The sequence below is a fragment of the Dama dama genome, chromosome 25 (genome assembly GCF_033118175.1).
Source record: "Dama dama isolate Ldn47 chromosome 25, ASM3311817v1, whole genome shotgun sequence".
NCBI lineage: Eukaryota > Metazoa > Chordata > Mammalia > Artiodactyla > Cervidae > Dama > Dama dama.
The window spans coordinates 44,752,646-44,896,824 of NC_083705.1; the positions used below are offsets into that span (position 1 = coordinate 44,752,646).

The following is a 144,179-nucleotide window of genomic DNA, read 5'->3' on the forward strand; positions in this document are numbered from 1 at the left end:
CAATCCAATAACCCACTAAGAGGGCCTGAGGACCCTCTTTTCACAAGGGCATAGAGAAACAAAATTGTGAGAAATACATCCTTGAAAAGTGTCACAGTGGAGTCCTCTGTAAGTCAGGAAGGTGAGAGATGCAACTTTTAAAATGGACATTTTGATTGCAGTGGGTCTGTTGAGACCCTGGAGAGGCAGAGAACAAGTAGTAATACTTACATGCCAGCAGCAAGCTTCTGGCAGCAGAGCCAGAGTGGCAATCTGATCTCTGCTGGTAGTTGATTGATCATGAGGCTTCTACAAATAAAAAGATGGCTATTCTATCAGAATCCACTTGATATATAGAATCAAAAATACTATACATCTGGAAAGTCAAAGGCCTTCACAATTTCCAGAGCACTTTATAAACCTAAAACCATTGAATGAAGGAGAAACCGGAAACCTGAGATCTTATCAAGAAAAGGTACTATAAATCTTTCTCCTAACTTTTCTCAAAGAAACCTGTAGCTATTTAATAACTTAACTCTGCACTGGGAAAAGAGAACCACGAAGACTGGTGAGGGCTGATTGGATTCTAGCTTTCATTAACACTAATCCCGCAAGACTCTGAATACTACAGTGGTGTCTAGAGGTGATAAATGAACTTTGGGTTTGAGCTTGTCTCTCAGTGGCCCTACTGAGTTTGTGAAGCCCTCTTGTAATTATTTCCCTTACTCTTAAATGTGTAGTTGGAATATGCATGTGGCCTGCTTAGTCGCTTCAGTCTATGTCCGACTCTTTTTGATCCTACATACTATAGCCCACTAGGCTCCTCTGTTCTTGGGATTCTTCAGGCAAGAATACTGCCGTGCCCTCCTCCATGGGATCTGGGGATCAAACATGCGCCTCTTACATCCCCTGCATTGGCAGGCGGGTTCTTTACCACTAGCGCCACCTGGGAAGACCCTTTGGCAGGAATACCACATAATTAATATTCTATCCTTCTCAATCAAAACATCAGGAGTCATGTGATATTGATTCGTTGTGTTCAACTGGAATTTGAGATTGCTACTCACCATTTTGGGCACCTTGTCAAATAAACCAAGCGGCACAGAGGGGTCAGTTCTGTGTCAGGGGAGTGTTTCAGCTGGGTAATCCAGGGGAAATAGGATTGCTCTTTTACTATGGGAGCAGGGAGAGATGTTTCTGAAATCTTCTGGTAAGTTCTTCCAGGACACTTCATAGTAGGGCTATGCCCAGTGGTAAAAGTTACATTAAATTTTATATTTAATATGCATTTTAATTTAATTTATATATTTAACAATAAATTTTAGCAGAAGACTACAGAAATCTAGCAGCCAGGATCCCTGAGGGTTTATTCCCGAGGAATGAAGATCTGGGTCACTCTACCAGCTAAATTACTTGGCCCAGCTGTGATGCTGGCTGAGGACAAAAGTAACCTATAATAGGCTGTGGAGGAAAACACCTGTAAATACCCTCTGTAGACTTGTAACTGACTCTGGAACTGCCATGGTCACCAATGATTTCATCCTTGTTCTGTTATGTATATATATATATTTTTGGACATTAACCATTTCTCCTCCTCCCTTTTCAGTTTTCTCAAAACTTTATAAATGGTCCCCTGAAGGTGGTTAATTTTACAAGTTAATTTATACAGTATGGAATATCATGATGGAATTGTTTGTAGAGAAGGAATAAATATTACCCATAGATAGATGCAGAGACTTATGGAAATTTGGGTCTCTCCTTTTGAGAGGAGGTGAATACACTTGTATTTCTTTGTTTTTCTTTTTTCTTTTTTTTTTTTTTGGTACAGGTTTCCCTGTCTTTCACAATCTCCCGGAGTTTGCTCAAACTCGTGTCCATTGAATCAGTAATGTTATCTAACCATCTTATCCTCTGCTGTCCCCTTCTCCTCCTGCCCTCAATCTTTCCCAGCATCGGGGTTTTTTTTCTAATGAGTTAGCTCTTTGAATCAGGTGGCCAAAGTACTGGAGCTTCATCTTCAGCATCAGTCCTTCCAATGAATATTCAGGGTTGATTTCCTTTAGGATTGACTGGTTTGATCTCCTTGCTGTCCAAGGATGTTGAATAGCCAGAGGAAAAGTCTATGGCATTTATGGTGGATTGGTGCTCAATATCCATTCAAGCTTTGTTCTGTGAACTTTCCCAATCTGCAGAAGTTAAAAAAATTATTTTTTTTTAAACCCAGACTCTCTTGCAGCTAAGGTTTTGGATGTTGTTAGGCTGGGCCAATCAAACACACTTGTGCAAGATTTAGAAGGCAGAAGTGAAATGGAGGCTGTATTTCTGCTGCGCTTGTTTTTTTTCTGAAAAGCACCATCACAGAGAGATCCCTCCACCCCAACCCTCCCCCTACCCTGAAGCAACATTAACTCAGCTGGCTTGAGTGCTAAAAGGCAGAGCATGAGGTCTCCCTGCTGGTATGTATCAGAGCAGGGATGGGGCAGCTTCCTCACTCTAGCAGCTTCCTGCCACGGTCCTGGAGCCAGGTGCTTCCTGACCACAGAAGAGGCAGAAACTCCTCTGGTGACCCATTTCGACACTGAGTCTTTCTGTTCTTGAAACTTGTCATGGAGCCTATTTACTCAGCTTTCCCAGTGATTCAGTAAGTCTTTATAGTAAGCTTACAGTAAGTGAAAGTTGTGTTGCTCAGTTGTGTCTGACTCTTCGACCCCATGGACTACACAGTCCATGGAATTCTCCAGGCCAGAATACTGGAGTGGGTAGCCTTTCCCTTCTCCAGGGGATCTTCCCAACCCAGGTCTCCTGCATTACAGGCAGATTCTTTACCAGCTGAGCCACTAGGGAAGCCCAAGAATACTGGCGTGGGTAGCCTGTCCCTTCTCCAGTGGATCTTCCCAACCCAGGAATTTAACAGGGGTTTCCTGCATTGCAGGCAGATTCTTTACCAACTCAGCTATCAGGGAAGCCCATCATAAGTTTTTCCTGCTCAAACTAGCTACAATGAATTATGTCCCTTGCATGGAAACCCTGATCAATACAAGAGCTTAGGAGCCCACTATCCTGTGCAATACTTTACATGAGGAGTGAGCACGGTTCAGATATAGCTTCTTCACTACTTATTATGCCCTCCATTCTGGAGAGAAATTTGTCAAAAATTACACGTCAGTCTACATCTTTATATCTTTTGTTGCTCTTTTATAAACCTTTGATTCTGATAGCAAATAGTTAAGGTCTGAAGAGTGTAAGAGCAAAAGTTATTGAGACACCCAGGGGTTAACAGGGACATATGTCATACCCTCTATGACAGCAGTTCTTAAACTTGCCTGCACATTAGAATTGTCTGGGGAGTTTGAAAAATTTCTGATTCATGAACTGTCCCCAGACTCATTAAATCAGAAATCTCTGTGTGTGGGACCCAGCTTTCAGTACTTAAAAAAAAAATTATTTACTTATTTGGCTGCAGTGGGTCTTAGTTGCAACATGTGGGATCTATTTCCCTGACCAAGGACTGAACCTGAACTGCCAGCACTGGGAGTGCAGAATCTTAGCCGCTGGACCACCAGGAAAGTCCCAGCATTCAGTATTTTAAAACTCCTCAAGTGATTCCATTGTGTATCGAAGTTTGGAGAATCACTGCAGTCTGGAAGAGAGAGAGGTCAGTTCTCAGGTTATGTATGAGTTGCAGTTGAGAAGAAATAAGACACTACATAGTGGCAAATTTACTATTTCACAGTCACAAAATTGAAAGAGGTCTCATTGGGCTACAATCCAGGCTGGTTCTTTTCTGAGAACTCTAGGGGAGAATCTGTTTCCTGCCTTTTCCAGCGCTCTAGAAGTTGCCTGCATCCCTTGGTTCTTGGCTCCCTTCCATCCTCAAAGCCAACAAAGAATGGCTGTCTTTTCATGACACTGTCTCCCTGGTTTTGACCCTTCTGTCTCCCTCTTCCGATTTTAAGGCCCCTATGATGACACTGGGCCCACTGAGATAATCCAGGTTAATCTTTTCCTATCAAGGTTAGTTGATTAGCAACTTAATTCCACCTTCAACCTTATTTCCTTCTTGCCATGTAATTTAACATATGCACAGGTTTTGGGGGTTAAGATATGGACATCTTTGTGGGGAAGGGCATTATCCTGCTTTTCATAAGAAAATAAGAGGCAAGGTTGCTGGGGAAAAGGCATCCTAGGGATTCGTTCCCCACGCTTTTTGAATCAGAAGAGGCAATTGGAGGGGCCAAGGAACTCAATAGCTATTGCACAATTAATTTAGAAATAAATGGGAGCCTGGTACACCCTACATTCATAGTTCTTTAAGAAGCATGATTAGCCAAAATGGACAGCTAGGAAATTAAGTAGAGACTTCCCTGGTGGTCCAGGGAATGACTCCAAGTTCCCAATGCAGGGGGCCCCAGTTTGATCCCTGGTAGAGGAACTAAGAATCTCCCTGCTGCACCTAAGCCTGTGTGCAGCAACCACCGAGGCCTTGCACCTCAACAAGAGAAGGCTGTGGTTCCCAAGGAAGAGCCTGCATACTGCAATGAAGACCCAGAGCAGCCAAAATAAATAATAAATTTTCAAAAGACAAATTAGACTTCCCTGGTAATCCAGTGGTTAAGAGTCCACCTGCCAATGCAGGGCACACGTTTGGGTTTGATTCCTAGTCTGGGAAGATTCCACATGCTGCGGGGCAACTGGGCCCATGCACCACAAACTACTGAAGCCCAAGCTCTAGAGCCGGTGCTCTGCAACAAGAGAAGCCACCACAAGGAGAAACCTGTGCATTGCAACGAAGAGTAGCCCCCGCTCGCCGTAGATAGAGATAGCCTGTGCTCAGCAAAAAAAGAGTCACTGCAGCCAAGATATTGATTAATTAATTGAAAAATAAATTAGATAAATAATTTGAGATTGTTTACTCTTGCCACTTTCCTCTTATTGGCAAACTTATGTTTATTATGTTTCAATGATTTGAAACTTCTTTGCAGTTCCCTGAATGCCTGGCTATAGATAATGGGAAAATTTGTTGTTGTTATGCAGTCGCTAAGTCGTGTCTGACTCTTTTTGCAAGCCCATTGGCTATAGCCCACCAGGCTGCTCTGTCCATGGGGTTTTCCAGGCAAGAATACTGGAGTGGGTTGCCATTTCCTCCTCCAGGGGATCTTCCCGGATCAGGGATTAAGCCTGAGTCTCCTGCATTAGCAGGCAGATTCCTTACCACTGAGCCACCAGAGAAGCCCCTAATGGAAGAATACAAACAGGCAAAGCTTATAGTTTACTGACCTCTACTTAGGAACCAAGGGGCTTATCATAAACAGGTGGTCCTGCTAGCTAATTGTTTTCCCCTCTTCAAGAGCTATTCTATAGTAACCATTCTGAAATGAAAATTATGCTTTTGGCAGATGTCCTTCAAGATTTATTGCTTCATATCTGGCAACTGCTGCTGCAGGCGAATTCATCTAGTTCCTCCAGGGGCACATTTTGCAGCTAATTCATCCAGGCAGGTTCACTGGGAAGCTGACAGCATTTCTGAGATGGCTTTTTAAAAAATTTTTTTGACCTTGCTGAATGATTGGGCACACCTGCTGTAAGCTTGGTCCATGCCAAGAGCATCAGAGCCTTGATCTGTGATATAGAATGCCACAACCCTCACCTTCATGCTAGCATAGGCCCTGGATCTCAGGGAAATTCCTGGCCGTGTCCTTGGTACCCTGCAGATGCTGATTTAACCACTTGCTCATCTGACCTCAAAAACTTCTGTATCTACTTAAAAAAAATTTTGTTTTTTGGACCACACAGCATGAGGGATCTTAGTTCCCTGACCAGGGATTGAACTCATACGCCCCTGCAGCAGAAGGGCAGATTCTCAACCACTGGACCGCCAGGGAAGTCCCATCTGGATCTACTTTTAACCAGCATCTTGGATTATTTACCAGGTCCTTCCTTGACTGAGAATTTGTAATCTGTGCTTCTCTGGGGTCACACTAAATGGGAATGGGGGTGGAGTGTGGTTGCAAAAATGGGAACAAGCTGGATATCTCTGGCTCACTGGCTGTGTCCCCAGTCCAGACTGGCAGGCTGGTTGGACTTGGCCTGGCCTACTTCTCTCCTCTCTGGGTCTGAGGTTGGCCTCAGGGACCTGGGCTCCTAGGTTGCTGCTCTGGCTGCTGGAAACTTCTCTCTCAAGCTAAATTCGAGGCACAATTATAGGCTCTATATAAGCCATCACGGGCTTTCCTCGGTCTCAACTTTCTATTTTTATTTATATTGTCCCCGCTGCTGATTCTTAATTCTAACCTATATTACATCACAATATTATTGTATGTATTTTCATTGAAAAGCTTTTCAATGCCTCCATGAACTAATACAGAACACAAATAGGTATGCAGAATAGTAACCCTGACGTTTCTGCCGCCATCAGGAGATTGCTGACAGTGTCAGCTGTGTATTTTCTGTCACTACATTGAAAGGGCAGAGGGATGGTGCCAATGTTACTTATTCCACTGTGTGGATCAGGGGAGGTCTTGAGCTTTATCCAACCAGGCACTTTTTCCAGATATTCCGGGTAGACAAATGGTCTACAAAACTATAACCCACCAGAATTTTGTCTAAGGACTGAATAGGAAGAATTATCACCTGGGTCTTTCATTTTTGTAAAACACACAAACCACCCTCCCTACCAAAAAACAAAACAAAGCAAAACATAAAAAACCAAGGATCACCTAAATATAGCTAGCTGAATCTTCTATCTTGGAAAAATGCTTTTCATAAATAAAAAGCATACAGTTTAACTCAGTTGTCAGCGTCTAATAATCAAATTTAGAAAAAGATCATTTTGGATGGTGCATCTAGGGTAGAAATTGTCCTCAGGAATATTTGGAAAACTTGTCTGATTCTTGATCTCTCCTGGTCTCCCTCCTTTCTCTACCTCTCCACCTCGTACTGCACATTCCTTTTCACGTCTCCTCCCTTAGCCTGACACCGGATGGAGTTTCCCAGCGAGCCCCACTGTGGTGCTAATAATAGCGATAGCTGCTATTTATCAAGCCTTTACCACTTGCCAGGCTCTGTGCGAAGCGCCCTGGATACATTACCTCACTCATTCCTCCTGCAGCCCTCCCAGAGGATGGGCGTATTTGTGTAATGAGCCCAGACAGACATGGTGCCTAAAGCCCCCTTTGTCAGCACTCCAAATAACAAAATTATTGGTATTCTTGACTTTTTCATGCTTGGTTTTAAATATATTGGTGAATATGTTGCTGGTTACAGAAAGGAATGAGCGGCGGGCTATAGGGAATTAGAGTTAGGCTTTGTATGTTTTTTTAATCCTTTCCCTGAGCAGTAATTACTGGTGGTAAATGAAAATACTGGGGCCCATTGTTTCATATTGAAATTTAACTTCTTCCTTCCCTGCAGTGAAAAAAAAAAAAAAACAACAGTAAGAATGATTAAGAGCCTAAGATGTAGGAAAGTGTTAAGGGTTGGACTCAGCCTCTCCTCTCAGGCTCAGGATTAACCATTATGTTTGAATGCTTTGTCTTGTGAGAACAAAAAGTACCAGGTCTCTGTGCTGTATACTTTGCAGGCAAGATATTCCAGGCTGTCTCTGGAGGGTCTGATGTTTTGAGTAGGAGCAAATGAGTCTGCAGAGGATGGCAGGTCTGTGGAGGCTGAGATTTCTGTTTTTGTTTCCTCCTAGACCGTACACCACTTTCTTACCTTCCTTACGATTCCTGGTGATCCCATCAGAGGACAGTTTTCCAGAGTTCCTCCGCTTCACAGGTAAAGCCCTACAGATTGCTCTTAAAGTCAGGACTTCAGGGACTGGCAAATGTTCGCCAATCAGTCAGCAACGTTCTCACATGGGGGCACAGAGCCAACGTGTTGGGGTACAAGGTCACCGAGGGAGCACAATCTTGCATCAGATGCTGAAACTCTTTCATCACATGCTCTGACAATGAGACTAGAAAACCACAGCTGAACACTGATGCAACAGGATAGAAGGAGCTGGTAGCCCTGGGAGTTAACCTATCCTTGCCAAAGGAAAGACCGAAAGAAAAATAAAAGACCAACTACATTTTACGTGAGACCATCCCATGTCTTTTTGGAGGACCTAAGGGAATATAATTATGTCACTTAGAGGGAAAGGGATGAGGTATGCTAGAGACTCATCAGAATTTTATCATTTCTTAGTTTTATTAACACGAATAATGTGTATGCAGCGGTTTTGTTCTTGAACTTGTCTTTAACTTGTGAATGAAATCTTTCATTATTAAAAACTAAATTACTACAGTGGGCTAAATAATAACTCCCAAAGATATTAGGTCCTTGAACTTGAAACCTGTAAATGGCTTCTTATTTCAAAAAATCCTTTGCAGGCGTGATTGAGTTGAAACACTTGAATTGGAAGGATTATCTAGAATTATCCAATAGGCCCTACATAATCACATTATACTCTTTTTCAAATTTTTTATTTTTATTTTTAAGATTTTTTTGATGTGGACCACTTTTAAAGTCTTTATTGAATTTGTCACCATAGTACTTCAGTTTTATGTTTTGTTCTTTTGGCCACGAGGCATGTAGGATCTTTGCTCCCCTACCAGGGATTTAACCTGTATCCTCTGCATTGGAAGGCAAAGTCTTAACCACTGGACTACCAGGGAAGTCCCCACAGAATAATCCTTTAAAGGGGGAAATAAAAGGAGATGACATACAAGGAAGAAGAGGAGAAGGCAATATGAACATGGAGGTAGAGATCAGAGGGATATAGTCACAAGCCAAGGAATGCTGGCAGCTCTCTGAAGCTGGAAGAGTCAAGGGACAGAATCTCCCCAGAGCCTCTGCTGACTGCTTGGTATTGGGCCAGTCATGCTGACTTTGGATATATCACCTCCAGAACTGTGAGGAAATAAATCTCATTGTTTTGAGCCTTCGTTTGTGGTAATTTGTTACACTTGTCATAGAAAACTGATATAAGTACTTAACTTGAACCTAGGGAATTAAATTCTTAAGTCATGAACATAGGTCTCTCTACTGAAATATAGGTCAGGACATTCTGTGCTTCTAGAGAAGGGGACATGAGAAATGGGCAGCAAGGTTTGCCTCTTGGAAGGGGAATCAAGAAAATAAGAGTCTAAGGTAAGAGGCAGACTTACTGCTCATTTTATATATTCTGATTGTTTGAATTTTTTCAAATGTGCATAATCCTTTAAAAAGCACTTTTAACTTTGGGATAATTTTAAATTTACAGAAAAATTGCAAAGATCATACAGAGAGTTCCCTTATACCTAAATGCAGTTTCCCCTATGATTAGCATCTTACGAGTATGTTTCATTATTCACAGTTTGTCACAGTGAACTCATATTGATATATTACTATTAAGTAAAATCCATACCTTATTCCAATTTCCCTAGTTTTTTACCTCTTGTCCTTTTTCTTTGCCAAGATCCCACCTAGAACACCACACTTCACTTAATTGTCATGTCCCGTTGGGCTCCTCTTGGCCGAAACAGTTTCTCAGACTTCTCAGATGACCTTTAGAGGAGTCAGTACTGGCTACTAGTCAATAGGATGTCTCAACTGGGATTTGTCTGATGTTTTTGCCATGATTGGACTGGGGCATGTATTCCTTTTTCAGTTAAAAACTCCCAGGTGGCAAAGTGGTAAAGAATCTGCCTGCCAATGCAGGAGGCACAAGATATGTGGGTTTGATCCCTGGGTTGGGAAGATCTCCTGGAGCAGGGAATGGCAACCTGTTCCAGTATTCTTGCCTGGAAAATTCCATGGAAAGAAGGAGCCTGATGGACTGTACAGTTCACGGGGCTGCAAAGAGTTGGACATGACTGAGCAACTGAGTACACAATAAAAAAATATATTATTAGCACACTAAAAATATTTATGTAGATTATTGACAGGATTAAAATAGTGTGAGTGTCTATGTGTATTAGGTAGGACTGATATACTATACATATTGAATATATATATATATATATATATATATATATACAGTATACTGATATACTGTATATATCGAAGGGCTTCCCTGATGGCACAGTGGTAAAGAATCTGCCTGCCAATGCAGGAGACACAGGAGATGAGGGTTTGATCCCTGGGTCAGGCCAGAAGATGCATGCATGCATGCTAGATTTTATATATGTCTATATATATAAATATGAAGTAGGATAAAGTGGTAAAGGAGATCTAAGTTACAATCTCAACTCTATCACTTGCTAGTTCTGTGATCTGGGGTGAATAACCTCTCTATGCCTCAGTTTTGAAATCTGTAAAATGGTGATAATAATATATGCTTAATAGACTGGTGATGAATATTTTAAAATATATTGAAAACTCAAATGCAGATATAATAAATTTTCTATTGTTCTTAAGTATAATATTGGATGATAACTACATGCAAGGAATTGTGACTAGTTTGCTTGTTTTAAAGGTCTATACAAATAAAGTGACCAAGTGATTGCTTTAGCTATATTCATAAACATCTCTGTCTTGAGATGAATTATCCATGAAATACTTATTTAGTGTTTACTAGAGGTGAAATTTTGTGCAACACAGAATTATACAAGATACAGTGCTTGCTTACAATCTAACGAGGCAGGACCAAAATGACCCACGAGTGCAGAAGGAGAAGGGGTATTTCTGGAAACTGGAGCAGCTTTGTCTTGAAGTATCAGTTCAGTTCAGTCACTCAGTCATGTCCAACTCTTTGTGACCCCATGAATCGCAGACGCCAGGCCTCCCTGTCCATCACCAACTCCCGGAGTTGACTCAAACTCATGTCCATCAAGTTGGTGATGCCATCCAGCCATCTCATCCTCTGTCGTCCCCTTCTCCTCCTGCCCCCAATCCCTCCCAGCATCAGGGTCTTTTCCAATGAGTCAACTCTTTGCATCTGGTGGCCAAAGTATTGGAGTTTCAGCTTCAGCATCAGTCCTTCCAATGAACACCCAGGACTGATCTCCTTTAGGATGGACTGGTTGGATCTCCTTGCAGTCCAAGGGACTCTCAAGAGTCTTCTCCAACACCACAGTTCAAAAGCATCAATTCTTCGGCACTCAGCTTTCTTCACAGTCCAACTCTCACATCCATACATGACCACTGGAAAAACCATAGCCTTGACTAGACAGACCTTTTTTGGCAAAGTAATGTCTCTGCTTTTTAATATGCTATCTAGGTTGGTCATAACTTTCCTTCCAAAGGGTAAGCATCTTTTAATTTCATGGCTGCCATCACCATTGGCAGTGATTTTGGAGCCTAAAAAGATAAAATCTGACACTGTTTCCAATGTTTCCCCATCTATTTGCCATGAAGTGATGGGACCAGATGCCGTGATCTTAGTTTTCTGAATATATAGGTGGCTAGAATTTTTATACTTTATCTTCTCTTGATTATCAGCATATGGTAATTACACTGCAGAGAATTTGGAAGAGTATAGTCAGGTAGAAGAAAAATAAAACATAATTCTATTTTGGCACAGTTCCCTCTAGTGTTTTTTAACTATGAATTTTAAAAACTACTGAGATCATATAGTAATATAGTATTCAGTTTTTTTTTCCCACCTACTAGGTAATAATTATTCTTTCATGAAATTCAAACTGCTTCCTAAAGCATCATTTTAATTAGCTGCATACTATTTCCTTGTACTAATAGGAAATAGGTCTGGCCATTGTGAAAGAAACAGAACAGTGACTTAACCATGATAGAAATGTGTTTCTCTGTTGTGGCAGCTTGAGCTATTGTAAAGCTCTGTGAAGATGCCAGAGGCTCAGGCTCTTTTATTGCATTGCTTTGCCATCCCCAGGTGTGGTCCTTTTCTGCCTGGTCCAAGATGTCTCACCATCATGGTTATGTGAAAATCATGAAGTGGGGGAGGGGGAAGAGGAGGGGAAGGCACACCCCTAATGTCCATCACTTCTGCTCATATTACATTGGCCATATCTAGTCATATGGCCATAATCAGTTGCAAGGAAAGATGGGAATCATAGTATTTATTCTGGGTGGTAATATGCCCAACTAAAATCCAGGGTTTCTACTACTTTAGAAGGATAAGACAGATACTGAGGCTCAGCTAGCAGTTTCTGCCACACTTTGCCTGGCTGTGCAGTCTTCTGCTAATGCAAGCCATGTATTTTTGCTAGAGATTTTTAGTGTCTCCATTTTCTTTTGCTTTAATGATAAATCTTTATATTTTTGTGCTTGTGTGTGTGCTTAGCCACTCAGTCATGTCTGACTCTTTGAGACCCCATAGACTGCAGCCCACCAGGGGATTCTCTGCCCATGGGAATTCTCCAGACAAGAATACTGGAGTGGGTAGCCTATCCCTTCTCCAGGAGGTCTTCCCAACTCAGGAATCAAACTGGGGTCTCCTGCATTGCAGGCAGATTCTTTATTATCTGAGCTACCAGGGAGCCCCATTGTGTTTTGCTTGCCAAGTTTCAAATGTTTGACATATCAATTCATTTAAAGCCTCACAATCATCTTATAAATACTATTATCCCTATTTTAAACTGAAGAGAGTAAAGTTAAGGTATTTGTTCAAGGGAACGTAACTAGTTAGTAGAGTGGCCAGACTTGAGCCTAGAGGCCAAATTCTGTAAATACCACTGTGCTTCTCATTTTTGCCAAGAACTGACTATTTCCTTAGAGATTTCTGGAAGAGGAATTAGTGGGTTAAAGGGTATGCGTATTTTTTTGTGTGTGGGTGGGGGGAGGGATGTTGACCAAAAAAAAAAAAAAGAAAAGAAAAGGTGGGGATTCTAATTCTCTGACAAGGAATTGAACCCGGGCCCTCAGCAGTGAGAGTGTATAGAGTTCTAACCACTGAATGGCCACAGAATTCCCAAAGTGCATGGACATTTTTAAGGCTAGTGATATATTTTCCTCAATTACTTTATAGAAAATGTATACTAAGTGGCCATTCCCACCAATGACAAAAAAGATATGATGTCTTCCAAAACTGCTTCAAAACAAATCTTCCTACCTGGTCACATAAGTCATTCTCTTAGCATCTTCCTGGAACTGACCCCATGAATCAACTCTTCTCATACTAGGCTTGATTTTCTCTGCACTTCTGGTTCAAATGTGGTAGTGGTGCTTGTAAATGGGCAGTGGTTATTTTACACACACTTCTACACCCCACAATGTCCAGCCAAATGTGAAGGAGCTCACTATATGTGTTTCGAGTTAACACAGGGGACACACACTCCTGTGGAAGTAACCCTAGTGCCTGGCCTTTGTAGGTGTTCAAAAACACCTTCTTACATGAAGTTATAGGTTCTTCCCGTGTTGCAACAGATCTTTCCTTGTCCCAGCTGTTATACTTCTATAAGCTACCACCTCACCACAAGTCTTTCTTTCCCAGCCAAATTTCACAAAACCACAACAGTACAGTTTTCAGTCTTCCTTCCCCACCACACCCCAACTTCCTGACATCTAGCTTCATCTCAGTTTTGTTGTTGTTGTTTAGTTGCTCAGTCATGTCCAACTCTTTGCAACCTCATGGACTGTAACTTGCCACTTCATGTGTCCATGGGATTTCCCAGGCATTTATAATACTGGAGTGGGTAGCCATCTCCTTTTCCAGGGGATCTTCCCAATCCAGGGATCAAACCCGGTCTCCTGCATTGCAGGCAGATTCTTTACCATCTGAACCACTAGAGAAGCCCTGAAAATGTCCTTTTGAAAGAGAGTTCTTGGAATCCTGATGTCAATAGCAAGAGAAGACAGCACGGCATGTTAAATCCACCACCATATTCCCCTAGGGCTTCCCAGGTGGTGCTAGAGTAAATTTCCAGTAAATATTTATTGGATGAGTGACTATATCTAATGATCTCTTCTTAATAATAAAATCATGAAATCTTTCATCTAGAAGGAATCCAACAACCCCAGACATGGTACAGGCATAAAATAGAAATTGATTCAGGGAAACAGGCAGTTATCAGTGCTGTCAGTGGGGTGGAGAGAGAGATAAGGAGGTGAAGGCAACTTCAATGGTGTCTTATGTGTTTCTCTGTCATTCATTACAAGGGAATAAATTCATGTTTCATTTTCTAAAAACATAAAATGTAAGCAAAATAATTTAATATATACCTTAAAATAATTTAAAACAGGTAATTATGACTGTAGAGCCTTAAAGGTTTTTCTAGTATATTTCTAGGATAAAGTCTTGATTATTTAAAACCGACAGGAAGAAGGACCAGAGTCTTCCACCACCCAGCACTTGGTGTCATGATATCATGATTACACATCCAATATTGGGCTTACCCTGTATGGCCATTTTACTGTCAGTTCAGTTCAGTTCAGTCACTCAGTTGTGTCTGACTTATTGTGACCCCATGGACTACAGCATGCCAGGCCTCCCTGTCCATCACCAATTCCCAGAGTTTACCCAAACTCATGTCCATTGAGTTGGTGATGCCATCCAACCATCTCATCCTCTGTCATCCCCTTCTCCTCCTGCCTTCAATCTCTCCCAGCTTCAGGGTCTTTTCAAAGGAGTCAGCTCTTCCCATGAGGTGGCCAAAGTATTGGAGTTTCAGCTTCAGCATCAGTCCTTCCAATGAACACCCAGGACTGATCTCCTTTAGGATGGACTGGTTGGATCTCCTTGCAGTCCAAGGGACTCTCAAGAGTCTTCTCCAACACCACAGTTCAAAAGCATCAGTTCTTCAGTGCTCAGCTTTCTTTTTTTTTTTTTTTTCCATTTCTTTTTATTAGTTGGAGGCTAATTACTTCACAACATTGCAGTGGGTTTTGTCATACATTGACATGAATCAGCCATGGAGTTACATGTATTCCCCATCCCGATCCCCCCTCCCACCTCCCTCTCCACCCAATTCCTCTGGGTCTTCCCAGTGCACCAGGCCCGAGCACTTGTCTGATGCATCCCACCTGGGCTGGTGATCTGTTTCACTTTAGATAATATACATGTTGTTCTCTCGAAACATCCCACCCTCGCCTTCTCCCACAGAGTCCAAAAGTCTGTTCTGTACATCTGTGTCTCTTTTTCTGTTTTGCATATAGGGTTATCATTACCATCTTTCTAAATTCCATATATATGTGTTAGTATGCTGTAATGTTCTTTATTTTTCTGGCTTACTTCACTCTGTATAATGGGCTCCAGTTTCATCCATCTCATTAGAACTGATTCAAATGAATTCTTTTTAACGGCTGAGTAATATTCCATGGTGTATATGTACCACAGCTTCCTTATCCATTCGTCTGCTGATGGGCATCTAGGTTGCTTCCATGTCCTGTCAGCTTTCTTTATAGTCCAAATCTCACATCCATACATGAGTACTGGAAAACCAAAACCTAGATGGACCTTTTTTTGGCAAAGTAATGTCTCTGCTTTTTAATGTGCTGTCTAGGTTGGTCATCACTTTCCTTCCAAGGAGTAAGCGTCTTTTAATTTCATAGCTATAGTCACCATCTGCAGTGATTTTGGAGCCCAAGAAAATAGTCTGCCACTGTTTCCACTGTTTCCCCATCTATTTGCCATGAAATGATGGGGCCGGATGCCATGATCTTAGTTTTCTGAACGTTGAGCTTTAAGCCAACTTTTTCACTCTCTCTTTAACTTTCATCAAGAGGCTCTTTAGTTCTTCTTCACTTTCTGCCATAACCAAATACATGTTTATTTCAGATTTCTAACACAAACACAAGCTGCTCCCTCCCATTTTTCCTTTCTCCCCCTCCGCCTCCCCGCTTCTTCTGCAACAAGTGCAAGACTGTGCTAGGAACCATGTGAAATATAAAGAACATATACTTGGCTCTTTATTTCAAAAACATTGCATATTGGCTTGGGAGATAAGATAAATGAAAAGGAAACAGATGATCTGTTATAGAAGAGATAACACCGCACGCCCGAAATGTACGTGATTAAGTTCAAGAAGTGTAAACCCATAGGGAATGGTATGAGGTATCACTGCTGGTGCAGATTAAAACAGAGCTGACCGTACAGGTGCTAACAAACCATAACCCTGCTTAATTTGTTTCATTCCCTAATTGTCTGAGTGATCACTTCAGTGCTAGTTACCACTATTCTCAAATTGTTACTGTATTATTAACTAACAAGTGTTTATCCTTAACATAAGCAGTGAAAATGGAGTCCTACAAAGTGATTTTGCCAATAGGACCCTTTTCTGCTAAAAAAAAATAAAGTGGTATGTTCAGACTTAAACCGTCATGAGTCCACACTTACTGTCACTTGGGAAGATGTCTCTCAGACTGTACCCAATATCACACAGCCAGTAAGAGATAGAGTATGACTTGAACCAAGCAGTCTACCCCCAAAGCTGTAGGCTTAGCCATCATCTTCCAGAAAGGGAAGGGAAAACATAACCCTAGTTGGGTATTTACCATGTGTCAGGCACTCTGTTAAACACTTTTATTTTCACTATTTCATTTAATCTTCGTGACAATACTTAGAAATTGCTGTTATAATCCACAGTTCTGTAAATGAGGAAGAAGACAGGCTGAGAGAGGTTAGGTTAGGTAAGTTAACTAACATTACATAGCTGGTAAGTAGTAGAGCTGGGATTCAATCCAAGTCTTTCTTACTCCAAAGCACGTGCATGTTTTATTATTTCAGGTAATAATGATAAACATCTTTCAAAACATAGTAGTGGAAGACTAATAAAAAGCAAACAGTGTTTGGTGATGTTGAGAATCTATACCCTCTGCTAGTCTTGCTCCAAACCGGGCTCGTGTTTGTTAGCAAATTCACGTCGACATTTCTCTAATCCCTACCATCTCCCTCTGGCAGCCTCTCCTACGCTGTGGTCTCCTTTTTCTTTCGCCCTTCAGTTCCTGATTGTTCTCATCTTTAATTTCCATTAATAACTGTCTGAATGCCCCCATAGCTCTCTCATGATATGTCCTTCTGGCATAATAATTTGTATGAAAGTAGTTTTGTGATGTGTATTTGTTGTTTTTGTCCTACCCCGAATATCCTGAGGGCAGGAACTACATCTCATTTATTCATCTCTGTTTCACTCAGCGTTGGTGCTCACAGAGTAGTCAATCAGCAATTTTTTTTTTGACTCGAATCCCTGTCTGGCTGCCCATAAACGTCTATTGCAACTCCTCTTTCCCAACTATATTCCTTGTGTACCAACCCTTCACTCTCAACCTACAGTGTCCTGAGCTCAGAGATAATTCAATAAATAAGACCTTCCGCCACGGTGGCCATGTCTCCATCTGCGCTGTCCAAGATGGCAGCCACTAGCCACACTGAGCACCTGCAATGTGGTTAGTGCAACTGAAGAACTGAAATTTTACATTTCATTTCGTTTTAAATAAAACTGACTAATAATTGACTAAAGTCAATTTAAATTAATTTAAATAACCACTACCATATTGAATAGTTCCCAAACACAGAACGAACAAGATCCTCAGTTTAAACCTGATATTGAAGAACAGGCTTTTGCAATAATTCCACGGAAGGGTATTTTGGAAATACGGAAGTGAGAACTGTACAGTTCATTTCTGGACAGGTAGTTTTTCACAGTTATTCTCAAGTTGTCTGGAATGAGTTATCATGCAAACTAAACAAGTCATCTATGGACTAAACATGTAGACACCGTCTATTCTTTATAGGGTGGCAGCTCCATTAAAATAACATTCATGGAACTTTCCTGATGGCTCAGTGGTAAAGACTCTGCGTGCCAATGCAGGGAACACGGATTTGATCCCTGTTCAGAGAAGATCCCACATACCACAGAGCAACGAAGACCCTGTATCACAATGACTGAGCCCATGCTCTAGAGCCTGCGAGCCACAGCTAATAAGCCTGTGTGCCACGGCTACTGAAACACACATGCCCCAGAGCCCGTGCTCTGCAACAAGAGACACCACCTTGATGAAAAGCCTGAGCACCTCAACGAAGAGTAGCCCCCACTCTCTGCAACCAGAGAAAGCCCTTGCAAAGCAACCAGGACCCAGTGCAGCCTAACACACTAATAATAAAATAATTTAAAAAATAACATTCATATCTGTAGGGTAAAATGGGGGAGATGCCAAAGGGGTCTGTTACTGAATGGACTTTGAGATGCTAACTGGAAAAAATTCCTTCTTTCTTCACCCTCTGAATTTCTGTCAAATTTAATTTTCTTGTTTTCTTTTCCTGGAAATCTAGTGACAGTCAAGAATGTATTGCTGGGAGCCAAATGCGTCATTTTATCTTTGGCAGTTGAAGAACTTTGATATTTCTTTCTAGGGGTAATGCATCGCCACTTAGAGAATAGCTAAGTGGAAACGCACTCTTGAAAGTAGATTTGTTCTACGAGCTTCCTTCGATTTGTCAAAAAGACAAAAATCTCACCAGCCTCACTTTGTAATCATGCTCTGAAATTACTTGGAATCATCTTTCACCTACTTTTCTTGTCACTGTTACCTAATATGTGTGTCAGGGAAAAAGAAAAGAAACACATTTACAATTTAATGTTCTGCTTATTACATGTACTGTCAACGCTAATTGTTTTAGGCAAGGTGTCTTATCTTCGATTAAAGTGATCAGTGCCTCTGAGTATAAAAGAAACAGCAGTAGAGTTTCACAACTCTTATTCATAACAGAGTCCTATACTTAACACTTTCCTGTGCTGACATCAGTAACTAAGACACAAACCCTGACTTAAGCTATGATTATCTTCAACATAGATAAATAGCATGCTCATTAATGAAAATCTTTGAGGTTCCTCTGTGCTCCACCCAGTTAGAAAGAGAGGCATAAAAAAAAAAAAAATCCTCTCATTTGCAGAGAAGGAAGCTGAGACCACCAATCAACTAAGGGTTTTTGCTTTCTCAATTTAACCAGGTATCAGTAATGTTGAATATTCAACATAGCTTTCAAGTCTCAAAATCTCAGCACCATTTTCAAAGCACATCAGGCATCTCATGAAGCTAGCCTTTTGCTCTCGACACAGATCCAACATCTATTGCTTGTATATATATTTGAGGTTAACAATGGATAATGAGAAAGCAGAAGAGATTTTTATAGTTTTCACAAAATAGGTCAAGTAGAAGACTACTTCATTCTTGCCCTGGCCACATGACCAACATTTTTTTTTTTTTTCCTGGATTCCTCCTCTCTCCTCGCCCTTCATCTCTACATGGGCAGACTCATCACATCAATGTTATTGCTGGGCAGCTTGAGTTCATAGTCACTCAAGAGGGTCTCAGGGAGAACCTACTATGCACTAGGCCCTTTTTGGAATGGATCTTCAGTCCTCACATCAACCCCGAGGGCAGGTGATGTTTCCATTTCACAGACAAGACACGGAAGCTTAATCTAGTGAAGTGAATGGTCTTTGATCTACCTGATAAAACGGAATGCAAGCTGGACTCAGAAGTTCTGCTTTCCTATGGTTTCTAAAGCACCACACCATGCTGCTTTACTGTCCAGAATAAAGGTTCACCTCACACGTCTGGAGCCCAGGCCTCCTAGAGCTTCCAGGTACCAGCTTGTTGGAGAAGCAGAGCCCTGATCTGTGAAATTCCCTGTGGGAGGAAAGCTGGCCTGGGCTTGTGTGGTAGGCTGCATTGTGGTCATCCAGCGATGTCCGGGTCCGATGCCTGGGACCTGTGAGGATGTTCCCTGACACGGTTAAAGGGACTTTGTTAACAGTCTTTTAAAAAACATTTATTTATTTATTTATTCATATGTCTGTGCTGGGTCTTTGCTGCTGCCCTTGGGCTTTCTCTAGTTGCTGTGAGCAGGGGCTTTTCATTGCAGTGACTTCTCTTGTTGCATGGCACAGGCTCTAGGGCCTGAGGTCTTCAGCAGTTGTGGTACGTGAGCTCAGTAATTGAGGCACATGGGTTTGGTTGCCTGGCAGCATGTGGAATCTTCCCAGATCAAGGATCAAACCCATGTCTCCTGTATTCAGAGGTGGATTCTTAACCATTTGACCACCAGGAAGGCCCTGCTAGCAATCTTGAGATAGGAAAATTACACTGCATTGTGTGCTGCTGCTGCTGCTGCTAAGTCGCTTCAGTCGTGTCCGACTCTGTGCGACCCCATAGACGGCAGCCCACCAGGCTCCCCCGTCCCTGGGATTCTCCAGGCAAGAACACTGGAGTGGGTTGCCATTTCCTTCTCCAATGCATGAAAGTGAAAAGTGAAAGTGAAGTTGCTCAGTCGTGTCTGACTCTTAGCGACCCCGTGGACTGCAGCCTACCAGGCTCCCCTGTCCATGGGATTTGCCAGGCAAGAGTACTGGAGTGGGTTGTGGTGGGCCCAATATAATCCCAAGGGTCCTTATGAGAGGGAGGCAGGAGGATTCAAGTCACTAGTAGGAGATATGATAGTGGAAGGAAGAGGTTGGAGTGATGCAAGGAAGGGGTCATGGGCCAAGGAATGTGGATGATGTCCAAAAACTGGAAAAGGCAAGGAAATAGACTCTTGTGGGAAATCCCCAGAAGGAATTCAGCCTGGACAACATCTTGATTTGAGACTTCTGATCTCCAGAACTGTTGTTGTTGTTGTTCAGTCACTCAGTGTCCAACTCTTTGCAAACCCATGGACTGCAGCACGACACGCTTCCCTGTCCTTCATTATCTCCCGCAGCTTGCTCAAACTCATGTCCATTGAGTCGTTTATGCCATCCAACCATCTCATGCTCTGTCATCCGCTTCTCCTCTTGCCTTCAGTCTTTCCCAGCATCAGGGTCTTTTCAAATGAGTGAACTCTTTGCATCAGGTGGCCAAAGTATTGGAGCTTCAGCTTCAGCATCAGTCCTTCCAATGAATATTCAGGACTGATTTCCTTTAGGATTGACTGATTTAATCTTCTAGGAGTCCAAGAGACTCTCAAGCATCTTCTCCAACACCACAATTCAAAAACATCAATTCTTTGGCATTTAGCCTTCTTTATGTTCCAACTCTCACGTCCATACAAGACTACTGGAAAAATCATAGCTTTGACTAGATAGACCTTTGTTGGCAAAGCAATGTCTCTGCTTCTTAATATGCTATCTAAGTTTGGAATAGCTTTTCTTCCAAGGAGCAAGCGTCTTTTAATTTCATGGCTGTAGTTACCATCTGCAGTGACTTTGGAGCCCCCTGAAAATAAAATCTGTCACTGTTTCCATTGTTTCCCCATCTATTTGCCATGAAGTGATGGGACCAGATGCCATGATCTTAGTGTTTTGAATGTTGAGTTTTAATCCAGCTTTTTCACTCTCCTCTCACCTTCATCAAGAGGCTCTTTAGATCCTCTTCGCTTTCTGCCATAAGCGTGATGTCTTCTGCATATCTGAGGTTATTGATATTTCTCCCGGAAATCTTGATTCCAGCTTGTGCTTCATCCAGCCTGGCATTCAAAACTCTAAGAGAATAAAAAGTGCAAAAGCATAAGTTTACTTTGTCTTAAGCTACTAAATTTGTAAAAATTTGCAATTTCCTATTGCAGCAACAGCAATAGGAAACTAAGGTAGCTTATTAACAAAAAGCTAAGGTCACCCAAGGATTGGGTTGACTGATTGCAGTCCCCATGTATTGGCCCTGGTGATTCCTGATTTTGTTTTTGCACAACACCCCAGGAGGGCCTCTAGTAACAAGAGTGTCATGAAGTCCTCAATTTTTAAAAAGTTGCTATGTTGTTTTTGTGTTAAATATATCACGTGGTGAGGGAAAACCATTTGCAGGTTGACTGCTCTGCCTTTGAGATCATGGGCTAGTAGGGAGACTGGAACCATGTGAAAGTTTAAAGGAGAAGAGTAGTGAAGACCTAAGCCTTTGGAATGAAACTTAGTTGGAATTCTAGCTTCAGTGTTTGTTAGCTTTGGGACCTCAGCCTAGTTATTTAGCCTCAGCTTTCTCATCTGTAGAATAGGGATAATGACAATAACTATCTTACAGGGTTTTAATAGCTATTAGATGAGATAATTGTATAAAATGGGAGGTGGCAAGAACTTTGCTGATGGTCCAGTGGTTAAGACTCCATGCTCCCAATGCAGGGGGCCTGGGTTTAATCCCTAGTCAGGGAACTAGATCCCACGTGTTGCACCTAAAGAACTTATGGGCCACAACTAAGACCCAGCACAGCCAAATAAATAAAATAAACAAATTTAAAAAAAAAAAAAAGGAAGGCAATAATAGTTCCTTTTCAGAGGGCTAATGTAACTTGATTTTTTAAACAAAATAATTTTATTTATTTATTAATTTTGACTGTGTTGGGTCTTCATTGTTGCACAAACTTTTCCCTAGTTGCGGTGAACAGGGGCTAAACTCTAGTTTTGGTGCTCAGGCTTCTCATTGCAGTGTCTGCTCTTGTTGCCCCGCACAGGCTCTAGGGCTCGTGGGCTCAGTAGTTGCAGCTCCTGGACTCTGGAGCACAGGCTCAATAGCTGTGGCACATGGGCTCATTTGATTTGTGGCATGTGGGATCTTTCTGGATTAGGGATCGTACCTGCGTCTCCTGCATTGGCAGACAGATTCTTTACCACTGGGCCATCAGGGAAGCCTGTGACTTTATTTTAACCATGTAAATCTCTTAGAATACTTTTAGATATCTTGTAGAAATCTCACAGCACATAGTAAGTGCTTCATAAATTTTTGTTATTATTTTAATTGAGTAAGTCAGGTAAGCCACGATGGGAACAAAGTAGGACTCTAGACTTTGAAAGACAACTAGTGAATGCCTTACGTAGAATGACAGAAGGGGGAAGAAAACCAGTATTTTCTAAATGCTTAGTAGGTATCTAGAACTTAATAACAAAGGAAATATTTTGAGGGTTAAATAAAATAAGATACTCCATGCCCAGTGTAGGCTGTTGTTTTCTTATCCTGATGAGGCAATTGAGTGTTCCAGAATTTAAGTAGTTTACCCAGGATCCCCTGACTTTGGCATGGTCAAAGTCCCTGTCCTTTCCCTCCACCTTGCTGCATCTAGCTACAAGTAGAAGGGAGGTAAGCCCGGAAAGGTGTGAAGACACGAGGAATCAATTTGGCTGCAGTAGGGCTTCCCTGGTGGCCCAGACGGTAAAGAATCTGCCTGCAGGAGACCTAGGTTTGATCCCTGGGTTGGGAAGATCCCTTGGAGGAGGGCATGGTTACCCACTCCAGTATTCTTGCCTGGAGAATCCCCATGGACAGAGGAGCCTGGTGGGCTACAGTCCATGGGGTCACAAAGACTCAGACAAGACTGAACAACTAAGCACAGAACAGGGTTGGTACCTGGCTCCTGCTCTGGTCCCTGGCACAGAGTAAACACTATACATACAAACATGTATGCATATATATATATATATATATATATACATATATATATATATTCACATTTATATTTTTGTATATAAATGATGAATTCTAAACGGCCTAGACACTGTGATGCCGGCCTCTTGGTGACCACCAGATGTCAGTGCTAACAAGGAGTTCCTCCTCTTTGTTTTGTTTCCAGAGCTGAAGTGTCTTCACTTGGGAAAACCCATGGACATGGGAGCCTAGCGAGCTACAGTCCATGGGGTCGAAAGAGTCGGACACAACTCAGTGACTAAACCACTACCGCCACCACTGGCAGACACAGCTAAGAGAAATTTAATCTGGTCATGGAGCTCATCTTCTAGTTCATGGGAGCGTGGAGGGATTTTGGAAGGTTGGGTTATAAATATATATTTTAGCAGAGCCTAGAACTGAATTTGGAAAATATACGTTGGTAGAACGCTTAGCTCTTTAAGATAAAAGTCTAAATCACTGGACTTTTATTGGTGGCTCAGTGATAAAGAACTCACCTGCCATTGCAGGGGATGTGGGTTTGATCCCTGGGTAGAGAAGATCCCCTGGAGAAGGAAATGGCAACCCACTCAGTATTCTTGTGTGAAAAATCCCATGGATAGAAGAGCCTGGCAGGATACAGTCCATGGGGTAGCAAAAGAGTCTGCAGGTCTTAGTGACTAAGCAACAACAAAGACAGATCACATCATCACATCCTAAGGAAGTATTTGTATTTGGAAGATGAACTTTCCTTGAGGGTAGGCAATTGTGAAAACCAAAGGCACTCAGACCCTTAAATTCAAGAGTGAAAAAGTTATTGATTGGTTATTGGTTATTGATCAGCAAAGGCTTGGAACTGTAGCTTTAAAATTTTAAATCATGAAATGTAATTACTCACTATGCAAGCCTATACATATACATATATAATTGAAATAAAAATTCCTAAAACAATGTTTTACTACATGTTGGGCTCTCTTGTATTTTCTTTTCTATTCTATTAATTCATTAAAAAATGCTGGTTGGGACCCACCAAAATGATGACCCACAGTTTGAAAAATACTGACCTATGAGATTATGCCATAGTATGTTTTAGATGAGGTCCTGGATTTTCAATGCATGGTCAGAGTTAAATTCTAGGGTTAGAGTAGTCTAAGAGGGAAACCCATCCTTCAGGTATAGACCTGGACTCAGATGGAAAATTTGCCTTAAGATTCTTATCCCTTGAACCTCAGCTTTCTTGCATGTAAAATGGATATAACAATGCCTCCTCACAGGACTGTTGTGAGGTATATAACAAGACCTTCAGCATATGCCTTGCCCTTCTCTACTTGAAGAGGGTTTTCTTTTTTGTCTTATTTAAAAAAATTTAAATTATGTTTAATTGATTGATGATTGCTTTACAATATTGGTTTGATTTCTGCCACATATCAACATGAATTAGCCATAGATGTACATATGTCCCCTCCCTCTTGAACTTCCCTCCCACCTCCCATCCTTTCCCACCCCTCTAGGTTATTATCGAACCCTGGTTTGAGTTCCCTGAGTCATAGAGCAAATTTCCATTGGCCATCTGCTTTACATATGATAGCGTATATGCTTCCGTGCTGCTCTCTCCACTCATCTCACCCTCTCCTTCCTCCCTCCGCCTTTGTCCATAAGTCTGTTCTCTGTGTCTGTGTCTCCCCTGCTGCCCCGCAAACAGGTTCATCTATACCATCTTTCTAGATTCCATGTATATTGTATTTGATGGGTTTTATATTATATGTGGTTAGAGAAATTACAATTTAACTAAACCTGAGCATTTCATGTGGAAGGGAGATTAGATCCTAAAACCAGTGCCTGGAAATCCTTAAAAATAGAATAATCTTGTGTGAGTAGTTCAGGTATAATCACGCTCAGAGGCAGAGAGCTGGAATAATGTTTCTTAGAGGTTTGGGGAGAGGAAGACATACTCAGTTTACAGTGACGGTTTCACTGGAATTCCCCTGTCTAACTCTCTGCTAGTACTAATCACACACATGTGAAGTGATTGTAAAGTGAAGTTGCTCAGTCATGTCGGACTCTGCCACCCGTGGACTGTAGCCTGCCAGGCTCCTCTGTCCATGGAACTCTCCAGGCAAGAATACTCGAATGGGTAGCCTTTCCCTTCTCCAGGGCATCTTCCCAACCCAGGGATCGAACCTAGGTCTCCCACATTGCAGGTGGATTCTTTACCATCTGAGCAACCAAGGAAGCCTAAGAATACTCGGGTGGGTAGCCTATCCCTTCTCCAGGGGATCTTCCTGACCCAGGAATCGAACCAGGGTCTCCTGCATTACAGGCAGACTCTTTACCAACTAAGCTACTAGGGAAGCCCAATCACACAAATACTATTGCTCATTTAATGATTTTTCCCTGCTAGGATCTGAGCTTGGCTGGTTAACAGTAGGTGCTCAAAGTATTGTTGATATTAAGGCAGAATTATGAATGGGCATGTGACTGTGGGCCAGACATCCCATTTGGAGAATTCTAGCTGAGGAGCCCTGTGACATGCTGAGGGAGAGCTGGGAAAACTGACTTTTTAATTTTCAGGGTGATAAATACTTATTACCAGGGTAATGTGATTTGTTTTATAATTAACTGCCTGGATTTTTTCAGTCTGCAAGAGCCTCTGAATTATGTCACCCAAGGAAGAGACTGATTTCCTAGCGCTTCAACTCTTCTGAATCCCTGACATAAGAATCCATGTGAACATTGGCAGTGTTTTCTTTTTAAAAAATGTTTTACTTACTTATTTTTGGCTATGCTGGGTCTTCGTTGCTGCAAGTGGGCTTTCTCTAGTTGTGGATAGCAGGGGCTACTCTATTTGCGGGGCGTGGGCTCCTTACTGCAGTGGCTTCTCACTGCAGTGGCTTCTCTTGTTTTGGAGCATGGTCTCTAGATACATGGGCTTCAGTAGTTGTGGCTCTCAGCCTCCAGAGCACAGGTCAATAGCTGTGGCTCCTAGGCTTAGTTGCCCCATGGACCAGGAATCGAACCTGTGTCCCCCGCATTGCGAGGCAGATTCTTAACCACTGGACCACCAGGAAAGCTTGGCAGTGTTTTCTTGTGCTGTAATTGTATCTCTGCCTCCCATTAGGTTATACATTCCTTGAATCTGTTTTGTGACAGTAAAGCCTCTTGTTTTGTGATTACCTGCTCTACATGTGCATGATCACCTATCCTCACAGCTGCCATAGCAAGGCAGATGTTGTTATATCTCCATTTGACAGATGAAGGCACCGAGGCTCAGAGAGGGTGTAAACCCTCCCCAAGTCACACGGCTAGCAGACAGCAGAGTCAGGATTCAAACTTACCTCTCTAAAGCCAGAGTCGGGGTACATGATAAATACGTGTTGACCTTGCACACTTTTGGTGGGAATGTAAATTGGTTCATCCACTGTGGAAAACAGTGTGAAGGTTTCCCCCAAATTAAAATATAACTAGCATATGAGCCAGCAATTCCACTCTTGGGTATATACTCAAAGGAAACAAAAATACTAATTTGAAAAGATATATGTACCTCAATGTTCATAGCAGCATTATTTACAGTAACCAAAATATAGAAGCAACATAAGTATCTATCAATAGATGAATGGATAAAGAAGATGTGGTATATATATATATACACACCATGTATATACATATATATATACACCATGTATATATATATATATATATATATATATATATATATATACACGGATCCTGGACCATGTCAGTGGGGGCAAGCTTCAGAACACAGAGCCAGAGGAATTGTTATGAGAGAGATAATGCCTTAGGGGGAATAGAAATGAAAAACTCATAAGCTGCCTGAGTCCTCAGTCTGAGGGCCAGAGAGAATGAGAGAGAGAGATTACACACAATCAAGGGAGAGCAAAGGATTAACGAGAAGGAAGGCAGGGAGGTGGAGCAATGCTCTGAGCTCTAGGAACACCCACAGACTCTCTAAGCAGCCCCTGAAGATTCTTGCCTGGATGGGAACGAGCAGAGAAGGATGCTCCTCATGGCTTCAGCTTCTGTTACTGTTCAGCCCTCTTTTTGTTGTTTTTCAGTTGCTCAGTCCTGTCCGATTCTTTGAGGCTCCATGGACTGCAGCACGCCAGGCTTCCTTGTTCTTCACCACCTCCCAGTGCTTTGACGTGAGTTCTCTTTGATCTTACTCAGTTCCAGCTATAGATCATTTTTGGAGACTCATGAAACTTTAGAGTTGGGAAGGACTTTGAAGATTATTTGCTGCCATCCTGTGGTAAGATCTCTCTCTCTCTCTAGATAAAACCACCAGGGACACACAGTGTGAAAACAAGAAGAATAATAACATTAATGATGAAGTACCTGGAGGTGATAATGAACACACATTACAATCACTGATGCATGGATGCCGACCAATCAGAAATGACACAGCAGCAGACACCTGGTGTGGCTGGACTGGACACGGATTTTCAGCTGAATTTCAGCTCTAGCATGTGTATGTGCTGGCCATGAGATATACATATGCTGTGTGTGCTCAGTCATGTCCGACTCTTTGTGACCCTTTGGTCAGGCTTCTCTGTCCATGGGATGCTTCAGGCAAGAATACTGGAGTGGGTTGCCATTTCCTTCTCTGGGGGTCTTCCCAACCCAGGGATTGAACCCGTGTCTCCTGCATTGCAGGCAGTTTCTTTACCTGCTGAGCTAATCATTGCCTAATTAAACCCCCAGAAAACCACCAGATGAAAAAACATTAAGTTCAGAGAAGTGACATTAGTGTCCTAAGACACATATTGAGCAACTGGAAGTGTCTGATTTGATCTTGAGGCTCCTGACTGTAAGGTCCTGACTGCTTAACCACTCTGGGGTGACTTGCATCTCAGAAGGGCATAGCTGGGCCAAGGTGGGAACAAGGGAGCATCGGTTTGGAGTCTGAGAGTTTGAGACATGTAGGTGAGGGAGTCCTCTCCATTCTACTTAGAGAGATTTCTTGATTTTGTCCAATAACGGCCCCCAAGAGTGTCACTCTACTTTCTTATTTCCATTAAGGCTGGAAATGTATAGAAAATGGTGACCTTTTTCCTATGTCAAAGCTTCCCTGTCCTTTTGGGGAGTAGATTTGAAACACATGTCCATTATTTTTACTTCAAACCTCCTCTCCACTTCAAGAGGGCTCTTAATCAAGAAAAATGGCTGGGTTTGGTTCGAGCATGACCCTGCAGGGGCTGGGGTCCTTGACAGGGTCTGAGCTCTAAGACTCTGGCTTTTTCCCCAGCATGGTGTTGGTTGCTGTTTGGTTGCTAAGTCCTGTCTGACTCTTTGTAACCCCATGGTCTGTAACTTGCCAGGTTTCCCCAATGTGTATCCATAGTCTTTCCTTCCATGTGCAGCAAAGGATCCAGGTGACTGGCAACCTGACCCAGGGCAAGTCACAACCTCATGGCGGCAGGGAGGGACAATTGGAGGATGCTGAGGGAGGAGAAACCTATGCCAGACATAAAAGCCTAACATAGCTTGAGTTTCATAAATGAATACATCTTAAAGGGACTTCTTAGATGGAAGTGAAAAGATGGAAAAATTCCCTGAATGAAAAAGAACCCCAGTGAAATTTCCCTAATCACTAAAGCCTCATTTTTCTATAATAATAATTGGTATTATAATAGTTACATAATATTTTGGCAGGAAAAAGTTGACAAGATTTCCTCGTTTGCCTTTTGGAATATATTTTCTGCCACGCCCGGCCAAGGACACTTATCTGCCTCAAGAAATTAGGATAATTACAGCAGAAAGAAAGCAATGGTATTCAGGTTCTGATTCTCAAAATAAGATCTTATTTCGAGGCAACAGATTTGAGAGCAGACATTGTGAAGAGAGATTTTCTCAATTTCCTCACATCCTTCCTTGGTTTATCAAAACCCAGGTCTGGTGAACTAGACAGTAGGGGTTTCACTGGGAGACTGATGGAGGCAGTACAGTGGGGGGCAGAACCCCATCCCTTCCAGTTATGGGGGTAGCTATTTAAAGAGATGAGGCCAGGAGAGAAGTACCTTGTTCCCCACGCTGAGGAGAGCTCCAGGGGCAGAGACCTCGGCCTCCTCCTCTGTACTGTGCTGGGCTGCCCCGTGCCAGCAGAGGGTATGGTGTGGTTTGCTCACTTAGACTTCGCTCATTTTCTGTGCAGTGTGGACATCAGGCCGACAGCCAGCAGGTCTGAACAGGGGCCTTGTGTGTGTGGGAGTGAGTTCCATGGTTGGAAGAAGAAGGTGGAGAAGAGAAGAGGGAGCAGAAAGTCTAGGGAATGGCATTGAAAGATGCCAAGTTGCCACGGATGACTATTTAGATGGGCAAGGACTGGACTTGTCAACCTGAAGGACCAACAAAGAAGTGACAGATAAAATAGAGGATCCTTGGTGGTTCAGATGGGAAAGAATCCACTTGCAGTGCAGGAGACCTGGGTTCAATCCCTAGGCTGGGAAGATCCCCTGGAGGAGGGCATGGCAACCCACTCAATATTCTGGCCTGGAGAATTCCATGGACTGTACAGTCCATGGGGTTGCAAAGAGTCGGACACGACTGAGTGACTTTGACTTCACTTCACTTGTGGGACCCTAGGTGCAGCATGTGGGAGCTAGTTTCCTGACCAGGGATCGAGCCTAGGCCCCCTGCATTGGGAGCATGGAGTCTTAGCCACTGGACCATCAGGGAAGTTCCCACCCTATTTAAATAGTTCTCCAACCCCTCTCCAGGCTTTTACACAGCTTTATCATCCCTGACAATGATTATAATTTGAGCCTATGTCTTAACAAAACATCACAGACTGGGTGGCTTAAACAACAGAGATTTCATTTTTTCATAGCCTTGAGGCTGGGAATCCAAGATTAAGGTGTCAGCATGGTCAGGTTCTGGTGAGGCCTCTTCTCCAAGCTTGAAGGTAGCAGCCTTCTTGCTATGTGCTCACATGACCTTTCCTTGGCATGTGTGTGTGTGTGTGTGGGGGGGGGTGTGTGAGAAAGCGAGAAGATCACACATCCTGTCAAATTAGATCCCTATACTTGTGCCTTCATTTAACCCTATTACCTCCTAAAAGCCCCATCTCCAAATGCAATCACATTGGAGGTTAGGGCTTCAACCTACTGGAGGGACTAGTATTCAGTTCAAGGTATCCTCATAAGTCCATGTTTATTCGAATGCATTTCCACATTTCTTAGAATTGTCCGTGCATTGCTATTTCCAAATTGCCCATGACTGGGCCTGCACATGGCAGGCCCTCTATCAATATCTGTACAGTAAACAGATGAAGGGCAGCATCTTCTCTGTTTATCCTCGTGGGAGTGTAAACAAGTTTATGACTCCACTATGATAACACCTTAAACATGCCCCACTGATCAGACAGGTGCATGTGCCAGCCCTTTGTTTCCGATAGAATCTTCAACAAAATCCTAGAAAATAGGAGTGATGATGACCCTGATAGGGATGAGCCAATTGAGGTTTATGGTGAAGTGAATTAACTGGCCCAGAGTCACACAGTTAACAGGCAAGGCCGAGATTAGGACTCTGGTCTGTCAATTCCAAAGTCCATTTCTCTTTAGATTCTAGACCAGTAGTTCTCAAACTCTGATGTGCTTCAGAATCACCTGGAGTACTTGTAAAAACAGCCTGCTGGGCCTTTCTGATTCTGTAGATCCAGGGTGGAATCTGAGAATCTGCATTTCTAGTTAGTTCCCAGGCGATACAGATAGTGCTGGTCCAGGGACCACAGTTTGAGAATTCCTGTCATAGACATACACTACTTCGGGTTCCCTTTTCTTTCAGACTCCTGAACTATTTTCTGTCTCTCTAGCCATTGCTCCCGTCGCGGTCATGAGTTTGCAGCAAGGGCCTGGTGTTTCTGCCTCGTCTGGTCTGCAGGGGCCCTCGGGAGAGCCTAGAGGAAGTCCTCTGCCACAGGGTGGCAGCAGTATTCCAGGTACCGAGAGACTGGCCCGGAGCTGGGGACAGCTCATTAGCACACCAGCCCTGGGGTTCCCACAGAGTGTGGGCCTGACTGCCTCTCCATTTCCCCTTGGCAGGGAGCAGGGCGGCTGGAGGGGGCCTGGCAGAGGGGGAGGTCGCTGGCATACAGAGAGGCGGTTTTGTTCTCTGGGAGACCCGGGAGGAAGCTGGGTGGTCCCCTCAGAGTGTCGAATTGTGCGCTTGACAAAACCACCATGCAGCGCGGGGCTGCTGGGAGAGCCGGGCCTGACAAAGGCCGCGGAGGAGACTGGCAGGGGTTGCCCGTACCCCGGGTGCATGCAGAGGCCTGGGCCCCTCCGGCCTGGCAGTTTCTCAGGATACTCGTTTCTAGGGGTGATGGGCCTCCGCAAAACCTCCCTCCCAGAGGAGGTTGGTCTGTGGCATCCTTGGGGAGTTCCTTCCTGCTCTGTGGGCTCAGATGGGGTCAGGATCCACCTTCCCTTCCTCCAGCATCATCCGTGTGCCTCTTCTTTTTCAACTAAGCCGGTTTTATTCTAGACACCTTGAGAATCTTCCTAAGTGCCATGAGTTGTGCTGAGAATTTTATAATTTTCATTTATTTAATTCTCATTACATGTTACGGAGGTTTTATTATACCTGTTGATGATAAGGAAAGCCGAAGCCAAGTGTAGTTGACCACAGAGCCCCATTCAACCTCCTCTGGTATATGGAAACCTGATAGGAAAATCAGTGTGGAGAATTGGGGTTTCATTTAACCTCCATGTATACAGATGAGGACTTACAGGGGAGCCTGAAGGTTTAGGTCAAGGTACCACAGTTGGCTAAAAGTAGGTCAGGGACTTTCCTGATGGTCCAATGTCTAAGGCTCTAAGTTCCCAATGCAGGGGTGGCCCAGGTTCCATCCCTGGTCAGGGAACAAGATTCCATATGTCACAAATAAGAATTTGCATACCACAACTAAAGATCCTGCATACCTCAACTAAGACCCAGCACAGCCAAAATAAATAAATAAAGAAAAGAAAAGAAAAAAAAAGCAAGTCAGGGACTTGAACTCACATTTCCTTGTCCAGGCAACTACTATTACCATGAAGCCAATAGATTATGTTCCAGGGTTAAGCAAGATAATTCAGGGACCTTGAAGAAACTACCCAAGAACTTAGGGTTAATTGTGTGGATTCAGCCAGCACCATGTACAGGTTTGGATTCAACCATTACTCTGAAGCCAGCCAAAGGCCTTTAAGTTTGAGAAAGCATGAAGGTACTGATACTTTTAGCCTAGCTGTGTTAGTTTCCTAACACACGTGTAGAAGTTCTACTTCTTCAGCTAGTGGCTCATCATCGGCTTACACGAAATAATGCTTTATTGAAGCCCTGCAGTGCCAAGGCCATGGAATTTGGTGACAGTTTCAGACTTGTGTTGTTGACAGAACTTTTAAGTGCTAAGTTCTCCCCAGGGCAGATGGATCGTCAGTTCCTTTCGGGGCTGAGATGACTCTTGGATGGTCTTTATTTTTTCCTGCTATGTCTGCAAGCTCCTGGCTGGCTGCCTTCAGCCTTTTTTTCCTGATCTCCTGAACCTACAGATTCGGAAGGGAAACCCAAAAGTTGTCATCTGACACCATCTTCTGCAAGACCCACCCTAAGCTGGCTGTACGTATGTGATTATTGGGAAAGACTTTACGATTTTTAAGGGGTGTATTTTGTGCTCCTTCTGCAGCACCAACTGGGCTCTGCTTTTTAATATCCTTCAGCCTCGGCTGAAAGAAGGGGCTTTAGTGGGAATGATGCCCAACCACAGAGGCTACAGTTTCCTCAGAAGACTTTGAAAAACGCCTCCTTTCCAACTTTACAATAGCTGGAAAATGACGGTCTTTGGATAGTGCAATATGAAAAGAATATGGGTGCGTTACTAAAAAAGAGCACCCCAAATGAAAAAAATATGTTCACATTGGAAAACAATATGTGAATGCCAAATCACTCAGCCCTGTAACAGATTACAGAAAATATCTTATGTTTGGAGTTGGGTAGGGGCAGGGGAGGACAGGAAGAAGGGGTAAGAGAAGGAAAGGGGGAAAAAATGAAAAGAGAAGAAAAACAGATGTGAGTCTAAAATATTTCAAGCATGGATAACTGAAACACTATTTAATTTATTTAAGACCATGCAGTGATTTACAAGCACATAATAAGTGATAAAGTCCCCAAAGTAAATAAATAGGAAGAAATGTCCCAGATTTGGGCTACTTTTTACACATGTTTTTGTCTACAAAGAGAAATTAAAAATTAGGATAATTATTTTAACAATCACACGAACTCTGTCACCTATAATATTCATCTCACTGAAGCAAGCATAGTCTTGAATTCTTCATCTCACTTGTATGTAAGGCAGCCAAGTTAACCAAAAAATACAGGTTGCCCTTACGATATTTTGGGACAGACTTACACGAAAACATTATCTGCTATTTAATACTCAAACTAAAACATTCTTTGCTAGTATTCAGATTTAACTGCTGTCTTGTATTTTATCTGACAGTCCTACTTGAATGTGTATGTTCAATAAAATGAGACTGTTTCCAAACTGAAGGTTGAGACGTTGGTTTTGCAGGGATAAAGGAAGATGAGCTGAAAAAAACACGTTCCCATGCCACTTTCTGAGTACCTGTTTTGTGCTTAGGAAACATAAGTGATAGGATGTGAAGATAATAATCTAGAACAAGGTGATATCAAGAAAGCAAGTGGGAGGAGAGAGAGGCAGGTCCACCGGGGAGACCACACACAGAATACCCAGGGAGGAAGAGGCTCCTGGGAGAGAGGACTGGAGAAGTAGGATGACCAGAGGGAAAAGGGACATGGGGCGGGGTAGAATTTTAAACCCCTTGGTGGCTTTCACATACTGATCTTCCCTCTGCATTGCAGCCCTTGGAATTTCATACTGAGCCAATTCAAGCGAGTTCTCCAAGAGGAAGTGCAGTTCCTTCCTGCCAAGAGCTCCGGGCTCCCCCCGGTGGCTATTACGGGCATCGCTCCCCCAGACCCTGCCTCGTCTATCCCCTAGTTTCCCAATCTCCCGCTTTTAGAACTCGGCCTTCCTCGAACTTCGCTTTCTCGGCTCTTGCTTCTCGGCTTTTTCTGACGGTTTATTCATGCGGAGTCTGCTTTCGGCATGACGCCTACCAACGGCTCTGGCCCCCAGCACAGGCCACACAGAGCTGGCGGTTGTTGCCCCAGTTCTGGGACCACCCGGCTGGGAGACGGGGCCGCGCGCCGCCGCGGAGGCCGGATGACTGACAGCGGCCTCAGGGCAAGTGCCCCGCGGGCCGCCCGGAAGGAGCGCGCGTGCCCCCTCCACGTGCCCCTTTGCCCCTTGCAGCGCGAAACGAGCCCTTCCTTCAGACCCACGCAATTAACAGCAGTAAAATCTCCATTTTTAACATGCTGTATATGAATAAGGATTTACCAAAGAAAAAAAAAGAAAAAGATGGGATTTTACTGGGAAAGAGATTTTTCAGCCTAGGAGAGAAAAATCCTGCTTGGAGTGGGGCAGTGGTGCTGAAGGGATAAATATGGGAAGCACGAATAGACTCAACTTGTCACAGTGCTGGATTGTAAGAAAGTTTGTTAGGGGTGTGTTTACTCATCAGAAACATTAAACAAACAAACAAACAAACCTGTGAATCTGAAAAATTTCCAAATTCCATTTGTGAACAGATCTATAACCACCACATAGAGGATCTATGCCAGCTTCCCCATCATCACCTTAGTCACACACCGACAGGGCTGCCATGTCCCTCAACCCTAATGGCATCTCCAGATCTTCCACAGACCGATGACCAGCTTCTCAGGCGTGGCTGTGGAGGTTGGGGCGGAGGCAAAATCCAGCTTCGACTGGGACGGGAAGGAAACTGGTGACTGCAGGAAGAAGCACTTCCTAGGGGGGAATTTTTTGTGGCACTTTCCTGATTGCTTCTGTATCCAGAAAGTCCCATAGATGCGGATTCCCTTAGGATGGCCAGAGCTGGTTTGATTCCCCCAGGCTGTGGGCATTTCCCCACCCAACCATTCAAATATCATAGATGCCTTGTAAAAACACTGGTCAAACAGTGATTTGTAAATGTTTTGGTCAAAAGATCCTTTAGAGAAATTGATGGAAATTAAAGATTGCTCCCACGCAGAAAGGTAAATGCCCAGAACTTTCCCTACAATTTCAAGGGCTGTGAGTTCACTGAAGTCTTCACATGGATGATCTAGGGCAGTGGTCCCCAACCTCTCAGGTACCAGGGATAGGTTTCATGGAAAACAACTTTTCCACGGGTAGGGTGGTGGTGGTGGGGATGGTTTGGGATGATTTAAGTGCTTTACATTTACTGTGCACTTTATTTCTAATCTAATGCCGCTGCTGACCTGACAGAAGATACTGTTACTGTGGCCCAGAGGTTGGGGACCCCTGATCTAGGGGTTTTGTGGACCATACTTAAGAGCCCCTCCTCTAGGTGGCTGCCACCTGCTGGTAGAGGGTTAGATTAAAAGGTCTCCTGACACAACTTGAATCTGGGCATTCCATAGTACTGCCTCTCAGTTCTTTATTAAAAAGCATGACAGGAAAAAAAAAAGTGGTTACTCATAATTCATACTTTATGAATAGAATGGTTCACTGGCACACTGGCTGTTTCTGAAATATCCCTTGAGATCTTATTCAGCTCTTTTCACAAATGGCAGCAGTCATCACATAGATAAATCTGCCTAATTTGAAGGTCAGACAGGAAATTACTTTTTTTTAGAAGAACCACTGGTGGCATTACACTTTTCTAATTAATCCCAACATGGAAATGATTCACTCTATTGGAGAAATCTGAATCTGAAATGAAAAAGTAAATGCAGGCTCTTAAGGCAAAATGCTTCCCTCACCTCCTCCTGTTTTCAGCTTCGGTTTTAGGAGTTGGGCAGGGAGAGTATGTCCTTTCTGATTTTCTTGTGTTTGGGTTCCCTAGCTGGACCTTCCAAGATTTTACCTAGTAAAATCTAAAAAGGGAGAAAAATAACAAACAAACCAAAAAACTGCAAGGCATCCTTCCCAGCATTATCCTGACCTCACTGAAATACTTCCTTGAATGAAAAGTTTATTTTCCTTCAGGGAAAGGAATAACAACATGCAAAGGTATCATGTAAAACTAATTTTTTTTCTTTATTGAAAATACATCTACAAAGTAACGCTTCTCAGTCCACACTGGGTACATGTGATATGCAGAGCCTGTGATGGGCTGGCAAGAGGGTCATCTCAGAGGATCTGCTTTCCATAAGAGATGGTTAGTATTAAAAAAGATCACACTGTGTAACAGAGTTAATTTGACATGATTAATTTTTGCTCTACTGGTGTCATGACAGCCATGGATAATACATTAAGTTTTGTAGTGTATTTCCCAAATAGAACCTTGACATTAAATGGTTATTCCACCACAGCCTAACGTTAACTTTTGTACACACATAATGCTTGCAATCTATATAAAAATATCTCTAATTGTGTATCAGAGGATGTATGTCTAGACTTTCAATCTGTTAGCATGATTAAGTCCATTCTTCACCATTTTCAGTCAGAAACTCAAACACAGTTGGTATTGTCTGTCAGCTCCCACTTCACATCTTTGACTGCATTTTCCTTAGAGGGTAAAAAAAAAACATTAATTTCCTCTAAACCTGGTAGCTGCCTTGCCTGAAACTAATGCCCCAATGTTTTTTTTTTCTTGGAACCACGCTGACATGGCTTCATATCGATTCATCTTCTACCATTTCTCTCATGGACACAAACACAATCAAATCAAACACCACTCCAGCTTAAGATTTTGAATGATTTTGTGAGTGATGTTCCAACACAAAGAAATATCTTGTTTTACCCATTCTAAGAAATTTTGAGGAGAGTCGAAAACCTTTTCAAATAAGAGACCACCCACCTGACTCTGGGATCTCTAGTAGAGACAGAGCTCATTCATTTGACTTGCTTAAAATAATATAAGAAGTGACCTTATATTTTAATCTGCAGACTTCCTTAGGGAATGATTTTTGAACCGAAGAGAAAGTGTTTCAGGTTTAAAAAAAAAAAAACCTCTTCCTTAAAGATGACTTATGATCTTGGTGTTTTAAAATCCTCTGTTTATAATGTCAACCATGCTCCATCCTTTCCTGGCTGGCTCTTTAGTGTTCCAAAGTAAGACGCGTAAGCACCCTTGCTAATTGATAGTCTTACTTTTTATTTTCTAAAAGTCTATTGTCAGTTGAGGAGTGGTGGGAGACATCCTTCCCAGAAGAGTCCCTTAAGTTTGGTAAGAAAGAAGGGAATACGGCCCCTCTTGGGAAGAACTAAGCAGAGTTTCACACACAATTCCACTCCTGGAATGCCTCCAGTCTGGTGACGTGTAACTGACATTTTGGACACAGGACCTCGTAAACCACACAGCCACCCCCACCCCCACTATTTAGAAACGTTCACTCGCAATAAATGTCTGCTTTGAAAGTCCCATGCTCCATGGAATGATCCATGCTACAGAACATTCTGAGGGGAATTGGAGGACATGCTCTTTCGTGGTGCCACCAGATGTTTGGACTGGAATCAATCATAAAGGCATCTAAGGAACTTGCTCATTTCATAGATGGGAACACTAAGGCCTAGAGATAAGACTTCATAACTTCCCCATGGCCACATGGAAATTTCTCTTTACATGCCTCCTTACAGCTGTGCTAGGTGTGTATTAATGTTGCCCTGCTACTAATAAAATAAGGACACAAATCATAGGAGGAAGTGGGGGGGGACCCTCTTAACATCCAACTAATAACCCATTGCTGATCAATTTGTTTTGTTTTGATCTTAAAACTGAATTGTATTCTGAAGGATTTTTCCACTCTGAAAGTTGATTTAAAACCATGATTTTAGCCTAGTATTTGTTTTGAGTCTTTAAATTATAAGATCTATCACATTTACAGGATTGTGTGCCACAGAAACTTGTAAGATCTGATCAGGACTATTTTTGATCTCAGTACCTTATTAGATAAGACTAACATGAAACGACTTAAAAATTTCAAGACTGGGATGAAAACTACACATTTTGGCCACTGCAAAATCCTCCCTTGATTTTGGATGAATACTTCCCAATCCTGTCAGGGCAGGGAGGAGAAGGGAGGTAAGGGGCTTCTGGCGAGAATGAGTTGTAATGAGATGGAAACATTGTATAATGGTTTTCAAACACCTGGTGCTCAAGGAAGCATTTCTTTGTGTTAGTCTACATCTTGGTCTCACTGTCCATGGATTTTTCAATTTCGCTTTCCTGGGAAATCAGTTGATATGGTTTCTTCATTTCATTCTCTTCAATGACTGAGTTACCCATTTCGACATCCCGGTTCTTCAGTTCATGTCGCGACAAGTGTTCAACAATGCCGGCTCCCAGGGAGTCTCCCAACACATTGGTGGTGGTGCGAAGGCGGTCCCTGGGGAAGAGCAGGGAGGCGTGAAAAACGAGGCTCCAGTAAACATCGTGAGATTTCAGCTCATGTTCTAACTAGCCAGCTAAATCATTGGGGCATCTCTTAAGTTCTGCTTCCCTGTCTCCTTCTATTTAAAATTAATCTTTGGTTCTCTTTCCTCCCTTTTACCAGAAGGTCTCAAATTGGACTCTAGAGACCCCTGGAGGTCCCTGAGGCAAAAACAATTTTCATAATAATGCCAAGATATTATTTGCCCCTTTCCATCTCACCTTCTCATGAATGTCTATCTAGTGGAGTTTCTAGAATACTACAACATAACACAAAAGTTAACAAAAGAGATTGAAGGCAGAAGCAGTTAGTCTTGTATTAAGCTAGATATTAAGGAGATCTGCAAAGATGTAAAATGATGTCATTCTTTCCCCTAAGTTTTTGGTTTGGAAGGTGGTATTTTTTCAGAAAAATGTTATATATGTTAACATGTAATGAATTTATTATTGTAATCTTTAAATGTATTCAACATTTTAAAAATGCCCAAGTTTTTCTAACATGATGAATATTGATAGATATGACCCATACAGATTAAAAGAGCTTTGGGAGTCCTCAATTTTTTAAATGTAAAGGGGTTATAAGACTAAAACCTTTGAGAAACATGGGTTTATGCTGTAAAAGTCTTCACATGAGTCGAGGAGGACTGTGGGGCAGATAGTGGGCCGAATGCTTCCTACGTACCACTGCATTTAATCCTCGTAGCACCACTGGGAGGTAGAAGACATTGCTGTCTTCATTTTACAGAGGAAACTAGGGTGGCTGGGTAACCCCCCAGGATCACACAGGGGCAGGACACAGGCCCGGATCCAAGTGACTGTGGATCTCAAGCTTCAGTTAATTACCTCCCCCCCTCCCCCCCCCCCCCCCACCTTATAGTGCCTTGAGCACTCTGAGCTTTTCGCGGTCATTAGATCTAGCTCACAGCCTCTATGTAGACTCTAGCACCTACTGCGTCCTTCTAGGCTTTCAACCTGGGCATCCTGGGGAGAAATTCTGTAAGTGGAAGGGAAAGAAGAGGAGCGGAACGTGTCAGTCGAAAGGGTGAGGGGAAAAGGGCCGAGGGATAGGCCCTAGAGGTTAGGGTCTAGGGTACTGTTCTTGGAATTTTCCCCAGAGCCAAAAATCAATTCCACTTAATGACGCCAGCTCTCTTCCCACTGTCTTCAGGGCTCCCTGTGGGGATCAGATGGGAACATCCGCCCTGTATTACGCCATTGGAATGGGAAGCACAAGGAGAAAGTCTGAGCCAGCCTGGGAGGCCCACACTTCTGTCCCGGCTGCCATGGGGACATGTTGTGCAATTCAGAACTGACTTCGCTAATTTATGTTGACTTTGCAGACAGTGGGTTTCCCAATCCCCAAATGGCTTTATGGAGTGAGAAGTGTTAACAGCCAGATGTGCCTTGTGGGCTGATAAGGGGGTGAGTGTGCATAGAGTCTGGGACTCAGGCTCCAGATAGCCGCCGGGATCAGGCAGGGAGCACAATTTAATTACAGGTCAAGCTGCCCCTCTTCCTGGAGCCCTTTGGCAGGGGTGCCAGGCTGCCTGGTGTCCTAAGATGACAGAGGGGCCCCCACGACGGCAAGCCGGATGATGCAGTCCGAGTGTACTCACAGGAACCAGTCCACTGCGATGATGAGTGTGATGTCGTCGGTGGGCAGGCCCACAGATGTCAGCACAATGACCATGGTGACCAGGCCTGCCTGAGGAATCCCAGCTGCCCCAATACTGGCAGCCGTTGCTGTGATGCTGTTAGAGGAAGTCCCCAAACAGAAAACCTTTGTTTAAATCTCCCCAAATAGAGAGCAGACCCTATAAAACATGCACAGTGGTGGTGTCTGACTTGCCAAGTTAACATGAGAGGACACACTTCAGAAAATTGTAAATGAGATTGTTAAAAAACCCACTGAGTTAATAAGCATATTAGCTAATACTTATCAAATGCCTATTATGTGCCTCCTGATATGTGAAGCATGGCTTACCTCATTTGCTTCTTGCAACAACCCTTCGGGAGTTGGTCCTACTATTACAGCCTTTTCTAAATCCAGAACCTTGTACCTAGATATTGGGTTGGCCAAAAAGTTCTTTTGGCCTTTCCCCTACGATGTTATAGAATACTTCCTCATGTACCTGAAAGTATTTTATAAGGTCTAAAATACTGTACAGTTATAATAACAATTTATTTCTAATACTTCCTCTATTCAAGCAGAGGACTGTAAGGACTACTGAACTTGTATGGCCACTGTGGTCAGGAAAAAAAAAAAATCAAATTTATGAATCCAAAAGCAACATGATTTATGAACGAAGTTCTGTAGCACTATCAATATTTTTTACAGAGGCGATGTGAATTTCATTTGTAAGGCACATAACCCACCTGGAACTCAATTTGTTAAATATCTATTTGATAGGCTTATGTGATAACGTGAAAATGTTTTATGAGTAGATATGAAGTGGTATTCATACAGTAATAAGTCTGTGGAAGAGACTGTTCATGGTTCCCTCACATCGTCCCCCTTGTATAGTACCAAGTGTTCTACAGAGTAAGGGACCAGAGCTTGTGGTTGTGTCATCCCTGGGTGTTACCCTCAGCCAGGTGGCCCTGATCACTAGCTCATCATTTAAAGGCATTCTTAAGAAAATGTCATGTAGAATATTCCTTGTACCTGATTGTAATAATCTGTCCAAAGTTCAGTTCAAAGTTGTTAACTTGAGCAATGAAAATGGCAGCCAAAGCCTCATAGAGGGCGGTCCCATCCATGTTGATGGTGGCCCCTACCGGGAGCACGAATCTGGTAACGCGTTTGTCCACGCCATTGTTCTCCTCCAGGCACTTGAAGGTGATGGGCAGGGTGGCGGAGCTGAGCACAGTGAAACAGGACACGTCAGATGACCATCCTGACGATGTGAAGCATGGCTTACCTCATTTGCTTCTTGCAGCAACCCTTAGGGAGTTGGTCCTACTATTGTGCCTGTCTGTTTTAGTACTTTGGACAGAGTTCCTTCCTCTCCCATATTCTAAATTAAAGGGAACTAAGTCAGCACTATTATAAATAGGGGAGCAGGATTAGGAACAGTGGGTCCCCTCACTGCATCATTTGACAGCTCTCCTGCTTCTAGGTTCCTCCATGAGGCATTGCTTGTGATTACTCCCCAACCCCCTCAAGAAGAGCAAGTGCCGATGCTCTGGCATCTCAGGTAAACGGCGGCTGGACAAGGGAGATGAGAGTGGGCAGGAAAGGACAGTTGATTTCTATTTTTCCCCTACAAGTGTGTATAGCCAGCCACTCCCTAAATCCCAAATCAGTCTGATTAGCATCAAACAGCCAATGCATGTGTCTGGATGTTTAAAACATGGAAAAAATGCACCCTGTCACTCCAATCTGAAGGTTCTGGTTCAAAGTAAGGTTTGAAATATATTTTCTGATAGGAATAAGCCATGGATGTATCTATACCTGGAGGAAGTTCCCAGAGCTGTGATGAGTGCTTGCAGCAACCCTCCGATGAAAATCCAGGGGTTTTTCCGTGTCACCAGGAAGTACAGGAGGGGTAGGACAACGACGGCATGGATGAGCAAGCCCACGATGACTGTCACTGTGTACATGGCCAGCTGTCCCCCAATCACCCCCATGTCTTCCATCTCAACAATTTTCCCTGCAATCAGGAAGAGTATGCCCAGAGGGGCGTACCTATGTAGAAGCAACACATGCACAGTTGGAAGTCTGATTTCCAACAAACTGTTTCACAGAAATTACCAAGTGATAAGAAAAAGTCAATGAGAGTTGATTTTCCAACTTTTCTGCCCAGGATACTATGAGGGCTTGCAGAAATTATGAACTTCTTTCTTTCCTTTTTAAAAATATAAATTTAAATATAAATAGTACTTTAGGCTTTCCTTTCACTCAGAATTTCTTTAGGTTGTTTTTTTTTTTCTCCAAAACCAAGAAAAATGGTAGGTTCAGAGGTTTTGTTACTTACCTCCTTTTTTCCCTAAATACCTCGGTCACTTTGGGGGTGCTCAGATGCCATCCACTCTCTGAGCCCTCCCCACCACCTCCTACTAAATACCCTGAACAGTCAGAATCCACTGAACCAATTTCCAGACATCTGGGTGGGGCAGGGGGGGGGCAGCATTTCCCATATCAGAGACTGATTTCCAAGCTAAAGCAAGATGTATAGCATGCCATTTCAGTGTTTTAGATTTGCAGTCAACTCTCTTTATCAAGGACCACTTTTATTGGTTTTTCCTATATTACAACCTTGTTACAATATTACATACTTAGTATTAATTTTTTTTACTTAAATAAATGTACTATAAGAGGAAATTATATGTTACAGTGCAAATGAAAAACTAACACCATTTGCGATGAGTAGAAGGCAATCATAAAATAAATTCACAGCTATCAAAGCTAATAACATGCATGTATGTACTTCCACAATCAGGTTATAAGTGCTCTACTTAAGCAATTATTATCCACAGGCTGCTACTGCTATTTGCATTCCTTCTTCTAGATCTTGCTCTACATCTGAGCAAGAATTAACATCGGAGACATGAAATGGATTGTATACATTGAATCAAGGCTGTGCTGCCTGGCTTTCAACTCTCTTTGTCTGAAGTATGCTGTAAACTACAACCCAACTCCCATTACCATAAACAGAGAAGTTGATCACCCTTCAGGAGGAGGGTCTGTTGGGAACTGTGGAGGACTTCTTTCATATTGAAAAATACAATGGTTCTTTTAAAAGCCCTTTAAAAACACAGGCCAGGAAAGTATAAGAGTACCTGTTTTCAGAAATGTAATAACTCAATGTTGAATGTGCAGGCAAAATGTACAGCTAGAAAAGCTACATGTGAGGTTCATTCAGCAGCCTTGAATAGACTTCTTTCATAAAAGAGGTGAAAGGTAGAGGCATTTTAATAATATGAAGATAAATGTCCACTTTCAGTCCTGCCAAGGTTTCCAAAGAGGGCCCCCAGCATTTCAACAGGGACGCCTGTGGAGACCGCACTCTGATCATCTTTGTGTTTCCAACTTCATATCCATCTTGTACAAACTCCTGAAAAATGGATTCTCTGGGCTTCGGTGGCAATAAAGACCAAGGATATTTTTAATCATGTTGGTGAGTGCTTTTCTTAGAAATGGATGCCTTCCTGCCTCAGGTGCCAAGAGGGAGTCTGGATTAAAAATAAAGGATAAAAGGAAAGCAACCCTCACAGGAGGTTTAAACCAATCACTGGGTTCTTCCCTGCTGGGGAGAGTTTACTTTTCCAAGGTCAGTGTTCCTCTGTGGATTTAGTCTTTTCCTTTGTCTCCTGCTCTCAACTTTCTTTGAAGGAAGTTTTGTTATAAATTGTGGCTTGGCTTTCTATAACACTTCCCATGAGTCTCTCACACTAGCTGCAGAAGGGCCATTTACACTTCCTTCTTAGGACTGAAGTGGAGGAGAGGAAAGCTCACTTTTTCTGATGGTTCAGGGGCCTCTGCTTTTCCCTATCCTGGGAATGTGATTCTCACTACTTTGTATACCTAGCTTCTCCTGGTCTCAGATCTCAGCAAAAAATGTCATCCATCTCTTCAGAGGCCTTTCTATCCCAACCAAGGCAAATTTTAAGCCTCCTCCTCAGTTATTTTTTTTATTATACCACATGATATTATATAAAATAAAATCTCATGTTTTATTTTATTTTTTCTCCATAGTGCTTATGACTCAAGCATATGGTTGATTTGTTTAAGAATATAAGATCCACACAAAATGATATTTAAGAAAAAAAAAAAAAAGAATATAAGATCCACACAAAGTCCCACTGTATAGCTCAGGAAACTATATGCAATATCTTATAATAAACTATAATGGAAAAGAATAAAAAAAAATGTAAGATCTAGGACATCCTTGTCTGTTTTCCTCAGTGCTATATCCATAGTGCCTGGCATTAAATGCTTGGTATACAGGAGATAATAAAAAAATATGTATTGAATGAATAGTTAATTAGTTATAAAAGAGGAATGAGCAATGGGATGCCATCAGCACTGGAGTAAAGGAGTTGACGCCTTTCAAAACCAAGGAAGCAAACTAATGAAGAGAGGTTCACAGATACGTTCAAGGCTACTACCAGCCCAGAAAGTCACTGATTTTCTAATGCTTACCCGGATGAAATCTTTGCAATTGGCCATCCTGCCTGGTGGCATCTTCCTCAGAACAGAACACAAGTTGATGGCAATAAGCATCTTCTATAGAGCATACAGAGCAAATGGAAATACATACCACATGATCACTGCTACCAGTCTCATGATGGCTTCGTTGAGAGAATCAAAGAACTCTCGCAGGGCCTGGCCCTGCTCCTTCATGTTTCCAATCACAAATCCGAAGCACATGGAGAAGACAACTAGTCCCAGGGCATTGACCCCATTCACAGACCCCGGGACTGGGACTAACTCTTCTGTGATCCTCGTCAGAGTCTCCATGGCCTCTGACACATTGTTTATCACGGCGCCCACGAGTGTTTCATTGGGCTGGATGGGCACTTTAAAGCTCCTCTTCTCATAGTTGGTTTTAAACTTAAAAAAAAAGGACACAACAGTGATGAAAGACAATTTTTCTTTTCTTCTTTGTACTTTCTGCTTGCATTTTCCGTAATGATATACATTACCCTGAATTCAGAGAACTGTTATAGAAAGTATCTGTCTATCTATATCTATCATCTATCTAATCTGTGACAAACCTCTACTACTTCTTCAGTACAGACACACACACACACACTTAAATATACAGCAAATCATAACAGGAAAGAGATTGAAGATGTTGGAGTAAACATATACATGTTTCTGAAACCCTAATAAAATGACTGTGATAGGTATTTTAAAAATTAAAAGATATTCACAATGATCCTTGTATCCTCTATGGGTTCATGTTATGGGATCATTGGCAAATCACCTAACCTCCCTTTGGTCATATCCATAGCAAAACAGGGGTCACCGGGCTGGCTCTACCTCACAGGGTTGTTGTAATGATCAAATTAAACAGAATATATGAGATCATCTGGTAAATTAAAACAGATTTTAATGTTGGCTAATGGTATTTACATATAAAGCTCTTCTGGGACTAGACTTAGTTGGAGATTTTGGTGAGAATTAAAAATTCTAATCTCCCCAAACAACATTCCTCCAGGTATTCCTGATTGTATCAGTTCTTAAGAAGAGGTGCTTGATTGGTGAGGATGACAACCCACTTCTCAAGTCTATAGAGGAGTTTCTCCTCTTACTCAGGAAATGATCGTGAGGCTTCCCTGTTTGCCCTGTGATTAGGAATCCCCCTGCCAATGCAGGGAACATAGGTTCAATCTCTGGTCCAGGAGGATGTCACATGCTGTGGGGCAAATAAGCCAGTGTGCCACAACTACTGAGCCTGCGTGTTGCAACCAGAAAGTAGTTCCTGCTCGCTGCAACTAGAGAAAGCTTGTGAGCAGCAATGAAGATCCAGGAAACCATAAATAAATAAATAAATCTTAAAAGAAAAAAAGGGAGATGGTCTTTATACCAAAATTTCTGCATAGATGCCCCAGACAGAAGATGCTGAGTGTATTACTGTGGCCATTTGAAACAAGCCCATGTCTTTATGATTTTAATAAGAACAGAATTTCTGGCCTTCACGTTGATGGTACTGAAGCACCAAAGAAAGTTTCTATGGATACTTTCAGCATCTATGGATGTTGACTGGATCTAGAGTCTAGGGGAAGAAAGCACAGCTGTACATGGAATGCTTGGCCATCACTTTACTAAGAGTATTGGCAAAGTATGGGAGACTTTTTTTGTCCAGTGGGAAACTATAATTTCCAAACAAGGACATGGCTAGCTGTCAATACTGCAGACATAGCCCTAAACAATCAGTGGCATTGCAGTGTAATTTTAACAAAGAAACTGGCCCCCTTCTGTCTCTTATTTCAGTCAAATCTCTGTTCAACTGGGGTGCTTATGCATTTTAGTGCACCCCAATTTTAGACTGTCTAGGGTGAATTTTCAATCCAACTAGCTTTTCCTGCACCTCCAACTCTTTCCCCTAAGACACAGTTTGCAGCCTACACAGAAATTGCAACCTCACTTGCATTCTGATTTAAGACAAATAGATCTGGGAAGATACATTTGCTTCTCCTTTAAAATCGTGTAAGTGCTATCCAAAACCAAATATTGAATACAATAAATCTGCGTGAGTCAGCACTTTTCCTAGTGCTGCTAGAAATCAACGTTTTTGAATTTGTCCAGTGCCAGCTGACTAACTGGAAGAATCAGCCCCATGGTGCTGGGGTTGGCTGGATGGATTGAAAGGGGATTATTATTTATGGTTACAGTTGTTTTGAATAAAAGAGTTAGATTTTGGCTTGTCAGCCTTTTTTTTTCCTTTTTTTAAAGAAAGAATTCTGTTTGAATTTTGCAGTTAGTGCAAACTTGACTATTAAAAATGGTCAATACAAATTTTAAAAGGGGAAAAAAGTGAAGAATGGAAAACTTGGTCTTCCATGAGGTCAGGGTTTGGTTTTGTTTATTTTACAGATCCCAAGCACAAGGGTTAGGGTAAAGTGACACCATCTGGGGAAATGTTTGGGAACTACTATTTAACAACTATAATGTCTAATTGTTTCCCTCTTAATATTTTGGGTAACAAAGCTTTTTTTTTTTATTCAGTTGAGGTTAGAATGAGCTTTACTCATTTTATCCCCTAATAGTAAAATGTATTTGTGTGTTCAACACAGAGAGCCAAGGGTTGCTTGGATTTGGTGCTAAAAGGAACTGGAGCTCACTACAGCCTCCTGGGAAGTGTCGCATCAGCTTGGATACCACTTTCCAGGACAGGGAACAGAATGTAGAAGCAGAAAGATGACAGAATTTGGAATCAGCACAATAGGTTTGAATTCTGGGTCTGGCATTTACCACTTGTGAAATCGTATGCCTGTTACATGACCCCTCTGAATGATCATAGAAGAGTTGCCTCAATGATGAAATGAAGACAATCATACTCAACATATTTACCTGGGGAGCAAATATAACATTAGTGCTTGGCACTGAGCAGACATTCAATATGTGATGGTGGCTATCCTTTCTGACATGGTTCCTCCTTTAGAATCCATAAGGCCCTTAACAGACTTTTAAAAAACACAACCCACTGACTTTTAAAATCAAACCCAGAAACTTGAATAATCTCCCTAATCTTTGAAGCAAGTTGTAAATATATCTTATACTGGAGTTTGTGTGCTTGGTGAGCTTTTGTGTATGGGACATGGAGGAAGGGAGAAAGTCTCCTGATTAGCCTTCTTAACAATTAACAGAGACTTAATGAGCCATTTGTATGCAAGACATATAGTGTCTGGAAACTAATAAGCCTTCAATACAAGGGAAGACTCCTCCCTCCTCTCCCTACAAGGGAAGACCCCTCCCTCCCCTCCCAATTCCCCAGAAAACTCTAGTGCTTTCCATCTAGTTGGCAAAGGAAGTGTTTCTTATTGCAGGGAAACAGGAAAAAAAAGTAAATTCAATTAAAAATACAGCCACACTGTGTTTGCCAAAGAGGAATTTCAAGGGGGAATTCATGGCTGTAGAGTATTTACCTGTTTAAAGCAAGCTTCTACCAGATTTGGAGGGAACATATTCCTGCAAAGAAAATAATGATCACTTGAAATTTTTCCAAATAATAAATTAGTTCCTTAAATACCTTTTCATTGTGTGTAAGGTAAAGATTGCATCCAACTAAGCAGCAAATGGAAAAAGAGAAAGATTTTGGTAGATAGTTTTGAAATGGGACATAGGTCATCCCTAAGTGTGGTCCATGTAGTTCATATTTTTCAGTTTAAGACCCAAATTCAATTCATCCGTCCTTTTGTCAGACAAATGAATTTTTAAAATTCAGACATCAAACCTTGCTGCCAAGAAGAACCCAAGTGAAAATGGAAATGCCTTTTAGCATAAACATTCTGGTTGACTGGGGGGTCAATAGGGGTCATTCAATAGGGGTCATTTCAGTATCACGCTGGGTATTTAGGGACCAAACGTTCTGAATCAAATGACATTTGATTTTGGACATTTGAAATGACATTGGAATTTTCTTCTTCACAAAGTCCTCCCAAAGAACGCTAGGGGATGAGATAACGACTCTGAATGGTTAGAGCTTCTAGCCCTTTGGTAACCAACAGGGAGATGGCCCACAGAACTTGAAGCTGGGGCCCAGGTGGCAGGATTTGTCATTTCCTCAGACCAGTGTCTGTGCTCGTGATGGGGAAGGAATAAGAGTCAGCATTCTCACTGGGGAATTTCTAACCAGCTGTGTGACCTTGGGTGACTCGTGGCATCCATGCAGGTCCCATTCTACTCATCTGTTAGAGAGGAGATGTGTTTAACTATCACCAGGGCTCCAAGATGGAAGCCTGTGGAGGAGACAGGACGTGGGCAGCTGGTCAGAGTCTGAGATTCCAGCAACTGTAAGTCATCGATCATATGTTAAGGCTATAAACTCTTGTCTCTTCTTACTGCCTAGACCATCCTGTTTCTTTGTTCTTCCCATCTATGCTCTCTGGGTCTGTTGCTATGAACCCTGAGGTAAATGTTTAGGAGATTCCAAGATAAATGCTCAAACCAGGTGTATGGGGGAGGATAGGTGAGTCTTATACTTGTCACTGGGGCAAGGAGGGGCAGAAAAGCACCAGAGAATGACAAGATCCCAACTCTTTAAATAAGGAGTAGAAATTATACATAAAGAGAATATAATAAAATACTCCCAATCCAAACTACCTGGAGGTAAAATCCTTGAAAATAAATGGTGAAAAGTTTTAATTAACTTTAAATTAACTTTAATTAATTTAGTAGGAACTAAATAAAATCATTGTCATTAGGTGCCAACTTGGTATGAACTGAAACAGAACGGCTTATGAAACAGAACGGCTTATAATTGCCATTAACTCCCTGGAAAAGGCTTTCAAGAGGGGGCTGTATAGTGCTTACACACAGATGCTACAAAGTCACTCGTGGTAGGTATTGAGAGGTGCTGCTAAAGAGGTCCTTTGTTGCCCAACTCACTCGTGAACCTACTGGTCCCATTCCTTGAGATGGCATGGCAGACTGAGTTGCTAGGAGGAGCTGCTTTCAAATGGCCAGTGGGGGGATCCTAGAGTAGACATCTAGGACTGGCAAGCCAGTCACTCTGCAAGTAGGTCGATTGGGAAGTAAGGAGGAAAGAGCTAGGTTTGGGAAGACAGCCTGGATGGGCTGCTGGCTGGACTGCTGAGCAGGTGGGACAACTCGAGGTCTGTGCTAGGGTATCTTCCACTTGCCCTTCTCCATCTACCCTCCATCCTGCTCTGCGCCTGCAAGCCTGCCCCTTTGCCTTCTGGCTTCCTGTTGGGTTTGTCCAGTGGGAGGTGCTGACAGATTGCAGAGAGCAGTGGGAGAGAGACGTGGATGTATAGGTTCTTCCAGCTCTCTCTCTTGGCAGGTTGGGCAATAGCTCCCTTCCTCCAAATTAGAGCTCCAGCCCCTGTCCTTGGTGGCCTATCCCAAGGCTACAGCTCATCCTGAGTTCTAGGAATAGCTCCCTTCCTGACTTCAAAGCAACAGGTGGTAACAAAACAATTTCCTATTGCTGATAGTCCCCGAGTGTCTCACCATCACTTGTAGGTTCCCTTAACCCTGCCCCACCTTTGCACGCCCTGTTCAGTGATCCTTTTGAGCCTGCAACATGCTTCCCTCCAGGACCTGACCCATGCAAAAGCAAATGTGGATAGAAAGCAGGCAGGGAGGTGCCAGGATCAAATTTGGGCTTACTTCTCAGTTCTGTGTAAAACAGACTATATCATTGGGTCTGTTTCAAGTAACAGATAAAACTAATTTGTAATCACTGTATGGTTTGCATATAAAAACAATGCTAAAGAAGTCATCCTTTAATCTTTTATTATTGATTTGCCAAATCCTTTCTTCATAGATAGTACAAAAGGAAAATCTTAGGACAGGTGAGATCAGATGACCTCTAAGGTCCCTTCTGGAAATAAATTGTTGTGTATAATAGATGGTGATACAGATCACAAGTTCCAAATTAGAAGAGTCCAATGAACAGACTATACTTGGGGGAAAAAAATAGCCTTAAAGAGTAAGACTTGAGAAAAGTAGGTCAAGAATTATTGAAAGGCATTATGCTAAGTGGTAGAAGTCAGAAAGAGACGAATACTGTATTATTATCACTTATATACATGGAATCTAAGAAGCACAGCAAACTAGTGAGTATAACAAAAAAAGCAAGACTCACAGACACAGAGAACTATGGTTATCAGTGGGGAGAGGGAAGGTGGAAAGGGCAATATAAGGGTAGAAGAGTAAGCAGTACAAACTACTAGGTATAAATTAAGCTACAAGGATATATTGTACAGCACAGGGAATAAAGCCAATATTTTATAAGTGGAGTATAACCCATAAAAAATTTGAATTTCTATGTTGTACATCTGTAACTTATGTAATTGCATAGCAATATACTTCAATAAAAAATCATACACAGAAAAGAACTATTGATATTAATATTCCGAGATGAGCTGCATAGTTAAGAGGACTGAGTGCTCAGGTTCTGAATCCTAAAAGCAGGGCTCCTAAATCTTTATCTTTTCCTTGCTCTTTTTATCTCTTTCACATGAGATCAGAAAATGGATCCTTACTTCCATTTCTGTTAGATGTGATCTTCATTTCAAGCCCAGCAGGATTGGTTCAGTTGGATACCTCTTCTAGGGTTTGATCAGCTCCCCCTAAAAGAGGAGAGGTGGCCAAAATATACCCAAAAGGATGGGCTTGCAAGGACGTACCTGATCAAGTCCAGGAAGGCGTCTGCAGCTGTCACCTGTACAATTTTGCCTTCTCTGTGCATGTTTTCCTTTGTGCCCTTCCCAGGATGGATGATGATAACAATGATTATGCCAATCACCACGGCAATGATGGTCGTAGTCATGTAATAGACTACAGCTCGCATCCCCATCTTTCCTGATGCCTTACTATCTAGGGCCGCCATTCCTAGGGAAGGCAAACAGAAGGAGATTTTCAGGAAATCAGTTCATGGAATTGTCCAGTGGAAGGTAATGGGAAGAGCATTTCCTTTGTCACTCCCCAACCCTCTCCCACCCAGCAATGGGATTTTATACATGTTACAAGAACTTGGCACCAAATTAAATCAGGGCATCACAAAAGGTGAAGGGAAAAAGCCACAGAATGGCTAGGCACCAGCTGTGTCAGCTAACACGTGATCACCCATTTTCTGCCCCAAGAGTTGATTTCACATGACTCTCTGATGGTTTGAAGGGGCAATCAAATTCTTTCCTAGGTTGTTACTAGTTGGGGAAGCTGTGAGTGTGAATTAATGAGTATTGTGTGTGTGTGTGTGTGTGTGTATGTGTGTGTATGTGTATGAAGAGATACCTTAAAAAAGATTTCTGGCAGGATAATCTAAGCATATCTCAAGTTTTGAGCACTCTGCAGACTCACACCGAGTAACTACCATTAAATTCTTTTATAAGAATGATTATTTTATGTATGCACTTGTAAGATTTTTTGGATTTTTAATGTAAAATTTAAGCTATTATTCTAATCGCTTACTGAGTTATCTTCAATTTACATTTATAGTAGGCCAAAGTTCTCAAATAGCTTCTCTGTTGTTTCATTTTATCTCATCAGCAGTTTTTAAAAACAGTAATTTTGGTGGGGTTCTTCTCATTTTTGCTCTCTGCCTTCCTCCACCTTGTCCCACAGGCCTGGCATACCTTATCTCACGTGAAAACATTCTTCCCCTCTTTTTCAGGACATCTTCAAAGTCTACCTCAGGCAAGGCATGGTCCTCTGTGAGAGAGGAGGCATGATGGTGAATGTTTCCCTAACTGTTCTAGCAAATGGAGCACATCTCCGTGCCTCTTGAGATGGAAAAAAATTGGAAATAATCCAAAACTCTCAAAAGATTAAATTTTCTTAATCATAATATGGGCTCTTCTGTTTCATTAACCATTTCCTCATTTCTCTTTTTTCTTTCTCCTCCCCAAACTTCCTAAAACACTAAGATCCAATTATAGCATCATCCAATCATAATTAATCAAACTATTTAATTAGGCAAAATCATAATTTTATAAATACATTAAAAGTTTACTGTATTACTGTACATTAAAAGTTACTGTAGCTCAGTGATCAGTATCAGACTCTAACAGTGGTTCAATATGCAGGTAGTGATTCTGTTTATATCAATGTGTTTAGAGTAAGGTAAAGTATATTGGAAAAAGATAATGTCCATGAATGCCAGAAAACTGACTGGGTTTGCCCCCAAACCTTGATACAATGGTAGTGAGCTTATATGGGAATTGAAGCCAAGATCTCCAATTTATAATTTCATGTGTATTTGAATCAAATCATTCATAATTTTCATAATAAGCACTTACTACTTGCTATGTTCTTATTTTTAACAACAATCTATAAGGCAGATTAAAAAGCAATTAAGTAACTTTCTCAGTTCTTAGTACCAAGTAAAATGAAGTGGGAACTTGAACTCAGATCTTATGTAACTGAATTTAGTGTACTTTCTGCCCCTGAGAAAACCAGCTACAGCTCCCACAAACGAGTAAGCCAATTTTGGTTTTAAGGCACTGAAGTTAGCTTCTTTTATCCTTGCCCTAGGTTTCTTGAAACCTAGGGTTAATACCCACTTGTGGGGGTGGCGCCACTTCAACACTTTACCATCATTAGAAATGGGCTAATCTGTTCTCAGTCCACGTGGTCCCATCCCCCCAGGTTCATCCGCAGGTCTCCTATGGCGTCTCAGAATATCTTGACTTTCCTGTGCTTGAAATCATTTCTCCCAGAAGGGGCCCACTCTCTTTCCCATCATTGCCTGAGCTCGTCACCACTGAAGCCTGCAATTCTTCGGCGGGCGAGTGGTGTGGGCACAAAAGGCCGGATATCTCTGCTAGGGGTACCAGGCGGCAGTATTCTCTTCCTCCGAGACGCTTTCTTTCCCTCTCGCCTTCTATTCTGTGGTGCTGTTCCGTTCTCACGCCAACTCTTCTCTGCCGCTCCTGCCCACTACTCCCGACCTATAGCTATTCAGAGAGAGCGCTAAGTGGTCAAGGCACAGCACTGGAAACCAACGTGGCAGACAAAGGGGAGGCTTAACTCTCCCTCCCTCCCACCGCCGGGGAGGGCTGGGGAATGTGATTCCGGAATTCACAGCTACAGGGCCATCCGCTCTAGGAAACAAAGTTTATAGGTGGTTTTTTTTTTTTCCTTCTTTTTTTAAATAAAGTTAATAAAAAAAGGAAACCAATGAGTATTTACTCCATACTTTCCAATTGTGAAATAGATGAAGACAAACACTGAAGCATTTATTTTAGCAATGAGCCCAGAAGGAGAATCGATGGTCAAATGAGAGGCCTCACCAACCTCTGCATATTGACCCTGATCCTGTGAAAGAGGATAAAGCAGCAACTGCTAACGTTTTAGAAAAGGCAGGGGTGTGTGCGGGTATCTTTATTAACCAAATCTCCGTGGAGGTCCTTCTTCTAAAAGGGTCTGGTGTCCCATGAGGGGCTGCTTGCTGACTTCTGCTCTGGGTACCCCCGTGCCCCCTCCCCTCCTCCTTCCAACTCTAGACTCTCCCCTTTTCTCTGAGTAGGGTCTGTCAAACTAAAGGGACCGCTAGAAGCAAAGCCACACACCGTCATCAGGGCAAGGGTAGGATGGACGGGGACAATCTGTCACACTGGGTCTGCAAGAGAACAGTCTCGATGCTAAAGGAGCAAAGGAAATAGAGGAAAAGCTCTGGAAGGCAAAACTCGACACGAGCAGGCTGCCATTCTTCCTGTCTCTCACCCCAACTCTGGGGCCATCTCCTTTCTCCAGCCTCCCGAAATTCCAGACAAAGCGCTGCACACAAATGTCAGAGTGTCTGGGCACAAGGGTAAAGCACTAAATCACTTGGTAGAAAAGAGAACTCTGGCAGGAAGTGCTCTAAATGTTTGAGAAGGGGGAAGTCTGCATTGAGCCTCGTCATTTGAAAATATATGGAGGAAAAGGACCCTGGGGTGAGGGCAAACGAGGTCACTTGGGTATGCAGGTACTCGTGGGAGTATGTTATGACAACTATGTGTTCATCTAAATACGTATGTGAGAAACACATTCCAGGGCAAGTAGTAAAGATAATGATCTTAACTGGTCCCCTTTTCTTCATCTGATCTGGGCTTAGCTGAACCAATCCCATTCAAGACATCCTGACATCTTTATTATGAAAACAATCTGTCATTGGAATTGAGATCCTCTTGAACCCAAAGAAATACTATACTGCCTATTAATTACAGTTCTGCCGTAGTTGCTCCAACTACAATGACATGTTTGTAAGTTTATACGTTTTGTATATTTTGAGTTAATTTTTGTGCTGATCCACTAAATCACTCACCAAAGTCTTCCTCTCACCAGTGGCACATATTCATCTAATTTCATGACAACTGTATGCTGCAGATATTGTTGATACCATTTTAAAGGTAAAGGGACAAGAGACCAGAGAAGTTAAGTGACTTGCCCAGTGTTGCATAGCTAGTAAACAGTAATGGCAGGATTTGAAGCCACACTCTAAGGGAGTATCCTTTCTACTATACCTCAATCCTTATGGACAAGCTAGGAGTCACCCACATTCCATGCGCTTTTATCCATACAGGCTTTCCCTAACTTTATTGCATTTGAATTCAATGTTGAAATGAGCCATCTGGCTAGAAGAAAATTGCATACAGGGAGGTAACTGTGGAAAAACTCTGACATTCCCCCACCTTGGGGGGAAGTGGACCACACTGGTCACCAGAAGGACTAGCTAGAGAACAGATCAATCCATTCAAATTCCTCATGATTCCTAGAAAAAGAGCCCAGAACATGTTCTAATGGAGGATAGAGGGTCATGGATATTTGCCGACTGTGGGCACACAGATCTTGCCTTGTTTTCTAAAAATAAACCCATCAAATACCAGTCATCAGCAAAGTAATCAAGTCAACTATACTCCAATAGAAATTAATTTTTAAAAAGTAATTAATCATTCATGTCTGCAAACCTATTATATGTTTACCAATGAGTTAAGCATCTAAAAAAGACTGAACAAGACATTCTCTAGAATGCAAAAGATTTAGACTTTGCTTCAAACACCTGAATATTTTAGGCAGCAGTCACTCTGAAGAGAGAAGAAGAGAGTTTCTTAATGCAAATGGGTCAGTAAGCATTTACGTCTTCATTTATGAAGATAGTGTTTAAGTAATCAGTTTAGCACAACAGAAAATGCATCAAATTCATGTTTTGGGGGCAAGATGGGAATGGGGAGGGAGTGTTCAATAAATATGTATATGGAACTCTGTAAGTCTATTGTAAATTAGATTTCTTCTGGTATAATATTTGGTATGAATTATTGGATAAATGAAATATGTATTCAGTCAAGTATTAAAGGGTAACATATAAATAATGTCAAGTTCCTATGGCTCTACTTTTTGCATGGATTTTATTCTCCCATCTGCTAAAAGTCTGTCTTATACATTAATGGGCCTCAGTATATTCCTCCAATGATTCCTGTTTCTGGCTTTGAAATGTGAAATCTAAAGAAGAAGCCTTCTGCTATGAATGCTCTTTCTACTGACCCTCATGGTGTTTCATTGTTCTTTCAGGGCCACTGGATCAGGCCCAGAAAGAATGGAAAAGGGAGGGGGTGGCAACTGCTGACTCAAGAATATTGCTCTGTTTTAGTTTTTATTTTATTTTTATTTATTTATTTTTTAGTTTTTATTTTATTTTAGATATACTCCTTCTCTACCGTGGGTTTCTCAGATGCTCATTTAATGAAAGCCACCTGTTCTCAAGCCCCCTAGAATTTTAAGACGGCAAACTTATAACAAGGAAGTCAAGGATGAGTGGTAGTATATACTGTATTCATTTAAATAAAAGGTAATTTTTTTTCAATAAGAAAGTGAAACTCTTAAAAAATACAATGTACTTCATATTTACAGGCTGAAAAAGGAGCTCTTGTGTCCTAAAGCATCTGCCCATCACTGGAGCAAGGGCACCCTGGACCCTCAGCAGACACAGCAGGAGAAAAAGCTCTGAGGAAAGGTGTGAGGGGGTGGACGTGAACATGAAACAAATTGCTTTAAATCTCCTTCTAAAATTACGTGAAGTTTTTTTCCTACTGTAACATTTTCTTCCAGCTTCTTTAAAAACTAGATTGGAAAAAAAAAAATAAGTTCTAGGGTTTCTAGAACAGAAGGCAAATCTTAGTTAGGTTAGAAATTGTATCATAATTTTGCATCACAATGAATAAGCTGGTTAAAGCCTCAGAATTTAATCGAAGAGTCGATATTTCAAACTACTTAAGGCCAATCTCAGGCATTTTCAGAAGCACATTGTTTTTAAAAAATTGTGGCACTGTGACTAAGAGTTCAGCCTCTGAGGTTAGAATACCTGGATTCTACTTCTAGCTCTGGGATGCCCTGCGACCTCTGCAAGCCTCAGTTTCCTTATCTGTTTCATGGGAATGAAGAAAGCTCCCTCACAGGGTTTTCATGGCTCTAAAGGGACTTCTGTACAAGATGCACTCAGCATAGTGCTTGGTACATAGTGAGCATTCAAGCTATGTTAGCTGCTATTATTATTAATTAATCAAATAATAATATTTAACCCAAGTCTCCATTTCACCTAGACAAGAAGATAATACCTACACTGCAAGCTTATGGAAAACTTATATGAAGAATCTATACAAAGTAAGCCCTTGATAAATGCTATATTATATGATGCTCTCTGTTAGAATTTTAGTGCCAGGAGAGCAGAACAATCTGTTTTATTCATTGATGTAGCCTCCTTGCCCCAAACAGTGCCTGCACAGGAAGGCACCCAATAGAATGTTGAATAGTCATTCTTATCCCTGTTGTTGTTATGCTGGGAGGAGGCTACAAACATTTAAAAAATATATCACTTAGGCCACTGTTTGAACGACCAGCACTAAAACTGCTTGTGTTTAAAACACTCTGAAATTCAGACTCGCCAATTTTGATTGCTCGTCCCCACATTTATCATATTGCCATTGTTGTTTGGTTGCTCAGCTGTCGACCCCATGGACTGTAGCCCACCAGGCTCCTCTGTCCATGGGATTTCCCAGGCTGGAGCAGGTTGCCATTTCCTTTTCCAGGGGTTCTTCCTCATCCAAAGATTGAACCTGACTCTCTTGCAAGTCTCCTGCATTACGGGCATGTTCTTTACCATTGAACCACTGCGGAAGCCCCTCTTCCCCACATTTAATCCAAAGTAGTGAGGTTCCTTCTACCTTGAAGAAGGAGAGACAGACCTTGTGGGGAGGGACCCAGCATCACCTGGAGCTTTATCTCCAGATGGGGGTGGGGGGTAATCCGAGATGGGCAGGATGGGCAGGAGGCTGGCACACGGCTACCCCTCACCACAGGAGGACCCCTCCTTCTCACCCAGCCTCTCCCTCCCCCACTCCTTTATTCTTTGCCATCTTTAACAGGCTTCACTCTGGCAGATGAGCTTATGTAATTGCTATAGTCCTATCTGTCACACAGTAACAGAACAATGAGCAAATAAATGAAAAACCCAACACAGAGACGGGAATGGAAGAGGAGGTGAGGTCGAACAAGTGCTTAAGATTCCAGTCATGAAATCAACTTAGTAGGTCATGAGCTAGTATCTTTTATCCTATTAATGAAACAGGATAGACTAGAAAACGATGGAGTGCATCACGTGGGGTAAGAGGGAAATACTGCTTTGTGAAGTTTTTTTCAGCAGCATGTGTGTATGTCTGTGTGCGGCCAGGTCACAGCGTAAAATATGTTTATATGGTATTTGCGGGTTCTGGTTAAAAAAAAAGTTTGCAAACACTAGTATATACCCACATTCAGTTGAGAGTAGAGGCTTGAAAAAGGAGCCATGAGCTACGGTCTGACCACCCTCTCACCTTGCATCTGTTCCCCTGGGGCTGCCCACCCACTCCACCCAAGACCTCACCCCATCTCTAACAGAGATCAAGGAAATGATGGTGCTGATCGCTGGAATCCGGTCAACTAATCTGAACAGAAATTCTACAGACACTGTAATGAAGGGAAAACTTTTAGAAAAGGTATGCTTCATGGATTTTGAGCCAAGAAGGCTTTTACTTTAATCAGTGATTCTTGGTGAAGAGAGTTAGCCATCTTCCACAAAGAGTTGAGAATGATTTTGTGGATTTCACAGTCAATTAAATCACAAATATTCTCACAAGGGTTTTCCCCCTGGCCAATATTTCCTTCCCGTTATGGCTGTTCACAGCATCACAAAACTTGGCATTTCATTCACCTGTAACACCACTTAGTTTTATGAGGTTATTTTGCCTGAGAAGGACAAAGAGGCTTCCTAACAAATGTATCACTGGCATATCGCTTCGTCAGCCAAGTTGATTTTTTAATTTGACTCTTAAGGCTTGTCAACAAAAGTCATTTTTTGAGCTCTGGTGTTCACTAGTAGAATGCCATGGAAAGGTAAAAGGGAAACATTCTTTTTCAAGATTGTTAAAAAGGAAAAGTAGTGGAACAGACATGATTGTCAGTGGCAGGACTGAGCACACAATTCCTTTTCTCTGGCTATAGACAGCCTTGAAAATAAGCTTTCACAGAAGGGAGCAGAGAGGGGACACGGAGACCCAGCTTCAACTTCTGCTACCTCTCATATCCAAGAGTTTCTGGGTCCTTTTCATTAACCTTTGGGTGGGGAGAATCCTTTTGGGTAGGGCTTTCCAGGTGGCACTAGCGGTAAAGAATCTACCTGCAGGAGATGTAGAAGTGGCTTCAATCCCTGGGTTGGGAAGATCCCCTGGAGGAGGGAATGGCACCCCACTCCAGTCTTCTTGCCTGGAGAATCCCATGGACAGAGGAGCCTGGCAGGCTACAACTCATGGCGGGTGGAAGAGTCGGACACGTCTGAGCGCCCTCCTTTTTGGGTAACCAACTGGTGAGGCCCTCTGAATGGTCAAGTTTCGCTCTTCTCTGCACTGTGCTGTGCTTAGCCACTCTTTGTGACCCCCGTGGACTACAGCCTGCCAGGCTCCTCTGTCCATGAGGATCCTCCACGCAAGAATACTTGAGTGGGTTGCCATGCCCTTCTCCAGGGGATCTTCCCGACCCAGGGATCGAACCTAGGTCTCCTGCATTGCAGGCAGATTCTTTACCGTCTGAGCCACCAGGGAAGCCCTTCTCTGCAGTAGTCTTAACCATCTAATAGCCTCATCCCAGCCTAACACAGCATATCCCAGCCTAACACAGCCCTGCAACAAACAGTTCCAGTAACTCGGGAACCCATCACATCAACTCTCTCTCTCTCTCTCAGCATGGTCTCAGGAAACTCTCAGAGGGCCAGCTCTGACGTTCACGTCTCACAGGCCACAGCTGCCGGCGCGAGGCCCACGGAGAGGTGATTTAGATACCCATTCACCCCACACACTAGCCCATCCTTCGCTCACGGTATTGGAATGTGCCGCACAATATGCTTTTTTGAAGAGGAACCAGGGAGTCATTCATCTTCTTTATGTGTGCTAAGCAGAGCAAGAGGGAGAGGCGAGTGGGACCCATGATGAGCCGGGGAGTAGTGATTAGTAACAGCTGACAGCCTCAGACCAAGACCCTTTCTTTGGTTACCTCATTGTAGCAGCCGAGCACAAAGGAATGACTGTCTTCTCGCCAAGACTGGGAAACCCAGGACCACAGAAAAGAACAGCTAAGAGAAAAAGTGAGAGTTGGGCAGTGGGGGCAAGGAGCTGATCAGATCGACTCCGAGTTACACCTGTGGAGTCTGGCTTTAAGAAGAGACCTCTGCAGGGTGGAAAGAGGCACCCCTAGGCGGGGGACCCTCAACCAGACCCTGCCAGGAGCACTGATGTGAATGAGGAAAGCAGGTGACTTCCCTCACAGCAGAAAGAGCACGCAGAGAGCAGCAAATTGCTCTGGTTTAATGAGAGGAAGTTCTTTGAGGGCCAGAGCTCCAGCCCCCTCTGCCTTTATTCCCCCAAAGAATGATTTACAACCAACCACCGGATGAGTTGTTGGCCATTTCCGTAACAGCCCTTTTTCCTTGGGGTTGCCTAACTTGCCACGGAAAAGACCTTTATGTTCTGGGCATCGTACAACTTTCTTAGGAAGATGGTGATCGAGACAGCACGTTTGCTAGCTGGCAGGATGCTGAATGGGACTGAGTTCCAGTACAGGGCCAGACTCGTCCCAAGTTAATCAAAGGGTGTCACAAGTTGACTGCAGAACATGTCAGACTCAAGGGGTGCTCTTTCTTCCCAGGGAAGGCCTGTCCCTCACAGGAAAAAAAAAAAAAGGAATTGAAAGCCTCAGAGAAACTGAAAGCAACATATGGACATTAAACCCCAAATCCATCTGGCCTGGATTCCCAGAACAATTGAAGCAGGAGTATGACTCCAGGCCTTGAAATGAGGCTGGGAAGCAGCAAAGAGCGCTGGGGCCAAAGACTCATACAGACTGTGTGACCCAAGGTCCAGCCTCCCCCCTCCAACTCCTTGCCATCAAGAATCTGGAACCATAACCCAACCTGAAATGAACTGAGGTTGAATCTGTTGCCTGAAACTAACATTAAGATATTTTAAATATTTCTTTAAAAAAAAAAAAAAAAGAAAGGGAGAATTGAGAGTAAGATATCTTCACCTGGAAGCATGTCTTCTGCTTGCAATGCAGGAAACCCAGGTTTGATCCCTGGGTCAGGAAGATCCCCAGGAGAAGGGAATGGCAACCCACTCCAGTATTCTTGCCTGGAAAATTCCATGGACAGAAGAGCCAGGCGGGCTATAGTCCATGGGGTCACAAAGAGTTGGACACGACTTAGCAACTTTCATTCATTCATATGCTCACCTGAGGTATTTTCTGAATTAAATCCAGAATGCAGAGTCTTATGTACTACAAAAAAAGAATGCATTTTAAAAAATGTAAGTCCATGTTTTGCCCAGTTAAGAGAGTTTTCAAAATTAAGTCTTTGGGGATCAAGTTGGGGTTGAGGAGAAGAGAAAGATAGTGGAGATAAGAGAGTTGAGGGAATGACAGATAAGAAAGACAAGAGAGGAAAGAAATGGAGACTTAAAAGCTGAGATGTGTGGGATGGAGAAACAGTTCAGAAGGTGCTTTTATCTCAGTCGGCATATTTCTTGGGCTGTGGCCAACACCCACCCCCCTTTCCAGTTCTGATTAGTTTTCTCAGCATTTAAAAGTTCATCAATTGTTCTTATCTAATCTATAAAGGAATAGTCGCACCCAGGGGGTGGGAGATTGTGCTCCCAACTACCTGACCTAAACAATAAGGCAGTATCACTTCACAGAGTGAAAAAGACTGTAAACTCTAGAACTGGTTGGCTTGCCTCATCTCTGCTTCACACGTTAAGTCAGAGAACAGTCCCTCCTTGGAACAGGAAAAGCTGCATTTTTGCCCCCAGGGCCAAGGGCGACAATGGAATTGAATCATTCCTGAAATAGTCCACTAGAAGTGGCGCAACACTTTATAGCTTTTTCCCCTTCTACACAAGGGAGTTGTTTCTGCAAATTCTACTTTAGTTTTGTAGCGTCAATTTCCTAATTTGATTTTTTTTTTTCAAGGGATAATTTAGGAATTCCCAAAAATTCTCCAAGGAAAATTATGGGCAGTCCCTGACATCAGACTTCAGTTATCTTGAATAGACTTCAGGGATCTAGAAAGTTGTCAAAAAGATGTGGAAATGGCGTTTGGTTGATTTGAGACTGATATTGCATGATTGGTAATATTCTTCTTTAACTTAGACTTTAGGAGTGGGTGGGCACATTTGAATGAAATCTGGTAACACAAAATGGCAAAGAAAGAATATGAACTTGGGATATTGCTGTTAAAACTGAATATGGCATAAAAGGTTTATAAATAAGATTAAAAAAAAGCAGCTACAAAACATCAATTTCAAATGACTATTAAATAATTCACATGATTAGGACTGTCCCATCACAAATAATGGAAAGAGGCAGTAAGGTAATGAAGTTCTATTAAGGGCAACTTACTTCTTTTGAAAGTGGCTATACGAATTGATTTTATAATTAAAAATTTCTCATTTATTCATGTGTTCACTCACCTTTCATTAAGGACCTTCTCAGTGATCTAGCCAAAGACATGATCATTAAGACCCTCATGTATTTAGTATTTAGTAACAAGTAAGACTTTAAAATATATTAATGTGAACAAGTAAAATGCATAGAATTATCCAGCAGAGTGATTTGGAATGGAATTAGGAGGAAAACCAGGAAATTTGTTGCTGTTTATTGGAAGAAAATGGGAGTGTGCTTGGTTTGAATCCTGGTTCCCTCACTTATTAGCTGGTGACTGGTCAACCTCTCAGTGTCTCAGTAAATGAGAGATAATAATAGTATTTAATTCATGGGATTGTTTGGAGGATTAAATAAATTCAGCATGTGATGCCTCAGAACAAATATATGGTGCATATCCTAGCCATGATGATGGCAATTTTTTTGTTTTTTAAAAATATTTTTTAGGTCTGAAAGACTCCTTGGAATACCACTCTAGTTGTGGCACATGGGCTTAGTTGCCCAGCGTTATGTGGGATCTTAGTTCCCCAACCAGGTAACGAACCTACATCCCCTGCGTTAGAAGGCATATTCTTAACCACTGGACCACCAGGGAAGTCCCAGCTTTGATTTTTTAAAAAACTGGTGCATAGAAAGAACTGAAATCTGGTTCTTTATAACTCTTTTTCCCCTGAGATAAATTTTAGCTTCTTGAGGAACACAGAGCAAATCCGGTCCACATTTATCAGAGACCTTGGTCTTCTTTTCTGCACACTAAATACACATCATTTCTCCAACCGATCTCCATATATCATTCTTTTCAGAGGTTGATGTGTGCATGTGTACTAAGTCGCTTCAGTTGTGTCCAACTCTTTGTGACTCTATGTACTGTAGACCTCCAGGCTCCTCTGTCTGTGGGGACTCTCTAGGTATGAACACTAGAGTGGGTTGTCCTGCCCTCCTCCAGGGGATCTTCCTGACCCAGGGACCAAACCCACATCCTCTTACATCTCCTGCATTGACAGATGGGTTCTTTACCACTAGCACCACCTGGAAAGCCCTTTCAGAGGCTCACCAACCTGTAATCCTTCTAAAACTGTCTACTAGTCAGGACCCTCATGCTCTGATCCAAACCTTCATCTCTCCGCTTCATCTTCTACAAGGGCTACCCTATTCTTCCGGACAACCTAGACTGCTGAGTAGTCCCTAGATATGCCTTGAGTTTTCATGTCTCTGCATCTTTGCTTTTATGGCTTCCTCTGCTCTTGTCCTCATTTCCTGCGGAAATCCTCCCACCGGTCCAGCTCTTGAATTCTCAGAGCACTCTCTTTATTGCTTCTTGGCTTCAGAGTCAAACTTTGTTTTACAGTCAAGTGTGTACCTGTCGGGCAGTCCATTAATATTTTCAATTCCTTGAGGCTAGAGACTGGCAAGGTCTTCTTCACATCTTTATTCTGCATACCAGTTAGCACACCGCCTGCTCAAAACAGGAGTCCAATAAATGTGTCTGGGATTGGATTCAACACCATCTTAGTAGCTACTCCGCTTTGTCAAAAGGTGCTCCTGAATGTGCTCAGTGCTAAACAAATACTCCTGAGGCAGTGTGACCACTGCCGAGTACAGTGAACTATTCATAATTCTACCGAGGAAGCACACGACTATATTCATTCTTTTTTAGCCACCACATCCTACTGTTGGTTCCCATTAAGCTTTTAGTCACATGAACGGCTGCCAAGCTCAGTTGCTCCCTATCCTGTGATTGCGCAATTGCCTTTTGAATCTAAAAGCAGAAATGTGCATTTATCCCCTGCTCAGCTTCATCTTGTTGGTTTCCATCCAGCATTGCAGCCTATTGAAGTCATTTTGAATCATCTTTAGAGGCATATGTGGTAGAAGCTATTCTTCAGGGGCTTATATCATCTCAAAACACAGTGTAGGTGTCTTCTGGGTCATTAAGTTGTTGATTTAAAAGAACGGAATAGGACAAGGTTTTTTTCCTAAGTACACTTGAATACTTTTTTGTAAGTACACCAGGCTTCCTTGGTGGCTCAGTTGGTAAGGAATCTGCCTGCAATGCAGGAGACCTGGGTTTGATCCCTGGGTCAGGAAGATCCTCTGGAGAAGGAAATGGCAACCCACCCCAGTATTCTTGTCTGGGAAATCCTGTGGACAGACTGGTGGACCTGTGGAGCCTGGTGAACTACAGTCCATGGGGTTGCCAAGAGTAGGACACAACTTAGTGATTAAACCACCATCACCACCATCAGAATATGTTACCAGATATCTTTCCAGGTTGCCATGGAGCTTTAAACACTCCTTAGACCTAAACATTCAGTCAGTTTCAAGTATATACCACTGTTTCATTAGGTGCTATTTTATTATCAAAGGTATTACAGAAGACTCTGAAATTTTCAGAATAACCAAAATAAATTGTATCAGGAATTCCACAGCCAAATGTTATTATAGAAAGGGATTGATTTTAAAACATAAAAAGATTTTTGTAGCACAAAGAATCCTTACAGGATACTTTGTGAGAATACATTAAGCTTGACTTTGTAACTTTAGGAAATAATTCTCTTTTCCTAAAAGAATCAATAGTATTAATCCAAAAAATTATACATTGATAAATATCTTTCTCTACTAAGCGGGAATGTAACATCATGGGGTAGAGATTTAAATAGGACAAGGATTAATACAAACATAAGTTACTCACGTGAGAAAGAAATAGCAAAATAATTATTTTAGGCTTTAGAAAAGTTCACTGGATAATTCACTGGCAAACAATCCCAGATGTTATATTGTTATGTTAATGACACTGATCATTAAAATGTCCATTATTATTCAAAAATGTGTGCTTTTAACTCATCTTCACTTTTACTCCTTCTACCAATACATAGTAGCTGGTGGTTTTCTAAGTTACAGTCCTTCAATTCTAAGTATACATGATGGTCTGTATTTACTGCTATGCATCCAGTGGCTATCACAGTAGGGACCCAATAGTTTTTTCGTTGTACAGATGATGAGTGAAAAAGTGCAAATTGAGCAGGTGAGAATAATTAAGCAGATGTACTCGACCCACACAAAAATGAGTTATTTATGTAATATCTACTAAACTCGTCACTGTAACCAGGCCTAGTTCCTATTCTCAAGGAGCTCTTTCTTCGAGTTTCCAAGTTCTCACCAAATAATCAAATGATCAACCGCATGTGACATAAAAAGTTGTGTATACTGCTAAACTGCATTTGTTGCCTTAACGTGGAAAAATTTTGCTCATGTGGAGAAAAGACTTTATATAGGCAGTAAAATTAAGGCAACATATGCACTTCACCATTGTCAATCAGCCTTGTATAAGTCTAGTGGCCAGTGCCCGTAAGAGGTTGCATGGCACCGCAGAGTGCATCTCTGCATGGCATCTCTTTTGTGACAAAGAGATCTGAGTTTGAACACAGGTTCAGTCACTTGCTGCCAGGGACACTTTGGGAAGTTCCCTCACCTGAAAATGGGAATAGCGACCTTGCAGAAGGAATAACAAGTATATGCGTTCAATGCCCAGCATGTCTCTTACACTCAATGCTGCTACTGCTAAGTCACTTCAGTCGTGTCCGACTCTGTGCGACCCCATCCCTGGGATTCTCCAGGCAAGAACACTGGAGTGGGTTGCCATTTCCTTCTCCAATGCATAAAAGTGAAAAGTGAAAGAAAGTGAAGTTGCTCAGTCATGTCTGACTCTTCGCGACCCCATGGACTACAGCCTACCAGGCTCCTCCGTCCGTGGGATTTTCCAGGCAAGAGTACTGGAGTAGGGTGCCATTGCCTTCTCTGCTTACACTCAATAACTGCTAGCAATTATTATGCAGGTCAAATTTCAAAAGTCACTGACCAATCAAAGAATAAATCTGCAATCAAGATTATCACTTCACCTCTTTAAGGTAGAAGAGAGCAAACATGATCTGAATGGCAATACCAATGTTCTCATACATTTTCAGCTTCAGATGTAAATCACACATTATTTAGCCATGTGCCAGGCTCTGTCCCGGACTAGGCAAACGATATAGCACTGTCTCTAACTTGCACACTTAATGCTATGGAAACTTGATAATCCCAAGGCAGAATCTGCAAACACCCTTTGAAACCACATCCGTTACCAAAAAGCCAAAATTAAATGCTGAAGACTGGGGCTAGGTCATGGCTAAGGAAAATGAGTCCCAGAAACCAAGAGGCTCTCGGTAATGTACAAAATGACACCACTCAATAGTGGTGAGGCTGGGATGGAACAAAAGCTTCACCATGAACTTTGCAAAGTAGTTTAAAGCTTTGCATTAGTACACCAACTGGAAGCCAGTTAATGTGTTAATTGCTCAGTCATGTCTGACTCTTTGCAAGTCCCTGGACTGTAGCCCGCCAGGCTCCTCTGTCCATGGGATTTTCAGGCAAGAATACTGGAGTGGATTGCCATTGCCTCCTCCAGGGGTTCTTCCTGAATCAGGGATCAAACTGGCGTCTCCTGTGTCTCTGGCACTGCAAGCAGATTCTTTACCCACTGAGCCATGGGGAAGCCCCATGAAGTCGTTAAGTTTAGGACAAAGAAAATTTTCCCAATCCTGGGAGGTCATGAGCTTTTTTGGCAAATGAGTTTTTTTTTTTTTTTTTTTCTAACAAAGAATATAAAGTGACTTTAATTGTTTAAAAAAAATAATTAAAGTTAGTTTCCCTGGTGGCTCAGACAGTAAAGCGTCTGCCTACAATGCGGGAGACCCGGGTTCAGACTCTGGGTCAGGAAGATCTCCTGGAGAAGGAAATGGCAACCCACTCCAGTAATCTTGCCTGGAAAATCCCATGGCTGGAAGAACCTGGTAGGCTACAGTCCATGGGGTCGCAAAGAGTCGGACACAACTGAGCGACTTCAGTTTCACTTTTAATTGTTTACCCTGGGTCATCCCCAAGCAGTGTTCTTTTTCAGAAACATTGATGAGCTGTAGTGAGTGTGTCTTGAAGTGACATGAAAGTCGCTCAATCGTATCTGACTCTTTGCAACCCATGGACTGTACAGTCCATGGAATTCTCCAGGCCAGAATACTGGAGTGGATAGCCATTCCCTTCTCCAGGGGATCTTCCCAATCCAGGTCTCCATCTTCCCAACCCAGGGATAGAACCCAGGTCTCCCACATTGCAGGTGGATTCTTTACCCACTGAGCCACCAGGAAAACCCACAAATTGGCTGAAAGGAGGTAAAGTGGCATACAACATGATCTGATCTCTGAAACTGGCTACCAATTAGTGAGAGCCCAGGAGTGGTCCTGAAGCTGATGCTTCACTACTTTGGCCAGCTGAGGTGAACAGCTGACTCACTGGAAACGATCCTGATGCTGGGAATGATTGAAAGTAAAAGGAGGAGAGGGCGGCAGAGGATGAGATGGTTGCATGGCATTCCCAACTCAATGGACATGAACTTGTGCAAACCTCAGGAGATAGTAAGGACAATGAGGCCTGATGTGCTGCAGTCCATGGGGGTCTCAAAGAGTTGGACACTACTTAGTGACTGAACAACAATAGCAGCACAATCATCAGATGACCTTGGGCCAAGACTTTGGAAATGAATACTCTCTGAGCAGATGCGAGATCTACAAATGAGGAAGGGCCTTTCCCCAGATCCTCTCCAGCAAGGAAGCCAAAGGACCTTTGCATTTGATGTTCACAGTACTCAAGCAGAGTCTGAGAGCGACAGTAATCACTAACATTAGTTCACTGCCTGCAGTTCACATAGAGCGTGCTCATAGCCACAATCTCAGCTGGGCTCATCCCTGGGTCCCCTGTCATAGCATGGACGACAAATATTCCTATCACTACCATTATTTCCCACTCCATTGATAAGCCTTGAATACCAAAGCAACGCTCCCCTTAGCTAGTCAGTATGAAAACTAGTCTGATAATTCCAAAGTTTGTGCTCTTAAGAAACACACAGGGATTACCGTGGGTACATGCAGCCAGAGGGAGCCTCCTGTTCTTTGATCCTCTACTCTGCACTGCTCAGCTAGCCCCTTTTCAAGTTTTCAGGATTAAACACCTCGTCTGTCCTCAGAGGAAGGACATCCAAGGCCCAGGGTCCCCGTTTTACAGCTCTGTCACTTCCTTCTTTAGCACCTAGCTCAGCTGACTGGAGGAACTCAATACTGAATGAATTAACAAGCTCAGCTAGACAATAGCCACTGTGCATGACTCAGGGCACAAAAGCAATGAGGACACGGAAGGGAATGAAGCATGAAAACATATGGCAGATGCTGTCAGGACTATTTACCGCGCATCCAGTGAAAGTGCGGAGCCAGACGAGGTTTGACGTGGAAAATAAAGGCAGTGGTACAGCCCGCGCTCACTGAGAAGTGTCTCAACAGTCTTACTGAGGCCACAACACAAGAAAATGCCTCATGAAGGCTTGTGGAATAACTTCCAAGTGAGTAGAGATGTAGAAGACTTCAAGTATGGAGATAAATGTGTAAAGAAGGTGAACGGAGTAACCATCTATTGGGAATCAGCTTGCAAGATAGGCAAACAAGCCCCTTAATCCACCCCTGAGTGTTTGGAAGCATGAGAGCGTTTCCACCAGCTTATCCAATGCACTGTGGATTTTCTCTTCCTACAAACAGCTTTCCCTAGGCTTCTGGAGGGGCATTGGAAGCCCTTCTGAGGAAGATTTTTGAGATTAAAGCTGAGTAAGAAGAAAACACAGTTTCCTTTTTTCTTGGTGAACCATCCTTGGCTCATTTGAAAGAAATTTATTGAGCACTTATTGTATGCCAGGCTCGGCTACAGACGGAAATAAAGCCCAGGGCTGGTTCCAATGCTTGCAGCATCAGGCAGAGCAGTGATGGGGAGCTGCATTCTGGCAGGAGAAGAGAGGAGCGCTGGGGAAGGAGAGCATGGGGACTGTGATAACCTGGAAGCTGGGCTTCCGGCAACGCCTGGCTTTGCTGTCAGGACAACTGGAAAAGTACATTTAGAAAGAAGGAGCAATTTTTGTGCCAAATCAGATCTGCCTGTGCATGTTTACCAGATTGGACTCCGAGCACCAAGGATTTAGCAGTGATGCCATCAGAACTAATAAATAGGTTAGGAGAGCTCACGAGGGGTTAAGTGCGGAGTCAGAGGTTAGGTATGTCTGTGAACACATCGAAGGCATAATTCTAATTACGAGACATGAAATAACCCCAAATTTTGAAAACTAGTACCCCTCACCATGCTGCCAAACACCTAGCATCTGTTCAAATCTATTATGAACCATCTCCTTGGGGAGGAACGTGAAAGAATTGCAAGCAGCTGCCGAGAAGTGTGCTAGCGAGGGGTGCCGCTTCCAGGCAGTAAATTTATGTGTGAACTGATTCATTAAGTAATATCGTTCTGACCACGGACATGCTGCAAAACGGATGAGGAATTCAGTCCCAGGGCACATGTGAGGTCAGTGCCCCAAGGTCATCAAACAACTTAAGAAGCCCATCTTAGAAAATGCATTCTCCACTCATTGCAACTAGAGAAAACCTATGTGCAGTCACGAAGACCCAGCATAGCCAAATAAACAAATTTTTTTTTTTGAAAAAAGAAAATCCATTAAAAAGCAAACTATCATCTCACATTTGGTTTATGAAGCTGTAGTGATGTTCTCTAGTGGAAGCATTTCAATTCTCAGCACCCTCACTGTAACTGTTTCAAAGCCTGCAATTCACAGTAGCTGAGTCAGTGACTCTAATTGGAATTTTTGAGGTTTTAACTTTATATTGTCTACTGGTACCTAAGAACTGCTCTTGGTGAAACTTTCTTCTACTGGCCATTTACCTCCGAGAGTGACTATGGAAGGAGAATAATAAAGTCATGTGATATGGCAGTGTTAGTAACACACAGCTATATTGGGTTACTGTCTTTTTACTAATCATTTTAGGCTAGTTCTTGCTCCCTAGGTAACTCTGGGAATTCTCCGCAGGCCTGCAGAAGACGTGAATCTAGCTCTTTGTGTCTGTAACCGTATACTTGCTATTGATGCAAAGGATGAAAAGAAAAACACCCAATACACATTGTTCTATTTATAAGCTGTTGTACTCAGTTCCAGAGGAGAGAGTGATGCCCTTCTCCTCTTGAAAGTTACTGAGAGCCAGTTATTCTGCTGTTGTGTCAATTCAATTTCCAAAAGTTGAAGACAGATGATTTTAAGCACTGAGGGAGAAAGTAGGGGTGTGTGTGTGTGTGTAGACATGCACACATACCAGTTGGAACTAGAGTGGCCAAAATAAATCTTTCCTCACATCCGGAAATGCCTATCAGGGAAGCGAACTAGCTGGCAATCAGAAACTCCATGTAATGCTCACTGTTTTAAACGGCACACATTATCATGTCCTAGGGCAGAATTGCATGCTGCGGCTTTAGAAGGCACTCTACCAAATATTAACTGAAAGAGTGAATCAGTGAATCTTTCCAGGAAAAGCATGTCAAAACTTTCTTTGCCTGTTTAAAAAAAAAAAAAAAGCCAACTGCATAAATTGGCAGTAGAGTGCAATATTTCTTTAAGTCAGGAGTCCAAATGTTGGCTGTTCTGGTCTGATGCTGCTCAAGGACACAGTGGAATAGTTTCAGGAGGAGCTGGTTCACTTTGGAATGCTGACCCTTCTTCCCTCCTGTATTAACCTCTGAGAAATAGTATGCAGGGTATAATACCTTTTTTACATGAAAAATGGGGACTTTCATGTCTTTTTCTAAAATCACTGAAGACTCTCCGGGATCTCAAAAAACAATTGTTGCCAGTTCCCTCAGGGAAGCAGTGTCAAACAAAATGATCCTATGCTTCCCAGAAACATACAGTTGGCTGGAGGAGGTAGAAAATGACAGTGGGGCCACCTGATGACACAGGAAGGGTAGGAAAGGTTTCTTGGAGGAAATGACATCCAAAGTAAGATCAGAGGTCAAGGAGAGCTTTCAGTTAATAAAGCTTCCAGGAAGACATGGTGGGGGAAAGTCAGAGAAATGAGATGGAAAGGGATAAGCAGGAACCATATAAGACATGCTTACATTCTGACCTTTATTTCAAAAGCAGTGTGGGGAATTTTAGCAAGATCATACTGCCTTCATGTAAAAAATCAAGTCAGAAAAGGGCAAGCCTCTGTGGGGAGTGTGAGGGAAGGTAAAGAGGCTGGTGATGGCGTTGCAGCGGTAGTTTAGGATTGAGCTGGTGTTGCTTGGACTTGGTGGAGGGGTGTCCACAGTGAGTAGTCAGAGTTAAGGAGGTGGAATCAACAAGTTTGGGCATGGGGGAGGAGCGGCAGAGAAGGTAAAGTTTCTGATTTAGCCCCTACTGTCTACATTTCCTTTGATTTAAAAACAACAGCAAACTTTCAATAGTTTTGTACTCTTTCTATATCTAAAATAGCTGATTTCTCCTCCATGTTGACATTCTTTCAGCAGGAATACATTTATTCTACCTGCACTCACCATCTTCATAATAATGAACCAGCTCTGTAAAATCTTAGTAAGTTAAAAGGGACCAGCGGGTCCTTCTCAGGCAGTGAACCAGGCTCAGAATTATTAAGTTTTTACTGTGTCTGTAAGTTTATTTTGCAAATAATTCTAGTTTGCATACACCTGGGAACACATCCAATAACTATCTTCCATCTGGAAATTAAAGAAGAATTTTTGTGAGTCTGTAAAAGTAGCAATCAGGACTTCCCTAATGGTCTAAGAATAAGACTCTGTACTCCCAAACCAGCGGGCCTAGGTTCCATCTGTAGTTAGGGAACTAGATCCCACATACCACAACTAAAACACCTACATGCCATAATGAAGACCGAAGATACTGTGTAACACAACTATGACCCGGCGTGGCCAGATAAATAAACATGAAAAAAAGAAAAGTAGCAGCAATCACATGTCAAAGGTGGCCTAACTCAAGAGCCTTTGGCCAACTGAGTTTTACCAGTTCCTGAAAGCTGTAGTTACTAAGGTTCTTCAAGGTCTCTTTCCAATACAGACTTTTGATTGTATTTATCTGTGACTCTCTTGACCAAAAAACTATGGTCTGATGGACAGAGGAAGATGTTAAACAACACCAGGGAGATGTAATCAGCAAAATCCAGAATATGGAAAACTGATTTTATATGACAAACAATCTGGTCTCTTCAACAAACAAACTGTGAAAGAAAAAAGTGGGAAAGAGAGAGAAAAAGAAAGAGAAAGAACCTGTAAATTACAAGGTTTAAAAAATATGAGATACAATCTGGCTTGATTCAAACTAACACACTGTAAAAAGGGAGGGAGAAAAGAAATAGGGATTTTTTTTGGAAACTGATTGGATGATATTAAGAGATTATTGTTAGTTTTTAAACAAATAATAATGAGCATTATAGTTATGTTTCAGTTCAGTTCAGTCCCTCAATCGTGTCCAACTCTTTGTGACCCCATGGACTGCAGCACACAAGGCTTCCCTGTCCATCACCAACTCCCAGAGCTTGCTCAAACTCATGTCCATCAAGTCAGTGATGCCATCCAACCATCTCATCCTCTGCCATCCTTTCTCCTCCTGCTTTCAGTCCTTCCCAGAATCACGGTCTTTTCCAGTGAGGTAGTTATTTGCATCAGCTGGCCAAAGTACTAGAGTTTCAGTTTCAGCATCAGTCCTTCCAATGAAAATTCATGACTGATTTCCTTTAGGATGGACTGGTTGGATCTCCTTGCAGTCCAAGGGACTCTCAAGAGACTTCTCCAACACCACAGTTCAAAAGCATCAATTCTTTGGTGCTCAGCTTTCTTTATGGTCCAACTCTCACATCCATACATGACCTCTGGAAAAACCGTAGCTTTGACTGCTGCTGCTGCTAAGTTGCTTCAGTCGTGTCCGACTCTTTGTGACCCCATAGACTGCAGCCCACCAGGCTCCTCCATCCCTGGGATTCTCCAGGCAAGAATACTGGAGTGGGTTGCCATTTCCTTCTCCAATGCATGCATGCATGCATGCATGCTAAGTCACTGCAGTCGTGTCCGACTCTATGCAACCCCATGGACAGCAGCCCACCAGGCTCCTCTGTCCACAGGGTTCTCTAGGCAAGGATACTGGAATGGGTTGCTATTTCCTTCTCCTAGCTTTGACTAGATGGACCTTTGTCGGCAAAGTAATGTCTCTGCTTTTTAATATGCTGTCTAGGTTGGTCATAGCTTTTCTTCCAAGGAGCAAGTGTCTTAATTTCATGGCTGCAGTCACCATCTGCAGTGATTTGGAGCGCAAGAAAATAAAATCTCTCCCTGTTTCCCCATCTATTTGCCATGAAATAATGGGACCAGATGCTATGATCTTAGTTTTTTGAATGTTGAGTTTTAAGCCAGCTTTTCACTCTCCTCTTTCACTTTCATAACAAGGCTCTTTACTTCCTCTTTGCTTTCTGTCATAAGGGTGGTGTCATCTGCATATCTGAGGTTATTGATATTTCTTCCTTCAATCTTGATTCCAGCTTGTGCTTCATCCAGCCCAACATTTCAAATTTTGTTTGTTTAGGGAATGGTTATGTTTAGGGAAACTAATTTTCCTCTTTTTAGGCATACATGACTTCAACAGAAGCCAGACTTTCCCTCAGACTATAGAAAGTCCCTAGCCTGTATCCAGGAAAGATGATTTTCATTGTCATTCCAGAGCTAGAGGCTAGGGTAGAAACAGTGGAAGAGTTTCTCCAATAGTGAATCTACTTTCCCGACCTGCCTCTTCACTAACAGATGGATACTCCAAATAAAAACAGTATGGTGACTGACATTCCCAAACTCTACTTTCACATCTGCCCAGCAATTTAATCCTGAAAGTGAACTGAAAGCGAAATCAATGTTCCCAAAAGCTTGAGTCAAATTTTAAATGCACTGTAGCAATCCATGGTGAATCATTTATAATTTCTTATTTTTGGAAAACAAACACTTATTCTCAATAGTGAAGGTATATCACCCTCAACAGTTGGGGAGTGGGGAAAATCAGAGCATATATCTTTTAGAGTCTTTTTAAACAATATAAGCATGTAAGGCTCTTTCTGTTCTCCCCATACCAAAAAAACAAAAAACTAAGAGATTATATTAGCTACTATTAATTACCAAGGAGAGTGATTTTTCTCTATCAAGGAAGTTGGGACTGGAAAAATTTCGAGAACCATTGATCTGGACTTTCTTTTTGGGTATTTTTTCAAAGTGAAGTCTACCTTGATCATTCAACACAGTCAAGAATTGTTCTAGAACCAATTTGTTGGAATGAAGTTCCTGCAAGAGATAGGAATGCCTTTCATCTTAACAGACAAATAAATAAGCTGCAGAAAGACCAGAGCCTTGCTCTTTATGGTACTTTTCTATCTCGATTTTGTCAACCAACAGAAGTTAGGACTGTGTTTTTTCTTTGGGAAGCACAGGAATTTAAACCAACTGTCCGTTTTTCACAATAGAGAAAATGAAAACCTCAGAGAATCTTTTAGCCATGAGCCAATCAGATAAATGTATTCAGCTAGGACGGACTGTGAATTATTCAACTTTCATAATTCAACATAATAAGGGATATAATAACTGTACTGTACAATTAGGACTGTTCATTATATGTAGCAAAAAAAAAAAAAAGTGTAGCGTTTTCTAAAAAGGTTTTTGTTTTCAAATTTTTTCTTCTACTGAAATCTTAATAACTCTTGAACCACAGGTCATTAATGCAGTTAGAGTCCAGAGAGATCAAGTCCTGCACTTCTCTCTATTCAATCTTTTCACAATATCTCTGAAAAGAAAGAAAATCAGAGAGATACACTATGTCTAAAGATCAGTCACACAGGGGGTCTGCTCATGCCTAAAAGTCCTTTCCAAGCCCCTCTTCTGGTGGGGCTCTGTTTGAAAGTGGACTTTGACTGTGCACGTGGGAAGCTGGGAGTAGCTCGGTGTCACAAGAAAGCCAAGAGGTTTATCTACAAGAACCCTGTGATTGTGAACATAGCCCATCAAAGCCATAAATACCTCCCAAGGGCAATCGAAGGTTGTAAGAGCCAAACTTTCAAACGACACAGAGGAGACAGTATGAAGTGTGGTACAGAATGCCTTTGGAAGTTGTCCAAAGATCTGATGAACTACGGGGCAAAAACAGTAGATCTGATTTAAGAAAAGTGTTCCAATTTATATTTAGTCATCAGTTATTAAAAAAAAAAAAAAGGTTTCTTGACACAAATCTCAAATTTCCTTGAAAAGTCCCCAAATTAAAATTTTGAAAACTGAGTTTTGCTTAGAGTGGCACAGTCCTGACTATAGATAAAATAATCAAACATATAAACCTTGAGACATTGCAATGGGACAGTGCAATCATTTTTTAAAGTTTAATAACAGAAAGGTATTTAGCAGAATAAAATACAGTTTCTTGCATGTTTATGAGCTTGGTCCTCAAAAAAAAAAGCCAAATGGTAAATTTAAGGCTGATTAATGTATTAATTAAAAGAAAACTCTAAGTGATCACACAGAAACATAGAGAATGCTTCTTTTAAACTCTCAGTACCCAAAGCCCATTTTAGCCTCCTCCACGTGAAGGTTGGGATAAATTAAAAATAAGGAACAAAAAACCCAGGAAGTTACTGTGATAAATTGCCATAAAAGAAACTGAGCTCTTTTAAAATATAATAATTGTTGGAACTGCTGTTACCTTTTCTCAAAAACTGTTTTCAGTTGTAAAAATAAAATAAAATGGATGACTGTGGGTTGGGTATTTAAGGAAATAGCCTTTCAGTAAAAATTTGACCAAAATCTGACTTTTTCTAGTGTTGACAAAAATCTCTTTCCATGAAAGAATCACAGATTCTATCTTATCTTTGGTGTAAGTAAACCAATGAGTAGATTGGCAGGAATAATGTGCCCAAGTAAAATTGATTAAATTCCTTTAATACATTTGATTTCTCTCTTTTTCCTGAGCACACTTTGGAATCATTTTGAATGCCAAAGGAAATATTCCACTTAACAAAAGATATATTTGAATTTAAGTGTATCTTGATTGAATGTCAAAAATGAATACTTAATTGGAAGGATTGAGTATGCTTTGCTCCAGAAATTCATGGCAGCTAATTTTGCCTTTTGTATATTGAAAATAATTAAATTATTTTATTCAAGTCCTTTTAATAAATTGCATTATGACCAGCATGTGACTGAGAATAAAAGTTGGTTAACAGTGAGTGTTAGTTGAGTACTCACAGGACTCACAAAGTATTTTAAGAGGAAAATGGTCAAATTAGATTCTTACTTGGTGCTACAATAGAAGAACCACATATTTCCAATGGGGGTAATTAAAGAAAACAAACAAAAACCTAAAACTTAGTTATGCTGAATCATGAAACTTTCTCTGCATCACCTGTGTGTATGAATTAAGTAAGCAGAGTCTAATTCCATTGCAATGCTCACAAAGGTGTAGTTTATAATGATAAGGTGTCATAAGGAATCTATATTTTACTAGAGTAGATATATTTTGGCTAGTGACCCCAGGGTTGTGGACAGAAATGATTTCAACAAAAAATATCCCAAGGGAACAATTCTACCTCTGACCGTTACATCCCAGTAGCCCAATAAACATGGATGGATGTAATATAAAATTAAAATTTAAATTCCTGCCCATGCCTTTGTTTCCTTCACATAGCAAAATTTGTACTCCAACAAGGCAAGAACTTTTGTACCTGTAAAGTGTCAAGAAGTCTTTTTTTACCCCCAAAAATACCCCTTTGGGCATTATTTGTGAGGATGCTTGAAATAGACATACTGAAATAAAAAGTTTTCAAAGACTTAAGAACCACTTGGAATATTCTCCTTCAAGAGACCACAAATATGAGACCACAAATTGTTTTCCTTTCTAATATTCAAACACATTTCCCAGCAGGAGGTTAAATTGTCACTGTTAATGTGTACACACAGATGCACAATGCTGGGCCAGGGTGGCACCTGTGGGGGATCTTGACTGCAAAGCTTAATCAGAAGGGAGACGCACTGTCTGCCTTCATGGAGCTTGCATTTGGAGAGGACACTGGCCCAAAGTCACCGAAAGCAAATCACAAGGCTGCAGAATGAAACCGACACATACCAGAGTGCGGTTTGTCTAACCACGGAGGGGGCAGACATGACTGAACAATGTCTAACATTTAGATTTCCAAAGAGCTTGGGATATTTTGTTTATTTTTTGAGGGTTTTAATCTCATGGCCCTTGTGTGGATTTCAACACAGAAAGGATAATCTGAAACAGCAAAATAAACAGAGGAAACCAACTGTTAGTAAAACAAAGGCCAGCCCTTGTTATCAAGGATAGTCCATGTAATACTCTATCAGTGTTCTTTAAAATTCCAGACTTCCCTTGGTCAGACCAATAATCCATCCTGTCTCTGGCAGCAGCACCAATGTTGCCCTCTGGGACATCAACTTCAAAAGACCCAACAGACTTTAGTTTTCCCTTAACAATATAGCTTTGTTTCTTTAACGGGTGGTCAGTGGCTTATATTTCGCTTACACCAGTCTTTGAGGTTTTCTTTAATAAAACGCAAAGGAATAATTTATAATTATCCTGTACATTATTTATACATCTGTAAGAGTGTATCACCATCAATGCAAGAAATAGTTTGGGCTATAATTCTATTCAGGCATAAAAATGAGCAGTAACCAGCACCATAACTAGCTCATCAAGCAGAGGTAAAGCTCACTCCTGGCAATTCAATAAATGAGATGGAAGCTGAATGAAACAACCCCCAAATTATTGAGAATGGTCAGTTGGCAGGCTTCACTTTGGCTTACTGATGGTTGAAAGGCAACAGAAGCCATTCTGCAAAGACATAGCTCAAAATTTGGATTGGAGGTCTTATGCATGCTTTAAAGGGAAAGCTCCCTAAAAGGATGGAACTATGGGGGTTCTTCTTAAATTCCCCAAGTGCGAACACCTAAGGAAGCAAACACTTTCCTTCTGAGCTGAAAATAACTGACTTGGAATTACAGCTCATCATGCAAAGAATTAGAATGAATACGTAATTCAACAGTATTGTAAAAGATCTGAACAGAACTTTCAGCAATGGGGGGCATTCTGTAAGTTAAGATGTACCAGACCACTGAAGCAACTCATAAAAATCACTTCATACCAGTGAGATTTATATCAGCACTTCAGTCTTAGCATCTACATTCCTTGGAGGAATCCAGAGGACCTCTGGCTTTAGTCTGTCTCTTCCCCAACCCCCACCCTCACCCCCAGCCACCTCAGGGAAACCACAGGGGCCGTTGAAGAATGTCTCAGTTTGGAGAGATTTTAACATTCTGGATAACCCAAGCATCTATACTGCTATTTCCAAATGTAAATCCAGGCGCAGGGAGAAAGCTATCTGACTAAAGCAGTGTAGGATGTCGTTTGAAAGCTATGTGTAAAAACTCTAGCTGTGGTAGATTAGATTAATAAGAAAACAAATATTTAGACTGTCTCTTTCAAAAGAACTGACATTAAAATATCACATCTTGTATGACTGATTCATTTTTGCTATACAATAGAAACTAACACAACATTATAAAACAACTATGCTTCAAACAATTAACTTGAGAGGCAGGTTCAAGAGGGAGGGGACATATGTACACCTATGGCTGATTCATGTTTATGTATGGCAGAAACCAACACGATATTGTAAAACAATTATCCTCCAATTAAAAATAAAAAACAGGAAAAAAATTACATCTACCTGATTTTAAAAAACGTTTGTGTTAAAGATCATATAACATAAAATTTACCATCTCAACTATTTTTAAATGTACAGTTCAGTGGTGTTACGTATAGTCCATTGTGTCACCTGTCTTATTTTTTTAGTTAAGTTGATTTGTGTATTAAGTATATTAAGTATATTGTGTATTAAGTTGTATTCACTATAAAGAAATTAATACAAAAAGTCATAATTGATGAGTCCACACACATTTTAAAGGATTTCAACAATTATTTTAGTACAATCAAAGATGTAATACTTGAATTTTATCTTTTTTGAAATGTAAAATTCAGTTATAATACAGAGATTACATATCTTATGACTTCAAAAGTTTTAGCTAAAACATACATCTTTTGTAGGAAAAAGTTAAACAACAACAACAAAAAACCCAACAAACCAAAAAAGACATGGTAAGTATTGGCAAGAAGGTAGACAAACTGGAACCCCACCATGCGGCTGGTGGAGATGTAAAATAGTACAAATAATACAAAACAGTCTGGCAGTTCTTCAAAAGTTTTAAGAAGAATTATCATATGTCCCAGGAGCTCCTCTCTGAGGTATATAACCAAGAGAAATGAAAACATAGGCCCATGAAAGTTTACAGCAGCATTATTCATAAGAGCGCCCTGCCTGTAACATACAAAATCCCCAAAGTCTACCAAGTAATGAATGGATAAATAAAGTATGGGATGTCCAGACAACGAAATATCATTTGGCTATAAAAGGGAACGAAACACTAACATGCACAGCAACAAGATGAACTCTGAAAGAAATAGTAACAAAGGATGATGTATTCCATTTATATGGAATATCCAGGATAGATAGGTGCATAGAGAAAGGAAACAGTTTGGTGTTTGCTTAGGGCTGGAGGAATGGGGTAATTGGGGGGTGATGGGTAGAGAGTGTGGGTTTTTGTCAGGGGGAAATAATAATGTTCTAAAATTTTAATGTGATGCTGGATGCACAACTTCTTGAATACACTAAAAATCATTGAATTATACACAATAGGGGTAAATTGTATGTGTGTGAGTTACATTTCAGCAAAACTGTTAAAAAAATAAATACCACTTTGAAATAAGATAAACCTAAGTCTAACAATACCAAGAAATAATCTTAGGAACGTCATATAAATAAAAACCTCCCCCTTTCTACTGTAAAATAGGCTTCTATCATTCCAAAGAACAAGGGAAGGGAGAGGTAGAGGGCAAATTTTGGTAACAAGGATGTCTCTAGCACTTGAAAGTCTGATACACACTGCTACACATCCATCTTTCACAGATGGAAAATGTGCTTCTGTGGTGTATACAGTACTTTTCAGGCACTTGACCTCACTTGCTAGTTGTTAAGTTAGTGTTCAGATGTTTATTTAATGGGAAATTATATAGTGACGTCAGTCACTTTCCCATAAAACATCTGTTTTCTGCTAAGATCAAATGATGATGCCACATGCCCAATTCAGAGGGGAAAAAAATGAATAAAGTCAGTAGATCGAATTCTTTTGATTTTTCACTATAAATTTTTCTTCAGTGTTTCTTGCTTCTACTTATGTGAATGCTAGCAGAAAAAGGACTTAAAAATTATGAATACCTAAATAATATTACAAACTTTGCAACTGTTTCAATCATGCTTTTGTTTAATAGCTTATACTATTCATGGAAATATGCTTATAGTTTTGTTCTTATACTACATAAGAGTCATATTTTCTTACAGTAAATGTGTTCCTACATCATTCAATATGTAAACATTTTGAATATACCCATGAGAGTGTTATGAGTTTCCAGTTTGTTATTCTTAAATATGTTTAAGAACTACTACATTAATGTCTGGCTTTAAGCCTAAGTATGCCAAAGGAATGCTTTCAGATATGTCATTAAGCCTAGGTCCCAAGATAAGACTACCAAATTCTATTCTAAAATAAAAAAAGAAGGCAAGATTCTAGTATAAAAGTTACAAGATTCTAGTATAGAAGCTACTAATGTTTCCATCTTTTTTTTGAAAAAACCTTTTTATTTTATATTGCAGTATAGCCAATTAATAATGTTGTGATAGTTTCAGATACACAGCAAAGCAGCTCAGCCATACACATATATGTATTCATTCTTTCCCAAACTCCAAAATACTTAGCGCATAGGTAGGGTACACCGATATGAAGGATTTTATGGTATGCACCAACTAAGGAAAATTTTGCGATTTTCTTTAGGAAAGTTAGTTCTAAAATAATTGAAACTTCAGCTCTTAGCACAAATTCCTTTGAGAACAATGTGTTCAAATTATAGCTTAACTAGAAATAATCTATGTGAGATACCATAAAGTACAGAAAGAAATTCTGGAAAAGTTGTAAATTACAAAGAGTAGAGGCAACAGTTAGACTGCCAAAAGACAGTACTTTTCAGAGTTGGAAGAACTTTGGAAAAAACACACAAAGTTATGTGTGCACACACATACTTGTATTGTGCTACAATGAAAAATCATGTCCCCAAATTTCATAGCATCAACATTTTATTGCATTATCTTCTACCAGAGATGTATCATGCTCTCTGGAAGCAGATTTTGGTAATTACTGTAAAGGAATAGTAGAGAAGTTTGTACCACAAAAGGAAAGAACTTGGTGGGCAACACTTTTTTAAAGTGACGGACAGCTCTTGGTGTGTGTGTGTGCGGGAGTGGCGGGATAGGACATTACAGAAACATGAAACAAGTTACAATTATCCTAAAATATCATTCCTGTCTTGTGTGTTCTTTGCTTTTAGAAACATAACGAAGAATCTGGTATTTGCTTCAAAATAATCCAATGGTGAGACGGAGTATAGGTGGGGGAGGGGATCTAGGGGTACTGCAGATGAGACAAGATTTTGGGTATGTATATATTTATATTTTCCTTCAACCGCACCAACAAGTCCTGGTAATATAAATGTCATTTCAACAGGCTGAATCTAGGAAGTCTACAATCATCTTGCCACCTTGCTCTTCCTTCTAAAACTCTTTCTAAATGGCTAGCCAAGAGCTTCTTCTGACTTGTTTACTTGCCCCCAGCATCACAGAGCTCTGACAGTGGCCTCCCTTCATCCAGTGCCCTGTGAGAGGAAACCCCCTTGGTAATTTAGGGGAAGTTTCTTCCCTCTGAGAAAAACTCAGATGAAAACTCAAGTAATTGTTTAACAAATTAAACACAAAGATGCAAAACCTATTTCCCCATACATGGGAGTCCAGGAAATGGACATCTGAAAGCAGTATTAACTGAAAATGTAGATGTTGCTGGGTTAGCAAAACAGGTTGCAATCATGGGTAGTAAACTGGCTTCCAGCCTGAGGATCTGGGATTTTTGTAAAGATCTTCCAAGAAGAAGCTCAAAAGAAGTTTATCTTGCCTAGAGAAATGAATTTGCACAAATATAAGACTTGGGAAGCTAGATTCTACACAGGCTCAAAATTGGTTGGATCATTCCGGCAGATCCAACCTGCAGCAGAAAATATTATCACCCTCAAAAGCCTTCTTTCTGCTTATGAAATACCCACTAAACATTGAACAAAGAGAAGAAGGGGTACGATCCCCTGAAGACATACAATCCATGACATTGTCACAGAAAGCCTTATCCAGCTATAGAACCTTCTCTCTTTCTCTCTCTCTCTCTCTTTCTGCTGGCAGATACTCCGCACCTTTTTACTTGGCTTTATGGGACATGCAGAAATCTTTTATAATGGAAGGCAGTTTTCCCAGTCACTTTCAAGGTAAGCAGTTTTCCTAGCAGAAGTCCATTCAAATCAAAGTCAATAAACTGGGTGTCTGTGTGTGTCCTTAAGCACAAATCTCCAGTCAGGATTCATCTTCGCTCTACTGAAAACCAGTATCATATCAGCAGAATAAAAGCATATGTTTTCAGCACCGCCCACAGACCTGCAGTTTCAGACTGGTTTGAAAGAAATTACCAGATTGGTAACATAAGTGGGGGGTGGGGGTGGTGGGAGGGGTAGGGGGATGGGAGCTTGGGGATCTTTATTTCTTAGACAATAATTTAACTTTAAAGAAAGTTTTAAATCTTTTTTTTAAATTTTATTAAAGAAACTTTCAAAAATGGCTTACTAGCCGGAACTGATCAAAACTGTAGGCTACCTACCTTAAAGCTGCTGAAATCTCACAGATAAGAATTCCCAAGTCACAGAAGCCTAAGCTTTCTAGGAAACCCTTGAGCCTGGGGCTTCTGATCTTTCAAGAACTGTTTGATTTTTACCACAAAAACTTCTCCACAAACTTTATTTCTGAGGGGTTAGGTGACCATAGGCTGAACCCCTCTGAGCCAGGGTCTGTTGGCAGCTGACAACAGCTGACCCAACCCCAGTCGCTAAGAGCAGAGGTCTGGATCCTGGTGACTGCCCCTACTTGGTCATGCTGGGTTCAGATCTGGGAACACAAGGGGATGTGGAAGGCAACCAGGCTGGTGAAGGGCCTAGGAGGCCTGGGCACCTGAGAAGAACTGGCAGAAAAATTCCAGGCTGTGCTCAAGTGCTTTCCTGACACCGGCCGAACTGTCATCCTCTATTTCTCCATGGACCTCACAGGAGACAAGTTCAACTTAAGTTTGGACAGGGAAGCACAAAACTTTCAGGCAGTGGCTGCTGGCCACCTTCTGGGGTGCCGGGGAGGGGGCTCCCACTCCGGGCATGGAATGCACATCACTACCTCTCCCTGCCTTCCCAGCTCAGAGGGACCTAATCTCCTGCGTCCCCCACTGAGAGCTCAGAGGCTCTGCTCCCAGAGGGAGTTTCTGTGGCTGAAACCCTGTAAGGTGCCTCTTCCCTCTGTGAGGCCACACAACCCAGGGTTACTTTTGCTGGGAGCTGCCCAGGGCCCAACCTCTGGCTCTTGCAGCATTTAATGGTGAGCCAAGTGTAAGGAGAACAACCTAAACAGCTTCTTCTCTGCTAATAGAGTTGCTTCCTGACTAGGGAGCCTGAAAACTGGGGAGTACAGCTGGCCTGGGGTTACCCTACTTTGTCCCTCACGGGGCTCTTCCTCCCTGGGTCACTGTTCCCGTCCACAACACGGCCACTGCAAGTCTATCTCCCACCAGACTCTGAACTCCTGAAGTCAGGGGTTTTGTCTTCCTCATTAAAAAAAAAATTTTTTTTTGGCTGTGCCTCAAAGCATTCAGGATCCTACTTCCGTGACCAGGGATCGAACCTGTACCCCTTGCAGTGGAAGCCAAGAGTCTTAACCACTGGACTGCCAAGTAAGTTCTGTGTCATCCTCATGTCCTAGAAAAGTGGCTGGTACATTAAAAAAAAAACAAAAACATTCAAGTGCTTATTGAATGAAATTATTTGTGATGGAAAGGCAGATATTTTCTGGGACAGCTAGACTTAAATAATTTTTTCTACCTTTTAACAAAACCCAAATCCACTAAAAATAAAGAGCATTTATAGTTTCCCAGATTTCCTTTCTACAGGATGCAAAAAAAAGCCAGGTGATCTCTTCAGATGCGTCTTCCTATTATATCTTACAATCTCTCTGTCTCTGTGGATGTAATTCAGCCTCCCTCCCCATGTTTGTCAACAGATCTAGAGAGAAAATGAAGCGGGGCCAACCTGCTGGCTTCAAATGAACTGGGCCGAAGTTGCTTTCTGGGTGGCTTGTTTCTAGGCTGCCAAGCATTGTGTCGAGACAGACTCCACTTGTCCAAGTTTTGATTAGCCAGGAAGGCTCCGCTTGTGGCATTTAAGCAGCAAGTGGACTTTGCTGCCCTGTGGATTCCAGGGTGCCGCACACTGGGGCCTCCTTGCTCGGTAAGGACTGGGCAGTTGCATAACCAACGATAATACTTAGAATGATGCAGCAGTGATAAGATCATCCCGTCCCACCCTGCAGGGCAGAAACCAATCACTTCCAGTGGGGGGGAAGGAATTCTCCCTGGCTCCCAGTTGCTACTCGATTAACTTCATGGTTTCTTTAATCAACCTTTAATAGGAAAATGATCACTATGAAGACCACAGACAAACAAAATGTTAAGGACTCTGGAGGCTTAGTTACATGCCCCTGAGCTGAAGTTCTCTCTTCTTGTTCTAGAATTTTCACTTCATACCGTGTGGACCAGGACAGCTCTTACTACTGCTATCCTTACCTCCAGTAGCTACCAGTAACTGAGCACGTACAACCTAGACAGCAGATTAAAAAGGAGAGACATTACTTTGCCAACAAAGGTCCATCTAGTCAAGGCTATGGTTTTTCCAGTAGTCATGTATGGATGTGAGAGCTGGACTATAAACAAAGCTGAGTGCCAAAGAATTAATGCTTTTGAACTGTGGTATTATAGAAGACTCTTGAGAATCCCTTGGACTGCAAGGAAATCCAACCAGTCCGTCCTAAAGGAAATTAGTCCTGAATATTCATTGGAAGGACTGATGCTGAAGCTGAAACTCCAATCCTTTGGCCACCTGATGCAAAGAGCTGACTCATTTGAAAAGACCCTGATGCTGGGAAAGATTGAGGGCAGGAGGAGAAGGGGACGACAGAGGATGAGATGGCTGGATGGCATCATTGGCTCAATGGACATGAGTTTGAGTAGACTCTGGGAGTTGGTGATAAACAGGGAAGCCTGGCATGCTGCAGTCCATGGGGTCACAAAGAGTCGGGCATGACTGGGCTGAACTGAACTGAACTGTGTGCCAAGCATAAATCCTCAGAAGAGACCCACAACACTGGTACCATGAATGAATTCATTTTACAGATAATGAAAAGGAGGCTCAAAGGCACTCCTCCCCACCAGAGATAGATATATTTCGTTCTTCAATGAAATGTATGTGTAGGGGAAAAAAGGAAAGAAATCTACTGTCCCTTTTCTTGTATATAAGCACCTGGGGTATTTCATCAAGGCCTCAGAGATACCTCTCAGTCACGACAATGTATCATTTAAAATAGTAAATTTTTCTTATGTGTTTTGGCTTTCATTTTTGTAAGACCTTCTCAAAACCTTCATATTTCCAAGAACCAAGAATTGTCTAGCTTATTGCTTGCCCTCTTGTGTTAAATGAAAAGACAAAACTTTAGGTCATTCTTATTGTAGCTGTCTTTTCTTTGACACTAAGGGGCCATATTTTGAGGTTCACCATTCACTGTCTCTATTTCTGTTTTCTCAGGTAAGGGAGCCCTTTGCTGAGTGGAGCTTGTTGGCGTCACCTATTCTGAAGTCCCATATTCCACTAAATTCATGGGTCTACAGATTTGGAAGATTGTTTGTCAAGAGAGATGCTTTCCCCTTCCAGAAAACTGGAGACACAGATGATTTCTTGCAGGATAAGAGATTGAGAAGGAATGCACACTCAGAATGAGAAAAGAAAAAAAAAGTTTTCTGAAAAGTCCAAAGTAAGGGGGAGGTGAGGTGGTAGCTATGTCTACACAAAGCAACCTGAAATGGAGTCTAACTACTATGTAGTGAATTTAATCAGGGTTAAGTCAGTCAAACAAACTCATATTTCTGGCATGAAATATCTAGTCTGGTTGCCTATCTTGACCAAATCAATAGAAATTGGTGCCAGCTCCCCATTTTATTGTGTGGTATGTTGGCACAGATGTATTCCTTTTGTTCAAAAAAATAGGTACTTGAGTACAAATCTAGCCATTAGGCTTTCTCCTGGCTTCTCTCTGGCAGCTTCCGGAATGCTAATACATACCAAGGATGTTAGGAAGGATTGAAATTTTAACTTTGAGAAAAGGAGAACGTGGCTTACAGGGTCTCTAGTGCCACAATTCACCAAGAGGGATGTTCCAAGTGTGAAAATCTAACTTAAATTTCTCAGAGTTTAAATGGAATTAAAAACATATAAGACCAGGCTTCCCTGGTGGCTCACTGGTCAAGAATCTGCCTGCCAGTGCAGGAGTTGCCGGTTGGATCCCTGCTCCAGGAAGATCCCACATGCCGTGGAGCAACTAAGTCCGTGTGCCATAACTACCAACTCAGTGTTCTAGAGCCTGCGTACCACAACCACCAAAGCCCGCGCACTCGAGAGCCAGCGAGCCACAGCCAATGAGCCTGTGCTCCAGGGCCCAGGGACTGAGCTACTGAGCCCACGTGCTGAAACAACTGAAGCCTGTGCACCCTAGATCCCGTACTCCACAAGAGAACCCTCAACAATGAGAAACCTGCACACTGCACCCACATTTTCTCCACAACTAGAGAAAAGCCGGCACAGCAACGACGACCCAGCACAGCCTAAAATATATTAATTAATTAATTAAAGAAGAAACAACACACAGAACCTTCTAAAACAAAATGGCAAATGCAGGCAATGCAGTAAGGGTTTCATGCACTCCAAGTTCTGCCTGCACAGGCCCTGGGACTTTTGAATTTAAAAGAGTGCTGAGTTCTCATGTTCCTGATGGGTGCCGAAAAGGCCAGCATGGCCAGGACACAACATGTTTATAACACAGAAGATGGACAGATTTTCCAACAGTTGCTTGTTTAGCAGACAATAAATGTGGTGTTCAGTAGCTGATTCCATGTTAAGTTAAGCTTCGACACGGAACTGCCAAGTGGAATAAGGCAACATATGAAAGCCGGTGATAGGCTGATGCATGCACAAGTCTATCAGTGCGTTTGTTATAATTAATAGCACCAACACCAAAACCTGAGTTCCAGTATTTGGTGGCCCAAGTGCTGGACTGAGCCTGCAGATGTGCTTTGCTTGGCTTGCACTGTTTTGTTCTGTTACCTATGTCAACGTTTAAAAAAATCTAGGTTCTGAACTTCCCTAGTGGTCCAGTGGTTAAGAATCTGCCTGTCCATGCAAGAGACATGGGTTCAATCCCTGGTCCAGGAAGATCCCACATGCTGTGGAGCAACTAAGCCTGTGTCCACAGCTACTTAGCCCATGCTCTAGAGCCTGTGCTTTGCAACAAGAGAAGCCATTGCAATGAGAAGCCTGCTCACTTCAACTAAAGAAAGCCTGTGCACAGCAATAAAGACCCAGCACAGCCAAAAATAAATAAAATTTTAAAAAAAATCTAGGTGCTTTTCAATTTTTGGATTTCTGGATTCTTTTGAAAAACTGGAAGATTTGGCCCTTATTGACACATGGCAACAATTGGATGGAGTTGACAGTTTTCAGGTCATAATCACATCCTTTCCTCCCTTTGTCTACACTGTTCTGCAGTGGGTCACTTTCCATTTATCATCACACTCATCCCTGCTACCTCTCTCATTGAAGAGAAATACTTCCCTGTATCCACGACTCTTATCAAATAGGAAAACAAAAAGGAGCCTGAAAGCGCAACTTCATATATAAAGATCCCTCACCTGCTTGGCCACTGGAGGCATTTGAGCTTGCTTTTCCATTCTAAAATATTGGGCCCTCACTTTGTCCTCTCCCAACACATTTTCCAGTAATGCTTCCCAACACACACAGAGATCCTCTCGTGTACGGGTAATTTGCAAAAATCCGCAAAGGGGACCTCCTTATTTACACTGGATCACATCCTGCTTTGGTTTAGAATCACTGCACTTCAAATCATGAAAGAAATTCTTATTGAATCTATCATTCATTCCATTTGATCATAAGTGTCTAAATTATCATGTAGCTTAGAAATTATTCCTTTGAGACTAACACCTTGAAAAGATCTTTAGCAAACTTATGTCCCTTGCCTTAACAATCCTAGAAAAGAACTGAGACTCTTTTAATGGTCCCAAGTGGTGGCATTCCCAACTTGCAACTAGGTTACCTTTTAAAGGTTCATTTTATACTGGTTGTTCACAGTTTAAAATTCCTTTCTCTAAAGAACATATATCATATATATATAACACATATATCATAAATGTTGATAATTTCTCCAAAGTTGACACACAGTTTCTTTTAAACCAAGCAGAGGGACTGCCTCATAGTGTTGCTGTTTTTTTTGTGTTTTTTTTTTTTCCCCTGAAAAATTACTCAACCAAAGCTCTTATTCCAGCAACAAAGTTGATGTGTTAAGTATGAGAAAACACTCCAGAGTTCTACTCCAAAGTAACTGTTAACTAGGATTGCTAAAGGGAACTAATATTTTCTCTAGTTGTACTGAACAAGGGCTCTCCTCTTATAAAGGGTAACACAGTGGTTTTTTTTTTTTTTTTTTTAAAGCACAATTACCAGAAAGCAGAAGCCTCTAAACACTGGCCTCACCATTGAAGAGAGAGCATAAAGGAACACAGGACCCCCAGTTTGCATCCAGGAAAACTGCAGGTACTCAATTCAGACTCCAGCCATAGGGTGGTGGGAAGGGACTCCCTGTTCCACTAAACAAAATGGCAGATGTGAGTTCTGTCCTGAGTGCTTGCTGCAAGAACTTGCTTCTCAGAAAAATGGCAGCAAGTGCATAATAAGGACATGCCCTCACCTCAGTATGAATGTAGCTTCTCTGGTAAGAATCGTGGCCGGCTGTGATTACCTCTGGTCAGGAATGGGCCAGGCCAGTTTCAAAAACAAGTGTCCCAAATCATCCTGTCTAAATGACTGTTTTATGGGCAACTCGTCCTCCAATGGGAGCTTTATGTACCTGCAATCACTTGTTTGAAGACCTGGGCAAGTAGAAGCCAGCAGAGATTTGCAAGGCATTGAGGAAAAAAAAAAAGAAACTGACGTAGTTTCTGTTCCAAGTAATGGCCAGCCCTCCAGGGCATGAAGCAGTCAGAATCTTGCTTCAAGACTTTTGAGTTGTTCTATGAAGTTCTTTTTACACAGAGATCTTGAAAGGAGATTATAAACATCCTTACGAACTCCTGGGAGGTGAAAAGATGCTGAGAGCCAGCTCACAGAATGATCTGCCTAAGGGTGGACAGTAAGCCAAGGACGGAAAAGAAAACAGGGCTAGTAATACCTGAGGTCTGGGCTTGAGCTACAAACCCAGAAACCATCCTGCTGGGGGTAGTGTCTACGGATATTCCTTCTCCAAGTCAGAGATGTGCTGCGGGGAAAGAGAACAGTGGGCAGGGAGGAACGTACAGCAACATTTTTCTGAAACTTTTGGCTCTGTTCGTATTCACCAATCACATGTACTCTTAAACCGTTTCCCACGCGGGCGTAAATCGTTATTTCGCGTTCATAGAGAATAAGAATCCTAGCCTGCCAAGCTTCCACGCCTCAACAATCCAAGTGTCAACTGCCAAAAGTGTCTGGATGGGGAAATCTCCCACCCCCTCCCCATTCTCCCACCAGCGTAAAAGGCAACGGGGGTGGGGGACAATGGAGAAGTCATGCGGGTTCACCAGGAAAAGATACAGTGTTGGTGGCAGTAGAATTGGTGAGTGTGTCGTGGGCATTACCTCTTGATGAGGCTTCCAAGAAGGCTCCCGCTCAAGTCGTGGTGGCTCTGAGAACAAGCATTCTTGCATCAATAGCTAATAGGCTGTCCAACCAGATGTTATCTGGGTGGGATAAGAGGGTGAGAAAACAGACCTGTTGTACGCTGTTGTCAACTACATCACTGTGGGCAGAGAAGGCTGGTGGTGTAGTGTCTAGCAGGGTGCCTCTTTCGTAGCGAGGCAGACCAGATTACGTGGCGGTTCAAATCCGTTTCCTCTTGTGATTGGTAAAATACGAGAGTTATAATCATTCATGCATTACTGAAGCCTCCTTTCCATCATTTTGAAGGGACTTTTATTTTCTAGAACAGAGCATGCATCCAGCAGAAACCTAAAGCGTTTGTTTTTCTAAGCGATCTTTGGCAATAAGCACACATGAAAAAACAAAACAAAACTGCATAGGGTACCTGTGACAAGACTGGAGATGATGAGGGGTAACACCAGCATCTGTAGCATCCTCATCAGTAGCTCCCCAGGGAAAGAGAAGTACTTGACTTCCCGGTAGCTCATTCTGTATGGTCGGAGGGTAAATCCAAGGATTGTACCTGAAGGAAAAAGAAAAACAAGGAAAAAAAGTTGAGTCTTTTATTGAAACTGTAACAAGCCTACAAAAATATGCAAGAATTTGGCTGGTGATCATGCCTGTCTAACAAGAATCAATTTATTTAAGCAACAAATATTTGTGCTGTTTTCCTGCAAGGGATGTTGCCTGTCTTTTCAACCATAATCTCAGAGGGTCTGGTGGAATTCAGGGCTTCAAATAGAAGTTAGAGAAAAAAATGTTCCTGGTCTTAGCCAATGAAAAATTTCTTTGTCTTACTTGCAACCAATTTTGACACGGCCCAGGACAAAGTTATAAAGACTGGGGCATATCTAGGAAACAAAGCATGTACCCATACACAAGGCAATATAGGGGGGAAAGGCTTATTATAGTCACGTTCCTTAGTAACAACAGATGTTAGAACTGCTGACATAACCACTTATACAGGGTAGTGTAATTTTATTTTTTACAATTAAAAAAAAACTCCTCTTGCTCACACTGTGAATCCATTTTCATCATCCCCCTATCTACATACCACACTTTCTGTCTATGTGATCCTGATATTGCTCTGGCAACTATCCTGTAGTTGCTGGCAAGAGAAGATTTCAAAATTACCAGAGACTTTTCCCAAAAATCTTCCCTGAAAAACTTAGGGGATAGTAGGGGAGAGAGAAAGCAATTTTTCCCTTAATTTGATTCTGCTCCTGGAACTTTAAAAAATATCAAAATGAAGTACTCTGTGGTGCTCTGGTGGTTAAGAATCTGTCTGCCAATGCAGGGGACATGGGTTCAATTCTTGGTCCAGGAAGATTCCACATGCTGAGGGGCAGCTAAGTCTGTATACCACACCTACTGAGCCCACGCTTTAAGGTCCATGAGATGCAACTACTGAAGCCCGCACACCCAACAGCCTGTGCTCTGCAATGAGAAGCACGCACACTGCAACTAGAGAGTAACCCCTGCTTGCCACAACTAGAGAAAGTCAAGCCAAGCAATGAAGACCCAGTGGAGCAAAAAATAAATAAATAGAATTTTAAAATATTTAATAACTTTATGTGGAAATCAAATTATGCATGATACCTTTGGAAATGTTTAGATTAACAAATGTAATGCATCACCCTCAATGGTGAAAAATTGAAGGCATTTCCCCTGAAATCAGGAACAAGACAAGGGTGCCCACTCTCACCACTACTATTCAACATAGTGTTGGAAGTTTTGGCCACAGCAATCAGAGCAGAGAAAGAAGTAAAAGGAATCCAGATAGGAAAAGAAGAAGTAAAACTCTCACTGTTTGCAGATGACATGATCCTCTACATAGAAAACCCTAAAGACTCTACCAGAAAACTACTAGAGCTAATCAATGAATATAGTAAAGTTGCAGGATATAAAATTAACACACAGAAATCCCTTGCATTCCTATATACTAACAATGAAAAAACAGAAAGAGAAATTAAGGAAACAATACCATTCACCATTGCAACAAAAAGAATAAAATACTTAGGAGTATATCTACCTAAAGAAACAAAAGACCTATACATAGAAAACTATAAAACACTGATGAAAGAAATCAAAGAGGACACAAACAGATGGAGAAACATACCGTGTTCATGGATTGGAAGAATCAATATTGTCAAAATGGCTATTCTACCCAAAGCAATCTATAGATTCAATGCAATCCCTATCAAGCTACCAACGGTATTTTTCACAGAACTAGACCAAAGAATTTCACAATTTGTATGGAAATACAAAAAACCTCGAATAGCCAAAGTAATCTTGAGAAAGAAGAATGGAACTGGAGGAATGAACCTGCCTGACTTCAGACTCTACTACAAAGCCACAGTCATCAAGACAGTATGGTACTGGCACAAAGACAGAAATATAGATCAATGGAACAGAATAGAAAGCCCAGAGATAAATCCACGAACCTATGGACACCTTATCTTTGACAAAGGAGGCAAGGATATACAATGGAAAAAAGACAACCTCTTTAACAAGTGGTGCTGGGAAAACTGGTCAACCACTTGTAAAAGAATGAAACTAGAACACTTTCTAACACCAGACACAAAAATAAACTCAAAATGGATTAAAGATCTAAATGTCAGACCAGAAACTATAAAACTCCTAGAGGAGAACATAGGCAAAACACTCTCCGACATAAATCACAGCAAGATCCTCTATGACCCACCTCCCAGAGTATTGGAAATAAAAGCAAAACTAAACAAATGGGATCTAATGAAACTTAAAAGCTTTTGCACTACAAAGGAAACTATAAGTAAGGTGAAAAGACAGCCCTCAGATTGGGAGAAAATAATAGCAAATGAAGAAACGGACAAAGGATTAATCTCAAAAATATACAAGCAACTCCTGAAGCTCAATTCCAGAAAAATAAATGACCCAATCAAAAAATGGGCCAGAGAACTAAACAGACATTTCTCCAAAGAAGACATACAGATGGCTAACAAATGCATGAAAAGATGCTCAACATCACTCATTATTAGAGAAATGCAAATCAAAACCACAATGAGGTACCATTACACGCCAGTCAGGATGGCTGCTATCCAAAAGTCTACAAGCAATAAATGCTGGAGAGGGTGTGGAGAAAAGGGAACCCTCTTACACTGTTGGTGGGAATGCAAACTAGTACAGCCGCTATGGAAAACAGTGTGGAGATTCCTTAAAAAACTGGAAATAGAACTGCCATATGACCCAGCAATCCCACTTCTGGGCATACACACTGAGGAAACCAGATCTGAAAGAGACACGTGCACCCCAATGTTCATCGCAGCACTGGTTATAATAGCCAGGACATGGAAGCAACCTAGATGCCCATCAGCAGACGAATGGATAAGGAAACTGTGGTACATATACACCATGGAATATTACTCAGCCGTCAAAAAGAATTCATTTGAATCAGTTCTAATGAGATGGATGAAACTGGAGCCCATTATACAGAGTGAAGTAAGCCAGAAAGATAAAGAACATTACAGTATACTGACACATATATATGGAATTTAGAAAGATGGTAATGATAACCCTATATGCAAAACAGAAAAAGAGACACAGAAATACAGAACAGACTTTTGAACTCTGTGGGAGAAGGTGAGGGTGGGATGTTTCAAAAGAACAGCATGTATACTATCTATGGTGAAACAGATCACCAGCCCAGGTGGGATGCATCAGACAAGTGCTCGGGCCTGGTGCACTGGGAAGACCCAGAGGAATTGGGTGGAGAGGGAGGTGGGAGGGGGGATCGGGATGGGGAATACGTGTAAATCTATGGCTGATTCATATAAATGTATGACAAAACCTACTGAAATGTGAAGTAATTAGCCCCCAACTAATAAAGAAATTAAAAATAAATATTTAATAACTTTACGTGGAAATCAAATTATGCATGATACCTTTGGAAATGTTTAGAAATTAACAAATATAATGAATAAATTTACTCCCTCTCCCCTTTCCCTAATTAACTTTCCTTGACCCCTTAGTTCAGTTCAGTCGCTCAGTCGTGTTGGATTTTGTGACCACATCACGCCAGGCCTCCCTGTCCATCACCAACTTCTGGAGTTTACTCAAACTCATCTCCATTGATTCGGTGATGCGATCCAACCATCTCATCCTCTGTCATCCCCTTCTCCTCCTGCCCTCAATCTTTCCCAGCATCAGGGTCTTTTCAAATGAGTCAGCTCTCCACATCAGATGGCCAAAGGATTGGAGTTTCAGCCTCAACATCAATCCTTCCAATGACCACTTAGGACTGATCTCCTCTAGGAAGGACTGATTGGATCTCCTTGCAGTCCAAGGGACTCTCAAGAATCTTCTCCAACACCACAGTTCAAAAGCATTAGTCAGCACTCAGCTTTCTTTATAGTCCAACTCTCACATTTATACATGACCACTGGAAAAACCATAGCCTTGACTAGATGGACCTTTGTTGGCAAAGTAATGTCTCTGCTTTTTAACATGCTGTCTAGGTTAGTCATAGCTTTTCTTCCAAGGAGCAAGCATCTTTTAATTTCATGGCTGCAGTCACCATCTGCAGTGATTTTGGAGTCCAAAAAAATAAAGTCAGCCACTGTTTCCACTGTTTCGCCATCTATTTGCCATGAAGTGATGGGACCGGATGCCATGATCTTAGTTTTGTGACTGTTGAGTTTTAAGCCAACTTTTTCACTCTCCTTTTTCACTTTCATCAAGAGGCTCTTTAGTTCTTCTTCACTTTCTGCCATGAGGGGGGTGTCATCTGCATATCTGAGGTTATTGATATTTCTCCCAGCAATCTTGATTCCAGCTTGTGCTTCCTCCAGCCCAGCGTTTCTCATGATGCACTCTGCATATAAGTTAAATAAGCAGGGTGACAATATACAGCCTTAACATACTCCTTTTCCTATTTGGAACCAATCTGTTGTTCCACGTCCAGTTCTGACTGTTGCTTCCTGACTTGCATACAGATTTCTCAAGAGGCAGGTCAGATGGTCTGGGATTCTCATCTCTTTCAGAATTTTCCAGTTTATTGTGATCCACACAGTCAAAGGCTTTGGCACAGTCAATAGAGCAGAAATAAATGTTTTTCTGGAACCCTCTTGCTTTTTCGATGATCCAGTGGATGCTGGCAATTTGATCTCTGGTTCCTCTGCCTTTTCTAAAACCAGCTTGAACACCTGGAAGTTCATGGTTCATGTATTGCTGAAGCCTGGCTTGGAGAATTTTGAGCATTACTTGACTAGTGTGTGAAATGAGTGCAATTGTGCAATAGTTTGAACTTTCTTTAGCATTGCCTTTCTTTGGGATTGGAATGAAAACTGAACTTTTCCAGTCCTGTGGCCACTGATGAGTTTTCCAAATTTGCTGGCATATTGAGTGCAGCACTTTCACAGCATCATCTTTGAGGATTTGAAATAGCTCAGCTGGGATTCCATCACCTCCACTAGCTTTGTTCATAGTGATGCTTCCTAAGGCCCACTTGACTTTGAATTCCAGGATGTCTGGCTCTAGGTGAGTGATCACACCATCGTGATTATCTGAGTTGTGAAGATCTGTTTTGTGTAGTTCTTCTGTGTATTATTGCCAACTCTTCTTAATATCTTCTGGTTCTGTTACGTCCATACCATTTCTGTCCTTTATTGAGCCCATCTTTGCATGAAATGTTCCCTTGGTACCTCTAATTTTCTTTAAGAGATCTCTAGTCTTTCTAGTTTTCCTCTATTTCTTTGCACTGATCACTAAGGAAGGCTTTCTTATCTCTCCTTGCTATCCTTTGGAACTCTGAATTCAAATGGGTATATCTTTCCTTTTCTCCTTTGCTTTTTGCTTCTCTTCACAGCTATTTGTAAGGCCTCCTCAGACAGCCATTTCGCTTTTTTGCATTCTTTTTCTTGGGGATGGTCTTCTGTACAATGTCTCCTGTACAATGTCACGAACCTCTGTCCATAGTTCACCGGGCACTCTGTCTATCAGATCTAGTCCCTTAAATCTATTTCTCACTTACACTGTATAATCGTAAGGGATTTGATTTAGATCATACCTGAATGGTCTAGTGGTTTTCCCTACTTTCTTCAATTTAAGTCTGAATTTGGCAATAAGGAGTTCATGATCTGAGCTACAGTCAGCTCCTGGTCTTGTTTTCGCTGACTGTATAGAGCTTCTCCATCATTGGCTGCAAAGAATATAATCAACCTGATTTTGGTGTTGACCATCTGGTGATGTCTATGTTGTAGAGTCTTCTCTTGTGTTGTTGGAAGAGGGTGTTTGCTAATCCTTGACCCCTAAAATGTGCTTATTCCATTATTATAAATATTTTCAAAAATTTTGCCCTGCTATTACTAAAACATGTGAGTTATAGAGAAGTACTGAGTAGTCTAGAGGCTAGAGGTTGGGGAAGTGAATACTGTGTGAACACAAGTTTTTCCAAAGGAAGCAAGCTTTCCTTTAAGGAAACTGAGCCATCCTAACTTCTTATGAAATGAGACACAAAGTTCATTTCAGTTGTTACTGCAACTTCCAATTTCAATTCTTGGATTCCAGCAACAATGAAGTATCCATTTGATTACACACTGTGATATCCCAATCATGAGCTGAATCTATGATAGCCCAATTATGAGCTGAATCTATGTTTACTAGAAAATCCAGCTGACCCCGTTTTCAAGACCTTCAGAAAAATATTTATTGCTTTAACAGTAACAGGTTTGAGATAGAAAAGTTGATTGGGAAAAGATAGAAAAGTCCAGGCAAAACTCTGCCTTTATTTGCTTTGCCATTTAAACAACAAATAGCTAATGCTATTGAGGTCTTATTATTTGCCAAACATTGCTGTTAAGTGCTTTGCCTGTATTTAGTCACTAAGTAGTATCCAACTCTTTTGAGACCCCATAGACTGTAGCCTGTCAGGTTCCTCTGTCCATGGGGTTTTCCAGGCAAGAATACTAGAGTGGGTTGCCATTTCCTTCTTCCTTTCTGGGCTTGTATTAGTACATTTAATCCTCAAAAAAATCCCAGGACCTAGGTACTAATTTACCACCAATTTACTCACAGAGAAATTTAATCACAGTGAACTTAAAACATGCCCAATTCCAATAGCTCTTCCATATCAGAGTTTAAACAGTTACGGAAGTGGCAGAGCTGGGAGTTAAACCCAGGCATTTTGGACTCAGAGCTCACGTTCCTGACTACATTTCATTCTCCTGCCTCTTCGGTATGAAAGACAACCACTGTTAGTGCTTCTGTGAGTTTCCTCCCGGAATATTCCCAAACAGAGTGAAATATACTGAAATCATGAAGACAATACTTTTCCATATACTGTTACTTTAAACAACATTTTCAAGCCTCAAGATAAGAGATCTAATGATTGTATCAAAATGGATCTAATATTCTTTTTCTGTTTGCACTTTGTTGTTTCACAATTTTTACTTTATGGAAAACTCCATTATGAATATAAGAAGGCTGGTTTTTATCTAGGAATATTTTGCTTAGCGTGGTTCAGGGAAAGCGAACCTGTGCGTTAAAGAATCTGGCTACCAGGTGGGAAGAGGAGGGGAATAGGTGGGAGAGATTAAGATGTATAAACTTGCAGTTACAAAATAGATGAGTCATGGGTATGAAATGTACAGTGTGGGGTAATATAGTCAATAATTATATAATGTCTTGGTAGAATGACAAATAGTAACTAGGCTTATCATGAGGATCATTTTTAAATGTATGGAAATACTAAATCACTGTGTTATACACCAGGAACTAACATAGTGTTGCAGGTCAATCACACTTCAAAAACAAACCCATAGAAAATGAGATCAGAATTGTGGTTACATGAGGCAGGGTGTGGGCGGAAGGAGAATTAGAGGAAGGTGGTCAAAAGCTACAAACTTCCAGTCATGAGACAAAGAAATACTAGAGATGTAATGGACAACATGATAAATTAACACTGCTGTACTTATATACGAAAACTGTTAAAAGGATAAATCTTGAGTTATCACAGGAAAAAGATTTTTCTATTTCTTCAGTTTTTGTATCTGTAAGATAATGGATGCTCACCAAACTTATTGTGATAATTATTTCATGATGGAAGGAGATCAAACCAGTCAATCCTGAAGGAAATCAGTCCTGAATATTCACTGGAAGTACTGATGCTGAAGCTGAAGCTCTAATACTTGGGCCACCTGATGTGAAGAGCTGACTCACTAGAAAAGACCCTGATGCTAAGAAAGACTGAAGGCAGGAGGAGAGGGGGACGACAGAGGATGAGACAGTTGGATGGCATCACCGACTCAATGGATATGAGTTTGAGCAAACTTTGCGAGACTATGAAGGACAGGGAAGCCTTGTGTGCTGCAGTCCATGGGGTTGCAAAGAGTCAGACACGACTGAGTGACTGAACAACAATAAGTCAAATTATTATCTTGTACATCTTTGTGGGGGGTTATGGGTCCAAGCTGTGTGGCTTGTGAGATCTTTGTTTCCTGACCAGAGACTGAATCCTGTCTCTCAGCAGTGAAAGCTCAGAGTCCTAACCATTGGGCAGCCAGGGAATTCCCACACTGTATATCTTAAACTTATATGGTGCTGTATGTCAATTATATCTCAATAAAACTGGAAGAAAATAAAGCATATGACTACCTCAATTCATGCTATCAATCTGCTTTCTCAATGGGTTGGCTCAGCAGTTTAATTCATTAGTGAATTGAGATGGCTTATTTTCTATACCTCTAGGAATGGGGCATTATAAAAAATTGTTTAAAAGAAGCAGAATTTTTGAATGAGAGGAGAAAAGAGTATGTATATTTGTTTTCTTTTGAATTTAGTTAATACTTAGTGATCTTGACCATTCCCTTAATTGTATTTTCATCAAGCATTTATTAACTTTTGATAGTTCAAGAGTTTATGTATGTGTGTGTATATTTGGTATATATTCTTTATGTAGTACAGATAATTACTCTCTGCCTATACTTAAAATGACATTTGCTATAACTACTTTCCTAATTTACTTGCCATATATTATTATTTAAAATATACAGGTATTCTACTTTATAAAACAATGTCTACACATCTTTTTTATTAGATGATCTCTTCAAGAGTTATAAACTTTAATTTCCCTCCCAAGTTTGAGAAATCTTTAATACATTTTTCCTTTTTTGATAATTTGCTTGGTTTTAAAATATTGAACCTTTAATCTTCCTGGAACTTGATTTCGGGTAAAGGATTTGACTTCAATTTTCATTGTGCATTATTTGATATAGCAGTATTAATAGCAGATAGGAATTATAAAAACCTCTGGTTATATGTTTTTTTCCTACTTGTTCATGTAAAGGTTGTTACTAATTTAAATGCTTTATCTTATAAGTATATAAATAAATAAATATTTAAAATTTTTACCTTACTTCCAAATCAAATTTACGCTGGTATTGATTATGTTTTGTGACTTTTGTTTAAATGCATTTAAACACTGGTCATTCAATTATAACAAAAAATATGCACAGTAAACATGAGAAACTCACTTTGGTCTTCTGGAATTTGACCACACCAAGCTAGTAGGAATTTTAGATATCCTTCAAGCAACACTTTAAGAATAAGCTTGACTTTAAAAGTTCATTTCTAAATTCATGTATTTACTCATGTATTGATACAACAATATTTCCAAGGGTAGGTAGGATCCTGCCTAGTTCAGAAAATAAATTTAAATTATAATTTAGAAAAAACTTGGCAAGATAGCTTCTCTACTTATGATACAGGTTCTGAGAGCAAGAGACAAGCTAGTGTAGATGAAAGAAGGGATTATTCTTTCTAAATATTAGGTACATTTGATCCCACTCCCCAAAGTCCAACCATTGCCAACTCTGATTCTACTCCCCTCTCAATAACCACTTCAGCTGTATCCAGCCTCCTTCTTTCTGAGTGCTCCGTATACTTTCTCTTCCATTTAGCCTGCCTAAAGACAGTTCTCAAACGCACCTGACCTCTGGGTCTTCAAGCATCTCTAAATCACAGAAGCAACTGAGTACTAAGCTTTGATCTGCTGAAGATGCTGTAGAGGTACCCAGCACATCTTGGAACCTTCCACAGGTCCTCTGACTTGCTAAGGGTCCTACTGTATGGTTACTAGTATCAAGTCACTTTTTAAAATGGTTACACCAAGTCCTTTTTCATAGATTTAACTAAACTTAAATAGAATTTATTCATTAAAGTAGCTTGCCTTTTCCTTCCAGGGCACATATTTTAATCCTTGGAAACCATCAGTACACAAAGGTAGGAAAGACATGAAAAGAAACATACTTCAGATTCTCTCGCTTAATGATATCAGCTAATGATATCAGACTTTAGCACGTGCAAGATGCCACGTTCTCACAAGCACAGATACCATGGAGACCAAGACTAGCACTACCTATATTTCAGATGAAGAACCGGTCATCGACAAGGTCGGTAAACTGCCAAAACCACAAACCTGTGTAGATAGATCACCTTATGAGTGGTCAAGTTCTTCAAGGTCAGTTGAGTGACTGAGCTGGACTTCACACCCAACTTCACAGCCCAGATCATCACCCACTACGCTGTACTCAGGGCCTCTCAATAGTCATGTCACTGGCAGGTTTGGGGGAAAATGGATACATGTGTCTATATGGCTGAGTACTTTTGCTGTTGAACTGAAACTATCACAACATTGTTAATCGGCTATACCCCAATACAAAATGTTTTTGGTGTTAAAAAAATAGTCATGACACTACTTTAAAGGCAATATTTTATCTACCTTTTCATTCTATTTTGAATTAGGTTAACTAATTAGGTTAAATATGGAGCTTAAGTTGAGGACAGATTTCACTGAATTAACGAAGTTAACATCTAGCTGTTTTCAATTCATTTGTTACATGAAAAAACAAAAGACAATTTTTTTTTCAGCTTTCTGCTGGAACAGGCAGTTAGAGGTAAAGCCAGAGTGATGAGGTTAGCCAGCGATCAACATCAAAATCAAGAGGAAATGGTCTGCATGCAAAGATGGCTTTTGGGGGGGAAGCAATTCAGATTTCTGATTACAGAAATGAAGCCCTCTCTGAAACATGTTCTCACAGCCTGATGCATAGATGTCTCAGCGCCCTCTCCACTGTCCTTCTGACTTGTTAGCAGGAGAGGGATAGGGGAGCCTGTTTCCCTTCGGTAAAGCAGCTCAATGCCTCTGCAGAGCTGGGTTCCATTAGCGGGCACTTACTTAAGCACATTGATCCATATTCCCAGAATTAATAGAGACCTTTATGGCCACCAGATCTTTAGTGCAAAAGAACAGACCCTTTATTATTGATTACTCTGCAGAAATAACAATAAAAACCAGAAGAACTTCCTAACAGGACTGGTCAGACCTAAAGCAAAGTTTGCAAAGTTGGCATCTTGGTGTATGTAATACACAGATGTAATACACAGATGTCATGGGAAACGTCAAGATCACTCATTCTCAGCCAGTAGGCTTATAGCACTCCTGTTTTGGTATTTTAACAAGATTTCTAGAATCTAGGAAATACATTAGCGAAAGTGTTTACAGGGATGAAAACTAACTATAGATAGTTAATTGCTATGAACAAAGATGTATTTTCAAAAATATTCAACTCTTTCTCTTAACGTGTAAAGCACAAGGGAGTCCTTCAGGGGCTCATTGTTCTCCCTAGGGAGTCTATATAACAAATACTTCTTTGGAAGATTAAATATCACTTCACTTTCTACACTAAGACACAAAGTGTACCCTGGTGCCTCAGAAAGAACACATTCTCAGCTCGCTTTTGAAGGCCAAATACACACAAGTAAAAGCTGAAGACCTTTTTTAAGAATTTGGTCCATATCTAATCTGAAAAAATTATTGAAAACATTAAGAAGTCAGAACATATTTAAAAGTAAAAGAATGAGGCACAATCAGAAGTAAACTAGATCAAGTCACCCAATTTAAGTTTTGGTGGATGTTGGAGTTTGAAACGAAAGTTTTACTAAGATTCCTGCCCTATCTCCAAACTGTGTTTGGAGAGTAGGTAGAAAGCCTTCTAGAATTATTACTTACAGTGCAAAATTCTCAGAAAGAGATGATGTCCTCTAAAGGCTCAGATGTCAAGAGAATTTAAAGGTGACAGTAGCATTGATCTTGAGAGGAGGACCTCACACTCTGAGGCCAGCTGTAAGAAAACTACCAAAAGCCCACCCAAGATGAGCCAACTAGCTCTTCTAGCATTTACATTGCAAACCAGTCAAGCGCATTCAAACTCCTACCAAGAAAAGACTTGGCCTGTAGGTCTTTAGCCAGAAAGACCATGCTGTCTGTAAAATGATTCAAGGACGTAACAGTAACAACAAAAGTTGATAGTGCACCAATGGTTTTATGTACCAAATGCTGCTGTTTCCCAGCTACGGTCTTTTCACTTTCGTAGCAAAGCAAAACCGAACCAAACCCAAACACACACACAAACAAAAGCCTAGCACTACTTTGCCTCAAGTTTACAACAATCCAAAGTATGATGTGGGCTTCCTGAGTGGCTCAGTGGTTAAGAATCCACTTGCCAATGCAGGAGACCCAGGAGATGCAGGTTCGATCCCTGGGTTGTGAAGACCCCCTCAAGAAGGAAAAGGCAACCTACTCCAGTATTCTTGCCTGGGAAATTCCGTGGAAAGAGGACACTGGTGGGCTACAGTCCATGAGGTCAAAAAAGAGTCGGGCATGACTTAGCAACTAAACAACAACAACGTGTGATGTAATAAAATCACAGGAGTGGCATCCATCACCTTTGCCATATTCTATTGGCTAAAAGCAAGATAAGTTTCCACCACACCAACAAGCAAGCTTCACAGGGTGATTAATGGTTTGTCTGACCTGTAAAGTCTCTAGGCCTGGCCTTCAGCTGCTGTTGAACAATTTCCTGAACAGAAGAATGACTTAGCTCCACAGTGAATCTGATTCCTTACTGTGCTGTGTGAACATAAGAGCCTGCCCTTAGACACATCTCCTGTCTGCCAAACCGTGGTTTCTCTCATGATTTGGGAAACCGGATCTTGATTGAACTACGATTTTTCATATGCTTGGGTTTCTAGATTCACAGACTAGGCATGATAGCTCTCAATCTTTAATACTCTGACAAGGCAGGTTGTTTTTATTTTTATTTTTTGAGTGTGAAGAGCAGCAGGTGTGATGCAATAGCAAGATCATGGACTGAAAGTCAGATGCTGTTAGAAAATTATGCAAGTAGACACTTCACTTAAATGACTGAATCATCATAGCAGACATACAGGACTTATAGAATCACCACTGTATAGATAAGGGGACTGAACACTAGAAAGAATAAGCTGTCTGCCCAGGATTACACAGCCAGTAAGAGATGTTGGCAAAATAGGGTTATAGCCTTGGATCTTCCTATTTCCACAGCTCCTACCTTCAAGTCACATAATCTCTTTGCTCTCCTTGCCCTCTTCGTTAATCTGAAAAGTGGGAGAACTAGATCAGAAAGCCAGTATCTAAGATCTTCTTAAACTGTAATATTCTCAGCTAAATGTCCTGAGCATTATCTTAGCTTCTTTATGAATTCATCTTGTTTCTTCTAATGAATTCTAAAGTCCTTGATAATGCACATGAAACTTGTAGTAAGTCATAAAATACTTTATCAATTTGGCCATTATAGCTATTATGGCAGGTATGCAACAGGTTGAGAGACTGAATAAAAGTTTCTGTTTTGGAAATCTGTTAGACTGTGGCCAATCCATTTGGAGATGTTAAAGGCCGGTCTCATGTCAGCTTGAGGAAGCTGCTGGACATAAAGCATCATTAACTCATTTTTATAAAGACTCCAAGGCAAAAATGGAAAATTTACCTGCTGGGGGTGGAGGGGTGGGGGGTCTGCAGCTCCCTGGCCTTTTGTTTCAGCCCAAACTTGCAGGCATTTCCTGGTGAGAAGCTGCCCCGTGTTGAGTCAACCTTTCGACCCTCCCCCCTCCTCAGCTCCCACATCCTTCGGAGATTTGGGCCCAGGCTTGGCTCATTGTTTTGTCCTTTGGTATTTCCTGTCACTGGAGGTGGGAAATACCTGTTCCAGCCTTGTTCCACCAACGGTGCCCAGATAACCAGCCGTGGGTGACTGACAGCAGGCGGGGTACAGACGCAGGCTCAAATCCACATGGCGTGCAGCCCTGGGACCCAAGTGAATCACAAGAACCCTGGAGTTCTGAAAACTGGGGTTTTCTCCTTCTTTTTTAAGACAGAGACTAATATTTATTTATCACCAGATGATCCACTCGTGTCACAGTTCCTGACACATAGTAGGACTCAATAAATATTAACAAAATGGCATAGTGAGCACAGAATGTCCCAGGGAAGCAGAGTGGCTTTCAATGCGGTGTGACTTTCTTCTTCAGACTGCAGTAACACAGGCTATGCAAAATGGTAATGTGATTTATAAATAATTCTACAGAGCTCTTAAATGTCCAATCCATTGTCTTTTTTAAAAAAGTCTTTTATTTTAGAAATAGTAACTATAATCACCAGAATCTGTTGCCTTTATTTCTGGTTTAAATATATATTATATTTTATAAGTATATATAGTATATTTTATAATTACATAACTATATACATATATGCTTCCCTAGTGGCTCAGATGGTAAAGAATCTGCCTGCAATGTGTGAGACCTGGGTTCAATCCCTAGGTTGGGAAGATCCCTTGGAGGAGGGCATGGCAATCCACTTCAGTATTCTTGCCTGGAGAATCCCCATGGACAGAAGAGCCTGGCAGGTTACAGGTCAAAGGGTTGCAAAGAGTCGGACATGACTGAGCGACTAAGCACAGCACATGTACATATATAGTTGTGAGCAAAAACCGAAAATAAAATATATTTAAAATTTTCCAAGTTCCTCCTATGCCTTTGCTATGTGTCACATGCTTGCCAGTCCACATAAACTACAAAGTCCACCCATCTTTACCTGTGGCAGCAGTCCCATTGGGACAAACTTTCAGATCTCACAATTTGAAAGAGTAAATGACAACAACCTCTATGAGGTGTAAGTTAACCTATTTATCAAAATCACAAATGCGTATATCCTTAGTGTCAGCAATTTCACTTTAAAGGATGTATTCTATAGACATACTTTACTAAGGTGAAATAACTTTCATCCAAGATAATTCATTACACCATTTGAAAAATGATTTCGAAGAGCTGGAAACAACCTTTACATTGGGGATTGTTTAAATAAATTATAATTTGCCCATACAATGCAGGCCTGAGAGAATGGAGGCTCTTTATGTGCCAGTAAGGAATGACATCCAAAGAATGTTGCAAAGTGAAAAAAAGCAAAGTATGAAGTGGGCTATATATATTATGCCACTATTTGGAAAAAACCAAAAAAAAAAAAATCAATATGAATTTATTTTTATGCTCATAAAATCACTCTAAATACACTGAGGAAACTGATAACAAAGCAAATTAGATCCCTGGGGGAGGGTTTTGGTGGCTGTGACACTTTCATTTCACTTCTGTTCTTTTTGATTTGGGGCAGTGTGATTTATTTCATAAGTTAAATAACAAAATACACACACAAAAATGGTCCACAACTACAAAAAGCAATCTGATGGAATTCTATTTTACGTATTTTCTGCTAGATACCCGGATCTTTCTAAAAAGTCATTCTGGGTCTGGGTTGGCTTGTCCTTAATCTGTTTTAATAATGAATTTACTTAACTTGGGTCACAGAGAGAGGAGACACTAGTTGTGCTCAGACTTATAGTTGAGTGGATCACTTTCTGACCAAAAGACTCTTTTTCTGGAGACAAGGAAATGACTCTGAAAAAACTTTGAACTCAGTCATCTGAGGCTCATGTGCCGATTTACCTAATTAGCTGGAGTTACAAGTACCCCAGAGCTGAAGACTCAGAGACTCAACAACTCAGCAAAGGTATGCTCTTTCCTCGTCCACCATGCTGTGTAAAGCATCCCAATACCAGAAATTACAAAGCCCTGGCAAGTTTACTGAGTCTCAGTTTTAGTACAGGACTGCTTTCTTTGCCTTAAAAAAGCAAATCTAAGACAAAAGTAAATAAATAAGAGAAAAAAAAAAACCAACTAGGGTTATAGGCATCTCTTCAAAGACATAATTTCTTTCTTGATGTCTTTGTCTTCACGTTCATCAACACGAAAAAGACAGCAACAAACACAAGGATCTCTGGGGTTTTGCCTTTCTTGCTTTAAAGATGGAATTTGCAATGATGCAATGGATCTAAACGCAGAGGCCATCTTTTCAGGGTGAGAAGGGCAGTAATTGCCCATCTCTACTCTCATTAGGGACAAATGAGCTTCGTCTTACAAGATTCTGAATAGAAAGTCTGTCATTAATAGCCCGCTATTTTCTCTCTGAGAAGAGACAGCAGTGTGTGGCCTGGAATCATTGCTGGAGAACTGGAGAAGTCTCTTTGGGGCCAAGAAGAATGATGCTGTCCTCTCAGGAGACAGGGACTCAGTCTTGAAATTCAAAATTCAAGTGTGCCTTTCAACTCGCTGCTCCTAAATTTGCCTTCAACTCTTTGATAAGCTACAAAGAGGAAACCTTGCCTTAATTCAGCCAGGGTATATCTTTCTTTACCTAGTTTTGGGGGTTTTATTTTTTTCTTTTTGCTTTCAAAACCATTTGAGCACATTTTTGATTGGGCCTAGTGATGGGAATATTCTTGGTCTAGGGAATCTGCTCTGGGCTGCTTTGATTGCACTGAAGCTTGACAAAAAACTAATAATTTTTATCCCCAGTCAGTACAATGGCAATACTTTGTGTGCTGGAGTGCTCTCTGTGTTTCCACATCTCACAGCAATGATACAGCTCACCTCGCTGCCAGATCAAATACCTGATGAATGATGGCACCCCAGTGTTCCATAAATATCAAGAACTCTAACACCTGGAATGTACAGCTTGGGAAAGACGGGGCTTAAATTCCAGTTGCCTCTTCCAAACAGTGTAGGCTCTTCACAACCTTGTTTACTCTACAGCAAAATCAGAGACCCGAAATTTTTGTTCTCGGACCTATGATAGGTCAGCAGAAGACAGAAGGTTGGAAGTGACTCCAGAAGAGGTATGCCTCACGTGTGTCCTTGAACATTGCTTAGGAAACACTGGCCATTACCCAGAGTCAGGAACTTGACAGCCAAGAATGCAAAGCAAGAGGAGGCAGCTGCTTGTTAGTTTAGAGAGACTGGCTCAAATGGGTTGGGAGATCATGAGTTCAGGAAAAAGGTCCCTGCAATGGTACAGCGTCATGAGCTGCAAACACTCTTGTATCTTATTTCATATATAGCTTTAGAGGAAGGCAAATTAGACTTTATATGATAGAATTTTGGAGCTGGCAGCAGACATTAGTCCAAATGTATTTTGCTGATGGTGGTGCTAGGGGTAAAGAACCCCCCTGGTAATGCAGGAGATGTAACAAATGCAGCTTCGATCCCTGGGTGGGGAAGATCCACTGGAGAAGGGCATGGTAACCCACTCCAGTATTCTTGCCTGGAGAATCTCCATGGATGGAGGAGCCTGGCAGGCTACAGTTCGTAGAGTCACAAAGAGTTGGACATGACTGAAGTGACTTAGAATGCACGCATGATGAGAATTTGTGAGGACCAGAGATTTGTCTTAAATCATAAAGGGAGGACTTCCCTGGTGGTCCAGTGGTTAAGAATCCTCCTGCCAATGCAGGGGACATGGGTTCGATCCCGGGTCTGGGAGGAGTCCACATGCCACAGAGCAACCAAACCTGTGGGCCCCAACTACTGATCCCACAAGGTCTAAAGTCCATGCTCCCCAACATGATGAGCACTGCAATGAGAAGCCTGCACCCTGCCACTAGAGTAGCCACATGAAGCAATGAAGACCAAGCACCGCCAAAAATAGAATAAATAAAAATCTTTAAAGATCATAAGGGGAGCTGATGGCACAGCAGGGTCTGTAAGCAGGACCTTTAGAGTCTTAGCACTTTCTTAGCTGTGTTCCAGACATTCCCAGATACTAATCAGAAGAGGGGATGAACTGGCCATGGACTAACATTGCTATAGAGGGCAAAGAGAAAGTACTCTGTAAAGTGACACAGAAAAATGGAAGGTACTATTATTATTGCAGGTAATTGTTCTGAACATACCTACTTATTTGATGGCCTACTTTGAAGAGAAACAGATTTGAAATTGCCTGCTCAGTTTTCTCATTATCTGATTTAACAGAAAGAAAATAGAACCTAGAGATAATCTTAGAACAACATTAAGCCTTACCCCTACTTCAAAACAACCTCTACCAGCTCTGTTAGAAACCAGCAACAGTTTCACCAAGTTTCCAGAACCCCTCATCTTTCCTGCCCCCACTCCGATGGGGGGTGACAGTTAATGAAGAGTAGACATTAAAAATGGGCTTCCTTGGTGGCTCAGTGGTAAAGAATCTGCCAGCCAATGAAGAAGACATGGTTTGCTCCTTGGGTCAAGAAGAACCCTTGGAGGAAACGGCAATCCACTCCAGTATTCTTGCCTGGGAGATCCCATGGACTGAGGATCTGGACGGGCCACAGTCCATGGGGTTGCAAAAGAGTCGGACATGACTTAGTGACTAAACAACAAGGAAGACACCAAAATGCTGGAGAAAAGGAGAAATCAGGGAGACGATGGACTCTCTGATGGGTCCCCAAGTGCTAGGAACAAAAATGAGCTATTGAGTATGTTACAACATTTATTGAAACCACTTTTCCAGCAACTTCCCATTTTCCTGAGAGGGACCTCAGCTGTCAGGTGCTCCCTGCATTGAGCAAGCTGAGTTGTGATAGCGGTTGCCTGGAGATTGCTTTCTGCTTTGACCCAAGAGGCCAGGTAGATAAGGGACAGATAAGGATGGTGTCACTTACTCTGAGGCTTTCATCTCAGCTCTCAGAGGCCTTAATAACTGTTAGGTCTCTTCCTACAACTCTCTTGGCTCTTTTCTCTAGCCAAGGAAACAGAAGCCACTTTCAGACCTAGACCAGGTGACTGACTTCTCTGCTTCCAGCTCCCAGGCCTCCCTCATTCCCGGGTCTCCATCCTCTGACCAAATAGCATCATCAAACCTGTGAATATTTCCACTTGATGCCATAGCAAAGATGGGAAGCAAAGGCAAAGCGTGGACAGTTCCTACAGACACCCTGCCTGCCAAGCATTTAAGGACGTGATTTAAGGTTACACGATTGTAAATGGCAGAACTGGGATATAAATCTTGGCAGAAAGATGTTATAATTATCCTATTTTACACACAAGGAAACAGAGGCTCAGTTGCAGAAGTGGGACACAGACCTAAGTGTCTGACTCCAGAGTCCATAGCTCTGATTCACTCCCCTCTCCAGTCCTGGACTCTGTCCCCACGACAGGAGGCAGCTCCCTGGAACGCTTGTGGAGAAGGTGGGGTGGGAGGAGGGCTAGGATCAAGTCAGCTAACGCAAGTCACTTATTTGCTATTGCTGTCCCTGACAAGTTTTCTGTAGTTCTGTTCCCTGAAGAAGATAAAGCAGATTAAAAAAAAGGGAAAAAAAATCAGACTCTAATCCCTAATACTCAATCCCTGGGTCATTTCTCTAGAACAGGGCATTGTGGTTCTCAGCTCGGAAAGCCTAACCCTTCCATTCCAGCCCTCTGCCCGGGGAGCCTCCGTTGCGTGACCACAAATAGCTGGGCTTTGGTAACACCAGGGGAGGGAGGGCCTGCCTTGGGAGCCACCCTCCCCGAAACTTCCGGAAGCTCCTTCTCTTCTTCTCTTTTCCAGGAAGTGGTGAAGGAAACAGAAATCCGTTCACCATTCTTTGGATTCCTGTTGTTCAAGCGGAGAGGAGATGCCCTTCTCTTAGTAAGGTGGAAGGTGTCAGCAGGGGGGCCACTAACTCAAATAGTTGGCTACTTTGGTCCCAAGACCTGTCACTTCAGTGCAGCAGCTGATGGTTCACCGCATCGATGAACCTGTTGAGCTGAACTGACTCAGCTGGATATTGTGTTACATGTCCGAGGCTCAGAATACCACTAGAGCATTTCTGGGAGATTACTGCTTCTAGTCATAAAAAAAAGGCCCTAGAGTTAACACTGCTCTCAGAATAGACTCACCTACAGAGTAGCTTATGTAGTAGAATAACCTGATTCACTGACCATTATCCATTTACCTTCAAAGACAGAGCCTGTCTTCACTGGGCCTGGAGATGGTAAGGCTACCATCCAAATCTCTATGAGCCTCTTGCACTATATCTCCACTGCAGTGGCAGCCTGCATCTCAAACTCAATATATCCAAAACTCAACTTATTATTTCCCCCATCTTCTTCCTGTATTCCACCATTACCACTCAGGCATCCAAACCAGAAATCGGACGATTCACCTGCAGTCCACTTTCTCTGTCAACTCACATGTAATCAACCACCAGGATTCAAGTGTGACCCTTGTTCTGAACTGTCGATTCAATCTCTCCTTTCCATGCCTTGTGTTGACGTGTCAGTGCGCATCCTTAGCTAACTGTTGTGATAAAACAAGGATGAACATTTCCTGAGAGCAGAGATGAGCACCCAGAACACTGTGGTGGGTAAGAATATGAACTTGGAGACAGAAGGGTGGGTTTGAAACACGGTCAAAATGTATCAACTGTGCATCAACTGTGGCTGACCTTCAGTTTCCTCATCTATGAAATGAGAATAAAGATACCTCCCTCCCTGGCTTACTGTAGCACTGCTTGGCACCATGTAAGTGTCCACAATATATGTTATACATATAACGATAGATGAGGAAACTGAAACTTCAGAATAGCTAAACGCCGTATTTAGGTTCACACAGTGATTAAGTACAGTTGGCATATGAACCCAGATCTAGCCTTCATCAAAAGCCACAGTTTAAAAAAAAATTATTCCACATGGCACATCTAGGGCTCCAAGTGTGGTTGTTAATAATATAGTAGAATCTCTAAAGTGCCAACACAGGAAGACCTCATGTATGATACAGCACTGTATATACAAATATGATCTCATTTTAAAGAATGCTACAATATCTATTACAATATCTGAACCCTGTTTATCACTTTGTCATCTCATGTTTCATCCATCTTTTCTACTAAATGACCGGAGGGCAGAGATGCCTCATCTCAAAGCACAGGGCCAGATACACAATATCCAATATTTGTTAAATCACTGAATAACACTGAATCTTTAAAAAAAATTAACTTATTTATTTAGCAAATAATAGATCACAGTGGGTAATGTGTGAATGTGGTATAAAGCATTTATTAGCATCATGCCATAGCCAACTGAACTAATCAGCCCTTAAAGCATTTAAACTATACAAAAACTTATTTAGGATAAAGTAACATTCCTTCCATCCTACTCACCAGCTATCCAAATTCTACCCCAAGAGGCAGTCATGATGGCTCATTTCTTGCACATCCTTTCAGAGATATTATTGAACTGCACTCAATTTTAGTGCAATTAAAATTTATTGCCAAAGAGTATCAGGGAATGGTGGGAAATGTTTTATACACATTCAGTCAGCAGGTTTTTTTTCTTAAAAAGTCACCAATTTCTCTCAAAGCCACATAAAGAATAGCCTAAACATTAACGTTGTGTGTGTGTGTGTGTGTGTCTATCTTAAGACCAACAGCAGAAAAAGGTGCTAGGTGCTGTATTTGTGAACTTCCTCAAGTAAAACCACCATCTAATTCTCTGCAACTCTATTTAAAGGTTCCTTCCCCTTGAAGTTGACCTTAAGACCCATTTCTTCATAATTCTTTGGCCTGAGATTTCACTTTTATTTTCTCTTCATTCCCTGCACATGAAATGAGTAACATTCTGTTACTTGACCATGACAAAGGATTTTCCTTTCTTTCAGGAAGATGTCTGAGGTCACTCTAACACAGCTGACCACAGTTGAAAATGAGAAAATGCTTCCTGGAGAAAGAAGAACAGTAACCACTTTCTCAGTATGGCTTTTTTCAGACAGTTGTCTGCAATAGCCCGGGAACACACTTCATCTAATGCTTTCATGATGAACTATCTTACAGACATCCAGCACTTGGCACTGCCTTCTCTTAGGTTGCTAACCTGTTCCTGTTACATGGGCTTTGCAATCTAGCATTTTCAGACTTTTGATATCACTTAGAAATGACAGTAAAAATATTATTGCATAGAAATGACATCCAATTGTTCATGTAGTTCTATGCCTGTGTTTGTAGAGGAACTGCTATGGAAATATTAATATTTACAATTCTCTACTTTTTTGAGTATATGGATTTACATATCTCTACTCTTCCTCTCTTTTTCTAGTTTTTATTTCCACACACTAAATGAAAATTTACTTTATTGTAAAAAGATAAAGAAAATAGATTGGAATAAAAAGTTCACCCCAATATGTAGGTTTTTACAGTCTTTCTTAGTAAAAGCGATCAAAACCTAAGAATTGGAAAACTAAGTAATAGCTATAGTTCTTTTGTCTCATTTCATCTTTGGGGAAAGAAATTATTTTCTTCTTTCTTCCTAGCAACTTCCCAGTCTTTTCTTACGCTGCAGCAAATAAATTTGAGAAGACATGAACAGACATGTCCTTTTCCTAATATTTCTTTAAGGTTGATGTAGACATGTACCAGTGACAAGCTTAGTTCATGTTTTCACTCAATGGAAGAGGCACCAAGAGATAACCGAAGCTTCTTCCTTCTTTCCTAAATCTGTTTGTTACTAAATTGAGATTCCAAGTCTTTGGTGTAGACTCAGTGGTCTCTCTGACTGTCAATGAGCTCTTTCTATTTGTTTCTTTGTTAGTGCCTTCTTCTCCTTACTTCTACCTCCTCAGTTTCCATTAGTAAAGCCAACACCGAGGGCAACCTGCCAAGCTATCTACCCCAGCTCAGCCAACTCATCACAAATCTCACAAATTGTAGGAACGACTCATTGGACTAGGAAATGATCCCAGAACTCAAAGAGAAAATGGACTCTTAAATTTGGGATTATCTTCCTTCTATTAGAGATGTTATTTCTTTTTAGTCACTTAAGAACTGCCTTCTCCATCAATCTGCTTTTCATGCTCAGGTTTTTATCACTTTTTATTTCTCTATTCTTTAAATGAAACACTTCTGTCCTAGAAATTGAACTCTTGTGTTTAGAACACCATTTTGAATCAGTGTTTCTACATCTTTTCCAAACATACACCAGTATCACTAAGCTCTATTATTATATGGATAGAGTTACAAAATAAATGGGTATTTGTTAAATTAATGATAGGGATGCAGCTTAATCATCTGTAGGAGAATTATACGTTTTCTGCTGAATTTAACTGAGTAAATCATATAGCGAAATGACAAGGCTATGTGAATGCATCTAGCATTGCTTGGTAACTGGCTTCTACCGAGGCATGGCAGCATTCTCTTCTTGGCAACTCTCATGAGATATAAACTAGCTGGGAGAGCAGAGAGGCAAGATGGCAGAGTAGTTAAGAGAAATCACCTCTGGCTCTAGACAGCCTGAGTTTCACTTCCAGCTCTAACATTTATTAGTTGTGTGATGTTGGCCAAGTTGCTTGATCTCTTCATGCTCAGTCTCCTCAACTATAAAATGAAGATCAGAGTAATCATACCTATCCATGGTCTTTATAGGTTTGTTTAAAGATTAAGTGAGCTAATATAAGCAAAACACCTAGAAAGTAGCTGGCATAGTGCTGTATAAACATTCACTGTTAGTATTATGCAGCTATTAGTTGGCTTGACAATGACTGTTAATTCGTTGAGAATAATGTATTTTACATCAGCTTCCAATACAGTGACACAGCACTGAGATACTTCTTCCAGGAAGGTACTCAAACCTGGCAACCTAAAGAAAGCCATTACTTCTCCTGGTTAGTCAAGACACTTTCCCTTGGAACGTCTCTAGAGTTAAATGAACAGTCATTAATCAACAACAGTTACTAGAAGGAGCCAATGATGTTGAAATGGAATGTATCTGAAGTCTTGAGACAAACTACTCTTCTGCTATATTCCTATCTGTCTGTGATCTAAGAATCCCATTTTGGGAGACAAAGTTACAATTATATTTACATGCTACAGAATTTTCTTAGTTGTTTCGTCATTACCTCTTACATTTGATGGAGATTTTAGCAAACTTCAAGCTAGAGATTAAAGCCTTTTTTGGTGGCAGATTTAATCTTTGATTTTTGTTTTGTTTTGTTTTTAACAACATGGCATTGGCTTATCTGTTTACTAGCCTAAGGACTTTTATATTGGTTCAGTCAAAAATCCCAAGTAAGGAGTTTCTTCAACTACATTTTAAAGGAAGATTAATGCTACTCACAAGTAATGAACTATAATTTCAGATAACAATAAATCAAACAAAGCAATAATTCTTATTTGTACAGATTGCTGTCAACAATGCTAAATTAGCAAGAGGCTAAAATGTTTCAAAAGAGTTATAGCCATTTATGTCAGGCACATAGAGGCAATGAATGAATGAGAGATGTGTGTTAACATTTTCTGAAATTTACCTTTCCCAGTCCCTGGATGAGAGAGAGTGCAAAAAAAAAAAGATTCCACCTCTAAGTCTAAGAGTTGATACTCAGCTTCAGTTAGAATATAATTACTATCAGGGACCTGTGTCTCATTTTGGGTATACTAATTGTGTAAATTAGTTTTAAGTGAAAGTTACATTGTATGATGATGACATTTTGGCCAGATCTACTGTGCTTGCTTGTTATTATTGTTATTTGACCGCTCAGGCCTAATGATTAAATTATCCTCTTTTATTCTTACACGAGATGGAAAAACATTTGATTTATTTCCCTTCTCCACACAATCAATTGATTTGCATAATGCCTAAGGATGCTTCTTCAGATTCCCACATGTTTACGAAAGTTCCAAACGTGCCAACAGACTGTCATGTAAAGGGGAAAAAAAGGAATCTTCAAGTTCAGAGGAAAGCCTGGGCGGTCCTTTTGAATACCTACAATCAGTTCATCAGATAATTTTCCCAGGCAGTCAGATGCCCCAGAGAAACAAGATCCAGTTGTTTTTTTTTTAATTTTGGAAGGGGGTTTTGTTATCAAATGACTTACCCACAATGACTGCAGTGACTGTGAGCAGCACAAATGCATTCCGAAATAGGTAACTTTTAACGTCCTCCTTTGTGATGTTCTGCACTTTCTTCTTGGCCAAGAGTGTGCGTTTACGGACCCCTTGCTGGAATCTCTCCATCCTGCCTCCCAACCTGGCCTCTTCTCCATTGCTTTTCGTCATATTTTACTTCTCTAGAGTGTCTCTGCTTTGAACGTCAATGTCACGGAATCAGCCCCAGAAAGCCAGTCCTCTTTGGTGTTAAAGAACACAACTAGACGGGAGAGAAAGAGACAAGAGTTACAGCCTCCAGGGGTGAAAAATCAGGGCTGCCTCACACCAGGGGAAGCTGTTGGCAAACTGCATGATCTCACTAGGAATCAAGGACTGGAGAGCGGCAATGCCAGACCTCAGGGCTCAAATGTGGATATCTTACTGAACCACGTGTGAGACATGTGCATAAATCCAGAATATATGAGCAGGAACTTGTGTTACACTTTTAAAAATTTGCTCTTCCTTCTCCAGTGAAGCTATAAAAGGGCTCATCAGAGCTGGGTGTGACGGAGAAACCCCTACCCCAACCCGATCCCCTGGAACCCAGCTGGGCGCCTTACACAGGGTTCACCCTCAATAAATGTCCAACTGAATTAAATGCACGGGAAACGCTCAATAACTATACTTAATGGCTTATGTCGTATACATGGCAAGGGCATAACCAGCTCAATAAAATGAATTAAGATGTTGAGATTTCAGTCAGAGGTTTCTGTTATATATAATAAAGTAACTATTTTCTTCATTAAGAAAAAAGTCATGATAACATCCAATAGTAAATATGCTTATGAAAAGAACACAAGTACCCACAGGCCCTGAGAAAGAATGACTCTTTCACATGGCAACTTTTTAGTTTTTTCCACAAAATGAGCAAAGTGGGCTGGGCATGTTTATAAATGATCTGAAATCATAATTCATTTACACTTCTGTCACAAGTAGAAGTACAAAGTAGCATTTATCTTTGTGGCAAACATGCTGAAGTCTTCTGAGGAAACTATCGCCCACTTCTCTGTATTTTAAAATTTAGGATTTCTAGAACAGATGAAGAGATGAGTCCAATTTTCATTCCAAACATTACAGCTAGCGTGGTTTCTAGTTTCTTTAAAGCGCTCCTAGGTTATTCAAATCTTCCCCTTGGTAGAAATCAGCTCTTTTGAAAGATCAAGAAATTCCTCCTGCTGTTTAACAAGATTTCTAATCCATAACCTTTCGCACGATAAATCCAAGTAAAAAGCAGTGGTGCCTGTGGACGTGTGTATCTGGCCAACAGCCAGCGTGTGCGTCCGTGGGGGAAGTGACTAGAAAGCGAGGGACTCCTCGGAAGCTTTTGGCAAATTCAAATGCGGGGCGGGTGGGGGAAACAAACCTAACAGCTTTGCCTTTTAAATAAAACTACAGGTTGGGGTCAGTGGTAATAAGACGTACAGGTCGTTCAAGACTTCATCGCAGATTAAACGTTTAGGGAGAAGTAAACCAGAGGAGACGCGAGAGATCAGTTTTTTTTCCCCGACTGATCTCTCATTCCCCTTACCAGTCACTTTTAAAACAGACCAGCTCAGCCTTGGTTCTTTTCTAGCGCCGGAACCACAATCTGCCCCCAATCCACCCTGAATGACTCAACTCCAAATTAAGAGAGGACGCGGCGTAAATAGACACCACACGCTCCTTGATTAAATCACTAACATGGACTTTATCTACCAAAATGGCTAGCTTTTACTCTCGCTACTCCTCTGCTTGGGAAACAAAATACAGGGGCAGAGAAATGGAATGAGAAATTAAGCCCAGCAGGAATACAGGACGTCAGCCTTACCTTTTTCGGATTTTGTAACGGGTGGAAGATACCCCAGGCAATGACAAGGTGAATTCGCAGCAGGTACGGCGGAGCAACAGAACGCAGCGAGCGAGGAGTGCATGTGCTCTGAAACTGCAAATTACTATCGGGGCAACTTAAGAAAAGGGGCGGAGTCTGTGCCCGGGAAAGGGGGAGTGGGGAAAAATGAAAACACCACAGGGAAGGAGGGGAGAAACCCGAGGTTTCTGGAATATTGATTAATCTTGGAGCACCAGAAGCCTGCTTGTTGGCTTTGTTTTGCTCCTTAGACCACTTTGCCGCTTTGTCAGTTCACTTTCATTAGAAATGCAAAACCGGGACCAGGAAGAATCGGAGAATAAAGCGCGCACACACTCAGAAAGCTTGAAGTCTTGATTAGAACGTTTCAAAGAAGAGATTTCTGGAGCTAAATTTAATTATCTCACATTGTTGCTGTTTCCTCCCCTTAAGGAAACACGAGTGTGCTCTTTTGCCTGGTTGTACGCTATTATGAAAGAGTCCCTCTTTTTAGAATTGGGGAAATAACTGACATTTCTTGGGAAGACCCAGAAGGCAATCAAGCATGGAGGGAAAAAATGCTATAATGCTCTCAACTTGACTAAACTTACTCAAAACACAAGATGAGACATGCCTCTATTTTAGCAGTTAAAACTCTATTATAGCAAATCTAATTTAGCTCAAATTGTCTGATGGCAAAGATTTAAAAAGGTAAGAAACACAAAGAGACCAAGATCTTTGCTAGACTACTAAAGTAAAAAGCATTTTAAGACCAAGAGTATAAACGCACACTTGAAGTTTCGTAATTGCAAAAGATAAGTTTGCTGTGTAGACAGATGCCTCAATTTTAAAGGATGCTAAATGTCCTCTACACCCCCACCTGCCCCATCATTTTTTAGGAATTAGAAAATTCTCATTTCCTTGAGACTGTAACTCGCACTTCTAGTCCACCTTTCTTAAGAAAGAAAATGGATTTTTAAAAATTAAAAAAATTTTTTTGAGCCTGACTCAACTCCAAAACTTAGAATTTATTTAGCATGAAGAAAAACATTTAATAGAAACAAAGCTCATACCAAAAATTACAGCCAGAGTTCTGTATTCCTGTTTATTAAATCTCATATTCCCCATACAAAATCCGCTTAATTCTTAGGTCTGTTTTCCAACAAGAAAGTATGTCTTTTTCTTTCATTAGCAAATCCAGGGAGATTCTGAAGATATGTCTCCTGCCAAGTCTCAACTGTTGCATGTTTATACTTTTTTGAACATCTCCTGGTTGGAAAGCAATGGTGAATCATGTAAATGCTAAAAGTATAAATTAGCAGCAATTACAACAACTTTTAAAATTGCATCATTCTAAGGGTTTATTGAAAATATATGCTCTTGGCAGTCCCAACCCTCAGCAGTCTTTCTCTTTCTTTTATCTCCTAGGTCACTTAGCATCTGTATCACATAGTTTAACATTTAATTACAAGTCTCCTACCGCTCTTTTCTTTCAAAAAATCCTGTTAAAATTTCTGGCTTCCCAACTAAATTGTAAGTTCTTTGAAAGCAAGAATGGGTTTTATACCTGATACACAGTAAATATTAAATTTAACTCCTATGAATGAGTGACATAACACTTGGCGACAAACAAAATCGCTTTTTATGTTGGCACTTCTGGCCTAGGCGCCATTTCTCAATGCCTTGACTACGTTTTAAAGTATTTATTTACTACACTAAGTCCTCTGTGAGTCATGGATTTAAGACTAACTTGTCCACATTTCTTGTGGAAGTATCTTGTATTTCAAGAGAACTTAAAAGAGAAATCTTTATATAATTTTAAATGGAATTTCAAGCCAAGTGGCATTTCCGTCTTTTATTTCTGGTTGTTTTGGAGTAGGGGGACAAGAAAAGGGATTAGAAAACCATACTTTGGTTAGTATAGAGATGAGAAGGCTCTAGTGCCCTCTCTTTATTCCTTTTTTCTAATCCCCGAATCTTGGTTAAAAGCCATTTCATTAATTTAGTTAGCGCAGACATTATAAGAGTCTGGTGAACCCCAGAGAAGGGAAGTAATTCACCAATGAAAGTTTTGTTTTCTATAATAAAAACCTAAAGAGAAAATGAGATGCAAAGAGTCTCAGTTCAGAGTTAATCTGAATTACAAGGGTGTAGTCTGGGGGAAATATTAGGAATTACTACTTTTAAGTACCACTTTCTCTTTTGGAAAGCTATAGCAATAATGCCCTTGGGACAACTTGGGTTTACTCAACACATATTTCTTCCCTTTCCTCTATTTTATAAACAAGGCCCTTGAGCCTTCAAACATTTTTTCCTTTATAGAAATACTAAATAAGCCAAACAGCAAGAAATTATGAACAAGTCTCTATATGTATTTTATTTAATGCTACTGTGGGTAGGAGACACAGGGCTAGGAAATCATAATTTTTCTATTACAGAGTTAAAAAAAAAAAAATGACACATGCTATTTCTTTTGAAAACTTTCAAGAATTTTCTTTGAACATGCTATTATAAAGTATGTTGTAGGTGAATTCATTGGGCTGGTGGGAGGTGAGAGGAAATGTCACAATAACAACAAACAACCAGATCCAACCTATCCTTGAATTTCCATTAGTTTGAAGTATGAGGTATTAGTAAGTTTTGTAACATAGTACAGAATCATCAAATTTCAGCATTAAAGATAAGGGAATTCTGGAATTTGAGGAAGAATGTGATTAGAAACCCTTTTAACTTTTGTTGAATATTTTTCACTTTAATTTGTAATTTCATTGGAGATTTTGCCCATCCTTGTTCAAATAGTTGACAGTTTAGGATTAGCATAAGGAATGTCAATTTTCCTTTTACAATTTGGAAATTGTAGAATATTAGGACAATGAAGGGGACTTGATTTAACTCCAGTGGAAGTACTAGAGGTAGCAGACACAGAAATAGTACTTGTGGTAGCCGGTCTCTCATTTTGTCTTAATTTTTTTTTCCTTTTAAGCCCGAATGTAAAAAGCAAAACAACAAAATGTTGGTGGTGAATTCTGGTTAGGTTTTTAACAGATTGGTTTATGTTGAACCTATGTGAAGCCTGAAAATCCCAATTTTAGTGGGCAGCTAGGCTTCCCTGGTAGCTCAGAAGGTGAAGAATCTGCCTGCAATGCAGGAGACCTGAGTTTGATCCCTGGATCAGGAAGATCCCCTGGAGAAAGGAAAGGTTATGCACTCCAGTATTCTTTCCTGGAGAATTCCATGGACAGGGGAGCCTGGCAGGAAAGTGTCCATAGGGTTGCAAAGAGTTGAACAACTATAAGTAACCTTTACCATAGTGACTCATTCAACAAACCTTGAACAAGTGCTGTGTTCCAAAAACCAGCCCCTTTTCTCTAGGAGCCCACAAACACATCTGTAATTATTATTCAGTGGGCAGTGGGAGCGGCCCAAAGAAAGTTATGGGAACCCTGTCCTGCAGCCTATTTACCAGGACTTCCTCTGAGACTCAGAGACTCTTGGAGAATCTATGCCTAGCTCAACATTATTCTTATTCTGTGTGTGCTGTGTTAAGTCGGTTCAGTGGTGTCCGACTCTTTGTGATCTCATGGACTGTAGCCCACCAGTCTCCTATGTCCGTGGGATTCTCCAGGCAAGGATACTGGAGTGGGTTGCCATGCCCTTCTTCAGGGTAACTTACAGAGGAGCCAGAACACTAAATTAAAAACCCTTGAACTCTACTCCTAAGCAAGAGGGAGCCACAGGATTTAAACATTGGAGTGATTTTAGTTTTAGATTGATGCAAACCTTTTAAGGGAACAATACTTCAGTAAGAAAGCCAAGGGGACAGAGGAACCTTTACAAACTGGAATGATTCGCACTCACATTCAAAGATAAAAAAAGATTACACTGAACAGTACAGACAACTTCAAGGTATGAGGTTCAACAGATAAGCTGGAATTAAACTGAGACCACCTTCCCTAAGGTAATTCCTTTCCATATCTCTGGGCCCACCCACTTCACTCCTTTTAGTTACTAGTGGGTTTCTCTAGAACATTTTAATGTTTGACCCCTGAAGAGGTTTAAGAAGCGGTCTGAGCAAGGGCAGAAGCCTAGGTAATCCCACTATAAGAGAGAAAAAGAACAGGACTCCCCCTCAACAAATCTGCAGGTGGTAAGAAATTATACCAACCATTTTATCCCAAGTTAGCTAAGAGTTGGACACAATGATGGTTTACAGAAATGTAACACATTCTCTTCATTCTAAAACTAAAGAGGGTCTGCTTTTTAATGAAGATTTCACAAGCCTTATTGCTATTAATTATGACTCATATTGTGAAATGGCTCTTTTCCCAGTTGTTCAAAGTGAGCCAAACCTCCACAGGACCAGAATCTTGGTGTAATTGGGAAAGATCGGGTAGGTCAGTGGGAATTAAAGCTTTCCACAGAGTGTTAGCAATAATGATAGTCCACATTTTTACAGGGCTTTATAGTTTTGTAAACACTTTTACAAACATTATCTAATTCGATCTTTGTGATAGTGCTTTGTGGAACATTCTATCATTACTGGCCCTGTATCTCCAGATGTTGACATGGAGTTTCATAGGGATTAAGCAATTTGCCCAGGATTACAGTCAGTGAGTGACAAGAGCTCTTAACAGTTCTCGGAAGTTTGGTTTTTCATCCTTTTCCAAAAGAAGTCCTCAGTAGCTTTTATTAAGACAAAGAGAAAAGAAAGTAAAGAACATTAAAAGGAATGCCCACCATCTGTTATTTCTTCTGGAAAGTCAACCCTAAACTTCTCCTCTTCCTTCTCTTCCTCCTCAAATCTTGATAGGGTGGACTGCCCCTTCTATATGCTCCCAAGACTCCTGGGGTTTAAATTTCCAGAGTGATTGCCACCCTGTTCTGTAACTCTCTCTTTCTAGACTGCTGGCTCTTTGAGAACAGAGTTGGTCTTTACAGCTACTGGACACCCAGTCACTAGGACAGAAGGTTGCTTGGTTAAGTAGGAGTTATTACATGAATAAATGGACACATCACAGCCACAAATGTGAAAAATTATATCAATCCATCTCCAGTGCTAAAACTTGAAGAAAGAATCTCAGTAAATATCAAACTTTAAAAGGAGGAGAAGGAATTCCCTGGCAGTCCAGTGGTTAGAACTCGACCCTTCACTGCTGGGGTTGGGTGACATGGCCAAAAATAAATAAATAAATAAATAAATAAATCCAAGTGGAGCTGCTCTAATGGAATGGATAGGAGATGGGGGTCAGAACCTATTTCAGTGCCCCCTCCTCTCTCCCTCAGGGGAGCCCCTCATCAATGCACGGATTCTAGGCCTCATCTTTGAGAGGAAGGACGAATGAGGAAGTCAAGTCAGCTTGTGCCAGGACTCCTTAGTACCAGGTCCAGATTTAGAATTTAGATGTCCCATTCCTGCTCCCATCAAATTTTTAAATCACTAAACCACAAATTCCTCCCCTTCCAAATTTGCATGTCATCTGTAAAATGAGATTGGTGGTGGTTTACTCACTAACTCATGTCCAACTCTTACAACCCCATGGACTGTAGCCTGCCAGGCTCCTCTGCCCATTGGATTTCCCAGGCAAGAGTACTGGAGGAGGTTGAATTCCCTTCTCCAGGGGATCTTCCCAACCCAGGGATCAAACCCTCATCTCCAGCATTGCAGGCAGATTCTTTACAGACTGAGCCACCAGGGAAGCCCCAAATGAGGTTAGACTATGTTACTTTGCTCAAGTAGCTTTCCCTTTCAATGTTCTATGATTCTAAATCTTGTCATGCCAGTAATAGGCTTGCCCCATTCACTTCGGTCTATTTAGTTAAGGACACAAATTTTTATATGCACTCAGTGATTAATGGCTTCTCATTAGATTTCTCTGCCACAAATTAAACACAAACGTATAAACAGTCACCAAAGGAAGCTTATTGAAGGGCATGGGTTTTATGAAGCACAGCAATGACACGAATCTTTTATAAGTGTTTGCTAGTATAGAATCATAATTACAGCAATCAAGACAGATACACATCTTTTGTAAGGAAAAAAGTAATTATAATTTAAAAGCACACATCTCAAAGTTGCCATCACAAAAACGACTATTATAGCAACTATTTCGCATTTGGACATTTTTTTGGCAGGAGGTCTGGGCATTGTTTATTGTGAGTCAGAAACAGGCACTGAGAAAATATGCAAATTTTTTAAGCAAGAGAAAATGCAGCTTTGAGTTGAGAAAACAGGGTGAATGGTGGAAACTGTCTGGGTCTTGCACACAAATCATTCTTAGCGGCTGAAATAATTTTTGGTCATCGGATGCTGCGAGAGTAATTTGGGGTAAGGTCAGAATAAAGTTATTTCATGCTTTAAAATGTACAGTCAAGATTTGTGCTGTGCTCAGAAGTTGAAGTCCATCTTCTGCTAATGTCACGTCTGTAGGCTGATTCTAAATTGAAAGACCAAAGAAGAAACCTTTAGAATGCTACCAGTCCCATTTTCCTGGGCTGGGCAGGGGGATTGCTGTGGCCTTGTGAGGCAGTTCACCTTGGGTCACAGAGGTGGCAAAACCAAGCCTCCCCACTCACCCTGCTCTTTTCTTACATAGGACCATACCTGCCAAAATGAAATGACACTCACAGGATGACCTGTTCACTCTTGTCGATAGACCTCAGTTATTAAAGGTCATTTCTATCACAGTTGCATGAGTTCCAGTAAGTTCTTCAAAAATCTCTTAATACTGGGACTTCCCCGGTGGTCCAGTGGCTAAGGCTTCCTACTCCCAATGCAGGGAGCCCAGGTTGAATTGCTGGTGGGGGAATTAGATCCCACATGCCATAACTAAGAGTTGGCATCTTGCAAATAAATATCCTGCGTGCTGCAACTGAGAAGATCCTGCATGCCACAACTAAGACCCAGGACAGCCTAAAGACATAAATATTAAAAAAAAAAACAAAAACCACCAACAGGTAAAACTTGGGGAGATAATTTAGTCTTAGAGAAACATACACTGAGGCTGGGGTCAGGTTGTGGAAGTTTGGGCAAATCCTGGGACTAAACTAAAGGTAAGACAAAAACTAGGTTTCAGACTTTTTTTTTAACCTGATAAAGTTAATTCATGTATGGGCCCACATCACACATTAAAACCCAAGTCAGCCTACATTGTCAAGGAAACCTAACACATCAACTCCAAATCTCCAACTCAACTTTAGCTAGCTTGTGTGCTAAGTCACTGCATTCGTGTTCAACTCTTTGCAAACCATAGCCTGCCAGGCTCCTCTGTCCATGGGATTCTCCCAGGCAAGATTGCTGGAGTGGGTTGACATGTCTTTCTCCAGGGGATATTCCCGACCCAAGGATCGAACCCAAACGTCTCCTGCATTGGCAGGTGGGTTCTTTAACACTAGTACCACCTGCAAAGCCTTAGCTTACCTTACCAGAGAATAGGACCTACCAGCCTTATAAGGACCTCGGGCCAATTGGCCCTGTTTCAGCGAGGCCTCTTCTAAAGCTCTACAAATTCACTTTTGCCCAAAATCCCTTGGGAAGGGTGCTCCACTGCTTATGATGCACTGTGCTCCCCTAGTCCCTGGATTGTTTTCACTTGAATAAAGGACATCAGACTTATTTCTAAATTGTATTATTTTTGTCATTTGATAAACACTTTGTTATCAGTTTCCTGAGTTTGATTCCTGGGTCAGGAAGATAACCTGGAGTAGGATATGGGAACCCACTCCACTATTCTTGCCTGGGAAATCCCATGGGCAGAAGAGCCTGGCTGACTACAGTCCATGGGGTCATAAAGAGCTGGACATGACTGAGCGACTTTCACTCGTTCAAATAAAATCTCATGATGGAACAAACAGTAATATCACACATCAGGGATAAGCCTAATGTGGAGGTGGGATGCCCAGAGCCTCTGGATTTGCCCTCCTTCTGGCATCCCCTCCCTTCTCCCCACCACTAGCAAGTTAACCCTGAGTGGGTTCCCAGGGCAAGATATGGAAACGACTGTATCAGGTAACTCAAAGTACTCAAATTCTAAGAAAAGGACTCTAATAGGATAGAATAACATCACAGGAAAAGATAAAAGCCTTAAACTCTAAGGACTCCACATTTTTAGTGATGCCTCAATTAATAAATCTTACAGAGGCATGGCTTGTTGTAGTAAATTCAGCCATCGGTAAGATGTCTGGGAGTATGTTTTGCAGATCTCAGGCCCAGGCCTGTGGTCAGGGGATGGGAAGGCATGGTGGGTGGTGATGAGACAGGCTGGACTGAGTAATGGATCATAATTTTTATGGCCATGTGACCATAAAAATGTACCAGGATAGATGCAGGAAATGCCAAATTAATGGTTTGCCCAAAGTCAATGAAGTGGACATCAAAGTCAGCACCTGGACCTGGTGTTCACACTCCAAACGATCATTTTCAGAGAAACATACAGTGAAAGCCTAATATGGTTTGACTCACTTATGAGGGAGATATTTTCAGGTCCCGTGTTAGAAAGCTATATTGTCCATTATGGTTGCCACCAGTCACAAGTTGCTATGGAGTGCTTTAATGTGGCTAGCACAAATTGAGATGAGCTGTAAGTGTGAAAGTGAAAAGTGTTAGTCGCTAATCGTGTCTGACTCTTCACAGCCCCATGGACTGTAGCCCCCCAGGCGCCTCCATCTATGGGATTTTCCAGGCAGGAATACTGGAATGTGCTGCCATTTCTTTCTCCGGGGGATCTTCCCAACGCTGGGATCAAACCTGGGTCTCCCGCATTGTGGGCAGGCTGTTTAGCATCTGAACTACTGGCTAAGTGTGAAGTATATACCAATTTTGAAAATTTAATCCAAAAAATGTTAAGTATACCATTAATAGTTATTCATATTAATTACATGTTAGTAATGATAATATTTTAAATATTGGGTTAAGTTGTTGTTTAGTCACTAAGTCGTGTCTGACTCTTTGTGACCCCATGGACTGCAGCACAACAGGCTTCCCTGTCCTTCACTATCTTCCAGTTTGCTCAAATCCATATCCCTTGAGTTGGTGATACCATCGCACTGTCCCATTCTCTGCCACTCCCTTCTCCTCCTACTGTCATTCTTTTCCAGCATTAGTGTCTTTTCCTGTGAGTCGACTCTTTACATCAGGTGGCCAAAGTATTACAGCTTCAGCTTCAGCATCAGTTCTTCCAATGAAAATGTAGGGTTGATTTCCTTTAGGATTGACTGGTTTGCTCTCCTTGCAGTCAAAGGGACTCTCAAGAGTCTCCTCCAGTACCACAATTCGAAAACATCAATTCTATGGCACTCAGCCTTCTTTGTGGTCCAAGTCTCATATCTGTACATGACTACTGGAAAAACCATAGCCTTGACTATGCAGACCTTTGTTGGCAAAGTGACATCTCTGCTTTTTAGTATGCCGTCTAGGTTTGTCACAGCTTTTCTTCCAAGGAGCAAGCGTCTTTTAATTTCATGGCTGTAGTCATCATCTGCAGTGATTTTGGAGCCCAGGAAAACAAAATCTGCCTCTACTTCCATTTTTTCCCCCTATTTATTTTCCATGAAGTGATGGAACTGGATGCCGTGCTCTTTGGTTTTTTTTTCAGTTTATAATGTTCTTTATTACAAATTACTAGTACTAGTCTGTGCCTTACATTTATTTTATTTACTTTTTTAGATCCGAAATGCAATTTTACTTTATAATATTGTAGTGGTTTTTGCCATACATTGACATGAATCAGCCATGGATTTACTTGTATTCCCCATCCTGATCCCCCCTCCCACCTCCCTCCCCACCCCATCCCTCTGGGTCTTCCCAGTGCACCAGTCCCGGCTCTTTGTTTTTTGATTGTTGCGTTTTAAGCCAACTTTTTCACTCTCCTCTTTCACCATCATCAAGTTAAAGAAAATATATTAAAAATATGTTTAAGAATTTCACCTGTTTCTTTTAGCTTATTTTCATGTAGCTAATAGAAAACTTAAAATTACATACATGACTTGCATTGTCTTTCTATTGGACAAGACTGTTATAAAGTGAGTACTCTTTATAGAGGTGTTCTTAGACTTGGCAGCACTAGCAAGCTCTCCAGTCCATTCTCTCTCAATTTATTTAAATAGATTAGCATGTGTTGAGACTATTTTGGTCTCCTCACAGAGGTTTAATGCAATGGTAATAGTAATAATAATAAAACAGCTACCATTTATTAAATCTTTTCTGTGTGCCGGGCCCTGTGCCAAGTGCTTTACATTTGCCTCATTTACTTGTCACAACAACCCTATTGTTACTAAATTTTATTATTCCCACTTTCCCAATGAAGGAATTGAGGTTCTGAGAGAATGAGCACCCAGCCAAGATCACAAGCTGGTTAAGTGGTTGGACTGAGATTCTACCGCAGCCACTTGCTTTTAAAGCTCAGGCCTTTGAATGCCACACAATTTTGCTTTGAGAAAGAACACTCTTGATGGAAATACTGCCTTCTGAATTCTACAAATTCCCACAGGTCTGAAGACATTGAAGGGAAGTCAGAATACACAGAGAAGGACAAAATGGTTGCAGTCCTCAAGGATCTTACAATATCATACGGAGAACATATGCACAGTGAGATAGATGACAATATAAGGCCTGACGAGATTGAAAAATTAAACTCTCTAGACAGACAGGAGAGAGATTAATTCCAGTTTCGGGGGAGGGGGAGAATGGTGGGTTGCATGGAAGAGGCAATATTTCAGAAGGAATTCTACAGATGAAGTTTTTTTTAATAGAGTTAGGAAGATCCCCTGGAGAAGGGAATGGCAACCCACTTCGGTATTCTTGCCTGGAAAATTCCACGGACAGAGGAGCCTGGTGGGCTATGGTCAATGGGGTCGCAAACAGTCGGACAGGACTGAGGGCCTAACACACACACACACACACACACACACACACACACACACACAGACAGAGGAATAGCCCGGGAGAATCTTTCAGGTGGCAAAACCAAAGAGCAAAGACACTGCATGGACTCCAGAGAAGCTGTTAAAATGTGGCACAAGTGAAAGACAAGACAGAAGAGGTCGAGTATACTGTGTTTCACTTTTAATTTTTTTTACTGTGCCAGGTCTTAGTTGTGGCATGCAGGATTTAGTTCTCTGGCCAGGGATGGAACCTGGGTCCCCTGCATTAAGAGAGCAAATTCTTAGCCACTGGACCATGAGAGAAGTCTCAAGCATACTGCATTTAGACAAGTAGACAGTAGGAAGGTAGAAAGACCTTGGATACTTTGCTTTATTCTTTTTTTTTTAAATTGAAGTACAGTTGATTTACAATATTGTGTTATATAGCAAAGTGATTTGGTTATATATCGATATACATATATACACATATATATTCAATTAAAATATATATGAATGCATATATATGTATCTATATATATACATTCATATATGTAAATATATGTAAATAAAGTGATTTGGTTATATATCGATATACATGTCTATATGCATATATGCAAATAGACATATATATTCAATTAAAATATATATGAATACATATATATGTATCTATATATGTAAATTCATATATGTAAATATATAGGAATACATATATATTCATTAAAATAATTTTTTTTGTTATAGGTTACTATATTTGTGGAGCTCTACACCAAGGTCACAGGTGTGGAACCCTGTTCCACAGGATAAAAATCTCTGGAACTGACCAAGCCCCATAGCAACTGTTGCCATGAGCTTCTGGATCTAAACCAGCCAGTTCCACGACCCCATGTGATGTAAAATACCCACCCTACTATCCACCCTATAGCATCCTAACCAATCATGTAATGCCACCATTCCCATAGGAATTTTCTCTGTCTCAAGGCTATAAAAATAGGCTGCAAGCCTGGGAAAGCGTTCGGCTCACCCTTGAGTCACCCTGCTATTCTAACAGCATCTCTCACTCTAGTAAACTTTATTCTCCTTTTATTGTGCCTCATGTCTCAAAATTCTTTTCCAACTCTCACACAGACTGTGACAATATTGACTATAGTTCCCTGTGTTATGTAAATGTAAATGTGTTAGTCATTTAGTTGTGTCTGCCTCTTTGTGACCCTATAGACTGTAGCCTGCCAGGCTCCTCTGTCCATGGAATTATCCAGGCAAGAATGCTGGAGTGGGTTGCCATTCTCTTCTCCAGGGGATCTTCCTGATGCAGGGATCAAATCCAGGTCTCCTGCATTGCAGGCAGATTCTTTACCATCTGAGCCACCAGGGAAGCCCTGGTGCTGTACAGAACAAATAAATCCTTGTATTTTATTAATTTCATATATGGTAGGGTATATTTGTTAATCCCAAACTCCTCATTTATCCTGAAGCTATGCCTCTGGCATTCTTTTTACCCACTTGAAATATCTGGCTTTCTCAACTTCTTATCACAGGGAATTTATTGTTTCTTTGCTGGCTTTTTAGAACTGTTTTCTTGGGTCTTCTGGATAAGATTGTTGTTCAGTCACTCAATGGTGTTCAGCTATTTGCGACTCCACGGGCTGCAGCACACCAGGCTTCCCTGTCCTTCACCATTTCCCAGGGTTTGCTCAAACTCACGTCTGTTGCTGCAGTGATGCCATCCAACCATCTTATTCTCTGTTGTCCCCTTCTCTTCCTGCCCTCAACCTTTCCCAGCATCATGGTCTTTTCCAACAGACTGTAACTTGGTGTTAAGAAATTTTATTCTGTTGAGGAAAACTCCTCTCACTCTCAACAACTGTATCATCCATCATGCTTGCTGTGCTGTTCACCTCACAATAAGTTCTCCTTTTTATAACCAATTATATCTTCATACCATCAGATTTAAATAAAAGAAAAAAATAGATATGATTAGGGTGAGAAAAAGGAAAAGAACAAATAAGACAAGAGAGTGGACAAGGGCACAGATAATCTTCAAAAGGGTAGAAACTGGCTATGGTGGAAGCTGGGATTTTGATTCTCATTAAGAAGTCATTGTGAACCAGAGGAAGACTCCTCTCTGATATTTTTCCTAAAAGGTTGATGTGACTTGTTCAGCTTCCTCAGCTCCACCAGTAGATTTCTGGTAGATCCCCACCTCTGTAGATTTCTCTGTCTTATTCTAACACTCCTTCAATCCTATGGAAAGCTTAGACTTGCTAACACGTTTACATAAATTTTTCCCCTCTAAAATTTTTGAGGATTAAGTCTTCAAAATGCTTTTTCTTTACAAAAGAGTAAAAATTATAAAGGAAAATGTAAGTGCTGCCCTTCTATAGACCTTTGCGCCCCCAAACTTTGCTCTATCCACATCCAACAGCTTATTTACTTTTCTAAAAATAGAAGCATAGTGGATTTACATGTGCTATTTTTTGCTGTTCAGCAAGGTGATTTAGTTATGTATATGTACATATTCTTAGAATTTTTTTTTGCATTATGACTTACCACAGGATATTGAATGAATTCCCTGTGCTATAACGTGGGACCTTGTTGTTTATCCTTTCTTTATGTATTGGTTTGCATCTGCTAACCCCAAACTCCAAGTTTATTTGCTCTTTATGCAACAAATTTCTGTTGAGTCCCTACACCATGTATGGCACTGTTTAGGTGGTGTGGATAGAGTGGTGAAGAAAGGAAAGGAGGTCTGGATGTGCCTGGAGTTTACATTCTAGTGGGAGATAGAGCCTCAACAAAGAAATGCGCATGGCTTCAGCAAGGGGCTCTGGATCTCACTGAGAGAGCTAGGAGGCCATTGTAGGGCTTAGCTTAACACAGAGGGGTGAAGTGATCTTTTTAAAAATCAACTCTAGGACTTTCTTAGTGGTCCAGTTGTTAGGACTCTGTACTTCCACTGTAGGAGACCTCTGTTCCATCCTTGGATGGGGAGCTAGGGTTCTGGTACAGACAAAAAAATCAAACTCTGGCTGCTGCATGAAGAATGGTTAACAGGGTGAGAGACTACTGGAAAAGCCTCAAGGAAAGATGATGGTAGCTTGGATTAAGGTGACTAACCAGAGAGATGATGAGCAGTGGATATCTTTTGAAAGAAGAACTGCCAGTCTTTGATGATCTTTGAATGAAGGGTATGAATGTAAGAGAGTAGTAAGGATGGAACTAAAGTTTTAGGCTTGAATAACTGCATAAATAGAGTTTAACTGAAATGGGGTGGAAAGCTGAAGCTTTTGGTTAGGTGTAGGGAATGGAAGAGCTCTTTTTTGGATCCTCTTAGATCTCCAAATGCAGATGGCCAGGTGGCAATAGCATTCAAGAGAGATGGAAAGCCGGCATTCCATATTTGTCACACAGAATTAAGAGCTCCAGCTCTGCAAGAACATGCCAAGGGAGTGCATGGGTGTGCATGGAGACAGAGCAGAAAGACTCATAACAAATGGAATGGAATAACTAAAAATTAAATCATTCAGTTTATTTTGCTTAACATTATACATGCTAGTACACCAAACACTATTACAAAGGCTGAAGTTATATCTAATGGAATCTCTATTATTCTGCTTCATACTGTTAGCCAAATTTTTCATAAGCATGTATTGGCTCAGAAAGGATGACACCAAGGTTTTTGGCCTGAGAAACTGGAAGACTGTGGTTGTAATTTACCAATTTGGGGAAGAGCGGGAACAGACTTGTATGCGGTGTGGGCAAGACAGGAAATCAAAAGATAATCAAGTGGAGATGTTGAATAGGCTGTTAGATATGAGAGAAAGAACTCAGGGGCGAGGTCTGTTTGGAGATTAGATCTGCTGTTATCAAATTCTAGATAGTGTTTAAAGCTAGGGCACAGTTTGATACTAACAAAGTGGATTTTGTCTTCACAGGGTGTGAGTGTAGCTAGAGATAGATAATCAAGAACTGATAATCAAGGAATGGGCTGGGGGCTCTCCAATACCCAAAGATGGAAAAGATATGGAGGAATGGGAAGAAAGATCTCAAGGTAAGGGAGGAAAAAGCAGAAGTATGGTTTAATATGCCAAATTATTTTAAACATGTACTTAAAATACCAGTTAGTCACAGATTCTTTTGAAATTTAACGCAAGTGTAGAATCTGTTGTTTAGTCGAGAAGTCATGTCCAGCTCTTTTGCGACCCCATGGACTGTAGCTTGCTAGGCTCCTCTGTCCATGGAATTTCCCAGGCGAAAATACTGGAGTGGGTTGCCAATCCCTTCTCCAGGGGATCTTCCTGATCCAGAGATTGAATCAGAGTCTCCTGCATTACAGGCAGATTCTTTACCACTGATCCACCTGGTCTTATTTACATGGCCTCTATATTTAATTCTAAATACCCCCAGGATTATATATACTTGCCTGCTTAGAAAATAAATATGTCATCCAAAGGATTTGAGAGTTGCTTTCTCAGACAGTAAAAACGTCTGTCTGCCCACAGTGCGGGAGACCCGGGTTCGATCCCTGGGTTGGGAAGATCCCCTGGAGAAGGAAATGGCAACCCACTCCAGTACTCTTGCCCAGAAAATTCCATGGATGGAGGAGCTTGGTGGGCTATAGTCCATGGGGTTGCAAAGAGTCAGACACGACTGAGCGACTTCACTTCACTTCATTTCACTTCCCAAAGGGATATTTTGGAATTATGTTTCCAGCTATACATTCCCAGCTAATCAGTATGGCACGTTGACCAGAGATTTTGGCTGGGTGTGATATGGGAAGCAGCAGACAGCAGGGCGTGGCTTCTCAACTCCTGACTGCCATGCTGTTAAAGTCTCCATCATGATTTTGAAGGGTAGAGAGTGGGGTGAGGTTGGACTCTTTAAGCAATCACAGGGGAGCCACAACACTTGGTTAGACTTTGCATTTCTTTATATTTTGAGGTTGTGTCAAGATCTTACCATGGAATTCTGAACCTGGGGTTGGAGGAGCTGTCCAAAGTGTCTTCTATGGATAGAACCTAGGTGTCCAGGAACTTGGATGTGAAAAATATTACAGCTTTCCTTTCAATCCTTTCATTAACTTTTTTTTGGGGGGGCTGCACTGGGTCTTAGTTGCCCCACAGCATTGTGGGATCTTAGTTCCCTGGCCAAGATCGAACCTGGGCCCCCAGTATTGGAATGTGAATTCTTAACCACTGGAATACCAGGGAAGTCCTACTTTCATTAACTTTTAATTGAAATTCAGCAATTCTTTCACTTAAGAATACAGGCAACAAGCCATATTATTAGCAGTATCTGGACTTTGTCACTGTTATCAGTTCAGTTCAGTCGCTCAGTCGTGTCCGACTCTTTGCGACCCCATGAACCGCAGCACGCCAGGCCTCCCAGTCCATCACAAACTCCCAAAGTTTACTCAAACTCGTGTCCATTGAGTCGGTGATGCCATCCAGCCATCTCATCCTCTATCGTCCCCTTCTCCTCCTGCCCACAGTCCCTTGCAGCATCAGAGTCTTTTCCAATGAGTCAACTCTTCGCATGAGGTGGCCAAAGTATTGGAGTTTCAGCTTCAACATCAGTCCTTCCAATGAACACCCAGGACTGATCTCCTTTAGGATGGACTGGTTGGATCTCCTTGCAGTCCAAGGGACTCTCAAGAGTCTTCTCCAACACCAGAGTTCAAAAGCATCAATTCTTCAGTGCTCAGCTTTCTTCACAGTCCAACTCTCACATCCATACATGACCACTGGAAAAACTATAGCCTTGACCAGACGGATCTTTGTTGGCAAAGTAATGTCTCTGTTTTTTAATATGCTATCTAGGTTGGTCATAACTTTCCTTCCAAGGAGTAAGCATCTTTTAATTTCATGGCTGCAGTCACCATCTGCAGTGATTTTGGAGCCCTCCAAAATAAAGTCTCTCACTGTTTTAATTGTTTCCCCATCTGACTGCCATGAAGTGATAGGACAAGATGACATGATCTTCATTTTTTTAATGTTGAGTTTTAAGCCAATTTTTTCACTCTCCTCTTTCACTTTCATCAAGAGGCTCTTTAGTTCTTCTTCACTTTCTGCCACAAGGGTGGTGTCATCTGCATATCTGAGGTTATTTATATTTCTCCCAGCAATCTTGATTCCAGCTTATGCTTCATCTAGCCTGGCATTTCACATGATGTACTCTGTACAGAAGTTAAATAAGCAGGGTGACAATATGTAGTCTTGATGTACTCCTTTCCCAATTTGGAACCAGTCCATTGTTCCATGTCTGGTTCTAACTGTTGCTTCTTGATCTGCATACAGGTTTCTCAGGAGGCAGGTAAGGTGATCTAATATTCCCATCTCTTTAAGAATTTTCCACAGTTTGTTGTGATTCACACAGTCAAAGGCTGTGGCATACTCAATAAAACAGAAGTAGATGTTTTTCTGGAACTCGCTTGCTTTTTCGATGATCCAACAGATGTTGGCAATTTAATCTCTGGTCCTTCTGCTTTTGCTAAATCCAGCTTGAACATCTGGAGGTTCTCGGTTCACATACTGTTGAAGCCTTGCTTGGAGAATTTTGAGCATTGCTTTGCTAGCGTGTGAAATAAGTGCAATTGTGCAGTAGTTTGAACATTCTTTGGTATTGCTTTTCTTTGGGATTGGGATGAAAACTGACTGTTTCCAGCCCTGTGGCCACTGCTGAGTTTTCCAAATTTGCTGGCATATTAAGTGCATCATCTTTTAAGATTTGAAATAGCTCAGCTGAAATTCTATCACCTCCACTACCTTTGTTCATAGTGATGCTTCCTAAGGCCTACTTGACTTCACACTCCAGGATGTCTGGCTCTAGGTGAGTGATCACACCATCATGGTTATTTGGGTCATGAAGACCTCTTTTGTATAGTTCTTTGTATTCTTGCCACCTTTTCTTAATATTGTCTGCTTCTGTTAGGTCCATACCATTTCTGTCCTTTATTGTGCCCATCTTTGAATGAAATGTTCCCTTGGTATCTCTAATTTTCTTGAAGAGTTCTCTAGTCTTTGCCATTCTATTGTATACTTCTGTTTCTTTGCATTGATTGCTTAGGAAGTCTTTCTTATCTCTCCCTGCTTTTCTTAGGATCTCTGCATTCAGATGGGTATATTTTTCCTTTTCTCCTTTGCCTTTTTATTTTCTTCTTTTCTCAGCTATTTGTAAGTCCTCCTCAGACAACCATTTTGCCTTTTTGCATTTCTTTTTCTTCATTGAACAAATCAAACACAAATCCTTTCATTCATAGACCTTATCTTCTAATGAGGTTGATCATAGTTTATTCAACCAACTTCCTAATAATGAATGTTTAGTTTTCAATCTTTTGTTATTATAAATAGTGCTCTAATAAATACTTTATATATATCATTTGATATAAATATATTGGTAGAATTCAATTCTAGAAGAGGAATTTCTGGGTCAAAAGGTATGTACATTTGTAACTGATATGATCAAATTATTCTTGGTAGAGGATTAACCAATTTATACTTTCAAGGATAATGTATTACAGTGCTGGTTTCTCCACACATTGTTCTATGTAGTTTTTTAAAAAAAATTTGTCCATTTGATAGGCAAAAAATGATAAATCATTGTAGAGTTATTTACATATTTCTTCTAATGAATGATACTGGGTTTTTTTTTTCATGCTTAAGAGCCATTTTTATTTCATATCCTTTGCCTGTTTATCTATTGATATCTATTTATCTTTTCCTGCTTACATAGAATAAATATATTATTAGGAAATGTTGGTCTTTTTCCCTGTGATTTAAGTTTCTAATATTTTGACCAGTTTGTCATTTATCTTTTGATTATTGATGGGTTTTGCTATACATAAGTTTTGAATTTTAGGCAATTGAAATGATCAGTCTTTCTTTTTGTGATTTCTGAGAAGTTTTATGGTACTTCGGATTATGAAAGGACTCCAGTGATTTCTTCCTGAATTTTTGTTATTTAATTTGTTGAATTTAAATATTTAATATACCTGGAATTATCTTGCCATAAAGTAAGGGCTCATTTTCTTCCCCCATATACTGCTCCAACACAATTTATTAAGTAATTTTTCTTTTCTCTATTGATATTAAATGTCATCTTTGTGACTAAATTTCCACATATATTTATGCCTATGTCTTCCCTGGTGGCTCAGTTGTAAACAATCTGTTTTCAGTGCAGAAGATGCAGGAGAGGTAGGTTCCATCCCTGGATTGGGAAGATCCCCTGGAGAAGGGGAATGGCTACCCACTCCAGTGTTCTTGCCTGGAGATTTCCATGGACAGAGGAGCCATGGGATCGCAAGCAGTCAGACACCACTGAGTGACTAACGCTTACCTTTCTTCTCTGATCCACTGATCTGTCTGCAGCTTCAATGTGTCAATAACACAGTTTTAATTATTGTATCATCAGACTACCAAGACATTCTTTCACTATTTTTGTTTTTCACAATTGTCCTAGCTCTTCTTGCTTGCTTATTTTTCTACATGGACTTTAAAACCAGCTTATGCATTCCAGTATTTCTTTATTTTGCTGAGATTTCCCAGGGAGCCCAATATATAGCACATCTTTTCTCTGTCCAGATTATGAACACAGTGAGAAAAAAGGTAAAGAGGTTAGCATATGGGAAATAAAAAGATAACCTTCATTAGAGACTACAACTGCATTGATAGTGTATCTATAAGTGTACCTCCAAATGGCCCTATGAACTGATTCCAGGACTAGGCGGATGTGTTCCTGAGCCACAGGCAACCTCGGTTTGGGGACGGTCTCCTGAGGTGGGAGTTGTCCAGGTAAGGCTCTTGGCACCTTGATTCCACAATCCATGTGGCCCACCAAAAAGGTAGGAATGGAGCCAAACAGGTCTACTTTATTCTTCCTTAATTTGCCAGAAAAGAAGGAAGAGTGAGTGAGAAGTAAAAAGAGGCCTTGAAAATGAATCCTCCACAAGAAAGAAACCTGAGTCTTTCCCTTCTAACAATTTGATGTTGGATGGAGTAAATTATTATTCCACTTTTTAAGGTGAGGTAGAGAGTACACAGGGATGTGAAGAGATGCAGAAACTTCCATCTTCTACTCCAATTCACTCCATATGCAAAGCCTGGGTGGCCTGAAACAGATCCCCTCATTTAATCCCCTACGTTAATTTTTAAAAATGTATATGTTTATTTACTTGGCTGTGTCAGGTCTTAGCTGAGGCATGCAGGATCTTCATGGTGTCACACGGGATCTTTCCTTGTTGTGGTGCAAAAACTCTAGTTGTGGCTCACAGGCCCCAGAGGACATGGTCTCTGTAGTGGCAGCGAGGGCTCTGTGTTGCTCCCCTGGCATGTGGCATCTTAGCTCCCCAACCAGTGATCGAATCTGGGTCCCTTGCATTAGAAGGCGGATTCTTAACCACTGGACCACTAGGGAAGTCCCTCTTCTATGTTAATTATGTTGGTATTTTCCCTCACCCCAATGTAAACTTAACAGAAACCATAAAGATGAATTTCCTCATTGATTTTTATTTTTCCTCATTGACATGATTTATAGGTAATACAGTCTCACAGGCAAATAATCCTCAATCCAACCTTGCACTGCCTCCATTTGAAATTTCAACATTGAGCTCAATTTTTTTTCAGTTTCAGGAAAGCATCATCTATCTTTCTGGGCACTATCACATAGGTTGTTTTTGTCTGACTCTTATCTCAAAAATTAATTAACTCTGAAGTGATGCCAACTTCCATGCATGGTTCCCTCTATGTCGTGTGTTTTTCCTATCCTTGATAGTATCTGTGGGATTATTGCTGTGGACCCTAACACAAGTATTCTTGCCTGGAGAATTCCATGGACAGTGGAGCCTAGCAGGCTACAGTCCACGGGGTCGCAAAGAGTTGGACACGACTGAGCAACTGTATAGCAAGTATAGCTAAAACTGAAGCAGAAATACCCCCCAAATCATCTCTGACTTTCTGAAGTTGAAGCTAGAATCACCTGCCTTACACTCATCCCACTCCCTGGGATCTGGTTGCACTAAAACTGATTACACATGAATGATCGAACATGCCTCTTCAGTCATCACTTAGCTTTTCCTAATGTACATACTCCTCTAGGTGATGGATCAATCTTAGCCCTCCAACCCGTGCACCTCACCCCTGAGACACTGACTCTATGGAATTCCAGGGCAGGGACATTTTATCTAAACATATGTTCTGGAACAAAATAATGCTTACTTTTAATTAGATATGTTAACATGGTAGGTTCCCATAAGAAAAGAAAGAATAATCGTAAATGTATATCATTACTGGAATCAGAAGAATGAATTTACTTTTGAATGTACTGATGAAAAAGGGTTCAGCTTTATCATGTGACCTCTTAAAGAACTAATAAAAGTCATCATTACAACAAGCTTTTAGGGTGTTTCTCTCTCTGTGTGGAGGTTTTTATTTTTTTTTCTAAATCATTCTCTGTCTTAGCCCTACTGAGCTCAAGTACACTCCATCAGAGAGCTTGTTAATGTTCATCACAGCATCTGTGTTGTATTTTGGGAGGTCCATGGAACTTAATTAGAAAGAAACTTGGCTTTAATTTCTTCTTTTAGTCCCCCCACTTGAACAAATAAAGACTGGCTGTTTGAAGACCCATTTGAAAAAATCATTTTCAGTTTCCTCTTGATCTATGTTTATTGCTAAAAGTTTTCCCAGGGGAGGGCTGAAGGCAACCCTAGAACAGTTCAGGCGTTCTCTTCTATTCCTTTTCTATCGCAGAGCTCCAGATAAGAGCCCTGAAGAAGGGAACACAATTCAGCCGTCACAGCAGGATGTCAGTACTTTATAATAACCTCTCTCACAGCCCCAAGCTCTCAGCACTATTCGCTTTGTACTAGTACCCTTGACACCGTACAAAGGAGACTTTGAACGTCCTTGGACCCCACATCCCTGCTGAGACCCCAGGATGCAGGATACTGCCCAGCAGTCTTCAAAAAGCCCCCTAATTTTATTTTTGTTTCTGATTTCTGGGTTGGAGTCTTCTGCTTGAACAAGGGGAAGAACAGCTGTGTAAATAAATGCAGATGAGTACAACTGGCTGCTGCTTTCCCCAGCTGCCTGCTCCACTTACATAGGCTCTCTGCCGGTTGCAGGTAAGATGGATAAGGACACGGACCCAAAGTGCACACTATGTGTTATTCTTCAGAGAGAAAATTGTCTGGTATTAAGCAACTGGGAGACTTTTCTATATAAAACAGGGATGCAGTGCTGCTGGCTAAGCAGAAGCAGTTAACTATATCATCTGATTGTAGTTAGGAACTTCCAAAAAGCCTGCTTTCCTGAAACCAATTGATATTTATTCAACAAACATTTATTGAGTATCTACGACATGAGAAGCATGTTTCTAAGTTTTTATGGGGAATCTTGGCAAACCTCAGTGAGGTCTGTCTATGCCTTCAAGGCTGTGGATCAGAGCAAAGGGATAAACAGTGATTAAAGGTATAGTTTCTGAAAGCAACTGGCCTAGGCTTGAGTTCCAACTCCATTATCTACTAGCTGTTTGGCCCCTGGCATGTTGTAAACCCCTTCTGAACTTCAGTTTCCTCATTTCTAACATTATTTTCCCACGATATCATTGTGAGGGTTAAATGATGTGATGCACAGTGTCTGCTATTTGATAAACTTTCAATATAAAGATTAGCTATCATAGTAGGTAGGATATGGACTAAGCTACAATAACAAGGAGACTCCGAAATTCAGTAGTACAGAGTAATAGAAATGGATTTTCTCTATTTGAAGCTAAGAGGTCTAGGACTATAAAAATATCTCTGCCATTTTCAAAATATAGTTTCATCTCTAAGGCCAAGATGGTGGCTCCAGTCCTTGTCCCATCCTTGTCAGCAAGAAAGGGAAAAGGTTACAGGAGGGCATGCTAATTCCTTTTAAGGGATTAAACTGGAAGTGGCACATTTTGTTTCTGGTTACATGCCATGTGCCAGAACTCAGTCATATGCTTGCATCAAGCTGCATTAAAAGAGTGGCTAACTGTAGCGTCTGGCTGGCCATGTGCTCAGCAAAAACTCATGGCTTCCACTGTGTGAAATGATTGGCGGTGAACCATCTCTGCCATAGTTATCACCCTTACCTAGCCATAGGATCAATGACAGTCGTGTTGTGTGAGCCTCAGGAGATCACAGGATAGATGGGGTAAGAAAAAACATTTTCAGTGGAGGGAGGGAGAGCTTGAGGGCATCAATGAGGGGGCATGATCAGCATGCTCAGAAGTTCAGATTATTAGGAGCATAGCATGTAATAGCAGCACTATGTGGGAAGAAAAGCCAGAACAAATGCTAGCAGAAGACTGTGAAGGGTCTGAGACAATTGGCTGGTACTTTTCAGGCAGTGAATGAAGAGAGAGTACAGCTTTTTTTTTTAACAGGAGAGGGGGAAGATAGAGGGTGTGGTTTGAGAACACATACCTGACAGTGGTGAACAGGCAAGGATGTGAATGGTAAGTCATTTCAACAAATCAGCGATGAGATTCTGAGGGCCTGAACTGGGCCAAGGTGATGGTGGGATTTGTCAGGTGGAGCCACGTGGAAGGCACTTTCTGGAATAGAATCAAAACTATATGATAACTGATTTGAGTATGGGTATGAGGAAAATAGGTCAAGAGTGACTCAAATTTTTCAGCCTTGGTTTTTGTCAGGAGGATAATGCTATTAGCAAGGACAGGGAAGCAGGGAAGAGGAGAGAAAGAGCTAGGATGGGGTAGGGTTTTGAAAGCCAAGAAAGGAGAAAGCTTACTGCCATCTTTGTAACTGAATTTAATTTTGGGGGGTAATTGTTTGATGTCTGCTGTAGACATTAGAGCATGTGACTGTAAACTCGGGTATGCTGCTGCTGCTGCTAAGTCGCTTCAGTCGTGTCCGACTCTGTGCGACCCCATAGACGGCAGCCCACCAGGCTCCTCCGTCCCCGGGATTCTCCAGGCAAGAACACTGGAGTAGGTTGCCATTTCCTTCTCCAAGGTAAACTCAGGTATAGCTGCATAACAAACCTTCTCAAACATTGTGGCATAAAATGAAAGCTTATGTATCATTGTTCTTCATGGTTCCAAAGGTTGACTGGGCTCAGCTAGTGATTATTACTCAATATCTCTCATTCAGCTATAGTCAGACAAGGTCTGGAGTTGTTGACAGTGGCTATCAACTGAGACTTCAGCTGAGACTGTTGACCAGAACACCTCTATGTGCCTGTGACCTCTCCACATGGCCTCAGTTATTCACAGCATAGTGACTGGTTTTCAAGAACATACATCCTAGAGAAAAGAAGGAGAAACTGTACAATATTTCTGCTAAGGGCAGAGTCATACAGTGACATTTTCACTGCATTCAATCTATTAGAAGTGAATCAGTAAGGCCAGCCGGTGCTAAGGGCTTGATGGGAGGACTGTTGAATTTGTGGACATGTTTTAGGTCATCATATCTGTGAGGACAGGGGTCCAACCTGTCTTTTTTTGAACCATGATATTTTAGGGGAAAAGTCACATATTGGGTAGTCAATGAAAGTTTGTTGAACAAATGAATGAAGAGAAAAATCAATGTTTCAGTGCCACAGAGGATTGAGGCAAAGAAATATTGGCCCTTACTCTAATCATGTACAGTTGTGAGAGTTGGACCGTAAAGAAGGCTGAGTGCCAAAGAATTGATGCTTTTGAATTGTAGTGTTGGAGAAGACTCCTGAGAGTCCCTTGGACAGCAAGGAGATCAAACCAGTCAATCCTAAAGGAAATCAACTCTGAATATTCATTAGAAGGGTTGATGCTGAAGCTGAAGCTCCAATACTTTGGCCACCTGATGTGAAGAGCTGACTCACTGGAAAAGACCCTATTGCTGGGGAAGACTGAAGGCAAAAGGAGAAGAGGGTGGCAGAGAATGAGATGGTTAGATAGCATCACCGAGCCAATGGACATAAATTTGAGCAAACTCTGGAAGCTAGTGGAGGACAGGGAAGCCCGGTGTGCTGCAGTTTATGGGGTCACAAAGAGTCAGACATGACTTAGCCACTTAACAACAACTGTTTAGTACTAGCTATCCACCTATATAGCCATCACTTCTATATGAGAAACTTGATTTTTAGCAGCTGCTACTAATACCACTGGGAGCATAAGAACATCACAGTTCCTATTTATTGGGCCACTGGCTCCTGAATATGGCAAAATGGATCTGAGATACAGTAAAAAATAAAGTGAATCATATTTTAAAATCTATGAATTTATTTGAGCAAAAGTTGGTTTCAATCAGTCAACACCCAATCTAACAGAAAGGAGCTCCAATTAGCTGTACAAAAGAATTCTACAGGCAAGAGGGAATTGGAAGAAGTTATTAATATATGAGACAAAAAACAGGTTGGTTACTGCAAAGTTACTTTCCTTTAGAGGATTATAGGAATCTCTGAGCCAAGCTCCCCAAGTGGTGGTGGATTGGGTGATTTCTGGTTGACTGGTCTGATATTCCATTTTTGGAAGAGTTTAGACTATAATTATTTCAGTTTGGTGACGTGTGTGTGTGTGTGTGTGTGTGTGTGTGTGTGTGTATGCTAAGTCATTTCAATCATCTCTGACCCTTTGTGACTCTATGGACTGTGGCCCACCAGGCTCCTCCGTCCTTGGGATTCTCCAGGCAAGAATACTGGAGTGGTTGCCATGCCCTCCTTCAGGGGATCATACAGACTCAGGGATGGAACCCACATCTTCTATGTCTCCTGCATTGGCAGGTGTGTTCACTAGCACCACCTGGGTAACTAATGCTTCAGTATTTTATCTTATTTGGAAATGATCTAGATAGTCAATGAATAGTCATCATCTAATTTATCTCACTCTAAGTTTAAGGTTTCAAGTTACCAAAAGATTTTGGAAACTATTTTCAAGTAGAGTTATGAAAGGGAGCAGGACCCCGTGGGGCTCTCTCAGATATAAATCCTTTCTAGGTCCCCAGTTTTCATTTGTAGCAAAAAGGCTTCAGCCTCCTAGACCTTCCTGAATATTAAAGGACAGATTCAACAGTTGTTAATTAGGGGAATAAGGAAATGCAGGAACCAAGGAGGACCAGTCAGAAAATAATACTGCAGGAAATTCCCTGGTAGTTCAGTGGTTAAGAGTCTGTGATTTCACTGCTCAGGACCTGGGTTCAATCCCTGGTTGAGGAACTAAGATCCCATAAGCTGAGTGGCATGGCCAAAAAAAAAAAAAAAAATTACTACAGTGGTAGAGCAAGGTCCTGGTTCTTCCTGAAGGGATATATACAACAGTATCTTTGAGTTCTTCTGCAGGAACTAAGGTCTCCCACCCAGGTGGAGGATGGTAAATTCAAGATGAGCATAAGATTCCTGAGCACCATCAACTAATCAGAAGAAAGTCACCCTGCAGTCCTCACTGCAAATTTTGCATATTTAAAAACTCTTCAAAAAAAAAAAACCAAAAAAACTCCTCATCCAAATCATGGAGGAGTTCAGGGTTTGGAGACATGAGCCACCCATTCCCCTTGCTTGGCCCTACAATATAC

At 41.3% G+C, this 144,179-nt stretch overlaps 1 protein-coding gene and 1 long non-coding RNA gene across 4 annotated transcripts; one reads left to right on the top strand and one right to left on the bottom strand.

Annotated features, from left to right (window-relative positions):
• Positions 1–36,316: 36,316 nt before the first annotated feature.
• Positions 36,317–117,895, bottom strand: SLC1A3 (solute carrier family 1 member 3). 2 transcript variants are annotated; one of them, XM_061129945.1, is made up of 10 exons: positions 117,776–117,895; positions 115,917–116,188; positions 91,245–91,382; positions 51,501–51,705; positions 48,273–48,315; positions 44,939–45,231; positions 42,130–42,363; positions 41,341–41,535; positions 40,292–40,426; positions 36,317–38,631 (listed from the first exon to the last, which is right to left on the bottom strand). In XM_061129945.1, exons 2-10 carry the CDS (start codon positions 116,095–116,097, stop codon positions 38,427–38,429), a joined length of 1,629 nt encoding a protein of 542 aa, XP_060985928.1. In that variant the 5' UTR covers positions 116,098–116,188; positions 117,776–117,895; the 3' UTR covers positions 36,317–38,426. The 2 variants fall into 2 exon arrangements, with proteins under 2 accessions (XP_060985928.1, XP_060985929.1); XM_061129946.1 differs by lacking the exons at positions 91,245–91,382; positions 115,917–116,188; positions 117,776–117,895 and adding an exon at positions 90,799–91,068.
• On the top strand, positions 48,569–54,215 carry LOC133046870 (uncharacterized). 2 transcript variants are annotated; one of them, XR_009690582.1, is made up of 4 exons: positions 48,569–49,139; positions 49,551–49,685; positions 51,586–51,767; positions 52,487–54,215. It is a non-coding gene; the product is annotated as an uncharacterized LOC133046870 (long non-coding RNA). The 2 variants fall into 2 exon arrangements; XR_009690581.1 differs by lacking the exon at positions 49,551–49,685.
• Positions 117,896–144,179: the final 26,284 nt, after the last annotated feature.

Excerpts from the sequence above, each read along its gene's own strand:
- SLC1A3 (XM_061129945.1), bottom strand. The coding sequence starts at position 116,097 with ATGACGAAAAGCAATGGAGAAGAGGCCAGGTTGGGAGGCAGGATGGAG. Across the intron at positions 51,706-91,244 it reads CATCTCCAGTCTTGTCACAG|GAATGGCGGCCCTAGATAGT; the intron begins GTACCCTATGCA and ends TGCCTTCCCTAG. Across the intron at positions 42,364-44,938 it reads CTGGTAGCAGTGATCATGTG|GTACGCCCCTCTGGGCATAC; the intron begins GTATGTATTTCC and ends GCTTCTACATAG.